The sequence below is a fragment of the Plectrocnemia conspersa genome, unplaced genomic scaffold, assembly GCF_051122295.1.
Source record: "Plectrocnemia conspersa isolate PC_06_02 unplaced genomic scaffold, ASM5112229v1 ptg000014l, whole genome shotgun sequence".
NCBI lineage: Eukaryota > Metazoa > Arthropoda > Insecta > Trichoptera > Polycentropodidae > Plectrocnemia > Plectrocnemia conspersa.
Genome location: NW_028277178.1, coordinates 4,255,894 through 4,400,072, shown reverse-complemented (window position 1 = coordinate 4,400,072; position 144,179 = coordinate 4,255,894). Strand labels below are relative to the sequence as shown.

The 144,179-nt window shown below is 30.1% G+C and overlaps 13 protein-coding genes across 18 annotated transcripts in view; 6 read left to right on the top strand and 7 right to left on the bottom strand.

The window, feature by feature from the left end:
- The window catches only part of LOC148226019 (WD repeat-containing protein 55 homolog), a 6,069-nt gene extending 3,900 nt beyond the window's left edge, over positions 1 to 2,169 (bottom strand). The window contains exons 1-5 of one of the 2 annotated variants that reach the window (XM_088203199.1): positions 1,884 to 2,169; positions 1,650 to 1,790; positions 1,242 to 1,576; positions 1,057 to 1,174; positions 810 to 984 (exon numbers count right to left, since the gene is read on the bottom strand). In XM_088203199.1, the coding sequence (XP_088059325.1) occupies positions 810 to 984; positions 1,057 to 1,174; positions 1,242 to 1,576; positions 1,650 to 1,788 (767 nt within the window). In that variant the 5' untranslated portion in view covers positions 1,789 to 1,790; positions 1,884 to 2,169. The remainder of the gene's footprint in view (positions 1 to 809; positions 985 to 1,056; positions 1,175 to 1,241; positions 1,577 to 1,649; positions 1,791 to 1,883) is intronic. The other variant, XM_088203198.1, reaches the window with a different exon arrangement.
- A 1,286-nt stretch (positions 2,170 to 3,455) lies between these two features.
- Ccm3 (programmed cell death protein 10 Ccm3) lies at positions 3,456 to 9,443 on the top strand. 2 transcript variants are annotated; one of them, XM_088203982.1, is made up of 5 exons: positions 3,456 to 3,580; positions 6,923 to 7,100; positions 7,203 to 7,335; positions 7,624 to 7,785; positions 7,961 to 9,443. In XM_088203982.1, the coding sequence occupies exons 1-5, from the start codon at positions 3,509 to 3,511 to the stop codon at positions 8,043 to 8,045; spliced, it is 630 nt and encodes a 209-aa protein (XP_088060108.1). In that variant the 5' UTR covers positions 3,456 to 3,508; the 3' UTR covers positions 8,046 to 9,443. The 2 variants fall into 2 exon arrangements, with proteins under 2 accessions (XP_088060108.1, XP_088060107.1); XM_088203981.1 differs by having other exon boundaries at positions 7,943 to 9,443.
- A 4,922-nt stretch (positions 9,444 to 14,365) lies between these two features.
- Positions 14,366 to 34,040, top strand: tim (timeless). 2 transcript variants are annotated; one of them, XR_015812288.1, is made up of 18 exons: positions 14,366 to 14,669; positions 25,145 to 25,251; positions 25,321 to 25,862; positions 27,069 to 27,222; positions 27,295 to 27,494; positions 28,607 to 28,693; positions 29,153 to 29,421; positions 29,486 to 29,846; positions 29,915 to 30,106; positions 30,172 to 30,269; positions 30,851 to 31,049; positions 31,121 to 31,251; positions 31,329 to 31,765; positions 31,838 to 32,038; positions 32,106 to 32,274; positions 32,350 to 32,457; positions 33,326 to 33,399; positions 33,471 to 34,040. XR_015812288.1 is itself a non-coding variant. In XM_088204067.1 (18 exons), exons 2-18 carry the CDS (start codon positions 25,155 to 25,157, stop codon positions 33,544 to 33,546), a joined length of 3,411 nt encoding a protein of 1,136 aa, XP_088060193.1. In that variant the 5' UTR covers positions 14,366 to 14,669; positions 25,145 to 25,154; the 3' UTR covers positions 33,547 to 33,680. The 2 variants fall into 2 exon arrangements, 1 of the variants encoding a protein (XP_088060193.1); XM_088204067.1 differs by having other exon boundaries at positions 33,310 to 33,399; positions 33,471 to 33,680.
- Positions 34,041 to 77,488: 43,448 nt separating this feature from the next.
- LOC148226016 (uncharacterized) lies at positions 77,489 to 80,348 on the bottom strand. Its single transcript, XM_088204066.1, has 2 exons — positions 80,302 to 80,348; positions 77,489 to 78,369 (listed from the first exon to the last, which is right to left on the bottom strand). The coding sequence occupies exons 1-2, from the start codon at positions 80,308 to 80,310 to the stop codon at positions 77,572 to 77,574; spliced, it is 807 nt and encodes a 268-aa protein (XP_088060192.1). The 5' UTR covers positions 80,311 to 80,348; the 3' UTR covers positions 77,489 to 77,571.
- A 5,463-nt stretch (positions 80,349 to 85,811) lies between these two features.
- Arpc5 (Actin-related protein 2/3 complex, subunit 5) lies at positions 85,812 to 87,624 on the top strand. The gene is made up of 3 exons (XM_088204799.1): positions 85,812 to 86,025; positions 86,774 to 86,845; positions 86,918 to 87,624. The coding sequence occupies exons 1-3, from the start codon at positions 85,885 to 85,887 to the stop codon at positions 87,155 to 87,157; spliced, it is 453 nt and encodes a 150-aa protein (XP_088060925.1). The 5' UTR covers positions 85,812 to 85,884; the 3' UTR covers positions 87,158 to 87,624.
- CRAT (Carnitine O-Acetyl-Transferase) lies at positions 87,612 to 93,363 on the bottom strand. The gene is made up of 12 exons (XM_088204798.1): positions 93,216 to 93,363; positions 92,326 to 92,553; positions 91,954 to 92,165; positions 91,659 to 91,809; positions 91,413 to 91,587; positions 91,169 to 91,353; positions 90,927 to 91,027; positions 90,688 to 90,810; positions 90,494 to 90,616; positions 90,174 to 90,372; positions 88,040 to 88,177; positions 87,612 to 87,976 (listed from the first exon to the last, which is right to left on the bottom strand). The coding sequence occupies exons 1-12, from the start codon at positions 93,297 to 93,299 to the stop codon at positions 87,761 to 87,763; spliced, it is 1,935 nt and encodes a 644-aa protein (XP_088060924.1). The 5' UTR covers positions 93,300 to 93,363; the 3' UTR covers positions 87,612 to 87,760.
- Positions 93,364 to 97,337: 3,974 nt separating this feature from the next.
- Positions 97,338 to 98,740, top strand: Ntmt (N-terminal methyltransferase). Its single transcript, XM_088204796.1, has 2 exons — positions 97,338 to 97,878; positions 98,366 to 98,740. Exons 1-2 carry the CDS (start codon positions 97,436 to 97,438, stop codon positions 98,706 to 98,708), a joined length of 786 nt encoding a protein of 261 aa, XP_088060922.1. The 5' UTR covers positions 97,338 to 97,435; the 3' UTR covers positions 98,709 to 98,740.
- On the bottom strand, positions 98,726 to 103,760 carry Prx6a (Peroxiredoxin 6a). Its single transcript, XM_088204797.1, has 6 exons — positions 103,658 to 103,760; positions 100,611 to 100,727; positions 100,333 to 100,508; positions 100,067 to 100,265; positions 99,306 to 99,378; positions 98,726 to 99,167 (listed from the first exon to the last, which is right to left on the bottom strand). The coding sequence occupies exons 1-6, from the start codon at positions 103,672 to 103,674 to the stop codon at positions 99,045 to 99,047; spliced, it is 705 nt and encodes a 234-aa protein (XP_088060923.1). The 5' UTR covers positions 103,675 to 103,760; the 3' UTR covers positions 98,726 to 99,044.
- Positions 103,761 to 104,584: 824 nt separating this feature from the next.
- Rnmt (RNA guanine-7 methyltransferase) lies at positions 104,585 to 107,902 on the top strand. The gene is made up of 3 exons (XM_088204795.1): positions 104,585 to 104,717; positions 104,931 to 105,927; positions 107,354 to 107,902. Exons 2-3 carry the CDS (start codon positions 105,000 to 105,002, stop codon positions 107,416 to 107,418), a joined length of 993 nt encoding a protein of 330 aa, XP_088060921.1. The 5' UTR covers positions 104,585 to 104,717; positions 104,931 to 104,999; the 3' UTR covers positions 107,419 to 107,902.
- A 5,029-nt stretch (positions 107,903 to 112,931) lies between these two features.
- On the bottom strand, positions 112,932 to 113,943 carry Ssu72 (Ssu72 CTD phosphatase). The gene has a single exon (XM_088203689.1). It carries the CDS (start codon positions 113,774 to 113,776, stop codon positions 113,192 to 113,194), a length of 585 nt encoding a protein of 194 aa, XP_088059815.1. The 5' UTR covers positions 113,777 to 113,943; the 3' UTR covers positions 112,932 to 113,191.
- A 1,471-nt stretch (positions 113,944 to 115,414) lies between these two features.
- On the bottom strand, positions 115,415 to 118,212 carry LOC148226009 (uncharacterized). 2 transcript variants are annotated; one of them, XM_088203105.1, is made up of 3 exons: positions 117,996 to 118,212; positions 116,555 to 117,211; positions 115,415 to 115,778 (listed from the first exon to the last, which is right to left on the bottom strand). In XM_088203105.1, the coding sequence occupies exons 1-3, from the start codon at positions 118,107 to 118,109 to the stop codon at positions 115,449 to 115,451; spliced, it is 1,101 nt and encodes a 366-aa protein (XP_088059231.1). In that variant the 5' UTR covers positions 118,110 to 118,212; the 3' UTR covers positions 115,415 to 115,448. The 2 variants fall into 2 exon arrangements, with proteins under 2 accessions (XP_088059231.1, XP_088059232.1); XM_088203106.1 differs by lacking the exon at positions 117,996 to 118,212 and having other exon boundaries at positions 116,555 to 117,789.
- A 3,869-nt stretch (positions 118,213 to 122,081) lies between these two features.
- LOC148226008 (uncharacterized) lies at positions 122,082 to 126,950 on the top strand. Its single transcript, XM_088203107.1, has 7 exons — positions 122,082 to 122,134; positions 122,235 to 122,464; positions 122,527 to 122,731; positions 122,805 to 122,950; positions 126,016 to 126,139; positions 126,206 to 126,384; positions 126,607 to 126,950. Exons 2-7 carry the CDS (start codon positions 122,412 to 122,414, stop codon positions 126,671 to 126,673), a joined length of 774 nt encoding a protein of 257 aa, XP_088059233.1. The 5' UTR covers positions 122,082 to 122,134; positions 122,235 to 122,411; the 3' UTR covers positions 126,674 to 126,950.
- Positions 126,951 to 130,583: 3,633 nt separating this feature from the next.
- LOC148226007 (uncharacterized) lies at positions 130,584 to 140,631 on the bottom strand. 2 transcript variants are annotated; one of them, XM_088203102.1, is made up of 9 exons: positions 140,278 to 140,620; positions 140,029 to 140,218; positions 139,822 to 139,962; positions 139,679 to 139,753; positions 139,433 to 139,619; positions 137,120 to 137,322; positions 136,884 to 137,051; positions 136,566 to 136,823; positions 130,584 to 130,933 (listed from the first exon to the last, which is right to left on the bottom strand). In XM_088203102.1, the coding sequence occupies exons 1-9, from the start codon at positions 140,458 to 140,460 to the stop codon at positions 130,833 to 130,835; spliced, it is 1,506 nt and encodes a 501-aa protein (XP_088059228.1). In that variant the 5' UTR covers positions 140,461 to 140,620; the 3' UTR covers positions 130,584 to 130,832. The 2 variants fall into 2 exon arrangements, with proteins under 2 accessions (XP_088059228.1, XP_088059230.1); XM_088203104.1 differs by lacking the exon at positions 130,584 to 130,933 and having other exon boundaries at positions 136,248 to 136,823; positions 140,278 to 140,631.
- Positions 140,632 to 144,179: the final 3,548 nt, after the last annotated feature.

The window sequence follows — 144,179 nt, the reverse complement described above, 5'->3', positions numbered from 1 at the left end:
CAATGAATTGTATTTTTCCAACAGATGGACTAAATTCTAATAAAATCTGTTTCCAGTTGATTTGGGAGTGATCACATAGAGCCAAATTCTGTTTAGCTAGGGATCTTTCTTAATTATTAGTTCTTAAAACTTATGATATTTAACTTAAAATAATAAAAGATTAATTTCATAAAAAATAAATATCATAAAACTATGTAGTAATGGAAATAGGCTATTTAGGCATGACAATAGAAAAAATTGTTTGAAGTTACGAACGGATTTAGACAAAAATGCTGCTTTCAATAATGGAAAAAGGTAATTAAGACACGTTCAGGTTGTCATTCGCATATTCAATACATTGTAATACATATAATGTATTGAATATGACTCAATCTGCCTCATATGTATGAGTTTGAATAAAAGATACATCTATTTGTTATATACATCATAGACAAAGATGTCCGATAATAGACAAAGTATTAAAATAAAATCTTATGTAAGAAAGCATCTGGATTCTAAATCAACAAAGATAAAATAAATTTTCTAATGAGTACTACAGATGACTGCTTCTTATTCTCTGAATATTCGAGAAACTGAACAACTTTAGATAGTTTACATTAATTCAAATGGAAATAAAACCCAAACTCGTCGCCGAAAATAGATAACTTCAGAACAAAAATCTTATAAGAGTGATTGTAATCCGATTAGAACTAGTAATTACTAGAAACATTAAATTTTTCTCACAAGTATTATCCAAATACATATGAACAATTTTTAAGAATTTTGGAAGGCTTGAAATTTATTTTTTCATATGACTCAACAATACTGACCTGGCATTCATGTTTATTGTGCTCAAAGCACCGTCTCCACTTGAGCATACCAAGTATTTTTTCGCAGCATTGGTAATCATGTCCGATATATAATCTGAGCCTAACGATAGTGAAAAAATGGGTTGGTCACGTCCATCACGTAAATCCCACATTTTCACAGTACCATCATCATCACCTAGAAGTTAATATCATGAAAAATATAATAATTAGCTTAGAAAATATAAATTAATTGAAATAATAAACATACCTGTCACTAATGTACTCTCGGATATAGATTTAACAGAATATATAGGTACACTATGAGACTTGTTATAAGTACGTATCGTTTTCGTTTGTTGCATATCGAAAATCAAAATGCTTTTATCCTAAAAATCAATAATATAAGTAGAAGAATAATGATAAAAATAAATAAATTATAAATTAAGACATTACCTTAGATACACTGTACAGATATTCTCCGTTCGGATTAAATTCAACACCTCGGCAAGCCTTATTATGAAATTCTTTATTAAAGATCAATTCATTCTCGCCTTCTTCCTTGTATCTATACAGCAAGACTTTTCCGTCCATCAATCCGGTTGCCAGTAAGTCGTTTTCAGGATGAAAAGAAATATCTACGATAGACTCTTGAACGTCAATATCAGCAGGATGATCGCGAACTTTTTGTTTCGCTGTCTTAATCGCTTTCACCAGTTCATCTTCATCGTCTTCCATTTTCTCGGTGACTGCTTCGGGTCTTGTGTCACTATCGGCGTCATCTGAATCATCTATTAAAGTAAAGACAACAATTAAACACATTTGAGATTTTATATAAAAATGTTGTATAGTAAAAATGCACACCATCTTCATTATCGAGAAATTCATCTATAGAATCGTCAGAATCGGAGTCAAACGAACCGTTCGACTCACTGTCGTCGCCTTCCTGCACAATATCAAGCACGTCTTCTCCGTCGCCCATGCTTTTGTTGTTAAGAACCATATCTGTAAGAAAAATATTTCACAATCTGTGTTATATTACTATAAATAATTTCATCTAAAATTCATACAACAATAAAATAACAATAATTCTTCAACTTTTTAATGCAGTAAAAATACGATACTCGATGTAAATAAACAATAAAAAATCTTGCGGTGTTTTGTCGTTGGAATTTTCCACTGCTATAAATTTACATTGCGAACAATCCGATCTAATCCTACATTTTACACGTTGGATATTGTATTATTTGCATGATGAAATATGTGTTACTATATTAATTAACTATTTAAAGCCGAACATACTGAAGTGTGCGTAGTACGACGACTTAACCTCAATATGACGGGCGACGCACGTCAACACTGGGTGACGTTGGTCTAAATAACTGTTTTAGTGACACTTGTCTTAAGCTCCTTAATGTTGTCCAAGTATTACTTTTATTGTATATAACAAGATAAAATATAAAACCTAAAAATAAAACACATTATTTTACCAATATGGCAGGAGTGCTTTTCTGCATTTTCTGTTTCTCTAACGGGAACGTTGTTGAGTAAATCAGTCAATAAAGCTGAAATTTTTGCTAACCGATATCTGATGTTCAGAAGTGACCGGGGTACGCAACAACCGCATGCGCTCAGCATGAAGATTAAAATGGTAACACACCACCGAAGAGTACATTTTATTCGCGATTGCCTAATTAAACAGAGAACAGCTGTATGTGTGTTTGGTATATTTTCCGTCAACGCAGGCACGTGAAGTGAGTGATGTCTATTTTCACACTTTAATATCTGACAGTATGACAAAAATATAATCCGCTCACCCCAGATTGACTTCGCCCGTTCATTGTTTAATGTTTATAAAAATAAGCCTAATGTAATTTTAACGAACATGTATGCTAATTGCGATGACGTCGCAAAAAGCAATTATATTTTTGTTAAAGACTAATATAATTTATCCAATATGGTTCTTGAAAGAGGTAATTACAATGCTTAGAAGGAAACATGTCATATATAAAATTTAAAAATGAACAGGAAACTGTCTCATCTACGAAAAATTTCGTTCTCTGTGATCGCGCACAAAGTTTATTATTTGCAATTGCCATCGAAACTTAATTTCGGATTGGGATTGTAAAAAATTGTAGATCCAAGAAAATTCTGAAAATTAGTTAGCTCAAAACGCCCACTCCTTCCATTCATCGATGAGTTATAACAACATAAATTTTGAAGGTTCTGAAGAAATTGCCGACAAGATTGGTAAATATTTTTACATTTGGATTTTATTGCTAATTACGATGAGACACATCGTTCATGGTAAACTTTTTTAGTTTGGTTGATATGGAATACGGATTTACCAAGCCGAAGTCCTTTTTTTTCTCTTGCGAAAATCTCTGACAAAGCGATATAGTATAAGCGCGTGAAAGTTAAAGAAGGAAATATCAGTATGTATTGATATTTTTTTTAAATCTCACCTTATTTATATGTGTTACATTCATTATAAATAGTAAAAATATCATATATGGATAAAGAATATTTAAAATCGAATTTATAAAAACATTGTAGTGAAAATGTTTATACCATATATTTTAAGTTTATTTTTAATTTTGTGAAATGATTTTATTTGCATAATGTAGCAAAGACGCCGCGAATTGACGTATGAAGATATATTTAGCCGCTGGCAACACCGATCGCGTGTCAAGAGAGGAGTGTTGTCGTCGCGGCCCGCAACCATGACCATGGGAGATGAGAGTCCTGTGGCTTCCCTCGTCCTACCGGTCCTTATCAGACCAGTTCTCACTCAGGTATTATCATCTCACCTATACTTACGTACGCATACCTCGCGTTACTATTGCTTTGCACGCAAGTCATATTAATTATCTCCAAATCTCGTTTTACCTAATCGTCTTTAATTATCATCAAACTTTATAAGATGTGCGTCATTACACCTTAGTATATTCTTACTGTCACTTGTTTGCCGCTTAGTTTATAGCAGTGTCCTTCACAGTTATTATTTAACACACTACTGATTTAGTAATCAAAGTGCAAGGTGAAACTAGTTCTGTTTCGGTTTTCACTTTGTATGATGATTGACTAGTTGGACAATAGTAGTATTGCCTTCGTTGCTATAGATTCGATAGAATAACAGATCATTTCAAAATTGTTCAAACACTCGACAGCTCATTATCATGACTACCTTATAGAACCCAACGGTCTGAACATTAACGAAAATCAACGGTTAAATTAGCACATTTACAAATATAATCAAACGTTACGCAGCTTAAAATAAAATAAAACCTAAACTAGTCTGCCGAGTTATATGGTAGCGATTGGTAAATGTCCTTTAGTCATTTGAAGAAACTACAGAATTCTAAATTTTAAATCAAAATCATCCCTTAATGAAAACGTAACTTCCAAGGTGACAATTTGTGGAGGACTGTCCTATAATTACAACGATACGTACAACAATGCTTATTTTATACAATGCAAAAAGTATATAAAAGGTTCTAGAGATTTTATACTTCGGTAATTGATGGCTCTCCAAAGACTGTATTGCTATTACAAATCCCACAAATTAAAATCACCAGTGCAAATAATCCTCTTATCCTAAAATATCAAGAATCTATCGAAAAAATTCTATTAACCCTTTGCGCATTTTTCTGTTTTACATTTGTAAATTTGATTAATCTATTACTTACCCCAATGGTACGTTTCATTAGTAATAATATTTTATGAAAATCATAAATTTATTATTTATTTTAGTGGGAAAATAAATATAAAAGAAAAAAAATCGTGAAAATTACGAATATATTACGTATGCACTGTTTTATTTATTTTTGTTTATTTTTACTATTAAATTTTTGTAATTTCAATATAATTATTTATTATCTCGATGGTACATATATTTATCAATGATATTTTAATATCATTCATTTTTGGTGAGAAAAATACGTATAATACACAATCTAAATCTCTTTTAAGTGTTTCTTGGAATCGATACCATCAGAATCACAGATATTCTTGAAGATTTTAGACCCAAAATGGAAGTAAATGTTGAAAATAATTACGAAAATCATATTTCATATCATATTTTTAATTACTGTATCGAATAAATTTATTCGATTTTGTATTTTTCAAGTAAAACTTTTTCTTTCGACAAAAGTCCGGCTTCATAAAATAATCATAAGTTGATAAATTGAGACGTAAATAAAAAAAATTAAAATGTTGAGAAAAACTGTATTTGCTTTATTTATAAATATAATATAGTGATTAAATATAATACAATAAATAATAAATAATCATAAGTTGATAAAAGTGAGACGTAAATAAAAAAACTCATAATAAAATGTTAAAACCACTGAATTTGCTTCATCAACAAAAATAATATTGTAAATAAAAATGATAATAAATGTGAGATGTAAATAAAATAATCATAAACTGATAAAAGTTGGAAATTAATAAAAAAAAGCTTATAAAAAAATGTTATGAACCACTGAGTTTGCTTCATAAATAACTATAATACAATAAAATAAAATAATAATAAAAAAAAATTGTACAAAACAAATAAAAAATAAATTCACCCCCATGATGTATATGCTGAAAAAAGTAACTCACTAAAATGCGAAATTTCCTTTCCTAAATTATTACATAAAAACAAATTTGAAAAGCTCTAATATATTTAAAAAAACAGCTTCAAAAAAATGTAAAGTCCATCTCAAGTTCAAAGGGTTGATAGAAGACTGACTAGTACTTACATTCACAGATTTTATTTTTAACAAAAAAGTAACCAAAAACATTAGGTTCTTTTTTTGTTTTATTTTACTAAGTTTTATATAACTTAACAATAAAAATAGTAGAAAATAAAACACATAAACAAGATAAAGCAATAGAAGTGATAAGTATAAATCTCTACCAAGCGTCATGTGGCAACTGGCGAGCGTGCTTCGTTTGTTTATCATATGTAATGTAGACAAGTCGAAACACGCAAGCTTTCACTCAGGTTGGTGCAAATAGGCACATGTGCTGCATGCGAGTTTTTTTCATTCAAAAGCATGAAATGGTTAAATTAAAAATAGTAAAGTAGTAGTTAATCTTAACCCTTAATTACTCGCACAAAGAAAATTACATAACTGCTCGCATGGGGTCACAGGTGACCCCAAATTGTAGGAATAATTTTTATTATTTATTAAATATATAAGTAAATAAAACTTGTTTATTATTAAAGTGCTTTATTAATTCTATTATAATTAAAAGGAATAACATTAACTAAATATCTAATTAAACAAAAACAAGCTAAATTAAAATAATTATCAAAAATTAACAATTTATACTTATACTGAGATAAAGTTAAAATTTTAGAATATTTTTATGAACTCTCCGAATCACTTTTATTACACTGTTGACAGTATATTTGAGAGTGATCATTGCACACAAACTTTGCGTTTAGTTTTACTAGTTTTGTTTGGCAAAAAATCCTGAGGTATATCGGGTTTGTTTTTCTTGAGTGTTCCAACTAAAGTGAGCTTGTAGGGTGGATCCAATAATTCATTTGCGAGTTTCACGCTCGTATACCAATTGTCTACGGTAACATTACGGTTACTTTTTTTTATCGGCTCTACAAGACGTTTTACTATGTCATTTGGGCTGTTTGAGACTTGGTAAGGACCCGCAGGTTGTTTGCCAGAATAAACCTCAAAGGCCAGCAAATAAAATGTTTTGGAGTCTACCAATGCTTGGTTTTTTATACCGTATTTATTTGGTTTGCTTGGCATGTAAACTTTGCCTTTGAAACGGCTACGGAACCCAATCAATCTCTTTCAAAAAAGTAACGTAATTACTCGCATGGGGTCACCGCTTAAGAGCGCAGCGACACATCCTTCCACTCCCGTTCCTTGGTCGCTACAGGAATACAAACTTCGACGCGGGTTATGAAGCTAGCGGGAGCGTGGGGAATTTCGAGAAACAGCAAATGCTTCATTTTTTAATGCGAAATTGCTTTGACCCCATGCGAGTAATTAAGGGTTAATAACGCCTTTTTGCCATCAAATTCACAAATTTATGGGTGTTGCTAAAAGTGCAAAAAAAGATTATGATGATAGCTATATATATTTTTTATAAATATTTTAATGCTTATTTTCTCGTTTCAGCTTGAAAGAAACGATGTGACAGCATCTCAAACGTTAAGAACGGCACTCTCTAGGGCAGAGGCTACTCTACCCGGACTTAGCTATGATCTTGTTGCTGGAATATTACGGCGCGCTGACGTGTCCGTTAACATGAATGAAAGCATTCTCAGATTACAAGGAAGCACCACGGAAGCGGATGGTATTATTTTATTGTTTATAATAGATTATTCTAATAATATAGACATTCTGCCATATTTATGGCAATTGAAATATTTGCTCTATACCCTATGCTCTTTTACAGCTATGGAGCTCCGTTTAAATAGATCCGAAGATGCGTTCCAAGAATTGAATAAAAAGTCGGCTGCTTTGAAAAAGATCTTGAGCCGTATTCCCGATGAAATAACGGATAGAAAAACATTCCTAGAGACTATTAAGTAATTATATTTTCTTATTTTTAACGACGGTGCATTTCTTTACCTCTTTAATAGATATTTCTATATTTTTTACTGCAATTGCTTAAGATTTATTTTTTAGTATATCAAGTTCATATACTTTTTTGTATCTAGTACAAATGTGATTGTAACTTACTAATATGCTACATTTATTCCATATTTTATATACAATATAAATATATGTATGTATGTCGATCTATAGTTTTTAAGTCCAGGAACATGTTTTTATTTTGCTTTATATATTTATATTAATGTTGTTATTTTTTACAGAGAAATTGCATCGGCCATAAAGAAATTATTGGACGCTGTCAATGAAGTAGCTGGTTTTACTCCCGGAACTGGCAAACAAATGCTGGAGCAACGTAAAAGAGAATTTGTTAAATATTCCAAACGTTTCTCTAATACTTTGAAAGAATACTTCAAGGAGGGACAGTTAGTATTTGATCATTAATATTAAGACCCTACAGCAAGTATTTTCTATTGCCCGAAAATAACTTTTGTATGTGTCGATATTATATATCTTGCTGTGGGGTCTTCGTTGTTTATAATTATGAATAGAGAACTATTGAAAAATATTTTCTCTAAATAGTTTATCATTACTTTTCAGAGCGAACGCTGTTTTTGTGAGTGCGCTGTATCTCATTCATCAAACCAACCAAATAATGTTAACCGTCAAAAGCAAGTGCGAATGAGACGAAGTTGATGAATATGAAAGTTTTATTTTAACGACTTACATACCTGCATATATCAATTATAACCCAAATCTAGTGCACTTTTTATAAACTATTATTAGTGGTATTTTTAAAATTCGCAAAGTTTTATTTTTACAGATTAACAACGATTCCTAGATTTAAAATTTAAGTTTTACTTTTCTGTTGAAAATTTATTAGTAGTTAAAATCTTGTTTTAACTGTAAAGTTGTTTAGAAAAATATTTCACAGTCCAACTTGGAGGAGAAAAAAATTATAAACGACTGATTCTATGAACTTGTTGATTAATGTTTTTCATATGTATAACAGTACATTGTGTATCATATATACTTTAGGTTTGTAAGTGCCCAAAAATACATAATCCTATTTAGATGTTTATAAAGAATTTATTATAAAAAAATATTTTCCCAAAAAATAATTTCTTGTTATTCTTTTCAATTTGAAAATATAAAAAAAGTGTATAAATATACGTATATGTATGTATATCATGTAAGACTATCCTTCGTCAACGTTTTTATAGACTCGTTGAATTGCCCAAAATAACATAATGAATATACGGTGCCTTCAACATTGACTAGTGAAAAACGTTCGGTATTTCTTCAGTCGACTGATTGTTGAAATGTAATATTATTTTTAGATTATTACAAAAAACGTGCCATGACACAGTCAATATTTTTTATTTCTTTATATTCGCATTATTTCTGTTTATATATTCAAGGACTTCCGAACTTATCGAACGCTGTTGAGAATATTTAGCAAATTTTATATTTAATATAAGAAAACAGTGTTGAAAAATATTTTTGGCGAATTTCAAACGCAAAAAATGATTGGTAACTCACCAACTCCCAAATAATATCTCTATGTGTATAAATAATATGAATAATAACAATCATTTAAATTGTGCCAATTATATTATATTATTTACAATGAATATAATTGGATCTAAATATTTATTTTGGCATAAAGCATTTTATTTTAATTTTAACAATCTAAACATGTTAACTGTCTAACAGTATTAAATATAAATTGTATATAATAAAAAAAAGAACCCCAATTTTGTAAAATATAACTCACTTTGAAAGAGTTGATCGTGTATACTTTTAATTAACGATTGACTGAAGCATTTTTTTAAGAAGCTAACATTATTTACTAATACATCCTGATTTTCACGTATTACTACTATCATTTATATTGTAATTGTTAATAATGATTAGGTCAGGTTGTAAACCTAATAGTAGTTAGCACAATAGTTAAAAAAAGACTCTTGTTTAATGGTGGTGGTTCTAGTTTAGGCTGTACATAGTCAGTTAGTATATTATTATCGATATGACTGTAAAAGTATTCCACTTATATTTATAATAATAAAATGTTTACGTTGACCATTATTGTTTTGAATACACACGTCACACCGTCGCGGCATAGCGAACACTATTATTGCGATAATCGGCTATTTCAGATTCAAATGAATACAAATTAATTTACGTGTGCAATGTGCATGTTTATACATCGTATAAATTAAATTAGTTAGTAAAATTGTTACAAATTGCAGAGTATGTAAATTTTTGCAATAGAATGTATGTAGTAAAATGTTACATCAGTTAAACACATTACCTTTTAACGGTACAAGAAGTTTATTTTTAAAACTATAATTAAATTCTTAAAGTTCATTTCCGAATCACCAAGGCTCACGTGATTGTTACTGTCCAAGTCAGCTAGAATTGTATTTTTGTAAAGATAATTTTGATGCAGACTAAGGATGTTAATTTATAAACACTAGCTTTAGCTAACCAACTATGCACTTAAAGAGATGAATTTCAAAGAAATGAAGCAGTTACAAAGAAAATCAAATAAGTAAAATTGTACTGAGTGAAGGAGAAGCACAAGGTGTATAGGGCGGATTCCCAATCTCACCTAAGGAAGTATTGTTCCCCTACTCAAACTGATGCGAAGAACCTATCATGATAGTGAGCTTTTCAGATCTGATGAAAGAGTAACCTCGTTCTCCCTTCAATGTTCAGACTCCTACAAATCTGATTTATTTGAGTCATGCCTATTTGTATACGTGTTTGGCCCAAACCAAGTAGGAAACTTCGCTCAGTTTGCTAACCATAAAACCTCTGAATCAAATCATTACCTGCGACGAAAGGTGGATTTTATATAACAACCGGAAAATCTGAACAATGGCTGAAAACAGATGAAGCACTCGTATAGACTTAATTACAAATGTTGATTAAAAAAGTTAAAATATTAAAATATGGTTGAACAATTTTCTCAATTTATATGGTATAGATACGTGATGCGTCGCTTATCTTTTAAGTCTTCCTGAAGATCAAGTTCAATTCTTTGATATTAAATTTTGCTGTATTTCTGGTGTTCTAAGTTTATATCTGTATTTTCATCGGTGTTAGCTCCACTTGATTTGATTTTGAGCTGAATTATTATCTTTTCAAAGGCAAAAATGATGTATAGCAGCGTTCTGGCTAATATATGATTGAGGAAACGGGAAGAGATCAACGTCTAATTTGGGGCGGAACTGTAATCTTAGAATAAATCTGATATCTTATTATACTATTCTAACTTTGTTAAATAATGCATTTGATTTGGATTGTTAAAGTTCAGCAACAGCATAATTTGTACTTGCTCGCTCGCTCGGCTTGTAAGGGATGCACATTGTTTCGTTATCTTCACCGGCACGATAGATCCTGTTTTAGCGTTAATTGATTTCAAGTGCTCTTATTTCTTTACGCTCAAAATCAAAGCTTAGTCACATAGATTAGACACATTGCTACGTTTTTATAAGGTTAAACTATCGTTTAATTAAAGTTCTTCATAGTTTATCAATTTATTGAAGTTTTCAACATGAGATTCGTGTCAAATCGTTCATATAGTTGTTGGGACCACGTACATTGGTGATACCGACGTGATGATCTCGCGTAAAACCTTCAAACACACTTTGTGCAAAATATTATTATGGAGTCAGATATATCAGCAAATGAAGACGCAGCCACAACAGCTTCGAGCTATTCTCCGAAGTTGCAAAGCTTCAGCGTACAGAGTTTCGAACATGTCCAACTGCTTCGAACATGTGCAACTGCACTGCTTCAACGGAACGTTTCTTCCATGCGCCAATACACACTACGCACCAGGATCATCATGCACACTCCATTTAATAAACACATAATTTTACGTTTACGCCGATATGCTGCGCATTAAGACCAGACTATAAATTCTGCAGGAGTTCCACGCCTCACTCCCTAGCTTACCTTCGCAATTCTAAACTGCTAGGGTGGTACAGTGGGGACCACGTACATAGGTAAGAAAAACTCTCGTTGGACATGTATAGGTTGATCCAATTCAAGTTTCCAATGTTGGCAGCACTGTAAATCAGACAACTGTCAATAATCACGCGTTTTCCAAGTGTTAGTTTGCCACAACACATTTACGAAATGGATCGCTTAACCACTGCTTAACGCGCTAAAATTGTTCAATTGCTTTACAGAAAGAACAATTCTGTACCAACTGTGTATCAAATTTTATGGGAAAATTATGGTAAATTTCATTGTTCTACGGAGCGAAAAATTCGCAACGTAGTGAAATATAGTACGTATTGACTTGTCGACTGACCATCGTCAATCAGCAAGTCAATGCGTACATTAAATGTTTTAAACGTTCAAAGATATCATTAAATTTGTTTATTCATTTAATAAGTTGCATCATCTTTATAATATATACATGCTATTACTCGTTTGTTAGTACAGCTCAAATTGATTTGGGTCATGCCTGTTGTGAATTTTATTAAGACCAAGAGATGCTTGGCCCAAACCAAGTGCGGTAAGCTCCCGCCCGGTCTTTCTTATACTGCTGACTTCCTTACTGCGCGGACGCGGTATTGAGCCTAAGTATAATGTTACGCAGACGTAAAATGCCCACAAAAGCCACTGGTTTTTATGTTGTGGCCAAGTTTTTATTTTTTATAAAATAAAAATAAAATAGTTTTGAAATTCGATATATCTGTGTTGTTTCAGTCGATGATAAGCTCTCGGGTATTGGAAGTCGAAAGCGAAGTACTTAGTAGTTAAGTCAAACTCTGATGTCTGAATGTTTCAGAAGGAAGTGTCGTAAGTTCGCTATGTTCGCGCTAATAAATTCTTTTGGAGATAGGGAAGATGCTTGACCTTTTTATATTCTCGCCTTCGGTCCAATGCGATGATTTGGGGTGGAAACAGAATGTTGTTGTATATTAATTTTTCTATATTAATGACTATTATATTAACCCCTTGCAATCCAATATTTTTTCTTATTGAATCCACTGTGGTCTAATTTATTTCATCACAACAATTAAGCTTCCATCACTTATTTAGGGTATTGCCATGTACCCGTTCCAAATGTTGAAAGTACTACCTGAAAAAAAACACCCAAGAATGCAATGACATAAGAAAGAATGTTTCGCTCTATCTTTGTAAATGGTATTTAGTTAATTGTTCACTATTATATAATAATTCACACTACACCAATGATTCTCAACATATTTTTAATCGCAAGGAATTTATTGTTTTTATTATTACTTTGGTATATGAAACACAAATATATTTATGTATGTACATACTCGATGTTTGGTTATATTTGTCCATTGTATGATATTTCAAAGCAATATTCCATTCATATATGCTCACATATGTATGACTTTCGATCACGTTTTAAATAAAAAAAAAAATGTTTTTTTTAAATATAATATTTTTTATATAATATTGAAATAGTACCAATTCAAGCCGCGCCTCGTGCGCGTCGCGACAATTTTTTTGCCCTTCATGTAAATTGTTCGTTCATCTATACCTATAGATTACAACTTCTCTTTTGTTTAATTGTTTATTGCTTGTGGAAGCCTTCTTGAAGAAATGTAAATTATCCGCAAGTAAGTAGTTTTTGTTATATTTCTACATTCATTTTTAACCGGTGAAAAACAATTGAAAGAAATCGATAGGCGATATAGAATTTGAAAACCTTCTAGAATTTTTGGTCTGACTTATTGCCTAAGAAAAATGATCGTTGTCTCAGAATGTAATCGCTTCTATTTACACTTACGAAATTGCATTACAATAATCCACGAGCGTTTCTTTCATGTTCATCGTCGTCATCGTCAGTAAATAAATGTTTACGATTTAAATACATAGGCAAAATCTCACTAGGTATTATCACTTTCATTACCGAAATTGATTGTATTCACTAACAGAAATATTATTTTCATAATAACTATGATAACTTATTTTGTCAAATAAGAATGTATTATTTATTTATTTTGCTGCATTAAATCCAGTTGTAATTTATCGATAAAAATCTATAAAAACATTAAATTTATTTAATTCAGCTAATGCTGTTGTTGTTTTTTCGTTATTTCTTTGCTTCTGCTGTAGGTATTTAATCTGAAAATTCAGATCGAATACCTAAATTTACTGCTACTAATTTACATTCGTTGAATTTATCCTCTCATAGTCAACAATAATTTGCTAACAAATTTTAACACAGACGGAGCCGCGTCAAAAAACTACAATCTGTCCTTTTGAATAACCATGTTTATTGTGAAAGCACTACCTAGAAAGTGGGTGCTTTTGAAAGCAATGTTCCGCTCCTTTTATTTCCTGTATGTATAAAAAGGGCTGAAGGAACTTATACCTGAAATACATAATATATTTTTATATTTATTTATAGCATAGAATGGGTTAACTCGTACCTATTATTATTAATTCAGGAAATTATATTACGATATTAAAAAATATAAAAAATACCATTTTTGTCATGACGCCCGGAATCATAATTTTTCCATGGCTCGGGTTCGCTCTCGGCGGTCCTGCCCGTTAGATACCGACTGTCTTTAGTTTAGGTCCATTTTCAAGTGGGCCGAATCCGAATGATGTCGGCGTAACAAATAAACTTGTTCTGCAAGTCACAAATACTGTAAGTAAAATTTATTATGTATCGATAACTTCCGATAGTACAATCTTGTAGCTAAAGATTATAGTTTAGGCTTTATTGACTAAAAAGCAGAAAATTTACGTGACAATGTCATTTAATTAAAGTTTTTGCAATGGTGAGTCAGGAGAGACGTACGAGTTGCATCGGTTAACGTTAAGTGTGTCATCGACCCTTCCTTGAGCTCATTTATTAACATATTAAACCCGCAGGGACGCGCACCGCCGGTTTGCCTCTACCTATACGTTTTCCCCGTAATAGAGAAAGAGAGAGAGAAAAGACACACAGCTAGCGTTAGAGCGAGAGAGCGATAGGTTATCTCACGGATAGCGAGCGAAGTCACGTTGCATTTTCACGTGCCGGCTGTTAAAGCCGTTCTGGTGGGAAGTTGTCCTGGTTGCGACACATTTCGCTCTGAACGTTGAAACGAACCGGTACTCTTTTTGACTACAACGATTCGTATCGCGATTATTATAAACAATCTAAACAACACACCAATAAGTGGCTTGTGCCAATTTTATTGGTGATTATTAAGTGCGCAAATATTGTTCATCAATTCAATCAAGGGTCTCGAATCCACACAATTATATTTTTGCATATAATGCACCATAGCCTGCTTTTCAAACGATACCCATACAGGTAAGTCATTTTTTAATTGTTATAAAAGTAATTTGTGTTAAGATTAAATCAGCTAACAATATTGTTTTATGACATTTTTCGTGTATTAGTTTTAATAGTAGATTACCAATCAAAGATTAGCTATCAAGATATTTTAATAAATATAAATAATAAATAATTATTCATACTACATTATTTAATTAATCACATAATCAAAAGTCATTGTGTTATTCTTATAGATATTTTTAATATTTTTATTAAATCAGTAAAACTCTTTTAACGATACTTATTATATATTAAAATAATTGAAAGCTGTGACTTTAGCTTCAGATCAAAACTTTGTATACATTTTTTTAAAGAAAAAAAATATTTTATTTATATAAATCGTTACGTTATTATCGTTGTTGTTATCTCAGTTAAGTAAATAATCGAGTCTTTTAAAAGTAAGAGTAATTATCTATTATTTTACTGAAATTGTAATATTAAAAAATATGTCTATTAATTTGTGAAAAAATAATTAACTGTAATTAATTTAGATTAAATACAAAATAGTACTAAAAGTTTAGTGTGATTTATAAAAAAATTCGGTTACGTTCAATAAAAAATTGTATACAACTTATTATCAATTGTTGACTTTTTCTTAGTCATTTTCATTATTTTTTACTTTTACTTGTGACGCATTACTGTAAGAATAACAGTTAACAAAAAATGCCATAAGGATTTGACTATCGACTTTTTTATATAGTAAAATCAATAGTAAAGCATATCAGCCGTATAGTCGACTATAACAAAACAACCACTTACTTAATGTAAAAGTAGTCATACTATCGCGCTATGTGTTCATAATCTCACGCTGCGCACTCGTAATATTGCGTTTCGTTGACATGATCTCACGCTTTTAAATTTTACCTTTCCATAATAAATTACTTTAAGCATTAATTTTTTAACTTGATTATAAAATAAAATATTACTTTGATTATCATTATCATTTATTTAAAAATACTGTGTTTCTGTAATGATATACCACTTAGAAATGAGTATATTTTTAATACATACAAGTCGTAGGCATACATTTTTTTTTTTTGTAAATGTATACATATACCAAAATTACTCATCATAGCATATTACATTTAAAGACATGCCATATATACACAAAATCAATTAATTGTGTTATAAATTTTTAATTTTCTTTCTCCGAAGAAAAATTTCTTCATTTATTAAATTTTATTTTGAGTGTAACACATATGTTTTAACTTTTCCTCTATTCTATTATATGTGCGTGACTTTGATCCTTATCGAACTTGAAGGACAAGTCAAGCACTTCAATCTTTCAATATGTTTTATTCCGCGTCCTTACGTCACGGGCGCTAACGGTATTAACGGTAGACCGAGTGTCTGCGTGCGTGACCCAAATATATCAGAAGAAGGTTTATAATATTTTTTTATAAAAATATTCACTCCGTCTATAAAGTAATACTGATTTAATGGCTGAATTTTTTTGTTTTCAAAAATATTAAATTGTATTCGTGAAATACAAATTCTAAGTAAAAGCGAATTATTTATATATGTCGCGTAAACTGCCAATGTAATCTTATACATCGGATTTTAATATCAATTCCCAATAAACTGCTTAATAAGTAATTTTGTCATTATGTAAGAAAAAAAATGTTTTCATGGCCTTTTAATGTTTAATTAATAAAAAAAGTTTTTCACTGAAAAACTAGTTTGTTTTTATGTTTTTACTCTAACAAAAAAATCAGGAGAGCTAATAACATATAACGCGACTTTATCATATAGTATTTAAGTTGACTGTTCAATTCCGTATATACGAAGTTAATTAAATATATAGTTTCACAAAGTGCAAAATCGATTTTGAAACACGTAATTAATACATTACATACGGTCGTGTGTCACGTGTTATTGCCACGAGCTATCGTCGTTCTCGTTGATTAATATCATTTTATACTATGATGAACAACAACTATGTTTGTAGCGAAATAAAATCTAAATCTATATTATAATATACAGACAATAATATTTCTAAAAAACTGCTTCAGTGAATCATCACATTATTACTGTTTATTTCATCTTTCGTCATTCAACGATTTGTTACGATTAAATCTCTAGACGCCCGACTTTTTGGCCATATTTAAAATTAAAATCGGTTAAGCGATTCAAACACTTTAGTACGACTTTCGCCTAGTTCACACAAGACTCGGCCGAGCCACTCGACTTGCAATCAAGTGGCCGTTTACATGAATATAAAGAAACCCATTTAATACTTTAAACAAGAAATCAGATATAAAAGTACATAGTTTAAAGTCAATACGTCATCAGAAACTGAGTTAAAACAGTGGTATGGTATACTTGGCCCAGTGAATAATACGCTTCTATTCACTCGGCCGAGTAGTATAGTATGCGTTTATACTAGTTATAAATGTACACATCTTACAATGCTTTTATAATTCATAACAAACTCAGTTTTTTTTCTAATAATAATAATACAATGTTGGGTCCATGTTTATTTATTATCCATTCTTTAACTAAAAGTTCTTCCTATATACAATTAATACAAAAAATACTTACGCATGATTAATCAATTTTAGTGAAAGTCATTTTTTAAGTATATAAATATTAAACATGTCAATACGCCACGAACTAAGTAGTTATTCACATAAATTGGTAATGTTTACATTTAACGTCTTGACCGGTTTTTTCGTGTGATATGCGTCACAGTTAAACCTTATAAAAAAAAAACGCAACGAACTATTGAATAAAAGATTTGCGACCACTGATTAGCATTACGGAAATATTCCATCTTGTTATTTGATTGCGATGGCGTGAGATCTATATAAATGGTCTGAGATTTAAAAAATGACACATGAACCCTAGACAAGTTGTAAATTTTTTTAAATTACTTTTGATTTATATTTCTTTTTCCAAATTAATGTATCACCTGTATCAAGATAGTAAGCGACTCACTGTATAACAAAAATAGTAATAGTACAACGAACTCATTTAGTGGTTTGCTATTTTTTAACGATTAAAAAAGTGGATATTACGAGAAATTTATTAATTAAAAATTATTATTTATTTCGCAACAATTTTTTAATTACATACAATTAGTATAATTAATATAAATATGTGATGTTCTCGTGGCCTTGTTTGCAAAGATTGGATTATCCTTAGGATCTCACACATCGTAGCTAGACTAGAATTGATGTGAAGTGGAAAGTGTGAGTCGATGATTGGCGTAGCTTCGCTTGGTGCAAGTTTTGGGTAGGTGTGTCTTGAGTTCTAGAATATGAAAGTTCCAAATGAAAGTATTTAGTGAAATTTTATTGTAGAAATATATACGTCAGTCGAGATTGAGGAATAGCTTTTGTTCTTCCTACTCTAAAAACTTAAGCCAATACGACAATTTGCGGACGGAAACAGACTTTTATTGTCTACCTTTATTATAAGTACGCTTTTTAGTAACGTTCCAAATATAAACAGCTGTAAATTGGCAACGCCGTTTACATTCCGTATACAATGACTGGGCTTTTTTATGGTCTATTTGAAAAATACCTTAACCTAATGCGTCCTAATCTCCGATCATCACGTACGTTAGCTTAACAAATACAATTGCTTAGCGAGTCGAAAACAATGATAAAAATATTGCTTTTAACAAGTCTTGCTTTATGTTTTATGCAATACGATAAATCTTTATTATGCACATATTTTTTATATTTATTTAACAATGAGCCTGTTTATATTTTGGCATAAGTCTCATTATCTATTCAACAATATAGGCTCAAAGTACTTTAATAATTTAAATTAATACAGAAACTAGATTTTTTATTTCAACATCATAGATTTATTACGCCTACTCTCTTTTTAGGCACCCAACGCACGCAGAGCTTTCGATAATTATTTCACAAAAAACAGTTCTAAACTCTTATTAATGTTATTAAAATAAGTATTGACTATTCATACAAATACTATAAGCATACACACGTTAAAGATTAATTTCTGTAGCAGTTTCCCTCTGAACAAATTTCATACTTTGCATCATTATCTTTTAACGCGGCTATTTTAAACAACGTTGCTGCTACCGGGACTTGATAAACAGACCTAAGCTAAAACGGTAGTTTTGATAACTTTTTAAAAATAATCTATTTTACTTTACGTATTCTAATTTCAATTTCTCAGACGCAATTTTATTATAATTTTAAAACTCGAACTCACGACTTTTAAATTGATAAGCTTGACCTTTGTTATATCATACTTGTTATTTTGATTTAGCGAAAGTTTTAATACCATTAAATTTTTAAGTGACCTATATTATATTTGAGACTAAATAATTAACACGTTAAGGGTTTAAATCATCATGCCCTAAAACATTGAGGTTTTTATCCTGATAATAATATAACTCTGGATTATGTTTCTAATCACATAGATAAATATCGATATTGCTTAATCAAAGTCATACCATGACGTTTTGTATCAATACTTTCGCATTGGCGTAAATCATTAACAATAAAAAAATGCAGATTGCAAAAAGTTTTTGTATATATATACAGTAAACAAAGTACTTGTTTATTTTCATTTGGAAAATCCAGTTATACTTAGATTCCGGTGGATTTTGTGCTGGAAAGCCACTGCTTTCTTGGTATTCTACTTGTCATCTCGGTCGATATTCCGCGTAGCTCCGCTTGATGTGAGTTTATATAAACTATCGTTTGTTCCGCAAAAGTTTCAGTTGAAAGTGAGTTTAGTACGCCTAATTCGCGCTTTTATATTATGGGATATCTTTAGCGACTCTAGGGACGTCATTTCAGATTTTTCCAGGGGAGGGCAAAAGTTGGCCAGTAAGTGTTTGTTTTTATAATATTTCCATTTCATTAGGATTCATAGTATTTCATTAAATCACATATATTTATTGGGGGTTTCTATTTAGAAATTAAAATCGTGCCTTTACCGTTGCAGTGGAAACGCTCATATTAAGACTTTTTATAACAATATTACTACTTACAATAAGTGAACGCTCGTTACCGAGCGTTCCCACTGCGACGGCACCGACACGATTTTATTGCTTTTGTCGTGAATTTTTGCCTTCTGAGAAGTGTCAATTGTTTTTTGCGCCCTCCTATTGACCAAAATTTGATTTGAACACTTAGATCAGTACTCTCATATCAGAAGTCTGTAGTAATATTGGTAAGGATAGCTATCATATTTTTTTATTTTAAAACATAGTGTAATATCGAAATGCAGACAAACTATGGAGCAATATGCGAGAGGCGATGTCTGTCTGTACTTCTTCTTCAGCTTATTTCCTCTTAAGAATTTAGTTGGCTTAGTTTATATTTTGGACTTGATCCAATGAAAGTTCAAAAACAAATTAGTTTAAACCTTTCATTAGGTTAGGTTTGGGTTTGAATAGGAAATGGATGTTTTGTCATTTTAGGGATACTGTTACATATATTATAGGGATACCATTTTAACAATTTGATTGTCGGAATCATACTAGTCGACTTTTTCTAATTTGATAAAATGCCTGATTCTACGTCATTATTGAAAATAATTTATATATTAAAAATCACAATTACTATTTTTAGAAGGCCTCGATGGTAAATCACCATGTTTAATTTTAAATCAACGCGAAACCATAATTCGTTTACATTGTCCGTCAAATAATTTTAGAGTTACGTACGTTCACGTAACAAATCGGCTTTAATGTCCGAATTTCGAATCGCCTCTCACCTATTTATAACCTATGTACAGCCACGTGAACAGAGCTACTATATTTACTGCCCTGTCAATCTATATAACAGCATACTCGGTCACGTTTATGTCAATAACGTCTCGTTTATTTTTTATTTTATTCGGAGATTATGTTTTTTTATATTAACACATATTTCTATAAGTTGATGTTAAAATCGCCAATTGTTTAGAAATATTTCCCGGACGAAACTTATATTTGAAAGTTCAAGCTAATGAAACAATTTGATAGCTATTTGTTATTTAATGCTTCGGGATAGGAATATTTTATATTAAAAAGTGTAATTTTTAGATACCTTGCTATTTAAAAATATACCTTTATTTTTGTAAACCTTAACTGTGTTTTCTTAATATTTTATATTTTTATTGTACTAATTAAATAAACATTACTTCACCTCCAAATCATATATAGTTCAAAAAATATCGATAAAATGTCATTAGTGATTTTGTCTAGACGAGTTTCGAAGCTGATAAAGTTTATTAATTAGAAAGTTTGTGGGGTTATTGTGCAATCCGGAGTGTTATACTGATTCATTCAAGGCAAACAATTTTTGTTATTTCGAATTCCATTGTTAAAATTTTAAGCCCACAATTTTTTTTATTCATTTGTTTAATTAAAATTGTAATATAAAATAAAATCAATACTGATATTTTGCTATTGAATTAAATAAAAAAACGATCACTGGTACTGAAAACCCTAGTTTAACACTGTGGCGTCAATCACATATGTAATAATGCTGGATCGTTGTACGAAGCAGCGCCATTGTTTATTTGCGTCATGAAGTAACACGGTATTTAAATACCTATATGTTTATATTTAGAACTAGCTTATTTTTATAGGTAGAACCTCGTGAGGTGAGCTTATGATAAATATACTTACATATTTTATTTCCGATTCACATTATATAAGCTAATACAAAAGTATCTGCTTATTTATTATACAAAAATGATATACACATATCATAGAAAGTAACGTGACAGGAAAGCCCAAAAAATATTATAAAAGCATTTTATTTTTGGTTTAACTTATAAAACCTTTAAAACATCATGAACTTTAGTGGACTTGTCCAGCTTTAGATTTAGTCTATTTATAAGCAGAAAAAGTTGCTATAAATTTCAGCATAAGTTTTTCTTTTTACACGTAATAAACGGTTCATTGTATGAACTCTCCATTTTGTGCGGCTAAGAATTGAAAATACATTTTTAAACACACATTGAAATCATTACATTGTTAGAAGTGATATTCTACCACATCACTTCAATTCCAATCGGTTCAGATCATTGGTCTTATATATTATTTTCTAAAACTACTTTATCGAGATCTTGAGTTAGTTAATTAATACGCAATTCCAACCATTACTAAATTTAAGCACAAAACACTTTCTTTAAACTAAAATGTATATTAAACATTTTTATAGAACACGCCACTGAAAACACAAGATTCAGAGCACGTTATCTGGACTTTTTTCGAGAAAAAAGATAAAATCGAGCTATGTCGTTTATATTAGTTATTGAAAATTCTGTAATAATGAGTTACTTCAGCTTATTGAAAATATCTTATGAGAAAAATAATCAAAGATCCTTTGCACTTGGCTGAAATAATGATTTTTAAGGAACTACATAGAAACCTATGATAAAATAGCGATTAATATATTTCTTAAAAATGTGTATCTATCATCAAAGTGGTTCCGAAAAACATCATCATCATTTTTGAGTGGCAGAGTTTTACTTTAACATCAATTAAATCGCAACAATTTTAATCCAATTTCTTTCAAAACCAATTTATTTTATTTAAAATATGTGTTACATAGCACAAATCTATTTTTATGAAACAGTTTATTTTTCTTTCTAATTATTGATTATTTATTACATTTCTTAAAATTTTAGTTTATTTTTTAAGGGCATATTTAATATTGTACCTCTCTAGGTTTAACATAGTTTTTATTGCAAAGCATATTTATGTTTTTAGTCTGGTTCTGAGAAACGTCGTAATGTAATTGGGCACAGCGACGGTCGCCATAGCACAATAGAACATTTTTGTAAATAATCACGACCGATGAAAACTAGGTATCTTACTTTTACATTGAAGCAAAAAAATAGCCAAAGAAATAGGGGCGATAATGGACCAGTTTTATGATAATGGGATTCGCAAGGGATACTTATTGTGGATCACCTTCCAAATTAGTTAATAAATGCTAAACACTATTTCGATATGTTTTGTGAACAACTCTCGATTTTTATGCATAATAATAAAACACCGATTACTATTCGGTTTATAAGTGAAGTTTAGAGGAAAAATTATGAAAATAATTATCACTCAAAAATTGCTGGAAATAATACTCTAGGAAAATGAAAACATAGATAAACAGTAAATACACAATAAAAAGTCATGTGTAGATTCTTAAAACTCTGTAAACATCCCTTGTATCAAGACGGTTTGTGTCTTTACTCCAAAATAATCTGGTTTATACGACTGTGTTATTTATTTAATCAAGCTGCTTTATAGAAATCGATTTAGTTATGGAGACTATTATTTTGCGCATAATTAAAAGTAAAAGGCCTACATAACCGACTAAACGTAAACAATATTTTTAATTAAAACCCAACATCTAAAAAACGTGATCGACCATTCAATCAATCCACCCTTTCAGAAAAATGAAATAAATACCCTTTATCTAACGATTAAAACGTGACACTATTTCCTTTTCTAACGAATTCGATTTCCCAATTAAATTTTCTCACTAGCAAAATAACATTGAAATCCCAATGTATAAGACACGTGAGTCTGTGATATAAATATAAATTATAATAAGATTTTAATCCGATGTCAATCGCACACATACAACTGATTGGTGCGAGATGAGAAAAATGTACAAAGATGTAGAAATATTAAATAATATTAAACTTATGTAAAATATGGTTGAAATTCAATACAACATCGACGCTTTAGTTGTGTAATTGTTTGGTGAAGAAGCCATATTTATACGGGAGGAAATTGAAACATCGAACAACTTTTAATCCAAGTCACGTTGCTGTTTTTATTATAATTATAATACATAGTCACAGTTACGTTATAGTATTGTATCCAATAAACATTTTTTGTACTAGTACGTCAGAAATATTAAGGATACGTATTTAAGATATTCATTTTACTATATTCGATAACATATTTAGTTCATAATACTATATTTATGAACTTTGCTTTTATAGATATAATTAATCTAATATTTTAATATCCAATTCCAAGTAGTCATTATCTACCATTTTCAAGTTATTCAATATTGTTCGCAGTTATTCTCGTATTTTATATCTCTTTATATATTTTCCAGTACACCGTCGTGCAACGTGAGCGCCTAAATAATATGCACATCGCTTTCAAAAACACAATAAAAATTTTCCCATCGATAAAATTCCCTGGTATTGACAGTATTTATTGCGGATCACTTTCAACGCCTCATCTCCTTCAACTCAATCGCTACGACGATTCTGGGTTGATCAACTTGATCTACAATAGTCTCTCGCACACAACACGTGCTGATTCGTAACTTAACGGCACGTTTTCCACAAAGCATTTTATATAAAATTAGATCGACTGTTTGATTTAAAAATATATACGAAAACAATGCGTTTCTTGAATAACACACCTAATTTTATTTGCATTGACGTGATTTAATTTAACTGCACCATAAATAATATTCTGAAAAATAGCTCATGGATCTATATAGAATTATTTATAAAACACTTAAACTATAATAAAGAAGCGAGAAAAAATATTACGTGAAAACTCATTGCTTCAGTGGTGCATTTATTATTAAAGCTTAACGGCGAAGCATTTAAAACAATCAATCTGAACGAGATATTTTGCTATCGGTTATGAAACTTAAATTTGTTATGGTGATTTTGTTAAAAGGCTTTCACTGAAAACCTTATTAAGAGTCACAATGAAAAGCCATAGAATTTAAGACTTTTAAATTATTGTTTTACTAAAAATTCAATCAAAAATAAATATGGCATAAAAATTATTACAAACAAAGAATATTTACGTAATTCCTTTGAAGTTATGGATTTATTCGTTGTATGTTTTAACAAATATTAAGGAAATATAGATGGCGTTTAAATAAAAAAAATGTCAAAGGTAGTTTGATTACGGTTATAAAACCAATTAAAAAATAATTAAAATTGCTTGAATGCTATTGTAAATTATATAATGGTAAAAAGAATAAAGAAAATTTATGAGAAAACTTTTCCGATTCAATTTTCTATTGTATTTCATTTTCTTTTATAAGTTGAATTTACAATAATATTTTTACTGCGCACCCAATTAAATCTAAAATTTTTAATTAAAATGTTATTTATGAGTAATAAAATATTTTCACACTTATAATAATAAATTAAATATATTTTCATATTAATAAATAAAATATGTTCATATTAATGCAAAATATTAAAAAATTCGTAGAAAATAAAAGACTGTTTAGAAATGAGCCGATTTAAACAAAAAATATTTGGAACCATATTCATCGTTAATCCGCCTTCGAGAATGAACAATTTGTGACAGCTTTTTTTGTATTTTGTTGTACTTGTCTCACTTTAGTGGTAATATTCAATTACAATATTCTAAATAATTTATGTTATATATTTATATAAAAATATATATTTAAGACCAATAAAGAATAAATTTTATTAACTATTTTATTTTTTTCTTTATTTATAAATTAATTTTTGGTTTTCAGGTAAATTAAAATGGAGTGGGTTTTAGTAAACCCGCAAGTACAGAGCACCTTAGGGTCGCTGGGGTGTTTTGAAGGAGAAGTTTATCGAATAAAAGATGATTGCTTATGTATGTATTTTACTAATATTACTTTTATTTTTATTAAAACTGTATTTTAATCATATTTTAAATCTTCAGCTTCCTTGGAAAAAATTTACACGAAGCTCATCGATGAAGACCGAATACTCAGATCGTTCCGCAGAACTATCGGTTTCGGCCAGAACATTAAAAAGGACCTCGTACCTATTCTGGTTCATGTCAAGGACAATCCAGAAGTCATCGAGCTCACGATCAAGATACTGGTGAATCTGACTACGCCAGTAGAATGCCTTCTGTCCGTCGAGGAAATGTCCAGAAACAATGTCGGTCGTCACACCGTCTTCGAAATGAACAACCTATTGCTCTCTAGCAAAGAGGCGTTCGTCGATAGCAGAGCTACAAAATCCATCTTGGACTATGCAAACCACATCATCGAAAACAACGTGAAACTTTCGCTGATCAATGTGGACAATATTAACAATTCATTGCTGCTGCTGCGCAATATTCTGCACATTCCAGAAGTGAGGGTTATCACTGGACAGCAACCTTCTCCGCAATCGCAACAGAATCAGATCCTTTGGAATCTATTCACGCAGAGCATCGATAAAACGCTGCTTTATTTGATCACCTCTACATATGGGGTAATTATATTTGATAAAATTAATCCGCTGCTCACAAATAATCTTCATTGGTTCTTCTTGATTATCATTTTTCACTAAGGAATGATGCTTTGAACAACCAGGTATACAAGTTTTCTTAAAAAACAATTTGTGAATATCAATGATTATTATTCTTTTTTTAGATTTTAGTCAATTAATTAGCAAGCATATTCAATCGGCTTTAGTCTTTGTTTTATGTCTTGTTTAATATGCTTGAAACAAACTATGTAGTAGCTCAATTGAAACCCATAGTTGTATCCTATACGTATGGATAGGTTAATTTATAATAAATAATGCTTTCTCAAGCTACATCATAATTTTAGTGTCTAGTCTATATATGCTTTCTCTGTGTCAATCTTTTTAAAAATAATAAGCAATATTCTGAGGAATTGCTTGTGTTGCTTAATAATAATAAAACACATTTCTGTTCGATATATTTTCAGCCATTTTTAGTTATTATTTATCAGAAAGAGTCGCACGAATATTTTTATACGTCTCATGTATATAATTACTCTGACTACATTATCTTGGGGCACTACTGATTTAAAAGCTAGTTTTTTTACTTTATGTAAAATGATATTTAAATATACAGTTATTGAGAAAGAGCTTTTTAAAATTTTAATTTTAATCCATGCGCCATACTTTTTTAAAAGTTTGACTGAGGACTAAAAATTTTTTTTAAAAACGCTTTTTTTCTCATTTAAGCTTTAATTTTTTTATCTGAAATTTCACATATTGTAGATTCTTTACTAGTTTTTGAATAAATATAATAGTTGCTATTTTCCACTGTACTGTAAAGTATTAAAATGCCTTTGTTGCATTGTAAATAAATTCAGAAATTTCATTCGGTACTTCTCTTCTATTGTAATTAGATTATTCCCAGGAGCTTGTCTAAAGTTAGGGTTATTTTTAATTATGAATTTAACTTCATCCTTTGCTATTTTTTTCATAGAGACTTTGACTTAATATGGTGTTTCAAAGTGGTAAGATACGGACAATTACTGTTTCTGTAATATTTATTGATCTTGTTGTGTTTCTTATTGTTATTATTATGAAAGATTGACTTAAGGATATATTTTAATTTATCTTCATATCAATCTCTTATATTAATTAAGATTAATCAAATATATATTATATTGAAGAAAGGTACATTTTCATGTAATAATATGTGCTTCATATTTTTTTCAGACACACTGCAGTATAACAATAGTACAATTATTAGCTTTAATATACAAGGATCAACACATTGAAACATTACAAAAAATACTCAACTTGTGGTTTGAAGCATCGCTCTCTGAAAGTTCTGAAGATAATGAAAGTAACACTTACCCACCCGATCAAGGTATAAAATCAAATATATTTTGCCATATAATAAATAATGGATAGTCATAATATATTGTTGTTATGTTATTAGGAAGCGACGATTCTTCACCCACACTGACTTCTGATCCAACTTCGGATTCCTCGGATAATGGTGACAAAGGCAAAAACAGTATATTCAATGTAGAAAATATCAACAAGAATACTACACTAACCGGGCAACAAACAAACGTATCGACGTGTCAGAAACTGCAAGAAAATGAAAAACACAACATAACGTCGGCAGATTCGAAGGCAAGTTACAATAAATAACACAGAAAAATATAGTTTAGTTTGATTGGCTTGAATGACTGAAAATTTGTCTCTTGTTTAACATATGTATTTGAATTGCATGTTTTATATAAGGTTTCAAAGTTGGGAGGATCATGTGATAATATTAAGTGGACATCTATAGCTTTAAATATTTTTTAATGTTGGTTATGTATGCTGGTGCTGATATTAATAAATATTAATTTAGATTTGGAGTTATATTATAATATACAAGAAGGAGCAGAATAAAACCTTAAATATATTTATGCACAGAGCTTAACACAATCTATAAAAATATTTTGCCTTAGTGTGCACCATTTGCTTCACCTCTTTATTGGACCTGAACCTTTCTGAACGCGCAACATTTATTAAAATGACTAGTGGCGATATTTGGTAAGTACGATGGATGCTCAAACATAACACACAGTTGCAGCAAAGTACCCGTCCACGTCGTTATGATTTGATTGTAACTGAAGATACTTCTTAAGGAAATCTGCGTTTGTCATAATAGCAACAGTGTTATTTCAGAGACTTTTATGCAGATTATTGTGTATAAATTGATGCGATGCCTTTAACTACTTGCTGTGCCTGACCTCGTCAAGAAGAATCTGCTGCAGAACTCATATCGTTTCTCTAAAGTCCATTCGTACACTATGAATTTTAATGAGTTCAATGAGTCAAAACAACATAAGTTTTGATTTATACTGCTACTCTTCAAACTGTATTTAACACCGCTACCAATTTACAAAACAATAGAGCAGTATCTTCACATCAGAGTTTCATTTAACTCCTCATTTGTCTCACCCACTCACCTACCAAGGTTTTCATATGCAGCCTTTGAGACCGCGCTATTTCTGATCATTTGTCACAGCTCGCAAATCGCAATATGCTTCCAACAACTCATATGAAATGTTAAACAAGAGTTAAAATAAATATGACAATTGATAATATATTTTTTTGATATGTTTTTTAATTTTAATTTTTATATGATATGATATTTTTTTATTCTTGCACTACTCTCAACTATGATCTTCTCACGTCCCATTCGATGTATTTGATGCGTCTTATCACCTGTTCTTACGTGCTGGCTTAAGCAGAATTCAGAGATAATCATCAGCAATTCAGCAATCATCACTAACAGACTTAACGGCAAGAGAGGTCCTACTACACCTCTATCATACCTGGTAATAAAAATATATTATACTTCACAAGTCATAGGGATTGTTTGAAAAAGAGAACTTTGACATAAAAACTGTCAGTGCATTTGGCATAGTCATGTATGTTTGTGTTTAGGTATTGTTTTAACTCACAAGCCTTTGCGTTTTAAAAAATATATTAATAAATGTTCCATTGTATATAATGTAGCTGGCCCTACAATGCGGAACGCGTGTGATGCACGCACTTACCTTTCACTCACTCTCGTCACTTAACACGCGAGCGAGCGAAAGAGAATGTATCTCACCGTACGCACTTGCCGGTCTCACACCACCACAGAGAGTAATAGTGCAATACTATCACATTAAGATTTAAAGCAGAGCTCGCGAAGACGCAACGGTTTCTGAGATAAACTCACATAATATATACATATTATATTTTTAAATCATATGTAATAGTTTGGCTAAATTCGCACGTTTATCTTTCAGACATGCAGTGGACCTAATACAGGTCCGAAAAGAGAGTGCATTTCGGCACATTCCGAATTTTCAGATTGTGGATATGTCACCCAAATTGAGAACAGAGAATCAGTTTCGACGTCGAGTAACGAAGAAGATGAAGTGAAACCGAAACATTTCCATCCAAAGGCACATACACAAAAGCAACGACATAACGCGAAAAAGAGACACATTATGACGATTCAAGAACGTAAAGAGAGACAAAGAAAAAAGCTGATAGAGAGAGGCAAAACGAACAAGTTAGTATGAGATATTTTGATTGATTTGATAAGATTTCTTGTAATTTACACATATTAATTTTAGAATCAATATGAAAGGACTTTTACATTACTTACCAACTGATGATGATATCACTAACATGCTGAAAGAGTTCACTGTCGACTTTTTACTGAAGGGATATGGCAGCTTAGTTCATTCGTTGCACTCTCAACTTACGTGCAATGTGAACCTTCAAATAGACACGTCTCACTTCTTCTGGCTTTTGACTTATTTTTTAAAGTTCGCCGCTCAATTGGAATTAGATCTTGAATTCGTACATCAAGTCTTGTCATTTGACATCATTTCATATTTGATATACGAAGGAGTTCATTTGTGTGAACAGATCCAATTATTGTCAAAGTTCCAGAGCAACGATCTCAAATCATGCCTAAGAAGAATGCATTTGGTTAATATTTATTTTATATCTGAATAATATATTATTATACATCAATAATAATTTATCTGCTTCCGCAGGTTATAACCGCCATAAGGGAATTTATACAAACGATAGATATATACAAAAAGATATCACACTTAAGCGACAAAGATAGAGTGCAGTTGGTAAAACTTCAAATGCGTCTGAGTTCCACTGAAGATCTGAGATGTCTTTTTGTTTTATTACTGAGACACTATCAACCGGATGTCCACAGCAAACAATTTTTACATGTATGTTTAATTTATTATTAACTGCCTAATGAAAATCAAACTAATGCTTCTCTGTACACTTTTAGGATTTGATAGTCACAAATCATGTTTTTTTGATTTTTTTGGATAATTCAATCAAGCGACACGAATGTAAAGAAACAGTATTTATAGAGCATATACAGCAGTAAGTATAAAAAAATAATTTATTTATAGGACGTAACGTCTCAGACTAGTAACTCTGAGGTTGCGGGTTCGAGCCCCGGCAGCGGCACTAGAATTTTAATTTATAAATACTGCGCTATTCTAAAAAAAACCGGCGCCAGCTGCAGTGACATCTATTGGTTCTAAATTATATTACACATAATAATTTATAATTATTAATATAGATGTCACTGATTCCCAGACTTTCAGTCTGGTGGTTAACACTTACTTGCAGGTATTTATGATATCTGATTGCCTTACTTAGTTGGTACAGATTTACCTAGTTGAAGCGCATTTAATTTTTATTTGTTTAATAAAAAATATATAAAAAAATAAATAATGCATAAAAAATTATATAATAAAAAAAACAAACAGCTTCGAATCGAGGCAATAATTTTTATTTTATTTTATAAGAAAAAAACAAATTAACTTTATAATACAACCAAAAATCAAACTGTTTCAAATCCACTTAATTAATAATGTTAGAATAATATTGTTGGATTTGATAAAATTAGACAGTGTGTTATTCTACATACATGTATAAATTATTGTATTTTATTCTAGGTTTGCAACAGTTGAAGTAATGCATCAATATGGAATACTTTTACAAGACTACAAGACAAACGGAGAATATATCAACGATTGCATCTTTACAATGATGCATCATGTAGGTGGTGATTTGGGCAATATCAGTGCATTGTTCCAACCGAACATTCTCAAAACATTTTTATCAATTTTGGAGAGTAGACATGAACTATTTGAAGTAAGTTTATTTTTTATATAAAATAAAATAAATTTATAAATTGTAATGAAATACTTTATATAATTTCATAGGATTGGATGGACCTGATTGACTATGTTATAAACATATTCATGAAAAATCCCAAAGCACCAAAAATTCCTATCGTCGTATCAAAAATAAGTGATAAAATTGATCTAGCGATTGATATTTGTGACGTAGATAGGTAATTTTTTGATTTAATAATATATTAGGTAATTTATTGTTCACTTCATATATATGTATATATTCGCATTATTACAGTTGGACTGAAGAAGAATTGGATAATTTGCAATGGAACTACATGCAAAGTGCTACGAATCCAAAAATAATTGAAAATATATGTTCGTTGTACAAAGACGAAGGAATTATTAAGACTCATAACTCGGTGTTGAAGCAACTATTAAAAAAACGGCTTATATCAAAAGAGGAGTACAAAACTCTGTTGATATGTAGCGGATCAAAGAAAGACGTACAAGAGTATTTCAATTTTACACTACCGTCAAAGTTACCGGTGACAAATGATGAAGTTGATGTTTTGAAATCAGAACTCGAAAAGCAAAATATGAGCAAAGCTCTATCGTGGCTGCAGAAGATTTTACTTGAAGTCTGTTTTGCAAAGCTAAGTCACAATAATGAGAAGACGAACGAGAAGCAGACTATGATAGAAACTTTGGAACCTATACCTTATCACAACGTTTGTGAGTAAATAATCTTATTATTTTCACTGATACTTTTACTTCTATATATATATAATATAATTTTCTTTATAGTGATGAATCAATCGACTCCTGTTGTACCATGGAACAATGAACAATCAACGGCTATTCACAATCAAACATTTTTGATTTTACTTCATCGTCTAGGATTCCATTTACCGGTGGACTCAGGAAAACTGTTTGTTCGTATACCAAATTTTTGGACACCAGACGTTTTATTTTACGTCGCCTGCAGACTCGGTCCTATTGATGAATGTAAATATTGTGCTTATCTAAATATTTTCATAGGGAATTAAGTACTTATTCAATATTTATATTACAGCTTCTTTAAAGTTTGATGTGAAGCAGTTCTTCCCGGATGTGTCATTATCAGAACTAACAAGCGATTCAAACAAAAAAACGAATTGCCAAAATGAAAATAAAAATGAACTTGTCCTGCAAGTTCAACACACTAAAAAAGTTAGTTCGGTCGAAACTAAAGTCACTGAATTGTAATTAACTTTGTTTTACTAATTAATATTGCCGTTCTTAACACATAAATAAAATATTATTTTTTTAATCAAAAGATCGCCAACTTTGCTTATACAAGAAACTAAAATATCGACTATTGAAGAAAAATGCAGCAATTGGATTAACGTTGTTAATACTAAACCAACTACGATGCAGACTGAGGAGTATGTACTAAATAGATTTACTTTTTTATGGTGTGCTATAGGGAGAGGTATCATGAATTACAGCAATATTAAAAATGTATACATTGAATGGCAGAGGTGGCAAGTTCCTAGAAATTCCTAGAAAACATCCTTCGTACGTCTTTATATGATACATATATTCCCGTTATTCTTATAACATATTCAAAATAATTGATTATGTATATATTTTGGATAAGTTAACCAGCTCAGTTTTATTTCAAAATGACGGCTGTTTGAGAGTAAATAAATTAGAAAAGGTCCTAGAGTTTTTTTTATAAAATATTTTTGTGTCAATTAGATATTTTTTGAATTACATTTACACTTAAAATAATAATATATGTTCAATACACTATACCTCTCGCCTATTACACTGTACAACAATTTTAAAAGTTGGCCACAAAGATAAGATTCATATTGATTTATTGTAAAATTATACATCATTGATATAAGTTTTTCAAAAAAAAAAATATAAAAATATTCTTATTTACTACTTTATATATATTGAATTAATTTATAGGTTTTGGGATTTAAATTAGATTTTTGGGTACAAGAATTCAGAGAATAAATTAAAAAAAGTTTAATTTTCTGATAATATGACCATGCATATTTTTGTGCAAAAATATGACCCCATATTTAAAAAAAAAATTAGGATAGTACAAAAATGAATCAAGTGATCTTATTTTAATGACGAATATTTTGCTGTACAGTGTTATTATCATTAATATTCGCATCTGGCGTGAAATCCGGTGTATCCAACACATTATCTTACACCGTTATAATCTGTCGGAGACACTAGATTTCACGTCAGATTTTTCAAGGCATATTTTCTTACAGGCCATTATCTACTCAGATAACAATGCTTCCTGATGAGAAGATGAATGAAGAATTTTCTTCGCATATAGCTGGGCTAACTGCTGAAGACAGGTACATTATATTAAAATATTAACACATTCGCCAATTAATGTGAGTATTATATGAAGTACTTTTATTTCCAGTTTATGCGAAACGGCTTCAATCACGTCAGATTTAACAAGAATGTACGTGAGCGACGAAGAAGAAAAAATCGATTAAATAATCGATAAAATATTATGTGAACTTATTTCAAAAGTGCCTCTCAGTATAAATGAATACATATTGCATTAAAAAAAACTCAATGAGAGGCGTATAAACATAAATCTATACTTAAGGATGACTTATTGAATTAATCCATATGACTTAAAAGTAATAAGATGTTGAAACAAATATAAACAAAAAATAGATCATTTTTTGAAATAGTTAATTAAGAATATTGCGAAAGCAAAAGCCGTCTGTTAATTTACACGAACTATTATTACATATAATTTAAATTGCGTCCTGAATATGATTATATTTTAAATGCATATTATTTAAAAATTACTGTTCATTTGTCTAATAATAATATATACAATTTTGGTGTTTTAAATATAATAGTATAAGCTTTATGTGTGTATCTTAATATATTGCGTAATTGTGATTAACATTAATTAGAATAGGATGAGAGTCGTACATGATCTAATTTATATAACCATAAAAACCATAACCATAAATAACTCCTTGTGTCTATTATTATAATGCTGTTCTAACGCCTTTACTGCTAATAATTTATATGAAAATATTAAATATAAAATTACATTTATAATGTAAAATACGCATTCTAGTCATAATTTTAATGTGATAAATAACTAGCATAATGTGCTTTCAATATAATATATGTAAAAAACTCAATTATACATAAACATTCTTTATACAGTTATAAAACCAAAAAAAAAAACTAAACAGCCTCAATATCTACTGTGTTGATTATTTAGTATTTTAGTCATTATTATTATACTATAATATTACTATTGTAAGATTAAATGAAACTTTACATTAAATGTTTGTGGTAGAAAATAAATACATATACACATACTATATAATATATCGATTGACAGTTTTCTATTATATATTTTATGTTATAGTAAATATTAATAATGTATTATTATCTCATTTTACGACTGGTTTTGGCAATATTGATAATAAATGGAATGCAGTTTTATCAAGTTAATATAAATCATATGATTAAAATGTACTGATTTGCTTAATACCACAGTTAATAGTATACTATATAAAATATGATGAATTTATTTGTTTAAATAATCACTGAATGTACAAACATAATATATCATGAATTATTTGGAATATTTGTTTTTTATTAGGAATTAAAATATTTATAATTGTGATAAAATATTTTTAAAGCAATGACCATTTTAATAGTGATACTATTTTGCCGGCTGACATGTGTCACACTGACGGGTATAATTAACGGAATTTCAATGGCTCTGGTGATGAGATAAGAGATGACTCATAAAATTCCGATGATCCATTTAAATGGTTGAATTCTGTTCTATTATTATTTCTAAACCCAAGCTTCAGTCGCAGTTGAGACGCCCTTTCTCTACCTTTAGCTAGTCGGTCTCCCACTGAAAAAGAGTTATCCATCGGCGCCGATACTAGGCTCCTAGAGGGCCTACCTCCAACAGGGATGGATTGTGCTCCAGCCTCCAGATGCCACGTCACCAGAGAACCAGCAGCCCTTGAATACTGTGCCCACTAATGAAAACAAAAAAATTATATTTTTATTCATTATTATTTGCACATTATGATGACCTACATTTTAGTGAATTTAAAGAAAATAAATAAATAAAAAATATAACTAAATAATTTACTTAATATGTGAGCCATGCACACCTGGAGATATGTTCATCGTCGCACATAACATACACCAATTCGTAATGATTGTTGTTTAACATACATTTTTGTTTAGTGGACGTGTTAAGAAGCTAGATGGTACGAGCCAACCTGTACAGCATCAATAAACGAACGCGATCGTGATTTACGTAGAAAAGATCTCTTGGATGACATGGTTTGACATTAAAGTGGAAAGCGGTTACTAAGGGTCGTCTTAGTCGATATTTGATGTCCGATACTTGGTCGATACTTGAATTGGGAAAAGTCAAACATCCGTTCCAGTCTTTGTCCTTTTGACTAATGCGATGATTCTGGGTGGAACCAGACTAAGTGATTTAAGTAATGCGATTATTTGGAGTATAAATAGACATTTTTATTGTCTAAATAAATATGTATATAATGATTCAATTTCAATAATATGATTTTTATGAAATTTAGGTCCAAGAGTGCATGTACTCGCTGGCGTTGTTATGCAACGCAATTCTTTGTATTTGCCACCGATTAATCGTCTTGCAAATAATATGTTTTATGGCAAGTGCCTTCATATATATAATGGATTTTCGCTCAGCACGCACGTTTATATAACGCCATAACGCCAACAAAACAGTTTTTAGCAAGTCCTTCGATGAATTTCAACACAACAATCGTGGGTGATCTTAACAATAACTTTTAAATTAAATTATACGTTATGTATTTAATATGTTATAGTGAAATTTCATAGACGTTACATTTAGGAATTGCAGTATTGGCAATACCGGTATTGATTTGGGCAAAGATCGACTTTTAATAATACCGGTACTACAAAATAAAAAACCGGTAGTACTGAATTTTTTTATTCAAATCAATAAATTTTATTTGTAGAAATTACTTCATGGATTACAATTACAAAAACGACACTGCTTATATTGCTTGTAAGCAGAAACGGAAAATGTAATAATGCTCATTATAAGGGATTAACCTAAGTAGTGCTATCGGAATAGTATATTAAAATCAGTGGCGTAGCTATCGGGGGGCGGAGAGGGGGCGCCCCGGGCGGCACTTGCTTGGGGGCGGCATATTCGCGATGGAATCGTCTAGTGAGGTTCTTAACCTTGAATAAACTAAAATTTATGTACATCTACAAGTAGCAAGAGGTTGACAATAATCAATTTATTATTTTAAGAAATGCTAACTTTATGACCCTGCAAAAAATGTATGGGGGGCTGCAATTTTAAGGATTGCCTCGGGCGGCACATAACCTAGCTAAGCCACTGATTAAAATGAAATAATATTTTGCAGTATTTACGTTTTTTTTATTCTGTAAAATTTACAAAAAACATTTATAACTTAAATTTAATTCATGTTACTTTTAACGTGAGTATAAATAAATAAGTATATGTAAGATAAACTTATGAAAATCAATATTATTGCTATAAAAAAAATATTAAATTTTCAATAATTAAAATAATATTATATAAATATATCACATAAACTGTTTTTAGAATTAAATATGTCGCGTTTTATACAAACAGATTAATGATTTTTATTGCATTTTTATTGCACATTTTATTGCATAAAATGCTTTTGGATAATTGTAAATGACCAAAAATAATGAGTAATATAGGAATATATTTTAATAAATTAAGTTGGCAGTGATCTGACTCTTGGTTTAAAATTTAGGAGGCAATCAGAAATGTTTTCTTATACTTTTGTTGCAAAAAAAGGAATTTCCGTTAGTATTATTAAAAATAAAATCCTACAATATAATAAATTAATGAAAATACAGATCCAGCTGTCCTAATGATTTTTATTAGTGCTAGTGTTTTTTTATTATCGCACTAAAAAATAAGCGTATAAAGTATTTTTAGAAGCACCTGAATGTAAGGAAGATTGTTTAAAACACGAAATATGCATAAGTAAATAAACGAATAATTGGTCATAAACATCGACAACTCAAGTCAAAATTTAATCTACTTGTTAATTATATTTCCTAAAAAAAATATAATCTTTGGATTTGAGGTGCGACCTCCATATCCAATAGTAACATTCTTGAGAGATTCCAAAACAAAGTTCTCAAACTAGTCAGTGCTTCTTAATTTGTGCCTAATAAATAAATACTAAGTGACACTCAGTGTTATAGTGTAAAACAAACAATTAAAAAAAAGTGAAAGATACTTAAACAGACTAAAAGATCATCCTAATGAGCGAGTGGATTTATTAGAGACAATAACATAAGTGAAAGTAGACCTGAGCGTGAAAATGTTTAAAAACTAACCAGCAGATTTAACTAACATAATTATTAGATATACTTTTTTAACTAAAAAGAGCACTAACGACTAACTTATTATAAAAATATAATTTTAAGGCACAGTGGTGCCTTGACTCATGTATTTGAATATTTAATGGAAACCTCCAGTAGGATGTTTCCTACATGTTATTTTTCTTTTCCCGAAGGGCAAAAAATGAAATTAGCTTTAAATTTAATTATATATATGTTTATGTTTGTGATTGTTGAATTAAATGGCATTATATGAGGGCAATGACATTGTAATAGTCGGTTTTTGAACTAAAACCACTGAAATGAACCTGTTGCCGACAATCGTGATCTCGTGCTAAATGCACTCAAAACACACGATCTTAATCTACTTAATGAAGCTTGACCTCTCACGTTCGTTTCTAATATTAATCAGAACAGAAACAAATATTTTAAATAGCTTTTTTCGAATGTGCTTCAAAAATTTGATCTATAATATAAAAACGTTCAAGTAAAAGTAAACTCGAATAAATGATAGAACAGTCAAGGGTCAAGCAAGGCAATCTACTTCTATCGATCAAACTCACATATACTATATATTATTGTGTTTATATAACATATTACATTAAATAGATATATGTGACGTCTAAAACTAATACAGTATAAAAAAGACTATAATTTATTATTCAATAAATTCGATTAAGCAAAATAATAAAAATTTATTGGCAAATATTTATATATACTTTTAGTTTATAAGTATGTATTTAAAAAAAATATCTAAATATTGGCACATTTATAATAAATTTTTCACTCATAACTATTGCTAGACTATCAGTTAAAGTTTTAAGTACAATAGTATTAACTAATTCGGCTAAACTTAAAGCAATACTTCATTTAAAAAAGATTAACGATGTTGTAAGTTATTATGATACCCGTCAATATACCTGAAGCACATTTCTTCAGTTAACCTCATTTTGCACATAAAATCTTTTATGTCAATTTATTTCATTTCAATTACGTAATCGTCTTTTTTGTCCTTGTAGCAAAGTTTACATATTTTCACGGGTAAAGAACATAAACTTAAAAAGTGCTCTTCTGTGCTTTCTATAATAAAATAAAAATTAACGTTTTACAATTCTCTATCTGCCAAAATCACCTTCTAATCACCCGTAATTTTGCAATTTTCAGATCGAATCAATCAACTTTCAAAACTAGCAATTATAAGTTTAAGAAAATAATTTCAAAAAATAAAACATTTTATGTGTTAGGCAAAACATTTTAAAACATATAATCACATTTTTGTGCAATGAAGGGTATGAATCTATTTTCTGTATGCAGTTTTATATAATATATGATTTTATAAAATACAACAATAATATTCTCAAGATTACAGTTTTAAATTTAATTAATACGTTGCAAATTAAAAACCATGCATATTCCCGTGTTTTTTTAACATACATGTATCACCATACACTGCAGACGACTTTGATCAAAGAACGAAAGTTTTTTTAAGATTAGAGAAAGAAGCAAACATGCTCGATTTGAATGTTTCAGAAGACTATAAAAAATAAGTTCATCAAGATAATAACTTTAGATGTATATGAGTATCAAATTTTGGGGTCGAATAGTGTGACTTTGTCAGCCAGTAAGATGCTTTATGGAGCTCTCTGATGCATATAAACCTTCGATTCGATTTTAATCAAATAAATCCCTTACATAAAAATTCTGGATATATGTATAATATCTGGATAATGTTTTAATAGTGACATTTTGGTTTGATAAAATATCTTATTTATTGTCCAGTGTTGACCTACAGATCGGAATGCTGGACCATACTAAACGAGACGAGGACATATTGTTGCGATTCAAAAGAAAGATGATGTGAGGCATATTTTGCGCAATGAAAGAATGCAGGGCTTGGAGAATTCGATTCAACCACAAATTTGAGAACTTAAATATTATCCAGAAAATAAAAATAAAAGATAAAATTTTTTAATAATTGTTATTATATCACTATAAAACTATTGCTGTTAATTTTATAAAATTATATTTAAGAAAAATTTAATTTTAGTCATAATATATCAATTTTAAAGTCCACAAACAAGATTCAATTTTGTGATGAAACCAAAGTAAGATGGATAAAAATAGCAAATAAATATTTCAGAACCATTCTCGTTTTGATTTTATCTGTAAGCGTGGGATAATTTTAGTATATAAATTTACTTATCGTAAAAACACATGAAAGGGCTCACCCGTCCCTATATATGGTTGACAGCAAAAATGTATTTCTGCTATGAGTTAAAGAATTTACAGAAACTTTATGAAGTACCGAGCATTGTCAACTCTTACGGATCTTAGACTTGAATGCATCATAAAATTTTTAATGAAAATTTTATAATTCTTTATTTAAGAATTACTTAATTTTACATGCAGAATTTCCTCTTTTAATATTTGCAAAAGTGAAGAATAAATATTTTTGTGACTTGTAAAACGATAATAAATAATAATTACTTGGTTACATAGTTTATAATTTATAATCATATCCTAGTTTGTTAAGCCCTTGACCCATTGTTAAATTAATCCAGCAAGCAAATAATTGATTTTTTTATTTTTTTGCTAACCGTAAAATGCTTGAGAATGCCAAAATGAAATGTGACCGTTTCGTAGCAAAGAAATATTCATTCAATGCACTGGAAAATTCTTACATTGAAAATTCCTCTAACGAGGGACTTTGTGTAATTCCATCCTTTACACTATTGTCTAGTTTACCCTTATTGATGAATCAATTTTGGTCACAGTCATTAACGCGAGTTTTATGAAAGAGATCCTCACAATATGAAAAGTCAAAAAGCCATCGTATATGGTTAAAGTTTGATACACTTTATGAATAACACTGAAAGTTCAGACTATTTGAAACTTAATCCAAATGTATTATAGTCCATGTTTACTGCATTTAAAACTTAATTAAGCTATAATATGTTAATTGCGTAATAAATGCTTTGGAAATATTTTATGTACTTTTCACCTTTACGTATATTATATTGTTTATAGGCATCATACCATTTTATAATATTTATGATATAATATAATTATTATGTAAACCATACTTTATAATCTTCAAATCGAACATCATTTTTTATATAGATTATCAATATTACTATTTTTTCTGTGAAACTTTTATTTGGTTCACTTGCTCCGAATCTTACACATCGATGAACCGCTTACAAAAAAAACACAAGTAATCATCTCAGTCAGCCGTCAACTCAAAACCGACAGTTTTGTAATCATTATGAGAGATGAACTGCAATAAACGCTATGTTCCTCCGACACACTATTTAATCAAAGTATCAGGCCGCAAATTTCAATCAATTTTCACCGAGTAGGTGTGCCGGGCCAATTTATATTTGCACCTCCGCTCAACCAACCAATTTTAATATTCCCACTTACTTTTCAACGAATGTATGTATGCAGTTTATTACTATGTAGCGGTTATATCTGTTGTGGCTCGTATAACGTTCACTTTCGATTGTTTTGCCCGTAGACGCAGCTTAACCTCGATATTTTAGATATGACTAGTAAATATTAACTTTTACCAGAAGGGATTCGAATATTATTGGGTCGCGATGAACTTTTACTTTAAGGGCAATGATGTCGTGACGTCTGTGTATAAGAAAATGCACTGTAACAAGCGTCTCATCTGTTATGCAAGTTTCGAAGTGCAATAATGCAACTGGGCGTGTGCTTTAAAAGGCGAAATTTTATTCGGAGACATATCTTGCTTTAAAATTACAATTGTCTTTTATTCTGCAATAACATAAAGGTCAAAAATAAGGTGTAAATTCATGGTTAATATTGGATGAATACATATATTTACAAACCAACTACGATGTACAAAATGTAGATTGTCTTAGATCCGTATTCATGGGAATGTCCTTTAAGATGTCCTTGCTTGGTTTTGCATATATAAACCTATACATATAGTAAGTACAATATTATATTAAATAATAAAAATATGATTTTTTTTTTAAAAATAATTGTTATATATATTAATAATATATGACAAAAAAACCCTTTGATAAATCATTACAAATGTAAGCTAACAATCAATTCCCGAAGAAATATTTATGTACTGAAATAACAATACTGAGGATTTGCTTTTATCCCTGGAACACGTTCGTGCGTTAGGATTGAACTCTAAATTTGTTAAAATTTATTGATTTAAATTTATATTTATTTTTATTTTATATTCGCATTTAATTTTAAAGGTACAAAATTTTTCTATAAATTATTATTAAATCACAAGAGTTTTCAAATAAGCCTTAGTAGTGTGACATTCAAGTAGACTCTAAATCGTCTTGAAGGTTAAATAACTCTTGTAATTTTCTTTAGCTAGGTCTAGTTGATGGTTAAAGTGTAAATCGGTTTATTTCTCAAGCTTCTGAGGATTGTCTTGTACGATTCGTCGTAATTCTGCTTGTTGCGAATTCAATTGAACTATTTTTTATTCAAAGTGGTAGTTCTGAATAAAGTTCAAACTAGAGTGTCTGAAAGAAGTGATTAAGTGCGGCAATGTTATGGCTCATATAATTGCCAAAGTTTGCATTGAGGCGTAGAGGATGCTCGTGTCACTTGAATCGCGTTCTGTACGACACTCTAATTCGTAGCGTCCTCGAATATGATTTCATGGTCTGAAATTCAAGTGAAGCGAATTACTCCTTGTATAATAAAAAAATGTATATAAAAAATCTGAGAACCTCTACAAGAGCGTCGTATCCATGTTTGTATTCTAGTGCCTTTTGCAGTGAGATTGAATTATCAGCATAGCGTCTACTCAAAGAAGCACATTTTAAAATTGCTAATGGGCGATGTCGATAATCCGGCAATGCAAGGCGACCTTTGAGTGTAAGCTTTGGAGTGCCATAGAGAGTCACGATCGCATCCCTTATCCCTTGTCCATCGCAGTCAAGATGTCAGCGCTTGGACACTCCTTTTGCACTACAATATTTCGGCGATAGATATGAGAAGCTCAAAAAAAATGTGAGATAGTTCTAGTATGCACCTTATTTTTAATTATATATTTATTATTTGTATAATGGTCTGTGGGAAAATCTGTAAAGTCATGAAAGTCAGGTTTGTAATAATTAAGTATAATAAAATTTAAATAATATTACTATAAAATTAGAGGATCTATAACGTATATTTTAGTTCTCTATCGTTTGCCAATGCGTTGATTCGTAGCGGAACCATAATATTTGTTAATGTCTAATTAAGAACATATTTACATTGATTCAGGCAAACTAGCAATTAAATGGGCAAACATCATCATTGTATGAAATGCAAAATTTTGATTTTGGTACCTGTTTTAGCGCCAACCCTCACTTTATACACCAACTAGAGATTCTAATCCGAATATATTCGCTCGTTTTATAACCATTTGTAGTGGAATATATTGGCTAACCATATGAACATAGAGGTATGTTATTTTTTAAGTCTTTGTGTATTACAGCAACATGGGTAGTCATTTTTATTTTTCAGGTTAATCGTTCCGTTTTTATTTTGCCTCTTTAGCGGTATCGCAGTACGTCGGTTGATCTTTCACTATTTTGTAGTACCGTATATATTATATTTATATATATATACATATATAACTGAAGAAATAATCTATAAAAAAATAATACAAATAAATTAAAGCGTATGAAATAAATGAATATAACAAAAAATATTTTATATTAATTTTATATAAAATTTTGAGAGCTTCTGAATTGATATAAAAAAATCCACAAAACCCGAATAATAAACTATAAAAAAATACATTAAATAAATTAACAAAATTTAATAATAGAAAAGTGTTAAAAAAATAATAACACATACTAACACAAATAGTAGTAAATTAACTTAAAACAAGAATTCACTATAAATTCAATATAAATAAAAACAACAGAAAAAATAATGGAAAATACGTAAAATTAACAAATGTGTATAAATTAACTCACAACTCAAAAAGTACACAGTCATGGCCATGACAACTAATAAACAAACAATATAATAACGAAATTTCAAAAAAATAAATATTTTTTAATTAAAATTGTGCAGTTGCGGAGTTGCTCAACGGTTGGTATTTCCTGATTCCTCTTAAATTACTAAGAATAATATGTAAATCTAATTCTGTTCGAAGTAGTTTATTATAGTAATGTACTTTTGAGCATACTGTTTTTTTTCAGCAGTATGCTTTACTTTAATGTTTGAGACATGTTATGCTCTATTATTTTTAAAATAAAAATTGTAGGTCTGAAAACATTTTAGTACTTTTTTATAACATAAAAATATATGTGTATGGAGGAAACTGTTTTCATTATTATTGTATTGAATAGTTGCTAATAACGAATATTTTTAAATTATAACACCAACCCTCGGCATTGTTCATATTTTTTGCAATTGCTTTGAAATTGTTAATGGATACCGTTCGGTGGTAGAAAAAAATGTTTTCAGAAACTATACAAATAAAAATAATAATAATAATTAATAGATACGTTTCATAAGAAATTTTAATCTTATTTCGTCGCAATAAATACGGGTGATTTCTATATATATACAGACTTAATACAATTAAATAAAACTAATGTATTATTTAGTGCTTAGTAAAGCTCGAATAAAAAATAATATTTCAATCTAAGCGTTATTTTGTAATTTTTGCAAAAATTATTTTATCTAATTTATTAGAAATATATAATATTGTTGCGCAATAATTGAAGTCGAACAATATAATATATTGTAGGTTATTTTTTATATGTATACTTAACATCTCATCCTAGATAATACACTTATTTTTCTACTATTTTTTTTAATTACAATGTTCCTTAATTGCTAAAAATCTTCAGCGCCGCACGAATAACGATAACAGTGCATGATCGCATGCCGCACAAGGAGCGATTTGATATGAACACTTAAACTATTTTCAGATATCATAGGGTCTTGCAAAAATCCATTATTATTATGATTCTCTCCAACTTCTGCGCCACGCAACGATCTATTTTTTTAAATTATTTTCAAGGATCATTTTTTTAAATTAAATACAATAAATTAAAAAAATATATTTGCATTGATTTTAGCTTTTTCATGTCTGCCGTAACTGTTCAATATTGAATTTATTGTTTTTATTTAAATATTGAATTTTGAGTGAAATTAAAAGAGTGTAAAGTATGCAAAAAAATGTGCGACCTAATAAAATAAATTTTTATTCGTAAAATATCAATTTTATTTAAATTTATCATTACTATCGAGTTATATTTTACGCATCTAAATTTTTATTGGGCAAAATCAATTAATTTAAGCTATTTAATAATTATATATATAGTTGTAAATGTTAACTAAATTTATTATCATTTAAAAAAATCTTTAATTGAAGTTAATTTTACAAATTTAATAAATCGTACCGGTCATCGTCGTTCGTGCAACGTATTTTTATTATAATTTAACAATATAAACAGCAAGTTAATTGTTGAAACATCGCTAAATTGTTAAAACAAATAAAAAATAAATTAATTCACAGCAATCTAATAAATTAGATACCAACCACCAATTAAGTGATTGTCCGTAATTGTAGCATTTCGACCGCCCATACTGCAAAGTAATAAATAAAGCGGTCATGTACAACTAATAAACAAATAATAAATATTATAAATTTATTCGTGTATGCGATTTGTCGCGGTGATGCATGGTTATTAGGTTATTATTACACGCCCGACTAACCATGATCGCTGACCGCACCGAGCAAATTATCCGATTTCTTTTCCTTTACACCGCACTGGAGTTGAATCAGTCGCAAGATGGCCTATGATCGACTCTTTCGTCATTCATCCGGATTTGAACTTTCTTTAATTTAAATAAAATAATAAAGCACCTTTGACAACAAACTGTGATTACAAACACTGCAGTTGTTCTCTCAAAGTTTGAGATACCTTTATAGATTTGAGATACTATTTCAAATCTAAATTTTTAATTACTGATTTGAATGATAAATAAGATAAATAACCGCAAAACATTTTAATAATATGCAGTAGTATGAAATCACTGCCGACAATAATACAACTCGACATGCCAGCGAAGATTCTGACTTCCAGGACCTGCCACTTTACCACCACTGCCTGATAGCGGTTCTACATTTCTCTATATATGTAATAACTTAATACGTTTATAAAATAATCCGTTACCAGCTTTTTAGGCATCTATTATGGCTTTCACATCACATCTCATCCCTTTGGCTTTAAACTCCGAAAATGTGATTCTATTAAATGTTGAGAATTTAATATTTATGGTAACGATCATCTGTTCTATATATTATATGATACAACTGTATAATGCCGACCAGAAAAAACATTATTTTTAATAATTAAGTAATTTAATATTACATAAAATTAAAATATTCGGATTTTTTTAAATTCAAAAGTTAGTTAATCTCTGCTAGAATAATCGGAAATTACAATTAATTGGAATTTACAGAGATTACATTTAGTATGATTTTTTTTCTCTATAGATAATCGTCTTCTGTGTCATCGAGGCCAATAGTTCTTGGTCACCTCCTCTGTTCTTGTCTACAAAGGCTAGGACTGCTCAATGCGGTGCATCTAGAGCTTGATTTCTTTGTGCACATACGAGAGGTTCATTCAGTTTGTATCTGACAATTTTTTTGACAATTTATTTTTAGTTTTTCATGTTTTTAATTATTTATATGTTTTTAAATTGTTATTTATTTTATGCTTTTGTTCCATTGGTCTTATTTTAATTTATAAATATATCTCATATATAATAAAAAACCTCAGATATTCTATATAATTGTATACATCCGTATTCATACATAATATATTCGATTTGATCATGTACCCGCATTATTGATGCGAAAACTCTCAAAGCTTTCAAAGATTGCATTAGTAAGTGAAAATAAATCAAAAAGCTCTTTTCCAATATATAATAAAAAATGAATTTCCCACGCATGCACATCTGTTCATTTATACAAATATAATTGAATTGTTCCAAATTGAACCTGAGTCGCGATTATTTTAATTCGATATTAATTTCCGTTTGTTAAATGAATATTCTCCCAATTATTTCAGCATTGAAAGTATGCGTGCGACTTTAGGAAAATTTCTCTGACTTAATAAAAAAATGTAATTTGATAAGTGCTTTAAATTAATTTTAATGACTTTGCATGTATTTTTTGCCGATAGATTTAAACGACCTTAAAAATTATTGATTTTTTTGTAATATCAAGTATCAGTAAATTTTGTGTACTAGTTTAATAGTGTTATGCAGAATCGACCAAATCAGGAAGTATGTAACATATTAATATTATGTTATAATGTTTACGCAGTTAACTTTGTTGTAATATGTGCGCTTGCTAATCTCGTTTTATAGATATTAAAATTTAATGTTTATTTTATGTAAGTGATTCTAATTTAAACATTATGTAAACTTTGTGAAGATTGATTTAATTAATTAAATGGTTTATTGTTTGTGTGTTGGTTTCCGCTATCATTTCTTCAAACTCATTTATCAATAAATTAAAAACACATTTTAAAACACATCTATTAGCTGCAAATCATAACATATTAAAAATTAGTATATTATCTTAATAAGTATATTTCCCACACATAATTTATAATGTAATAAAATTCATATTAGATCTCTCTCGTAACATAAATAACATTCGACTAATAAATTCGCACTATAAATTACTTTTTTTTCATTCAGAGTAACCGACTGTTTAACATCAATCCATCCTTTCTCTCCTTTCAAAGAACAACTCGTTATAATTGCATAGTATATAAACACTAATAATATATGATATTAAGATCAGGTCACCGTAGGTGTAAAATTGCGTTGCATACGCAAATATTACATAAATTTTCATATCGTATATACACATTTAGACAGTTACCTATGGGAATTAAGCTAGTTAGATTTGTAGTTTTCGAATCGTGACAACGACACTATAATATCGTTACAACATATGCATGATCTGAAAGGATATGCAATAAACAAATATGCACTGTGATAATGCAATAGTATTGTTTATACAAAGTAATAAGAACAAATCACTATTTTATTCATTTATATATAGGAGTGTAAAAAACAATTTTATTTGTATCATAAAATATTAATTTATTATTTAAATCCGCAAAATATTTGTGAAATGCACTATTTGGTAGTCTTCGGCTCATTCAGCGAATTTGCATTTTCTATGAACTCAAAACTTTGTCATTTCAATGTATTTTTTATCTGAGTGAGCAAGAAGCATACATGGCAGACATCACAATGGTATCGTTTTTGGCTGAAAATTCATGAACAGTAGTGAAGTATGATCTATTGCGCTATCGTGGTGCAAAGTTTATTATTTTTTTTACAGAATTCTAGTCAAATTCTTCGAATTATCTCAAGCATGCAGCGTAAAACTGCAAATTTAATAATAAAAAAGCAAGAAGAAAAACCTAGACATTCGATTAAACTTGACGTGCTTTTTTTATTTTGGTTGCATCGTCAGGGATTTTATTCAACAATTTATTTAAAATGTTTTTGATGAAAATTCAACATTTTTTGCAACAAATTTAATTGCTCCTTGTCAGTTAAAATTGTTTTTTCAATGTTCACTGATATTCAATGTATTGAATCTTCTTGTCTTTGCGGCTCTATTGAAAACATTTGTTTGAAAAAACATTTTCGCCAAAAGCAATCTGAAACGTAATAATCTGTTTTGTTATTTTTTTTGCATAAATTGATAAAATATTAATAAATTTTAGTGATATGATTTTTTAAGCAGACTTTATAATATAAAAAGTATATAATGAGCTAGATATTTTTCCACATAATATGGTTTTAGATAAATTAAAATTATATATACCTAAATACATAAACAATAAGTGTTTGTTTATTTAACGATTTTTATTTATCTATTAATGGTTCTTAAAAACATTAAGCATCATCGACTCTCAACAGCTGCAGACTTTTACGCGAAGGATCCTATAGAAGATTTTTGTGCATAATTGAGAGGGCAACGAACAACGAATTATACGAATTGTATCAGAAGCCTGATGTCGGCAAGTACATTCAAATATAATGTGGTCCGAAATACTGTCCCGCGTGGACGACTTGAAACCTGCAAAGCGGCTAACTTTTATAAGCTGTGTTTTTATAATCAGACTGGATGGAATAGGTGCGTGGCACAGGATAAAGTAAGGTTGAAGATAATATTGTAAGAGGCGCTATACCGATAATAATTATTTGTTTAAGACCTTTCGCGCATTATCGTGCAAAAGGATTGGCAACCTTTTCGATTGACCAACATGGGGACCAGACATCGCACTTCATTGTGCATTTTGTCATTTTTTTTCAATAAGAATAACTCAGTTGCTATAATTTTAAAAGGCCAATTGGAACAATTTTGGTTTCGCGAAATGATTTGGGATTTTAAAATACATTATTCACACATAGGCAGTTAGCTTTTTGCTCCCGTAAAGGATTTACTTTTTGTTTCATGTTACAATATCATATATTGAGTAAAAGTGGTGTAAAATCCACTTCTTTTTATTTCGTTTTGATTCGGTTTATATGGCATTTTTCAAGTGTTTTGGTAATTTATCCAGAACTATTACGCTATTGAATTTATAAAGACTATTGAATTTTTTTGGCATGGCTGGTATATCAAACACCTTCAGTTGATCGTTGTCAACAAAAGAGGAACGCATATGAATCGGCACGAATCTTTTTGGATCATCATTGCACCGTAGGCTACTTTGCAGTATCTACCAGGCGCGTACTGTAAGATACTTTTTCTTTCGTTCACTTGCGTGTTAAGTGACGAGAGTGAGTGAGAGATAAGTGACGAGCGGAACGCACGCCCTTATCTCCGACTCACTATATATGATACATAAATGTGATTTAAATGAATACGATGAATAACATTTTTAATAAAAAGAATTAATAGTAAAATCAAAAAACTTGAACAGTAAAAAATTTCCTTCTAACCTAATATTACAATACCATAAAAAAGTAGTTTTTATCATATTAAATACATTTTTTTGTACTATGAATATATGTAGTATTTTTATTTTGACCTACATACATTGATTTATTATTATTTAAAAAAAATAGGTACTTTTTAATAAATAATTAGTAAACTTATAATGAATTACACAAACTTTATTTTATTTTTTAAAAGTCTTTGAAACAATTATGTTATTAAATGAATTGCTTTTATTTAAAGCTTTATAACCCTTCGTTGATATCGGTGCCCCTTCCTCCGAATTTGAACCCAACACCTTCGATATAAATGACAACGAACGTTGAAACGAGTCCAGTTTGCCACTCGTTCGCCTGTAGCGTCGGTTCAAAATGAAAACGGTAGGACCGAAAGAAAGTTTTTCATGTGATATATGAAATGCATATGTGATAAAAATGTGATGTTACTTGAAATAGTAAAGTGATGATGAAGTGTGAAGTGTATTAGAAGTGATCATGTGATGTTATACTATATACATAATAATTGTGTGTATGTGTATAAACAATATTAGTAACTTTAATTATAATGTTTTTTTATTAAGCGCATATAATAAGCTAAGATACAAAACTTCTAGATTATTTTACGTATCTGTATTTAACATATAAACATATTAAATATTATAATACACAGTAAAAATATTTAGGTTACTTTTTAACTATCATAGAATCAAATTAAATTAAAAATATTAAGTAAATATAAAAAGCAATACTTTTTACTTTTTTATTATATTATAAAATTCAATCATCATTACTAACATAGTTTTATTTTTTTATGAAATGGCAATAAATTAATTAGCAAACTAAGATTTAATTAAAAAAACGCACTTGACTCTTAAATTGTGAAATTTCATCTCATCGATAAGCAAACATTATTTTTAATTTCGATAATTATTTACATATATGTATCATCATTATTTTCGCCACGGAAGAGAAAATCTTTATAACTGTAATTGACTTAAAACTGTAATTTTTAAACTTATTTTATTATTAAATACTGCATTAGTATTTTTTTTAATAAAAAAAATTAGCTCTTTATATTGTTTGCACATCATTTAATTAGTATTCCTTCCTCGACCCAAACAAGAACATCAAAAATAAGTTTAAATTGCTGCATATCTCACATTTCTTTTTTTGTTTTCATTCAGGTCACGTTCGCGATCTTACTCTTACTCAACTATGCTAATACAGCTCGAGTAACTAAAAGAGGATTGTATCCAGACGGTCCTTTCTATGGATCACACCAAATATTTTACAACGAGCATCCAGTACACACACAGTATCAACCCAAACCCAAAATCATAACACCTACGTACAACTATAACTACGAAAACCCTCTGAGCTACGGACTCAACAACTTCGGTTCCTTCTTGCCCAGTTTCCATGAAAGCATCTATCACTATCATATGCCAACGTTTGATTCAGGATACAACTATGAAGTACCCACAGGACCTAAATTCGAAGAAGAACCGATGATGGACTCCTTCAACTTGCTCATTCAACCAGCTCTAACGCCCATGGCCATAGCAAATGCGAAACTAGGACCAGGACTGAGAGCTCCTATGAGAAGAATATTAACTTCAGTCAATCAAAATCTGTTCTATCAATATCCAGGTGTCATTCCAGAGCCTGGATTATCTATTCGTGTGCCTATAGAAATGGCCAGACCTACAAGAGTAGTAGTACCACATCACGGCAGAGTTGCCATAGGATCTGGAGGTCTAGGATACAGAACGCTACCCGGAGGAAGGATCGCTTTAGGCTCAGGCTCTGTCGGTGTGACTAACTTAGCTGTAGCCAGAGCAGCATTAATCAATCCGAAAGCTCAAGTACAACAACCGACTCAAAACTTCCAGCAAGTCGTGCCAAGAAACTTTTTACCAGCATCGTCCAATAGTTTAACAGTCTTCCCGCTGACGGACGATCAAAAAAATAATATATTCGGATAAGTGCTAAGTTGAAATAAACGCTTCACTGATCATCAGTATTAATTGTAAATATATAAGTAAAGTACTGCGATTTTATTTAAAATATCAGTGAAGAAGTTTATTCGAAGCTAGTCTATTTATTAACGACTCTCTCGCACGCCTGTGTCTATTGTATATTTATTTCTGTTAGTCAATAAAACGGTTACCATTTTAATCTAAAGTTTTTATTTCGCCAGTGAAAGTAATTACTATCATTCAAATCCAATTATCCATAGTTTTGGAACAAGTATCTGAAGCAGGAATGTTGTATTATTTTATTTTACGTAATCAGATTACAGTTTCATTTCGTATATAATATAATTTAATAACATTGTTAACGTTGAACAAAAAAGAGACGCAATACCGTAATTAATATTTGTTGAAGCACATTAGAGAAATTTTACGCACACCGGATAACGATTTTGTGATAGGAGTATTCAAAGTAAAAAAATTGCCTCAGTCGACAGCGATTCGATATAATTATTTTTTTACGGTTCGATAATTACGTAGACGTTGCAATCCATAAGAAGTTACAGAAAAAAACATTTTGTACTACTTACTTTAATATATTTTTTATAATGAAAATAAGAATAATATTAATTCACTTAAATAATTTATAGTGAAATAAAATTTATAAAAGTAAGGTTTAATCATTGCATTTTCGACACAAAGATTATAAGTAATCAATATTATTAAAAAAAAGTATTGAATGAATTTGAATTAGATGAAAAATGACAATATTATTACATAAATACACAAAGGAATTAAGAATTAAAGTTAAAAAACACTAGATAAAAATTTCTAGTAATTATGGTTCAAGTTTTGAAAAAAAAATATATTATAACGGCATAAAAAAAATAACTTTCAGTTAAATAAAAATCAATTAAATGAAAAATGACCATATTAATAAATAAAAACACAATAAAGTTAAACAATATAAAGGCACAAAAAAATATAATGGTTTAGGATAAAATAAATTTTAACTAACATTAACTCTAAAAAGTAAAAGAAAAATTGTGAATAATCTTAGTTTACAGTATGACTGTTTAATTTATTATATTATAACACTAAAAAAAGATATTGAACTATTTATTTTAATTGTATGAATATAAATTATATGAAATATAAAAATTAAAACACAAAAAAGCTTTAACCACTGCATAAACTTAATACGAATTAGTAATCCTTTATATTATTTACATTTTACATATTATAATATAACATAATTAAATTGTATTGTTGGTCATGCAAAAGTAAGTTTTCATCCCTATATAATCTGATTATTAAGATTAATTTAAGTTGTATTAGCAACATAAGTTGTCAATTACTTTAATTATATATGATATAATTATATGTATTATATATAATCGTCAATAAAACTAGCTATCCTTCAATGTCCTAATTTATCATAAAAAATAGACATTAAAAAAATAAAAAACAGCAACAAAACCTGACACTAAACAGTTTAAAAAAATATGAATAACTAGTTTTTTCTAAGCGCATTTATGACCTTCAGTGAAAATTGCTATTGCATTTCGATGACCTAATTTTTTGTATAATACATTTCATAAACCTCTGAAAAGATAACATAATTAAATTTACAACATAAAAAATTCAGAGAGATCCTGAATAAAAATATGTTATCGAGAAAATAAGGAAATAATCAAAAAAGATTCATTTAAAAAAACAGATTTTTTCTAAATAAAAAATTATACCATCGCTTAAAATATGGCAATAAAACAAGAAAAACATCATTTGTAATAATTGATATTATATATCAAAGAAAAAACTTAACTCACGTTTGAGTTTGCCATTATTTTGCATTGTGAATTTTGCTATACATTCGACACAGTGCAACTAAAATACATATTTTTTTTACTATGTAAGTGCAATATGTCAGTCTTTAAATGTTAAGTAATAGTATTATAAAATAAAAATAGCATAATATTGAATTGATCTTAATATTGTAAACGTTTTGTTTTTCACACATCGAATAACATTTTTTTTGAAAATATATTTTAATAATCATAGTATATTTTGCATATAAAATGTTAAATAAATGGGAGTTAGTAAATTCTTAAACCGACACAAATAAGTTTAATAGTTCATGGTTTTTATTTTTTTGAGTATGTAAAGTCATTTTAATCAAATGATATTACTTCAACACACATAATTTTTTATTTGTTATTCATTATGTATACGATTTTAATTTTTTTGATAATATTATTTATTACGTATTTTAAATTCATATATCAAGTTTTTTTGCTTTTAACAATTTTTATTAAACAGCAATTAATAATACAACTGCAAGTTTATTACTACATAATAATCTATCACAAACTGTACTTTTTTTATAAAATTGAACTTTCCAAAATTCACTCCCAATAATTTTAAAATAAAATAAACATTTAAATAAATTCAATTACTATCTAATCTTTCTACATTCCATCGAGTCAAGGAGATTGAAATTGTGGATAACACTGATCACTATAATTCAGTTTAACCATTTTATTTTAGATTTCCTTATAAGGCGTACCAAAACGATCTATGGTAAATATATAATTGATACTTTGAATAATGAAAAATATTATTTTTTTCCTCCGATTTTTTTTTTAATTTTTGTAAAATTGCTAGCCGCCCACTCTATAATAAATAATTTTCAAGATTTGCAGTTTCATGTAGTTTAAAATAATATTCACACTATTTATAATCAATCTAATTAATGGATAAAATATAATATTCATAGATTTCTATGGGTTTTAAAATTTAATTTTAAGACTTTAGCTTATTTGGATCTAATATTAATTACGATTCGTATTATTTTTTTACTCAATTGAACACACCTTTTCCTTAAACTAGCAGCTGCGTTAAATGATAGGCATTGGTGAATGTGATACAACTTTTAAAATATATTTTGCCAGTGAAAGTTTTTTATTCACTTTTTTTCAAAAAATGTAGATTAGAATGACTTACATTGAATCAAAAAAATTTATGGAATATTTTTTCGAGCCTGCATTTTTCAGTGTTTACTTTTCTATAAATAAATTACCCTTACAAATAAACTTCAAATATAAAAAAATAAGGAACGACATTATTAAATTTTCAGGAAACTATTCTATATTTTATTTAGTATGATAAATAATTTTCATTATTTATTCGCTAATTTTATATTTCAGCTAACATAAAATAGAGTTACATTATAGTTTGTAACAATATGAGAAGAATTGTAACACATGTTTACTACAGATATTTCTGTGGAAATAAATATTTCTGATAAAATATTTAGATGTTTAATCACTAGTGAATAAATATGATAATAGTTTGCTTTGCATTTAAGGTATACTATTATAAATATCTCATGCATATTAAAAAGCTCGTCTTATTCTAGTTATTCTAGTAGCAAGTCATAGATTTATAAGCTTAACACACTTATCAAAGCTAAGTTCAAAGTCAAGTCCATGATTTACATAACTACATTTCATAAATATTTATTTATACATAGAACAATTTAAAATGTATTTTAATAACTCTTAATTTATATAAAAACAATACGGCGAATATTTTGAGAAAGTTGAACTATATGATTCAATTTTACTGCATATAGCAAATTATATACTGGATGTTTTATTAATAGCTTAAATTTAAATTTAAGTAAATATATTTTTGCTCTATATTTATTATGTATGTAATAGTTTTAATAAATGATGAGTTGTTTACGAGTCAGATATTATATTAAATAATCAGTAATGAGTCTGTTTTTCGTATTAAAATTGATGTTTTTTATTAAAAAATAGTTTTATTAGGACTAAATGCTGCTATATAAATAAAGAACATTTTTTATGCATTACTAGATGATAATAAATTTATACAAGAATCATTAAAATAAAATAAGTTTTTGCTATTGTCACTAATCGCTGCAATTGGATCTTTACTGGCCGTTTATGATATGTATGTAGCTGCTGACAATATATAATTAATTACTGGCATATAATAATAATAATATTCTTGACTGTTTTATCACTTCAGCAAAAGAAGACTTATTTTTTAATATTTTTTGCTATAGATAAATATGTTAAAAATAACTTTGGTTTATGTTATTTATAATATAACAAATCAAAGAAAAATACCATTAAGTAAATCTGAAATTATTGCAAAAATATATTTTGCTTAGTAAACGTCAATAAAAAAATTGTTTTCAAAACAGAGCTGTGTTTAAAAGACACTGATCTAATTAACACATGAAGACCATTTTAGGTTAAGATATTCGCTGCAAAGCTTCTGAAGACCTTTAAGATAAGTAAGGGATATATGAATGTGCATAGGAAGGCCGACATATGATGATTGATTGTAGTAATAAAAAATGGACTTTAAATGTTTTTATTACCTGGAAATACAAGAAAACAAAGGAGAATATATAGATATATAAAACTATTTTTAATATACATAGTATTTAATGTCTTAAACGAAACATATTAAAACAAAATTTCTCGGCAGTCAACAATTCACGTCAAAATCGCTACTATTTTTAAAGACAGCAGTTTATAAATAATATAACATAAATTCTTAAACTATAATAAATAAATAAAAATACCTAAAATTGTACTACGCAGTAACAACTACAACCAAATAAAATAAAAGTGCTGATCCCTTAAGTTTAAATTGATTTGTGTAGATCGCAGTCCTGAACATTTTAAAAATCGCTAATAACAAAATATCTAATTATATAAAATACAACAATAATGTTTTCATGCGTACCGATCATTTAAGTTATAACACTTTTATTTACTATCCGCTGGTTTTTCAACAATTACGATACTAGTTATATCATATATAAATTTATAACCTGATTTTTACTAAAATAGTCTCGTTTTTGAACGCAAAAGTGTACTGACACTCTCAATACAGTTTTAAAAAGACGATCACCTGTAATGTTTCGGCACCGACATATTTATTAATCGCATCACCGTGGGAAATCCAATTTCTCATTGCCTCTTTTTTACCTGATTTCGAAGATGTTTTCCTCGAGTGCATGCAACAAAACGTCATAAGTGCCATAAACCTACAAGGACAAGGTAATTTTTGTCTTTACCGAGACTTTCTCGCGAAAAAATCCGGGCATTTCTCTTCGAACGTAATCGAGTACCGGTTCCTCAAAAGAGCGAATCTTAACCTCGTTTCGGAGATTACATACTTTCGATACCCATGTATGTATGTATATGATTCGCACTGGTCCATTAGTCACGAGAGAGCCCACATGACAATGCACCCGGCTGACTTTACCACTCATTTTAACGATACAAGTCTGGCCTGATATTATATAACATATTAAACAAAATAAAGTTATACATTATAGTATACAAGTGTATACTTTCACCTTCTAGATTCATATTCACCAAATCTGTCATCGTTAAATAATGTATAATGGTGTTCTCTGTGTGTGACTAACTATCTATGATTTAAGATCTAGGCGTTATATAAATGCGTGGTGATCAAATAAAAACTAAATTTGGTTTATTTTATACTACAATGCCGCAAAAATATGTTTTGTTAAAGAGAGATAAGTAATATCTAGTTAAATTAAAAGCAAAAACTTTTGTTTTATTTGAAAGAAATGGCCCACGCAGCGAGATATTTTAGTTTTTTAATTTAAGAATATTATTTAGACATGCAGTAAAAAATTCCTTATTTTAATAAAATAAATCAGATCCAGATTTTTCTCCGTAAAATTAACAATGCGCTGCTAAATCTGTAACGTCACATACACCAGCAACATTGATCAGTGGCAATACCTGAAAGACCTATGTTCGAATCTCATATGATCCTTAATTTTTTCATTTTATATCGTGTCTAATAGATTGTTTTAGTGATTATTTATAACCAAAATTTTGACCGAGGATTTTCCTATTTTCCGAATTTTCCTATATTTTTATTATCTCATAGTTGAATATTTTAATAAAAAATTTAAATAAAATCGAGTATCGTGCATAGTGATATTAATCTGTATGTTTATCACTAGTACTCCTCCCAAACGGCGAGTAATAGCGACGTGGCATTTGCATATGCCAACTGTGATATTTTCGACTTTAAAGTTATAAATTGGAAGTTGCGCTGAACAGTATTGAAATAAATTTGTAATAAGAGGAGGAATAAAAATAATATAATAAATAAAGAATGGCATTGCTCTATCTTGGGCGAAGCCGGGTAATAGAGCTTAAATAGAGATTTTATCACTAGTTTACGACCTTATTCCAGATGTCTCACGACTTATTTGTAGGTGTGGATTGTGCTTATTTCATTATAACGCATGTCATATTACAATGAAAAATTTGCAATAAATAAATATAGTCATTCTATATTCTGTAAAATAGATTAAATCATTAGCGCTTCATACATACATACATTAGCCAGTAAGCGTCACAGCTTCCACTTTTTATCCAAAACACACGCACACTGGACTAGCACAATAATAATTTAGGTGTTGACAACCAGTTACTGTGATATTATGTAAAATATTGTGCGAAATGGGTCAAAATATTTAATTTTATAGCCAGACGACATAGATATTGATAGCATTGAAAAAAGTTGAATTTTGTTATATAATTTAAAAAGAGAGAACTTTATAATTGGATATATTAAAGCTACACTCAATAAGCTTAAAGTTTAGGAAATCATCATGCTGTCAGAGTTAAAATTAATAAAATTAATAGCATCTCATTTCCGAACACTTTTTTGTAAACGTTAAATGTGATGAATCATTACTAAGGAAACACATATATCAAATATAATCTCGTTAATGAATCATATAAATTAGGTTCATTTAAAACAGCACCTTAAACGTGTTTTTGATATATTACAATATTGAGTAATTAAAACTCAATTATAAATTACAAAACAACAATGAGTTATATAATACTAATTTACGTCATATAAGACGTTATTTAAAATATAATTGGACGCAAACCATCAAAAGTGTCGAATTAAATAGGCGGTTAAACGCGCCGGTTAACTTTTACTTTCGATCGAGCTCACAATGGAATTTTGTTGGTAGTAGATCGTGATTTTAAGCTCAATCTAAATATTTCAATAATAATAAATTACTATAAATTCGTTTTATACGCGTTATAGACAACGAAACGACCTATAAAAGTACGCGTAAAATTGGCAAAGAAAATTGTTTTGCTATTGTTATAAACTGTTGTTTTGCTTTCTGAATCTTTTCACTTTTTGTCGCTCGATCGTGGTCTCCAAATCAAACGGTAAAAGTTTACAGAGATAAATGAAATGTACACCGTAAAAATGCATGCCAATAATTCAGCATGTATAGAACGATCGGTGCAATAGAGGAAAGCTGTCATGATTTTTTTATCGCGGAAATAATGCATAATCAATCACTTGACATGGCTTAAAAGACGTAACGCCTTTTCTATTGTCTATTTTTTATTTATTTATAAATTATTCATATAAATAATGTAATATATACACTACAATCGACTATTAACCACAACTAGATTATTTTCCTACTCTTACTTGTGTATGTAGGAAAAATAATATTGAATTCGTCAAAAAAATGAGTCCACATTACTTTATTAACACCTGTCAGGTATTATAAACAAGCGTGCAATATTTCAATTACATATTATATTAATATTATTTTAAATGAATCTGGTTGATTAGATTTTGATCTCAATTTAATAAAAAATAAACCTTGAGCTCATATTTTAAATATTTGTGGTTTAGGATAAGAACAACCAATGTCAAAAACTGCAATTTTTGGTTAATTAAATTTTTAAAACCATTATCAAAATATATCTATCTTTTATAAAATTCAATTTAAGACATACGTTTTTCTTTTCTAAGCTGCAAATGCGTAAAGTAGTTGACATTGGTTATTCAACGGGTGAATGGAGTAGAACTCTTAAAATATATTTAGACAGTGAAAGTTTTTTTATTATTAGATCGAAAGGTAAGTGAAGTGGTTTTTATTGCTATTTTAAACTATTGCATTTGGAATTTAAAGATTGCTATTGAATTTAAAGTATATTTTTAATCTGTATTATGTATTTTTTATCAGATAACAAAATATCCAGTCGTAAAAAATACACGTTTTTATTCAATCGTAATCTTCACCTGATTACATTAAATGATTTTGTAGCTTAACATATTGTAGCTTACAATAGATACTTGCACCAGCATCATTTGGAATTTAGATATAATTCAAATAAATTTGACTTTGACATGTGAGTGGATAATTTAATGCTCTTTACCACAGTATGGAAATGACATTGCAAACTAAAAATTAACTGAGTAAATTTCATGACGCCAGATAGCTTAATCTATTTTTTTTAAAACAGATTTTATGAATTACATTTTTTATTTTTTATTTTTTCGATTAAATTAAGACCATCGTGGCCTAACAGGTTACCCCAATGCGCCACGATGGTCGAAAGAAAATTATAAATTTATAAAACATAAAAATTATATATATAAATAAATATAACAATACTTAAACATAACAAAAAAAATTATAAAATAATAAAATTAAAAGATATAAACCGGATCAGATCCTCGTAGCTAACATTAAATAAATCAATTTTCAATGCCAGCGTATTAAGGAGCCGTATGGCCACAGCTATAGGCGAGTCGGCAAGTGCGGATGTCCTAGCCCTAACTGCCATCAAAAGAGGTCTCGATCGTGATTCTCGAAAATGTTCCGGAACCCAAAACTGGAATTCCTCGAGAATAGCTGGATTGTCGACAGCACCTTTTAGTAGTTTGAAAAAATGCTTAGCGACATACAGCTTTCTGCGAGAATTCAGCGTATCATATCCCAACGCTCCTAAAAGAAAGGCGCTGGGATATAAGAACGGATAATAACCAAATGCCCTTTTGTAAAGGTATCTTAAATACCTTTTTTGAATTTTTTTCTACTAAAAGGGAATATTTGGCTATTCGGGGATTCCAAATTATAGATCCCGATTCAAGAATGCTACGAACTAAGGTGTCATAGAGGATGCGAATAACTGACGGATCGTCAAAGTGAAAGGCATTCCTCATAACAAAGCCGAGCATCTTGGAAGATATATCACAGACGTCGTGTATGTGTAGAGAGAACCTCCATTTGCTCTCGAAAGTGATTCCGAGATCTTTAATGGAAGTTTCTCTAGTCAAAATGTTACCACCGAGATGGTCGAAATAAGCTGATGGCGAACGGGATCGAGAAAATGACACAGTATGGCACTTTCCGACACTAAAGGGCAGACGGTTAACGGAAGCCCATCTCCACAGAGAGTCTAAATCACTTTGTAGAGAGAAGGAGTCCGCAACAGATCGAATGCATTTATATAATTTTAAATCATCTGCGTACAGAAGAAAACTTGAATTTTTAATTGCTGTATTTATGTCATTAATAAATAACACAAAAAGCAGAGGTCCCAGATTGGATCCTTGAGGAACCCCCGAAGGGGTAAAATATTCTTTTGACAATCGGCCACCATAGGTTACAAACTGTCTACGATTGCTTAAATAACTCGAAAATAACCGAGTTAAATTATCTGAGCAACCGAGGTTCGACAATTTTTTTAATAATAACGTATGACAAACTTTGTCAAAGGCTTTCTCAAAATCTGTATACACGACGTCTACTTGAATTCCGGCATCGAGAGAAGTTTTCACCGTTTTGGTGAACGACAGAAGATTAGTAACAGTGGAACGGGCAGGACGAAACCCGTGCTGTTGGTCTAATAAAACTTGCTGAAAGTCATTGTAGATTTATATACATATAATGGCTTGAATTGTAAATCTGCCAACTTTACTTTTGGGGGAAAATGACCTGTACCTTTAATCGAAATACACATGCTCAAAAAATCTCCAATTAAACATCACAAACAATAAACTACAAACTTGATATATTGCTTTATTTTTCTATTTTCAGTTGTCAAATATGGAGTTAACCCTTTGCACTCGTATTTTTTTTTTGGTTGGGGTAGCGCCAGCTCGTATTTAATTTCGAGACTTTTTTTATGTTCAATTTTTGGAAGTAAAAATGAAATAAAACATGTTTTGATTAATCTTTTTACAAATTAAAATTAATACAGCGAAAGATTGATAGTTTGTCAGTATTTTAGTTAAAAAAAAATTAATTAAATATTTAAAATATATTATAATTTTAATACTTTAATCGGAAAATAACTTTTTATATTGTACTTTTTTAAATAACTTGTAAAACGATAACTATGAAACTTAGAAAAGAATAATTTATTAAAATGTGTTCACGAAGAATTGAACTTACTATTCACAAAAAAAAAAAATTACATAGTATTAGGTATACATAGTATAGGAAGGTAAATGTAATGATGTTTTTAGATGATTTTTCGTCCATCGCAATCAAATGCGCGGTCAAACAAATAAATTAATTATTTAAAAAACAGCTGAGTGTTGTAGCGGCAGGGGTTTATAACCATTAAGAAATTTGTAAATAGCTAGATGTCATATGAATTCTGAATAATTAAAATATTGGACTGATTGTATTTTTTTTGCACCTATCGTTTATTATCTTGCGCAATGCGCTTATTATCTTGCGCATCGCGCTCGTTCTATAGCGTTTAGCGCTCATAACATCGATCAACAATTTGCGTTCATACAAAAAAATAATGGTTACAATAAAATTTAATCAAGATTAAAATTACAAAGAGCACAAGTTTTTTACTTGTAGTTTTTTTTTCTTAGTAAAACCTTAGTTTTTAGTTTTTTTAATTGTTGTTTTTTCTTGGTAAATAGTTAATATATTCCCATTAACAAGTTTTAGACTTTTTAGAAAATCAGATTACAATAAACGTATTATAAAAAATAAAAAAATATACTGTTAGTTAAATAAAACATATATCAACATATAATAACGTTTAAAAACACATTTAATACGAAAAATTGTTATGCACCTTACAATAAATAAAACACAAACAATATGCACATCAGCACATATGTTTTAAGCAAAAGGATACATTTTGACGATATAACCAATGATTTTTAAAAGCAAAATTTAACACTTTTGTTGCCGATAATGAGATTCCAAATAAAGTAAAGCGAAGGTCCATATATAAAGGAGAATCTAGATTAGAAAATATGGTTCTAGGACACTAACCGCCTGGAAATATACCCCTTGGACAATAACCCCCCGTCAAAACCCCCCTGGACATTGACCCCCCGTGCAAATAACCCCTGACAATTAACCCACCATGCAAATAATCCCCCTGACAATTAACCCCCGCCACGTATAAAGATAATACTGATATTACTTAACACGTCTCGTGACGCTCTATTATACTTAATAAAACATATACTGACGCCATTACCAAAGTTTAGCTGTATTATACATACATATGTATCTAGCCTAATAATATTTTTTATTTTTTTTTAATACTCTTTATAACAATTTTTCTCGCACCGGTCACCGGTACAAAATATACAATACGTATATTTTCTTCGTAAATGTGTTAGTTTTATTGATATTTTAAAAATTCTGTATTTTGCTGAATGAAATAAATTAGTATTGATATTGATTATTCGTATTAAACATTATTTTATTAAAATAATGACCATTTATTATAAATAATAACAACTTATATAAAATACTTATCTCTATACGTGGCGGGGGTTAATCGTCAGGGGGGTTATTTACACGGGGGGTTAATTTTCAGGGGGCTATTTGTCAGGGGGTTATTTGCACAGGGGATTATTTGTACAGGGGGTTAATGTCCAGGGGAGTTTTGAAGGGAGATATATCTATCCAGGGGGTATTTGTCCTGCGTTTACATGCACTTAGGATAGGAATATTTAAAATACGAAAAAGAAGGCCAAATTAAATTAGATATTTTTTAATATATTCACTGTCTATGGCAGAGGTCAGAAAATTACGGCCAAATCAAGCCCTCTGCTTATTTTAATCCGGCCTGCAAGTAATTGTTAGATTTGACATATAAAAAAATCAAAGTATGTGCTATAATAGAGCGGCCAACCGTCGAGTTAAGGAGCTAGCTGGGTATCACCTTATAAGGTGCTCCTATTGCTTTGTATTTCACCGTGACGTTATGCACTTTAAATTTGACAGCATCTTCAGTGCCCACGTAACGCCTTTTGCAATACATTTGAATATTTGAGAGAAATGATAAAGCTCATTTTAATTTTGCTTCCTGGCCCGCTGAGCTTAAAATATTTACAATCTGGTCCTTCACAAAAAAGGTTTGCCGACCCCTGGTCTATGGTGTTACACGAGCAAAATAACCTTGTCTATATTCTTCAGTCATATGTTTTACAGAGAGACATTCAAAACGCGTCATGGCGATTTTACAACTTTATATTTAGATTGTCTTGTATAACCGGAATGTCGTAGTCCTTAAGGCGTTGAACTGATATCCTAGAGACTATCGGTTCAGGTCCCGCAGCAAACTAAACATTTTAATATTAAGAATGCGCTATTATTAAAATGAAGCCCTAACTGCTAAGCGACATCTATTGATTGTAAGCTGTAATTATAGTTAACAATATACAATAGATATCACTAATTTACAAACTGTGTTTTAAATCTTATCCAATTAAACGTGTAAGTGTTTATTATATAACAATAGTTTTTTAATGACGCATATTTGAGTCATCCACCTTTAGAGTGTTAAATATGGATAAATTTATATAAGTGTAATACAATCCTAAAACTCACTGAAAAAAATATGTTTTACAAGACTTTTAACCCTTTCACCGCGGATGACTTCTATAGGTGTCATCAAGAAAATCGCCAGTACTCATTAGACATTTAAAGGTGCCGTAAGCATTTGAGCCTAATAAAATGGCTTTTTAGTATAATTTAAGGCTGTAAATCAATTATTTGAACCATAATATTTTTCAAAATATGGCATGAATAGGTGCCCCCACATATTAACAAATTTCGAAATGGCGCTCAAAAATATCAGCTGTGGTGATAATATAAATCAGGGCTGTGGAGTCGTTAAAAAAAAACACGACTCCGACTCCGACTCCAATTCCGATATTTACCAACAACACGACTCCACTCCGACTCCGACTCCGACTTCGACTCCGACTCAAAAAAGTTTAATTTTATCAGGTATTTTTGGTGTTTTTCTACAAGTTTAATATTCATACGCTATACACATTCATTATTACGCAATTAAAAATTGATAAATTTCATCATTTAAAAAATGCTCGGAGTCGCTCATTTTTCACGACTCCGACTCCAACTCCGGCCAAAACACCACGACTCCACGACTCCGACTCCGACTCCACAGCCCTGATATAAATGCAATTGGGGCCAGGCCCCACCCAATTTTTTCGTACATAAAAAAAAATAGGTGGGGCTGGTAAAGTTTTATTATATTTTGTGAAAATGATCAAATTTTATATTTAGACAAATATTCTACAAGTTTTTCGTATGTATTTGCCCATTTGAGGCAGAAATGATAAATATTACATTGTTTTTTTGTGGGGATCTGTTTTGGATTGGCAGGCGTTTTTACACCTAGAGCGAACCAGCGTAGCTTGGCCTCGTGGCTTTATTTTTGAATTTTTAAGTTTTGAATTTATTAAAACAGTTCTTAAAAATATAAATAAATTAATCATAAAAAATTATTACATTAAAAGATTATCCTAAAACTTGAAACTTTAAATACTTGTACCAGATTTAAAATTGGTAAAAATAGTCTTAGCATAAACGCATACTATTACTGTCACAGTAATAATATCACGGTTAATATCGAATTCATCGTCACGTCCTTAAAAATTCAATATTATATCGTCATTCGTAATTATATGGATAATTTTTAAAAGAAAATCAATATATGTATTTATAAATAATTAAAACACAGATTACTAATTCTGTTTTACATAATTTAGCTATTTACTAGCTCGAAAATATATTAAATGTGTCGAGACTAATATTATCGTTAGAGTTGAGTACCCAGGTCGATAGTTGTCAATCGCTCATTTTACTAGTGCGAGCGAGTAAGCGAGCTCTGCTAGCATAACGGCATCTCGCTCTTTTTTCCGTCTTAAAAATTTTATTTTTATTTCATAACAGACACACAATATAAAGTAATAATTATGCACAATTAGAGCATATGATCCCGTTTCATCCCATATCATAAAAATATAGATGCCCTTAGAAGGAAAAAATCAGTTTTAAAGCATTAATTGACAACCTAAATCTGTCAAGTCTAGCGCGATGCCGTCCTAACAGCGCGCGCTTTGACCATGTTCCGATGAAAAATTTTACAATAAACTTACACTTGTAAATTTAAGATTATTGAGTTATTTGCATAAGTTAAAAATTCAATATTACTGAAATGTGTTTAACAGAAGTCTTTTTACTATTAATAAATTTAAATTTTCAAAATTTGCTTGAACACAAAGCCAATAAATGCATTCAAAGTTTTGTCGACATATTGTCGACGTTCGAGTACAACGCTTGAAATACGATGTCGACACATAGTCGACTTACGAGCGCAAAGGGTTAATTTTTTTTACACTTTAATCCATTGATATGTGAGAACCATAGCGTTTATTTTTATAAGTAAAAAGTGTCAAATATAATTTGGTATTTTTTTGCCATCGATTTTCAATTTACTTTTAATGCATCAAAGTAAGCCATTATAAAATTTATTATGCATGTAAAAAAAGCTGATTTTCTGAATCACGTGACATCGGTTATATTGATATCAAATCACAAATTCAATCGTTATTTTTTCTATACTAATTTATGTATAATATATAAATTGCTTTTAATTATAGCAATATATTTTCTTTGAAAATATTTTTAATTTTTGTTTTTATGACTAAAAAAAAGTGCAATTATGTATTTCTTACTTGATGTACGGTAGATATATGACAAACTGAACAGCGACTTTTAAAATTGTGATCTTGAAGTTTTTCCTTGACAGCGGCCTTTGAATAAATAACTAACGGTCACAAGTTAAAGGTAATAATTTATAATGTCTAAAAGGTAATAATTTAACGATAAAATATTCCGAAATATTTGTAACGTTATAAAAAACAAAAATACAGTTTGAATAATTAACACATGAATTTATATTAAAAAATATGAATGAATAATATTTAATATTTAAAAAACATGGAGCTTTGAGTGTTTTAACTAATATTAATACCACGTTTTATTTTAATTACTTCTGCTGCTGAAAACCCTATCACATTCAGCAAAATTTGGAATTATTTACAAAAAGTTCACAGCTGCACAATGTCAACTCGGAAGTATGAGCTATTTCTAGAATTTCGATAATTACACAGAGTTTTTTATTTGTTTATCGGTTATTAGTTGCTATGACCATGACTGTTATAAATAACATACATTTAATAATGTAAATTTTGCAAAATAGGTACAAAAAATCAGAGGAAAAAATTACTACCTGCGTTGTGAAAATACATAAGAACCTAAAAAATAACACACGTTTGTTCTTTTACAGTTGATCGGTTTTTGGTATTTTAGAAATTAAAAAAAATACTTAATATTTAATATTTGGATGTATTCGATTAACTAATAGGTAAAAAAACAAACGATTATATTCGGTATTCGAATATTCAAGTAGGATCCTTTAAAATAGTTTGAAACAATAGGCAGTATAGTAAAAAATATTAAGCTAAATGTGGTACATAGTGGTAAGATAAGAAATATACCGATTCGTTACAAATATTGGTTTAAAAATGTAATGAAAATATTTCGAGATGTCCCCATATTGTTGTTAGCTAGTAAAATAAATTAAAAAATAACTAAAAATTAAAGTAACGAACTATTTTATTGTAATAATCATTAACCTAAGTATTCTAGTTGTGCTAACATATTGATTTGATAAATTTATAAAATTATTTCTCTAATTTTTATTACCTGTTTTTTTATTTCTTAGTGATATTATCAAAACAATCTTCTAGCGTTTTTTTGCAAAAAAATGAACTTGCCGATAATCGTCTGTTGCACTCGTGTTATTATTGCAATTAAAAGTCTTACTAGATTCCACATTGAGTCTCATTGGCCTCGAGATCAATTAACCTTAGGTGTTTTTAAACCAAATAAACCAATTTTTTTATTGTGCTATTTTCAACTTCTTTTATCTACCTGGAAAGTATTAATATATTTTAATTAGTATATTTATTCCATATCGTATCTTAAAACGTCAAATATACAAAAAGTAAACAGCTGCGTAAAATATTTTATGATTAGGATTTCATTCGTTATTGATAAAAATATTTGTAAACATAGTTCTGTATTGCTTGTTAAAAAGTTACGATAAAAATAATATGATCGAAATAATAAAAAATATATTCTTCTGGATTTGCGTCCATATTCAGATCGTCATACATTTTTACAAGATTATCATGAAAAAAAAATAATCAGTTTTGTATTGAATCATGCTACTACTACTACAGACATTAAAGCACTGCTATAAAAATAACATTGAGCATTGCATTAAAAATATATCATATCCCACGACATTATTTATTATTATTACATTATCCTTTAGAAATGTACTACCAGTCTCTTTGAAATACATGTTATATTAAAAATGAATTGCAATTATTATATTATTGTACTGTTACATTTTTGCAGTCATACTATACAATAAATTGCGTCATTCAAATTGTCTTTATATGACATGCAACATGTGATATAAAAATAAAACTACTCTCGACGATTTTAATGGCACTTACGACATTTTTTATGATATATATGATACATACAAGAGATTTTCATTAAAATATATGCTTACATCTAGTTATTTATTTAGTATTAGCTATTATTATATACGCATAATATAATTAATTTTGCTAGTAATTGAAGTCATTCAATTTAAATTTTCTATAGATGTCTAAAAAAATAATACAAAAATACTAGTCGACTTTGAAAGTCAATGTGTCCTTTATGTTGTTGATGTTAATATGTATCACGTTTTTTCTGATATTTTGTATGTTCTATCACGTCCCACATAGATCTAAATAACGATAATGCTAAATGAAGTACATACACGATTCGCAAAAAATAGTATAATATAAGGAAAAAGTACAAGGACACTAAATTTAATTTATAATACAAGAGATTGTTGGTAAAGTATGTACATGTAATTTACTTTATCACTACCACGAATCGCAAAAATCACTCAAATGAAAAATTAGAGCATAAGATCGATGGTTTCGGTTATAAATCGATTATTTGTATTTAATTTGTGATTTTTACACTTTCAGTTCAACACCGTAACATCAGTGTTTTTTGTAATATCGCTCTTTATATAAAATATAAAATTGACGAAATTTTCAGTAGATCTTTCAGTTTAATTGGCAATTAAAACGTGACTGAATTTTGCACTTTTACGATAATTTCGACACTACAAATATTTGGCAATCAGTGTGGCAATTTGATATGCATAAAAAACACACGAGTAATCGATATCGCTTCAAGAAAAGTATAAATTGTACATACAAATATATGTCAAAGACCATTGATTTTTTATATAATATATTTAATTCTCTTTTGACACAGTTAGATCAATGTCGCTCACTTATCAATAATTGAGGAAATGCAATAAAATATTGAATTTAAAAATAATTATACAGCGTCAATGACGAATCGATTTTCTTCCTCATTAGTTATAATTTGGGGTGTTTTTATGTTACACAACGTTTCTTCTAATGAAACAGTCAGAAAAACCATTACATCGAACACTCATTATAGTTATAAATCATTTTTGTCTAACAACGCCTCTGTATATGTATTACATGTTATGTGTTACATATATATAAAACATTTATAGTAATGTTGAAAAAGTTTAAACTCATGAGGAATCACACTTTCTTTCCACTTGCATAACAAATTACTATTGAACGTTCATTGAGCGCAAAAAATCCATACACAAAACTAATAACGAAATTAAATCAGAACGTTGAACCATAACATAGCACAGTTTCTCAAATAGTAAAATAAACAAAATAACACAACAATTCATTTAATATTACAAATATATAGACAGAATCAACAATGACATATTTGCATTCTTTTTTTATAAATAAAACATTAAAAATAACCTGACTAGAAACAACGACTTGATCCGTCCGTTTATTTTTTTTATTGTTCACTTTAATGTACATTAAAAAAACTGACGAAGAGACCAGTAGATGCCCATCGCCCGCGAAAACATACGATCATGGACGCACACATTCCATCGTAGAGAATATACTGTCGCTGCCACACCAATCAGAACTTTAAGGATCGTCCTCTGACATCATCCCTCCGCTAGTTTCTCCACCACCGCTCGGAGAAAACATCTCGCTATTTATTGTCTGTCGCAACATATGTAAATATAATGTAATAAAATCGTTTCACGACTACAAAATCACACCCTAGGGCTCTCAAACCTTAATGCCACAACTAAATACAATAAATATAAATAGCTATTTAAATTAATTATTTATATTAAATTAGAATGGTCATCTACACGCATGTTTTGAGAACCGTGGTTAATAAATTTGTCAAAGGAAATAATTATTTTTTCGCACAAGTGTTCGGACAGAGAAATTATAATTATGCAATAGTTTATAATTGACCGTTTCGAATTAGGTTTTCCTAACACTACCGAATGGAATGCGATAAAATTTACCATTCTATATATTTTAAACATACATACATATCGCAATAAACGCAATAACAATTTCATTTCATTTTAAATTAGATCACTACGTGATTCAATGCATCTTCCGTTGATTTTGCGAAATGCAGTAGTCATTTTTTTATTATACTAGTGCAAGGCTCAAAGGAAGGAACATGATAATAAAAGTAAAGAACTATAGAACAATTTTATACAGTTTTATTGTTAATTGAATGAAATTGGAGAAACTTTTTTATTGCCACAAGGGAAGTGATAAAAACCATGTAACACAAACAACGATCAAACGGACATAAAATGAAACAACGATTGATTGATTAATTTGATTTTACAACATATCTAACACAATTTTGTATCGTTAGTGTTATTATTTTTGCAACATTTTTATTTGCGTTATTTTTTTCGTATAATCAAATAGTATTGCGCCAAAGCCTAGCAATTGATTGGACGCGTCTATTAAATCGTGTTTATTACAAAACAACTATCGTCTTTGTTATCATCGTACTTTTTTTATAATATTATCATTAATAATATCGAATTGCAATTGACCTAGATAATAATGCAATGCTTAATTAGATATACATGTATATAAAAGTCCTTCAATTGAAGTTTTTTTATTAAATAATATAGTGGCATTTTAAATGATAAAAATATATGTAGTACATCTTATAATATCATATGATATATGTACATTTTCATATTTAATAAATTAAAGTTTTACCCATAATATTATAATATATACTTGCAAATAATTGTAAAATAATATTTTATAAATAATTTTGTTTTTTATATGTATATTCTGATATAATATATGTATTAGAATACCACGTATTTTTATATATAATTTATTTAATGGTTTGAAACTTTAATACACATTTATGGTTGCAAAAGATATATTATTTATTTATTTCTAAATTTTAATTTCATATATTAACGACATCTATGTAATTATGGCATATTTTATTTGATATACAATAATGTATAAAAATATACTGTCCCACTATGGATGGATTTGATAATATGCTTTTATAAACTTTTTATATTTTTTTTTTACTTGAATTTATAATATTTAAATAAAAGTATCCTAATCACCTTTACATTCTATAGTAATTAATACATATTAAACAAGTTATTTAAAAAATAATAATTAATAATATGTATTTATATTAACCTGCAACATTTAACTTTTACTTATTCAATACCTATACTATACTGTTATATTGACCAAAGTTTTAATGCCGATATTTCAGTTTATGTTACTGTTTATAAATAGTTAATATTTTTTTATATTATATGGTATTATTATTGTTTGTATAATGGCCATTATAACGCATTGGGGAAACCTGTCAAGTCACATTGTTCAGATTTGTAATAAAACATAAACATATTATATGTAGAATATGACATTTATACCCTGTTACGAAAATCGTAATGTGCGAGTATTTTCTATATATTGTTTACGCTATTATTGCATTCTCAACAATTGTCATCCTTTAGGGAGATCAGCCATAATGACCCAATGGACAAAAGTAATCACATATTTTGCCAGTAATAATAAGCAATTCCACGCAACTTTGTTGACAATGTCTACTTTATTGTTTTTTAATCCTGTTGTCTTATAATATATATTATTAGATATGGATTACTGTCCATTATTTCACAAAATATAACACTATATATTATTTACATTATGCACCGAGATTATCTTTACTGCTAATAGCAGCTGTATTTCTTTTTCGAAAATATACGCTGATGGGAGATTGATCTATTTTTGATAATAACGTAGCACCCCTTACATTTTCAACAATTGTGTAATTAAGTACATAGCAACATTTTCAATCTTAAACAACTATTTAAAAACGAGCGTTCCTAAACATATTTAATTAAATAGTATTTATTATTAGCAAAGAGAATTTTTAATTTTATTTTGCGCCACAAAAAAAAAATCTGATCCTCAGATTGACTTCCTCTGATGTATTTGAAATAGTTTGTGAATACACAAATTTAATTAAACACTTACTAACAATGTTCAGTGACATTAAGCGGCGATCTTTTGAGTAATCCAGAGAGTCGCGATCGCGTCCCTTATTCTTTACCATTGCGGCCAGGACATCAGCGGTTGAGTACGCTCCTTTTGCATAAGCCATCCAGTTTCGCAGTGAGCTATAATAGCTATGAGGAGCTGGAGCAAAATATTTGAGATGCTTATCTATTTTAAGTGTGCACCATACTTGTTTTTCTTTTTTTCTGATATATAATGGTATAATTATTGTTTTTATAATGGCCATTTCGAGATTTCTAACCCTAAGGGGTGTGAATTCGCAGGCAAGAAGACGCAGGTGGAATCTAGTTAGAGTTTTATAAGATTATATTTACAATATGTTGCAATAGATGATAAATGGCGGAGAAGCTGGCAGAGGGATGATGTCTATAAGTCACCGCTCATAAGTCACTAGTATGAAAATTATATCATAACACATTAGAAAAACTTTTCAAGTCATACATATCATAATTAAATATAATTTTACACAATTTAGTTATTTCAAAATTCAGTTGACCTAAGCATATGTATTATACTTACTAAATGCTTTCATCTTTTTATAATGAAACATTTGCAATATATTAAATTGCGTTAATATGAGAAAGCATTTTATTTTGTTAATATAATTACCATTTTCGCCTTACTTTTCCTTTCCTTAGCAAACAGTTTGTATAAGATTTAATTATGCATATTAATTTATATATTTATGATTAAACAGGAATTGTGTAAAAATAAGTCGATTTTTTACAATAATTTCTTGTTTAAAAACAAGGTGAAGCAGCACAGCTGTCGAAAGTTGCCTCATCGAAGATGCAAGGATAACTTCGTGTGGATCGTCTGAGTACTATATAAAACGAAAAGGGATTCGAATCGAAGTAGTTTAATTTAAGAAATTCGCAAAGACTGAACTGTATCAACATGAAATTGGTGAGTATATTGCATAACTCTGCGCGCAATAACTTGATTTTGTCTTTAACGCTAAATATTCTTCAGTACATCATATTAACTTTACTGGGATTCGTCTCTGGAGACGTTCAAAAGCGCAATTCAGAAGTTGAAGGATACGACTGGAATCAATATGGCCATGAAGAAACGTCCTATGATAATCAGTATCAATCATATCATGAAGCAAACCATGGAATAGATTACCCAGCCCAAGAATCCGATTCAAGTCCAGTTCACATATCGAATCAGTATTCATCTTATGATTCTTATGATCATGCACAGCAATTCTTTGTCAAGCCAGATGCAAGCCCAGTTCACGTACCTGTGGATAGGCCTTACCCAGTTCGAGTGCCAGTCGCAATTCCAAAACCATATCCAGTTGTGAAACCTTATATTGTAAAAGTTCCTGTCGTTCAAAAGATCAAAGTTCCAGTGGTGAAACCCATTCCCATATTTATACCTAGGCCAATACCCATATTCATTCCCAAACCTATTTTTATTAAGAGTGGAGGACTAGGCGATAAACTCGGACTTTTAAATTCTAATTGGAACAAAAATAACAATAAATGGCAATAATTGACAATAAATTATGTACATATGTCTTTATAGTAAAATATATTAAATTATTATATATTTTTATGTTGAGAAATGTTGTTAAAGCCAAACTTAAATTAAACAAATAAAAGTTTATACAATACTATAACAACTAGTTTTATTTTATTATTGATGGAACTATATTAATTTAATATTAAGATAGAAATATGCTAATTCTAAAACAATCAAAGTCAGTGAAATAAATAAAACGAAATAAATCTTAATTACTTAATAAAATAAAAAAGTGACAAGCCTAAACTATTTTAAACATTAAAATATAAAAGATATTTTATAATTAAAATAGATAACCTTTTTAAAAATCAATCTACCGGTTTAATTAATTTTTTGACATTGATTGATTTTGTATCAAACCAAAAATATGTTCCAGACGTACAAATGCTTTTTATCGTTAATTCTCTGTTGTAACATGACAGGCAATGCGATACAACAGTGTAAACACAATCAACAATTATTAAATAATTAGTGAGACACAAGATTGAAAAAAAGTCTCCAAATCAGTGATTTTTTAATATTTAATATTACTAATAATCCATAGATCTGTGCATGAATTATTTAAATTTTCGTCACAAGACTCATCCGTGAGATTATGAAAATCTAAGAAAACTGTAACGATCGATTGTAGACACGATAGACACGATAGAAATAAAAAAACTCAAGGGTTCATATGGGATTCGAACATAGGTCTTTCAGTTATTAGTCAGATTTATACATTTAATCTGTTGTGCTAGTACGTATATGTTTATACATATGTATATATATAATATTTTTAAAGGAAAGTATCCTTGACATAACCTAAGAAAGTGCATCGTAATAAAAAAAAAGCGAGATAAGATCCTCTGCAAAGAGTAGTACTCAATTCAAAATCTACCTCATAATTATATGGCGTAATATCCGTTAAAAAAAATACATAAAAAAATCTTTAATGCACATACAATGCTTTTTATTTTTTTGTAAATATCCATTAATATTTTAATACATTATATTTAAGTCTACATTGTATTTTTTATATTTTTAACATATAAGAATAAAACTATTTCAAATTATAAGAAAACATCGAAACAAGAGAATCATTTTTCTGGAGCTATTACTGTATTATTTTTTAAATTTACCTCTTTGACTCGTTTGATATTTCATTCAGTTGTTTTAAAAACAATAATATTTCTTCCTAATTTTCATACGTCATGGACCGTAAATTTCTCAATGCATAAAGTAATGATCTTATTTTATTAACCAGCTTCGTCTCGCTACAGTTTAGATTAAAACTAGAATCGGACATTTCTCTTCGCTACGCTTCGATGAAAATTCTCTACTCTGTCGGAAATTTTGTGAACGGCACTAGACAATAATGCGCTTTTTTAACAAACTCGTTCGGTCACAATACTCGAAATGTATAAGCTATTAAGTACTTATGAAACGAAGCTAAACCTGTTTTATACATCAACAACTTACCGTTTACAAAAAATAACACGACCGACTTATTATATAATTACAAATTGCTTTCTATAATGACAGTTGCTCATTTGTGTATTTAGATTTCTTGATAATGTAACGGATGACTAATGAAAAATAGATTAAACTAGAACATAACTCTTTAAATATATAAGCATAATATTTTTATTAATTTAGAAATATTGTCTTGCAACTTAATCATAATAAAGTATTTATATTGAAGATTGAACTATTTAAATTAAAAGTTCCCCTTATTGTCATTAAATTTTGATTATATATTATGTGTATTTGTTTCAAAAAATAATTTTACTATGCAGAAGTTTTTATAAACAATTGACAACACATTTATTTAACAGATCATATGCTTTCTTAAATTACGTGTGAATATATTAATAGTTCATTCGATCAAGGTTATACAGGTGAAGTAATGTAATAGACTCACTTATTTTATTTTAGCTGCAGTTTCTTTTGTCATCATTCACACTACTTAACTTATTTCCTCGAAAAGAAGTCGGCGGTTTTTTTTTATTATTTTTACTACTTCAATTCACGTGTGATGGTCGACCAGTAAACGCATCTGATTTTAATAATCATATTATACGTAGACTCGACAACGCACCCGCGCCTTACGGAAGCAAGCAGTATAAAAACTGGGCGGAGTTTTACCGATCGGCTTGCGGCAAACATTTTTGGTCACAATGAGATTTGCAACGGGTATGGTTCAAATATATCATAACATACACAATACTAAAATATAAGGATTTACATCAAGTAACCGATTTTAACTCAGTCGGAAATATGAAGAAAATAGTTTTTATTTATTTATTCCACGAGGGGTGTTATGTTATTTTTTTTTTATTTACAGTCAGACTTTTTTATTTGGGTTTCAATGAAATGATTTTTTTTATTCGAGCTCAAAAGTACAATACGGTGCAGGTCATGAAAAATACATATTTAGGATTTGGCGAGGGTACTGTTGATCAGAGAAAAGACGTTAGTTCTAGATATTTAATACAAATAAAATATGGTAATACTAACATTGAGCCCCGTGAAAGGCTCTAAATGCTATTGAAAAAATATTTAAAAAAAAAACACTGTTGAAGCTATAATTCACAAAAGATTTGAGAGTTTTTTCTGCAGCTGTCTCGCAACATCTGATGAAAATAATGAACAAATGCACCGTTTCGAAGTCTGTTATCTGTTAACTAACTACAGTGAAATATCAGTATAGCGAAGCTCACGGGACCAAAGAAAAAATTTCGTTATACTGTAAATTCGTTATATTGAATGTAAGGAAGGTGATACATTTTTATTTTATTTTATTTTTAATTACTATATTACTACAGCATCAAAATAACCTCTTACAAAATTGAAAAATCATGTTTTGTCCATTTTTAAGGATACTGTAATGAACACAATAAAATTTGTTAAAAAAATGTTTTATAAAAAAAAATTTTGAGGGTCGGCGAAGCACTTCGAATGTCGCTTATGGGCCCATACGCACTGTCGGCTAGCCGCCGGCGACTAGCGGCCGCCGGCTCAAAAACGTAGGTAACTAGACTAAGCAGCTAAGCCGAGCGACTCGAGGTCGGGTAGTACATTCGCGAAGAAATTGCAATATTAATTTTAGAGAGAAAAAAATATTATTTTAATTTCAATATAATATTCAAATTCCCCATATGTAACGCTTTTGGTTTCCCAAACGCAGTTATAAATGTATCTGTATTATGTTAATAAAATTAATTTAAATCGAGAAGCAAGAAATAATATAAAATAATTATACATATTATTTCACAATATTTTTTTTTCGTTATCAATATTCATATAAAATTATTGTAAACGATTCGGGATTCAATTTCTACGATGAGCGTTTCTGTGTCGAAGCCATTTTTTATGAATGATGTATAAGTCGCCTCGAAAGTCGCTCCTCGTGCGAATGCACTCATCTAAACCCATGCTTTTATAGGTTGCCGCGACAGGCAAGTCGCCTGTGCATCACCTCTGCGCAGGATCGCGCCTGACGCTCCGGCGACTGCGCCTGCGTGCGTATGCACCCATTTAAAACCATATAAAGTACAGTCGCCGGGCGGCTAGTCGCCGGCGGCTAGCCGACAGTGCGTATGGGCCCTAACGCTGCATCGCAGGCGTGCAATTGCGCACGCATCCGCATTCATCTTGTATTTTAGCATCAATTAGTATCCAGATTGTAGTTATAGTATATGCCTAAATGTAAATATATTATCTATTCAGCCTTGCACACTTTACGATATCTTATGAAATATATGATGTAACCAGAAGACGTTCATTTTTTTCAATAAAATTTAATATAAAGTTATAAAAACATTAACAAATTATAAACGAAATTAACAATCACATTTTTATACTAAACTATTGGGAATACGACATATGTTCGTATCCGTTTCCTTGAGTCAAATGGGAAGAACTCTCCTGCTGAGCATCTTGGCGCTGGTACACTGGCGCCACATGGACCTGTTGATATTGTGACTCTTCCGTTTTCGGCTGATGCTGATAACTTGAATCACCATGTCCTTGTTGATATTGGGATTCCTCTGCATGCGGCTGATGTTGATAACTTGACGCACCTTGGGCCTGATAATATTGAGACTCTCCAATTTGAGGCTGATGCTGATAACTTGGCGCAGCATGGACCTGTTGATATTGGGACTCCTCAGTGTGCGGCTGATGCTGGTAACCTTGATCTATTTGCTGGTACGATTGCGCCAATTGAGAGTATTGAACCGGTTGGTGTACGTGTTGCGACTCTTCATAATGCTGCCCGTAATCGCCGATGCCGTTCGACTGTCCTTGATAAGAAGAATACTGATGAGGTGACTCGTACCCTGTCTGGTGCACCAGATGCTCCGAAGGCACCGGAACAGGAACCGGATGAGGTACTTTGACGATCTGTGTCACCGGAACTGGATAAGGCTTATTAACTTGGACAGGATAAGGCACGCCATGAGGAACTTTGACGGGGTACGGTACTGGAACTTTGATGGCTACTGTTTTGGTTATCCTGATGACTTTTGTGGGTATTTCGGGCAAATCGACGTGCTGACCTAGAAGCTGGAGTTTTGGATGATAATTCGCGACAGGGATGTGTTGGAGATGCTCAGAAGGTGCAGCATGTGCCACAACGACCAAGATCAAAAGAGATGCGATAATCTGAAATCAATTGAAGAATAACTCATAAATAAAATAACTGACCTTTTATATCTGACTTTACTCGTTAGTAGATGTTTGATTAGTGACAATTCTGTATAAACTCTGGATATGGTATATTATATTATATTTTAGTGTAAGAATAAATAAATTAGGTGAGTGTGTTATCGTAAGTGGTTACCAATTTATATTGAATAAATAAATAAAATACATATTAAAATTAAAAAGTAAAAAAAAATGAAGACCAGAAGGATTCCACAAAAAAATGCCGAAAAAAGTCAGGATATCTAAGTCTCGTGTTATTTTATTAGCAAAGTAATAACAATTATTTATTAAACATTAAATTAGGGGAATTTTATATAATAATATATTATAAGCCTTTCATGTAAAAAAATAATTAGGTATCTACATCTGCCTTTTAAGAGTATGTTTAATGTGTTAATAATTAGATTTGTGTACATGTTATTAATCGTTGCATTTTAACCCTTTGCATTCCAAAGTAATTTTAATAAGTGTTGCCACAAGTTCTAGTCATTTTGAATGAACATATTTAATTTTCATTAAATACAATAATAATAATAAATATTTCTCCAATATTATATATTTCAATATAACGTATATTAAATAAATTTTATTTCAATATAATAAGCTTCAAAAGGTAAATTATATATTTATAATATAAATAATATTATATTAATTTAAAAATATTTATATTTTTTTTCTTTATAAAATTTAACTTTTATAATTGATTGGAATTTAATTGATATTAATTCAAGAAATTTGCTAATATTTACTTTACTAGATTATAAAAATTTATTATTTAATATTATTAGTTTTAAGATAAATTTTAAATAGCTTGAGAAAAAATGTGCAGACGGTGTGGACATAGAAGCTTCCAGTAAAAAACAGATGTCTAATACGTGTGGACTACGGACTCCAAAGGGTTAACATTGATACCATTTATTTTATAACTGGTACAATCTTTAAGAAAAACGAAAAAGCTTCAAAACTTGAAATAGTGAATAGAATATTATATATAATATTAAAATTAGTTACTTTATTGTTTTTTAATTAGTTATTAATTTTATTGAGCAAAGATTTTTTATTTAATTTTAACTTAAAAAAATATTTTTTCTATATAATATTATTAAAACTTGTGTTTTAATACTGATGCATACTTTTATGTAATTTTTAGCAATGATTATGCAGAAAAATGATTTAATAATTTATATTACACACTGCACAAAAATCGCAATTAAATTATTTATTAATTGCTTTATATAGTTTTCTTAGTAATAGTCAAACTTTAAATGAAAAAATATTAATCAAATTAAATCCACAAGTCACTCCATCGCAGAAAATGTTATGTTAAAAAGATTATAATTTTTATGGATTTTACAATATTTATGTAAACAAAAATATTCTTAAATCTAATTATAAATAAATAAATACCATACCATATATCACATAAATTTTAATAAGATTTTAAATAAAATACACTATAAAAATAAGTTTACTTAAGTCATAATTAGGCAATTAAGACTTAAAAAGTTTTTACATTAAAATAAATAATTTGCTTTTACAGTTAGTGAAATGGAAGCTATAGGTAAAAACCTTATAAAAACCTCATGAAAAATGTGTTATAACCAATAAGGCAATGCAAGATTGACTTTAAAAAAGGTTCTGATAATGCATCATTAAAGATGAAACAATTTTATGTTATTAAATAAAATTAATATAGAAATACAGATCGAATTTAAAATTAGTTCTATTAGAACCAAAATAAAGTTATTTTAATATTTAGATATTACTGAATCCCAGGGATTCATATATACTTATTATATGTAAAAAAAGGTAATTGTTTCACGAAAACCATAGAAGTTTCCTTCTTTCCTTTTGCACCAGATATATCACAAAAAGAAGACCACCACGTACCGAAGCCATATTTCCGCGTGTAAGTATCGAAGGATCGCGGTTACGAAACTGATGTCCACAAAAGTGAAGTATCACTATATATACTGGCACATTCTCTAGCGGACAAGGAGAGTGGTACTTTCGCGTTGTTGATATAATTTGCCTCTTAAAGCAAATCGCCAAACAAGAGATGATATGAACGCTGGACCGTCACCGACACCTTTTCTTCCGCTTCCATGACAGGAGATGTGAACCTACATACGTACAGTAAAACCCCTTTAATTAAAGTCGGACTTCCTAAAGCGAATATTGGCATATTTCTATTATCATATAATAATCTAACATTTATTCTTTGTGTTTCTAAATTAACTTTTTATATTATCTACAAATAGTATATTGTTTAAATTTTATGGCAATTGGCTTTCCAAAATGCGAAAGGCAGTCATTACTAATATAAAACGTAGTGACACTGAATTAAAAGTATACGCTCATCTGCAGTAAAAATAGTAAAAAAAAAACTCACTTGTAATAAATAAAAATATTATTTTTACAAGTAGTGTAAGTATATTGAAATTTTAAATAAGTAAGCCCTAAGTCGAATAATAAATTACCAACATCAAATATCCTCATTTTTACTTACCATATATTTTGTCACACATGCGAACTGATGACGCATTATTTTTCTAAATTACTCAGCATTCAAAAGTCATAACGTAACAGATTTTCACTTTGAAACTTTTAATATGAATTACTCTAAACGTTAAAAAAACAATTCACAGAAATACAATCAGATTTCCAATTGTATATTAGAACTGTAATATCATAACCGTTGATAAATCAACGGAAGGTACACAAAATAAGTATAAATTAACCAAAAGTTATCTATATTTAATTAACTTTACTCCATTAATGTACGAAACACAATTTCAAACCTGATAAGACATATGTATATTAGACTAAAAGATAAATTCTGATTCTCTCCAGAATTATCGACATTAGTCAAAATATCAAAGACTGATAGAGACGTTGGATTCCCCCTCATCCTTCAACCAAAAAAAATTCACTCCACTTCTAGCTTGGAATAACGATAGTTTGCCTGAACTTACACCAAGCAGAGCTACGCCAAATCGACCGAGACAGTTCTTAAAAGCCTAAGGAAAATATCTACTTTCCTTCGACCGCCCAATCAAGTCCAGGTAAAGAAATCAATCATTTTGGCTGCTCTTTTTCTTGGCACGTTTCTAGACATTGCTTATAAAATGCATCAAATATTAAACGCTCACCAAATCTATTTTTTTAATGAGTACATCAGTGACAAGAGATAGCCTTTCACTCATCAAATCAATTACTATATTCATACATATGTAGTATTGTCATAAGATATATTTTTCTCTCATTAAAAAGTACTTTTAACAAGTTTTTCACGAGTTGATTCTACCTGTTCAGTCTGTTTTCAAACGCTACTAACTTAATCCAGTTTTTTCATTCTATGGAGTCTTCATATTATAAATTAACCACATGCACGTACACCAAAACTTGACTCCAGGCCTAGGTAATTCAGTTAATAATACAATTATATTTAACGGTGCTCTACTGTGTATCAAAATATATGCATATAATAAATCAATCATTAGTTGATCTACCGGTTTCTGGCATTTAATATGAGACTTACAAAACAAAAATCAATGTATAGACTTAAAAAAATTACTTTGGTGTGAGTTATTGCCTGGAGCCAAAACATAAAACTAACGAATCGTGAATAAATTGGTTATCTAATGTATAACTGTTTTATACTTACGCCTTTGAAATTTTATTCCCATGAAGGTTTATCAATATTCAACATTAAAATACTCTTGAATGTACCTTTAATTAATAAAAGGGAATAATAATAAATATGGCTACTTCCTTAAGAGCGATTAAACTATGTTTAAAATATACATTTCATTACATTTTCAATTCATTTTAACGATCATAAGTTAACAGAGCTTCGTTTGTCCTATATGATACAAAAGTGTAACGTTTACATAAAGTTAAATTTCACTTTGGTATTGACCAATATTTTACATGTTAGATAATAAATTACATTGATCTACCCTGTAAATGTATGTCGTTCAAAGTTGATTGTATAAAAAATGAGTGTTATATAGAATTACGTAAAAGTAATCTCATCGTGCGGATACTGTTCCCTTTCACTAGAAAGATCTTTCCATTTATTTTTATTGTTTTACCGCAGCGCCATTTTTGCAGTGTATATCTTGAATCATTGCAGTGCAGTTACACTATTACTTAATCGACGTTTATTAGCAATATTTTTTTATAAAAACAATCTAATTTTTGCTCTGTTTACTGCCATATAAAAAACGCCAATTTATTGTAATTAAGCAAAATTCCATAGTTTTTTTAACTTTGACTCAGTGAATGCCATTTTTTCTTTTCGTTTCATCCATTTTAATATAAATATTTAACGCGATTTTCTACTATTTTCGTACTTAAAATTCAAACCGTTCCATTACCAGAACAAGAAACATAAATAAATACTTAGATATCAATTATATTGCTTTCCGGTAATCAATTTTTAGCATCAGTAATATTAACTGTTGATACATCTTTATTATTCTAATTGCAAATAAATTAATAATAATATGCTAACATTATATTTATTAAATTCAACTCACAATAAACATGTTAAAGGTAGTTTCTCTTTTTTTATATAATATCATATATACTTCGACAATAAATTATTTTTCTAACTTTTATATTATAATACGTTTATAATAAATTGTTCTCTAATATACTTCTTAATTTATCTTTTACCTTCTTATATATAATATATCTATACTTCTAAATAACTTCTCTAATTCATTGTGTGTAATTTTTTTTAAATATTTCTGCGTAAAAATAGTAGTTTAAAGTAAAATAGTTGCGTAATATATGAGGCAACAATATTATATTATAATATATACAATTTTCTACTATAAATATATACTCGTATTATTATATAATATGTTATACCATAAACCTTTCTTTCTTAGTAATAGTTACACGAAAATATTTCAATCAATTAACAACATTCAAAATACAACTTCCTTCTATGTTTTAAATAATACCAGCACGATTGACAAGTGATATAAGTCGGTAAAAATACTTGAAATACATGAGCTCGTATTCCATATGAATCCCAGTGTTTTACAATTTTTTTAATATCTGGGATTTTGTAATTAGTGATTATTACATAACTATTATTTCGAACGGATTAGGTTTTTCTAAATTTTCCCAATCTCACAGGTAAATATCGTGATAATAAATAAAATAAAATAGATCCAGGTATAAAATAATAATTATTAAATATGTTGTGATTTTAATTTCAGCATTGTGTCTTTATACTTAGTAGTTATTGATTCTGTTCACCCCGTTGTAACATCAGATTCACAATACATACATAAAACATTAACTAATTGCTTATATTATCTCTCTATCATTAACAAATAAACAATCTCACAATAAGTATTAATAAAACACTGTTATTATATCAATAATAAAATATATATTATCTAAATTATATTGATATAAAGCAAGAAAGGAAACAGTAGCAACAAACGCAGTTAATCTGTAAATATATTTTTTTCATCTTATATCTGCTTAAAATACATAATAAATGATAAACAATATCAATAATATTGGTACTAATTAAGAACACTGTAGCACTCCCTGATAAGTATGTTTATTTTCTGCACATTGCTAATAAGCAATGTGAACTTTTTTAAGTTTTATCTGTTTAAAATTATTTTTATTAGCCGTAGAAAGATTCGCGAATATTTAAACTGAAAAGATTCTCAGCTCAAGCAGAGTATTTGCTATTATTCCTGAAATCTCCTCTGCCTAATCCTACTATTCCCCCAAACAATTGGAGCTGATGTGGCGTAGATAGAATTTGCAAATAAATAAACTTTTTTTAGTCAAAAGCTTCCATCAAATTATTGATCGCCAACTCGCTAACTGTCCTTATAGAATGTATCTTGAACACACAAATATGATATAAATTAATATAAAGGAAAAATGAGTTCCACATTAAAATAACCATAACAAGTAAAGACAAACTAAAAGACAATATTCGATATATAATAAACAAACGCCTTTTACAAAATATAAGTAATATTTAAATTCACACAAACTAACGCCTTTCCGCTTTGCTCAAACTTAATGAATATTCTACAGTCGTAAAAAAAAGATAATGAACGGAAAGAAGAGTATTTTTTCGAGATCGTCTTATTGCATTACTTAACACAATAAATATAAATATTCTCATTAAATCCCGACAAATTTTCAACCGGTTGTTTTTTTGTTCCACATACAAGTTTTTTGGCACTAGCTTTGCATAATTTTTGCCATGTTCCAAATTGTTAAAATTATATGAATCGCATATTTATCTAAACCTGTTTTTTCTGCAAGCATCTTAACAGTCGATTGGTGGTCTTTCATCATTACAGAAGACATAACTGACATATTTTGATCGTAAGTTAATTATTTTGACCTTCCGGAACGTGATTCGTCTTCAACACTTTTTTAACCCTCTTGAAAGCTTAATACCACATAAAAATATATTTCTCGATAGTCTGGAATCTCTATAACTTTTAATATAAGGCAAGTTAACATATTTTAATTCAAAAATTCCCCCCACAGCCAGTTCGCCAGTGTTGCTACTTTGGCTCTAGATTTTACAACGGGGTCGGTCCCCATACAAGTTAGTGAGTGTTAACCCTTTATGTTTTTTACAGAAGCTTGAACAAATGTTAAAAAGCTTATTTATACCAATTAGACCGTATAAACTCTGCCTCTCTACTGCCCTCCCTCTAATTAAGGTGAAGTATGTTTCCCGTGTAACAAGTGAAAAACAAAATCATTTTGGTTCTTCCAAACGACAACAAAAACAAAGAATATAAGATATGACATTAAATGGCCACCAAGATCATGCGATTTAACGCCGTTGGATTTATTTTTGTGGGGTTACGCTTAGATTCGTGTATACGTCGACAAACCCGGAACGTTTGAGCACCTAAAAACTTATATCCGGCAAGTTATAGCCAAGATACTTATCTTAGAATTGTATGGAGTGCGCGAGTAAGCTTACTCGCATAATTGTATGGCAGAACATTTTTTACAATTTACCCCAAATGCCAAAAAAACACATATTCTAATTTTCATGAATTGAAAAAAAAATATATAAATTCATATGTTCATCATAGTTAATGAAAGTTAAGGTTAAGTTTACGTATAAAAAAACTCATTTCTTAATTTATTAAAAACAGCGCTGCGCACGGATGTCGTATGGAATTTTTTTGAACGCGGCGAAGACTTAATATCCGATAACTTAGTTTGTTACTCTATACATTTTATAAGTATAAAAATTAAAATCTTAATAGATCATAAAATTTTACACATCTATGTTTTATTATATTTTTAATTAAAAAAAATATGTTCTATATTACCCCGCCAGTAGTAAATTTTTCTTGGGTGCTACAATTTAGTAACAACAACAACGATGCACATCCCTTTATCGCAGCGTGAATAGCGTACGTCAAAGAGATAAGCGAGAAGCCGGCGAAGATGGCAAAGAATACATCCAGTTCGGCCTTTCGCAAAATCGATGTGGACCAATTCAACGAAGATAACTTCAAGGAAGACGACGCCGAACCTACAGGGCCGACGGGACCTGACGAAGGCGAAGTGTCAACACTGCTCAATCAATATCCTTTTTGATCACTCATGCGTTCTATTGCACTAATTAAATATAACAATGTTTACTAATAATACACAATAATACTCTTATTGTGTGTGTATCCGTATATTTTTGTTCTAGTTTTGTTATCGCCTTTTCTAGCTTTCGCTTCGACCACACCCAATAATGTGTCATTAACTCATGAGCAACTTACCTTTTTTGGATCTTGGAACTATATAGATTCAAAATTAATAGTGATGCAATATCCTACAGTAATTATAAATATCATCTGATCCAGACTTCATATCTGGTTTTGTTAAAAAATGCTAAAATAATCTTGGATATCCCTCAAACAAAATCATTACAATCTTTTTTTAATACATTTTCACTGGTAGATATATATTTTTACCAGTGAAAATATAATTTATATAGCAGGTGCTAGTAAAAAATACGATTTCAACTTCTCCATACGTAGTAATGTATAAATGTTACAGTGAATGTGTAGTTATATTTTCACTAGCGAAGTCCAAATACATTTTCACCAGTAGATATATATGTATAGCTTTTTCTTGCATATTCCGTTAACTAATTCTTAATCTCTAAGATGATGTGGGCTTTGGTAAATCGTTAATCGACTTATGTGGTTCATATTTAGTTATACTATCAATTAGTTCAAGGTATTATAATTATAAGTTATTGTTTTATATTCATGGCGCATTAGCTTTAAGTTTTTAAGTTCTAATAAAACATCAATGTATTCCTTAAGCATTATATACAGGAAAATTTATAGACGCCCTTAAAACAGTCTTGCAGTGTGCACCATTAGGTTCAAAAAATCAACAAGTCAGGGTAATTATCTATTTAATAATTATAATTACAATTTTATTATATTTTTATACATAATGATTTTTATATTTCAAGGATAATGCGTTGACTCTAACTCTCAAAGTATTATTAGCCATCAAATCAGGCCAAATAGAAGAAGCCGTCGCCACACTAGACCTGGACCTTATAGACGTTCTAATGAAGTACATTTACAAAGGCTTTGAATACCCCTCGGAAGGATCAAGCGGACACCTCTTGCTGTGGCACGAGAAAGCTTACCAAGTCGGCGGAGCTGGAGCCATAATAAGAGTCATGTCCGACACGCGACGTATATAAAAATGCTCAAATTACATAAAAAAATATTTAATAATAAGTTAAACATATTAAATATGCTTGATTATGATGTATTACTATTTTAATATTAAATAATAAGCTCCGTATCATAATGTATTATAAATCGGAATTGTTAAATTGTGATGTTTTGATTCAATTGAATATATGCAATTAATTCATTTCTTAAACATTATGTTCCTATTATATATTTTTTACTTAATCAAAAGCAAACAAGCTCTGTTAGCCTTTATCCTCTTAAAACGTGTCTTAATCTTTTGCATATGCACATTTTGTACCTGTATACTTATTTCCTGCATATATGTGATTTTGTAGAGAATGTTAATATAACTGATTTATCAATATTAAGACGAATTAAATCAACATCACAATTGTGATACTCTTAAAATATTGTAATCTATGATTCTCTAAAGGTCAAATTTTATTAATAAAACTATAATTTTTTACTTGTATCAAGTCTGCTTTATTATAAAAATATATATTAAATCATTATATTTAAACTGGAAAGAAGTGGCTTATTGCATAATTTGAAATTACTGTAATTAATTACACTGAAAAATAAATAAGCCTCTTTTTTCATTGTTGTCTTTATAACTTTGACTGTTTCGATTTCATCAAAACGTTGTGCATGTCCATCAGTGAATCTTCCAAAGCCTGTCTATATTTCTTTGAGCTCGTTTCGGGGCTAACGTTAAATGCTGATGTCGAAAATACAATATCGTGAGCTCTTGGATTATAGCATGTCGCATAGCCGTCATCCACTAATGGCGCAAAGCACATGAATCCGTCACATTTTGAAGCAACCTAATATGAAACATTATGTGTAACTAATAAATAAAGCTATTCACAATAATAGTTATAACTCACTTGACTTGTAGAAATGCGCATTCGCGAACTCTTCACAAAACCGGTATCTGAATAGAAATTCGGTATTTCAATTCCATTCTCCAGAGCCGTCAATTTCAAGCTCAGAAGATGTCTGTCAACTCCTTGGCCGTTCATGGCCTGTAACAAAATATATATTAGTAATATCGAGTTGTCCCAATTTTTGTTACATTTGCATAAATGTATAACTTTTAATAAATCAAAGATAATTTCATTTTTCTTTCAGTGTTTATTAACAGTAGTCGTATCAACTATGTTATTTAGTAGCGGGATATATTTTTTGTTTCAATATTATCAACCCTAAATCAAAAATGGCAGTAGAGATAAAATAATCTTAGTTAAGGGAATTTTAACATTGAGTATCTTTTTAGGGGTTGTTAGTGAGAATATTAGGGCTGCCATCAAGGCAGGTACAAGATTAACGATACAGAAGCTAGCACAAATCTCAACGTGTCGCCTACATTAGTGCACAGACACTTAAAAAATTAGGTAAGGTGTCAATTTCCAGAATATGGGTATTTCATAATCTAAACAAAATTTCGCACAGCGAATCTCAATATGCCAATAATGAATGATTCTAGAAAAGAAAGATTTTTCGGTCGAATAGTTACTGAAGATGAGAAGTGGAAGACAGTGGTTGGATGCCAATCAACCCCAAGAACAGGATTACACCCCAATAAGATAATGAAGGGCATAAATCATTATGAGTTGGATTATAGGCAGACAGTTACGACAGACACATAGTGTGCTCAGTTAATTCGTTTAAAAGCATAATATAAATTAAAGAAAGATAAGTTTACACCAAGACAGCGCTCGCCCTCATGTATCCGAAAAGACGACAGAAAAATTCAATAGATTTTCTTAGAAACTTCTTTCTCACCCACCATATTCTTCAGACATTACTCCAAACGTCTATTATATATTTAGATCCCTGAAACAGATTTTAGGTGGAAAAAAATATTTTACACAGTGTAGAGGCCCATATGTGTATAGGTTTAATTATGGCCAAAACATGGTGGCACTCTGGTAACACTGACGTGATGTAGGCACATTTTTTTGGCGACTTTGGCGGGCTCGCACGTCAGTGCGGCCTCGTGCACTGTTCATCCATTTTTATATATTAAACATGTAACATCATATACCTTTAATAAAATCGACTCAATATGTGTCTAATTGCCATACGTCGCCAAAACGGATATAAAAAACGACATTAAAGAATTTATTGCTTTCGATAGCCTAATCTTTTAATAACTATTTCATTAAGAACAGTTCTGAAATTTTAATAACGCTTCATAAAGTTCATCGGTTGTTAAACTCATATCGAAAGCATGTTTCTATATTTTTTGCCTATCATTGATAATATTAGAACACTTAGAAAACAAAACATAGCTTTAAGATGTCATAGAGATGATGGAATTTTAATAAATACACATAATGAGAGTACAGTTGACCCCCCCAATAACACGGGAAATTGGGAACGTGGTATTTGGGGAGACTAGAAAATACTCGTACAATTTTTTGCAATACGTTCATGCGAATCAGGCGCATGTGGTGAGATATCTTCTCTTTGGCTCGCTCACACATAAAGTAACAGGCACCCAAATAGCACGTGCCCAATTTACCGTGTTATTGGAGGGTCTACTATATGACCAACGGGGAAAATTTTCTAGAGATTTTAAAATTAAGGATTCGAGGAGGAGGTAAACTTCTTGAAAAAAACATGTCAAATCTGCATCTGCTAATGCAACATATACATATATCTAAACCTAAAGCAACCTAAAATAGTATTATTGATTGCTGCAGTAAGGAAATAATCAGAAAAATTATAAAATTTACACTCGAATCTAAATATTTTTCTGTAATATTTTATGAAACAACTGATATATCATAAATGGGTTTGGTAATTCAGTATGTTTACAAAAATTAAATCGGAGGGGTTTTATTGGATCTTTCAACTAACTTTGGAATTTAATTCATTATAGGAATATTTGTAAAAAGGTATTGTTGCCGACAGATTAATTAATCACTTTAATTTTTACCAGCCTTGTATCTTTACCTTACAAATATTCCTCATTATCCTATACTATTAAACTATACAATTATATCATGCTAATACCTCGACAGCGTAATCTTTATGTGCCTTTATGGCATTTTGCAATGCCTGAACTTTTTCTTGAGCACTTGTCTGTTTACTCAGCATGGATTCTGCAAAATGAATTGACTCTTCGGAACACGATCTAATAGTTTCAGTCCTGCCACCTAGGTATTTTCGAGTAGAAGCTGTTTCATAGTGAGTGCCTGGTACACGATGTAATCTAAAAAAATATTATATGAGATATAATGCATTTATCTGATAGCACTCCGTTTCTACATCTTGCAAACTAACTAATTGTCCATAGAAACAATAATTTATAATATAAGAACATATTTTCAAACCTATAAAACGCATATTGGATGGCCATTTGTATGAAACTATCCGGACTTAACTTTTGTGACTTAATAAACTCTTTACCGTACATAGTAAAAGAAAAGCAGCTTAAATCTAAGTCATTGACCAATCTAAAAATAGACACGAGTAAACATATAATAGCTCAAATGACATATTCAATCAGTTATTATATAATGCATACTTATCAATATTTTCTTTTGCGGTGTCAATAGCTTTATTTACTTCAAGCGATAAGTTGAAGTCCAATCGTGTAGCATTTACAGGTGCTTTTGAAGACATCTTATTTGCATATTTTCCTTGATGTCTTTAAATAAATATAATTATTTATGTATAACTATGTAAATGTTTACCAAATACTTTGATTTATTACTAATTGATTCCTCTTTCGTATTTTAAATTATATTACAATAAAACACTCACATGTAATCTATGATATGATCAACCAAAACGGCAACGGGTTGTCCTTCAGCTGGCGAATGTTCATAAGTCAAGCCGTTAATTCCATCTTCTCCTATTACAAACTGAAAAAGTAGCAAACATAAACTTAAAGTTGAGTCTTAAGATAATACATTTTAACATTAGAATTACAATATACATATATTTCAATGGATATAAATAGTATTTATAGAACATAAGGAACCAAATAGATATTTTTTTCTTACTTGTACAGTTTTGTCGAACCATCTATTACCGGAATTCAGTTTACTTCCACCGCCATGTATCGTCTGTTCAGCAGCAACTGTCTGTTTTTTAGATTGCTCCAAATTTCCAATTCCGCACCCCTTATCTAAACTAACCACGAATATACTTTCTTCTATCGCTTTCAAATGCTCCCTGTTCAATTTATCTATAAAAAAACATAATTTAAAATAATATTCATGAATGAAAAATTAAAGATACACTCACCTTCAATTAAAATGTTATAGATTTTTCCCCAAGTGTCCCTATGTTCTGTTGTCATAATACCAATAGGGTTTTCTATACGCTTTTCAGACTGAGAAACGATACTCTGCAACTGTTTAATCAACTGTTCTTCATTCATAAGAACACCGTCTTCTCCAAATACTTTCAATATAAAAATCTATTTAATTAATAAGCAAAAAAATTAGATAGTGAAGAAAATATTCCAAAAATCAATCAGTCATCACTCACTTGATTATTGTGGAATACTGTTATATGTTTAGAATTGTTATACGAAAGTGAATCCCTTTTTAAACCAGGTATACGACATGTTCCCAAAACTTTTTTATATTGTGTCATATCCAATAAGTCTTTTCCCATTTTGTCTTGCGGTATCTTATCCCTATAATGGATAATTTACTATATTAAAATCATACCTAAAGATATATTTGTTGAGAGATGAAAATATTAAAAATAAAATAATAATACTCTATGTATTAACGGGTTTAAAAAGCTTGTAATCTAAGAAATTAACAAATAAATTTACCCATCGACAAGATCCTTGTAATCCATAGCTCCAAGTATGACTCTCGCTGCTTGTGCAATTTGATCATTTTTATTATTAAAAGTTTTGAATGGCCAAACATGTCCAGGGTTAGAATATACAACCACAGGCATCCGATAATCGAGATAAGCGGAATGTAGCCACCATTCTCCAAACCAGTTTTCTTTTGTCTTAGCCCTTTTTTCTAATAGTTCCTGATTAATAAAATTTACTTTGCATTATATGATATAGGATAACCAGACAATAGAACACACGACTATTGAACGCACAATGTGTTTTGTTCTCATGTGTTCAGTTGTCATAGCACCATGATATAGTATAGATTGAATTGATTTATTTAAGAGTGATTAATACCTGTAATTTAGTTCCGACTCCATTCACAGATCCAAATTCTTTGATAATGTTTGAAGTGACGGTCAACTCCTGACGATTTAGATGCGGTTTGATGGATTTATAATATTTCTTCAACGTGTCTTGTAATGCAGGCACAGGCAGACTTGGTAATACTGATTTTGATGAGAGATTACATGTAGCAATCTTATAGGATCCACAGTATGGGAATGCGATGTTGCGAAAACCGTACTAAAATCAAATATTTAAATTGTTAATACTGTAGCATTATGGAATATTATTGGTTTTAATAGTAAGTAAATTAATTGATTTTGAAGTTAACATTTAGAAGGATTGTCTATAACTCTGTATACCTAGATTAATTTATAAGTGCATAGCCCGAAACAGCTGTGAAAAACTTATGATACAATTGAATTTAGCGTTGTTATATCTTTATGGCAAGACAAAAAGCAAAATTATTAAATAAAATTATATGCACCAATTTCTCAACGTTCTATTTACTTTATTATTAAATTAGCATGTATTATCAAATTAATAATAATTATATTATTTAATAGAAATAAAAGTTTACGGAAAATATGTTTTATATTTTTGGGGAGTGAGAGTGTGGTTGTTGAGAAAAGCGATTGTGACTTAAAAAAAGGTTGGGATACACAAAGAAAATTAAACGGAAAGGAGAATAAAATAATACAGTATATTTTTATCATTGGCAACATCGAATTATTATCTTTTTATTTGTCACGTATTAATTTGAATGTTTATCGATTATAATAAAACAAAGGCATGCAATAAAAATGGAGTAAATTTAGAAATGCATATTTATGATAAACAAAAGATAAAAGAAAAAAAAAGTGGTCGAAGAAAAGTGAAAGTAGGAACTAGCGTTCGTTTACCATAGAACGGTGATCGGCACGCATGCGCCCCCCGGGGCCGTGCGCAAGCGCCACAAGTCGAGTCATGGCCCTGACTGAAGACATGTCTGTATCGAACAATATTGAATGCGGAGACACGTCAGGTCTCGCCAACCCCGGGCCCCGACTCAATTCGGCGCACGTAACAGCCGATGACATGCGCCGCAGATGCCACAACTTCAATTGAAATAATTACTATCAGGTATTTATTTTGCGCTACTGGCTCGTATTATCGTATTTGGCGCTCGTAATATCGCACTTCGCGCTTATATAAGATAAATACTCTTTCTCTACCTAGTAATTCTGCACACATATTTTTACAAGTGTATCAATAACTGACGATTACTGAAATTTAATGTTTTTTTAATAATCTTCTGTCATCCCACAATAGTTGAAACAATAAAATAAAATATAATTAAATCCTCATTTTGCCATTGAGTTTTCAATTTCATTCATGTACAAAAAGAAATTATTATTTTAAAAATAGCTTTTGCAACATTGTAAAAGCCGTCCAAAATATATGCCGGAACGGCGTTACGTTGCGTTACGCAAATAAAACACTGGATACAAATATAATAACAGTTTACCTTCGCTAAAATTCGGGAACTTGTTTTTAAAATTTAAATAAAATTTAAATTATTAATGTTGAATATCCCTGCATTCTGGTAAAAAAAAACAATGATAAATGGGTTGTGCTATTGACGAAAACGTGAAACATGAGTTGTGTCACCGTACAGTAAATGTCGCGGAAACATAATTCACATATTTTATAATTTACCTGTAGAAATAGTATGTACATATAGAAATATTTTAGCAAAGCAAATAGAATTTATAGCTATTATCGACAATAAACAATGTACATATAAATAATATAAATTAACCTACAATATGGGAACTAATTAAATAATATTATTTAATAAACACAGTTAAGAAACACTGGCGAATGCAGTCAGCAATAGGTCAGTTTTATATTCTAATTATATTCATTCGAAAAGAAAATGATTCAGCTATATATATATATATTTATATGATAGTGTGCGAATTATTCCCACACATATACATAATCGTCTAGGCTTCTATACATATTATTTATTTATATTTGCAAAAATAATAAAAAAAACAGCGATAACTGTTATCAGTAACAGTGATAATAAATTATTGTGCATGTTGAAAACCTGTGGAACATTCAATTGAACCAAATGTAATAGGCGATGGGTGCCAAAAACTCCTAATAGAAATAATAGAAGCATTTTGATCACTCCTTCCTTATTTAACAAAACCTAACAAATTAAAGGTGAAAGTAACAACAGGTTTTCAATGTTGGTAATTGGTATTTAGCAAGAACAAAACTTGCATAACTTGTGTTATATGCGGATATATAATCGTTATGGTTTAAAAATAATATAATCTGTCCTTGATATTGCTTTTTAATCCTAATATTTATTATGTGGATGACTGTTATATAACTGATTTTAGCATTTTAATAATATAGGCTCAAAACTACTAATTACGAAACAAAAAATACAAAACCTTTCAGAATTGTGTTTAAATTTAAATTAATTCAACTTGAATTAAATTAATCGAAAATACATATAAAAGTAATTATATTTATATAACTAAACTACAACTTTAGAGAAATTAACTCAAAAACGGTTCCATCGCAAAGTTAAAAATTTACATAATTTAAATTTCAAATCAAGCCCAATATTCAAATTAGTAGACAGTCATTTGTGTATGCTAGGCGAAAACTGTATCATTATTTTAAAGTTTAATATGGTAATTCGTTCTTTATCGATTCCATAGAAATAGTCTGCCTGTTTTCATCATTGCAAATAAAAAAAAACTCGTTTAGGTTAGGTTTGGGTTTAAACAGCTTGGGAAAAGCAGTGGTGATTCATTCCCATTCCATATAATAAATTTAGTAACCAGATTATGGCGCAAACAAAAATTGCGCTCACGAAAATTACACACAGTGAAAATTCTAAACATTTTTGTTTAATTGTCAAATATATTTTTCTTTTAATTTCAATTACTTTATATTATTTTATATTTTTAAGTAAAAATTTGTATTAAATTGCGACATGTAAGTGCATTATTCCAATGTGAATTACTAATATAATTGTAAAATATTTTTAAAACATGATATTTTAAAATTAAAATCATAATAACGTCTATGATATAAACTGACATTATTTATATATATATTATATATTGAAGAGGTTTACCATAATTATGAAACTCTAAACCAGGATAGCTAAAAAATGTAATTTCGGAATGCTTTGTTAATTTTGGGATGCTGAAATGTGCTAGGCTAGAATGCGGGATGCTGGTGACAGCTAAAAAACTCATCTTGAAATTTTGTGAAACCAGAACGTATGGTAAGCCTAATATTGTCGTATTCTTAAATATATAGATATACATACATATGTGTATATTGATTATCTATGATCAGAATTTTCGTGTTTGAAATTTTTGCTGTGCGCTACTTTCGTTTGCGCAATTATCACCGAAATTCACAAACGCACGAAAGCTGTAGTCTCACTGCAAACGCGCGTGCGCACAGCAGTGAGACCAAGGCATGAGTGTCACTGGTTACACACCGGGGAATAAAACTGGTGGTTTTTTAACGTTGCGCCATGTTAATTAATAATTTTGTTAGACTTGTAATTAAATGGTCAGAATTTAAATCAACTTTTGGTCAGAATAAAAATCAATTTTGGGTCAGAATTTTATTAGCAAAATGGTCAGAATAAATATTAAAAACAATAAACGGTCAGAATAAAAATAATAAACGGTCAGAATAAAAATAGCATACAGTCAGAATAAAAATAATAAGCAGTCTAAATAAAAACAATAAACGGTCAGAATAAAAATAGTATACAGTCAGAATAAAAATAACAGATAGTCATAATAAAGTAACTTGCTGCCATAATCATATATTTTACGCAGGAAACTTGAAGTTAACCTATTATATTATCTCATTCCAATTGTGGTACTCCCATATGCGTCTTTGCTTTTTGAACAGTTAGTCATAGATAGGGGGACGCAAATTTAGTTTTTGCCTGGGGCGCCAAATAACCTAGGGATGGGGAACCTGCGGCCTTGTGGATCATTTGGTGCGGCCTTTTGATTGACGCCAGAATTTATTTATTTGTTTTATTGGGGGCGTATTTATATTTGAATATAGATTTTGTTATGACCAAAACTTGGCGGCACTTGGGTAGCACTGGCGTAACATACTCTCTTGAATTTTCGACGCCGACGGGCTCGCACGCCACGAGTGCAAGCCCCGCGCTTTGATTACTTGTAAACAACATGTAATAACTTCGTATCACAAATAAAACATTACCGCAGCGGCTCAATCTGTGACTTATTGCCACCCGTCACCACCCCGTCGCTGAAGTTTTTTTATAAATAAAATAAATACACAATTTCATAATTCAATGTTCAAATAAATATACGCAAGTTTTTGGAAAAAGAGCATAATCAACCCACGTAATCGACAATCGAAATATACTCACGTATGCTTTTTTGCTTCTTAACAACTAACAGCTGTGAATCTTCATTTTCGTACTTAACGCAAATAAAGACACAACTACGATCACAGATAACTGACACAGAAGAACAACTGAAACTGCTAGCGTCTATGCTTGAACAAAATTTTCAAATGCTTTCCAACAGAAAACAAACACAAATCAGCCATTAAAGTTGGTAAATTGTAACATTAAAAAATATTTTTAATTAAGCGTGTACTTTATTATGTATGTTTCTTGTAAATTCATGGCTGGATGACTGAGAGGAAGTTTAAAAAATTGAGAAAAAATAAGAATATATTGGATTGGATTAAAAATATTCCGTACATAAAATTATTATATAATATATTGTAGTAAGATTCGTTTAAATATGTATAACATTCCTGTATTTTCAGTAATTAATAGATTTTTAAATAAAATATTCATTTGATGGGGTGGGGGGGGGGTCAACGTTTTCGTGTTGCCTTATGTTGAATCAGATAAATGAATGTGGCCTTCAGAAATATAAAGGTTCCCAACACCTGGCTTAGGTCGTTTTACCCTATTGTGCCGGAAGAAATTGTGTTGATTCGGTGGAGTGTAATAATTTTGTATCATGGCAGCATTATTCTCATGTGGTATTTTGACAGCTATCGCGTGTGTTTTGACAGGTGAACCGATAACGCCAAGATGGAGCGACGGTTTTACACCGACGCCGCAGAGTACTGGGAACAAGTGCCAGCCACAATGAACGGCGTACTCGGAGGCTTCGATTTTATATCCGACGTCGACGTGAAGGGTTCGCGTCGGTTCATGGATGAACTTTTACTGAAACCGCCGAAGGGCGTTCGACCGCCTGGTGCTGATCTAGCGCTGGACTGCGGCGCCGGCATCGGCAGGGTGACCAAATACTTACTGATGCACTATTTCAAAAAGGTCGATCTAATCGAGCAGAACGCGAAGTTTCTCGAGGAAGCAGAGAAGTTCGTGGGCGACGGGGACAGATTGGGAGATTTATACCCAGTCGGTTTGCAAGATTTCGTATCAATGAAAAAGTACGATGTTATCTGGTGTCAGTGGGTACTCGGTCATCTCACGGACCAAGATCTCATTAATTTCTTCATTTCTTGCAGGTTAATAAATTATTTAATACTCTAGTTAATCTAAGAATGTATCGCTTGGGACCTATTACGTCAGTACAGTAAATTAAGCAAATCTTATATCAATTATTTAAATGAATTCATCTTCCGCTCCCCATCCCAACAGAGGTGATACAACTCTAGTCACGCCAATGTCAAAAAGTGATCATTGCTTTAGTGGACCATTTTCAAAACAGTGACAAAATTCCTCAATACTAAAATTTGGTTATTACAAAACTTACAAAAATCATTTGACAAGGATCATGAACCTCTCATTCGGGATAAATGTTAGCTATGGTACTCATCTCCTGCTCTTCCTTCTTTTTATTAATGACATATATTACATACGTTCATTAAGAAATTAAAGATGAATTTAATGTAATTTTAATGGTGGGGAGTATGTGAAGCGTTACATTTTTAGAACAAGAGTGTAGATATAAATACTGCAATGCATTTATATACTATTTATTTTTATATACAGGGACTCACTCGCTGAAAATGGACTGATAATCGTCAAAGAGAACTTTACGTCTTCGAATAAGGTAGAGAAAGACGACACAGATTCATCCGTCACCCGGCCGTTAAGCTTGATGTTATCGATCTTTAAACGAGCGAAATTAAAAATAATCAAAGAATACAAGCAAAACAACTTTCCTAAAGGAATCTATCCGGTATACATGTTCGCCTTGAGAAGCAAGAGAAGTGGCTCCGATAAAGGAGAATCTAAGATTCCACACGAAAATCTAAAAATAACTGAGACTAAGGACGAAAAAGACATAGCTGATAAATTACAAAATATAAAAATTGAAAACTTAGGTAGTTGATGATGTAAAATAAATTATTTGTACAGTTCAAACATGTATTTATTTTGGTAATTTCATAACACAAAGTTTTGTAATACACATTATACAATAAACTAATTAATCAATTATTTTAATAATTGATGTTATACATATCGTTATTTCACACTTTAAAAATTAACGATGCTAAATTTGCATCTATTTATTAGATGACACTTAAGATTTTATTTTTGGATTTCCAAAATTTAAATAGCACTACATATTTTGAGATGATCGAAAATATAATATTACAAACTGCTTTGAGCAGAAGAAATTTATTTTGAATAAAAAAATATAGCTTTCTGTATATTTTTGCTTAAATTAGGGATTTGGGGTTTTGCGCATGTAATTCAAACCCGACGGCAACTTTATTTCGGTGACGCCTTTTGGGAACTTTCTCTCAGGATTGGCGACCAACGGTAGAATCATACAATCGTCTCCAACCTAAAATCAGAAACAAAGATTTCAATAAACAGAAAAATTTATCTACAACATTAACGAAAGCTTTTGATGAGATTACAAATTATTAATATCTTCTATTTTCAAAATTCATAATGTAAATAAGTAAATGAATGATTTTACCTGCCAATCAGCTGGAGTTCCAATCGGATGTTTTTCAGTCAGTTGCATTGCGTCAATAGTACGAAGAATCTCACTAAAATGATATTAAATAACTCTATATCATAATTTTACACTTTCTTCGCCTCCAATATAAGATAATGTATATCTAGTTATCCCATTAGCCTTAGCGCTTTTTAAGGTACAAGTTAAGTGAGTTAAAAATTTACTAAAACATATATTCTCTATCTTTTTCTACAATTATTTTCGATATGTTACTCAATTTCTTTGTATCTGATTCGAAAATAATGTATTTTTAGAAGCAATAAATTCTTTAATTTCGTTTTGTATAAAATATTTTTTTCCACCTAAAAACTGTTGCAGGGATCTAAATAAATAATAGTCATTTGGAGCAATCTCTGAAGAATACGTTGAGTGAGAAAGAAGTTCCCAAGAATATCCATTGATTTTTACCATTGTCTTCTTCGAAACATAAGGGCGAGCACTGTCTTGGTCTAAAATAACCCTTCTTTGATTTATAAAGGAAGGTCTTATTATATATTATTCAAATTAACTGATGTAAGTGACAATTTGGGCTTTTGTGCTGGCTTCTGTATCGTTAATCTCAGACCTATTTTGTTGGCAGCCCTAATATCCTCACCAATAACCTCTAATGTGTCAAATCTTGTAGCGGTAACATAAATATTAAATTAGTTCTTGTAATAGCATATTGGTAAATTCTGGAACGACTATAAATATAAGCAAGTAAATGAATTTATATGTACTTGAAATTCCTTCCTATGGTTGCCGGATACAAGATGGACAAACGGAATTTCTTCTTCGGATCTATGATGAAGACAGCACGAGCGGTGAGTGGCATTCCTTGACAGTCGCACTCATCTCTATCCAACATGCCGAGGAGAACAGCGATCCGTCTCTCTTGGTCGTCGATTATCGGAAAAGGAAATTCTGGCGAAGCATCATCTGCAAAAACGTTATTTTGTTATAAATATTAATATGACTATATAAAAAGAGATAAAAAATACGGTACCAATGAAGCTCTTAATGTCTTTTGTCCACATTTTGTGATTTGATATGGTATCGCATGACAAGGCGATCGTTTTGACATTTCGCTTACGAAATTCAGGCATCAGCTGAACGACACGGGCCAACTCCGTGGTGCAAACGGGTGTAAAGTCAGCGGGATGAGAGAATAATATACCCCAACTGCAAGAAATACATAATTGTTCTAAAAAGGCATCACTAGATGAACACTTCTCAGTGAAGCAATACATTCTTAGAAAAAGTTGAACATAAATTTATACGTACGAGTCACCCAGCCATTTGTGAAGTTCAATCCTTCCTATAGTTGTATTGACTGTAAAATTAGGAAAGTCGTCTCCGAGCGAAAGCAGTTTACGCCCGTCCGTGAATCCGTCACTCTCGCTGAAAAACATTCACACAGAAGATTATCACCAGGGATGCTTTCCTGGGGGTTCGCGTGAACCCTTTGATGTGAATGCTATGGTTCGTGCGAAGCCCCCGTTAATTAGAAAAAATCTTTCTTTCAATATTATTATATTTCTTCATTTATGGCGCCAATATTCAAATTTCGTTGGTAAATTTTCTGTCGATAAAAACGATTTCTACGAAGACGGCGGCATTAGTTTTTGGTAACCATGCGCTGACCGTGTGCACATTTTTCGCCTAACCTCCAAACTTACGCAAAACGATTACAAAACAAATATTTCCTAGCGGATTTAGCTCTAATGATTGACATTCTTCAGGAGTGCTCTTTACTATCCAACGCTCTTCAAGCTAGAAATATAAATATTTGCAGAGGAAAACAACTGATCAGAAGAACAATTAATGCTTTTCAAATTCCCAAAGATCGTTGCAGTAATTACGAAAAAAAAGTGGATGAAGTTATAAACTCGGAAGTACCTATTAAAAAATATTACCTTTGTTGAAAACAGAATTTATGGAAACCTTCCCAGAGATTCTCTTATTGACAGCATCATAAAAAATTTGAAATTAAGATTGATTGGTTTTCCTCAAGTAGGGTCAAAAAAACAAGAAAAATATTGATAACAGCAAAATTTATGAGCTAGCCCTTGGAAAATTGAAGATATTGTATTTCCGTGGTTAGAGGTCGAAGAGAATCTTGATATTGATAAGAATGATTTCCGTAATTATTTAGAAAATATAATAAGCAATGGTCATCAGGAAATAAGTAAAATTCCAAAAAACATTCAAAAGGCGAAAAATATCATTAATACGATTGCTATTAGTAATGCTGTAGCAGAACGAGGATTTTCATCGATGAATATCATAATCACAGATAAAAGAGCCAGATTAACAGTGCAGAACGTATCAAATTTGATGACTTTAAACTTAATTGGTCGCCCGTTGAAAACTTGGAACGCAGTTCCCTATGTAACAAGTTGGTTGAGGAACCATAACTCAGCAGATGATACCAGGGTGAAACAATCCAAATCGAAAGAATATAGTGAAATTCAAGTAGCTATTTGGAAATATTTTAAATAATTTAATTACTTTATAATAATGTGTAAGTATTAATATATGAAATTTCAGAATTCTAGTTTATGTAAATAATTTTGTGTCTTTTCCAATTAGTAAACAAAATAAAGGTAAATATGAACGATAAATTGTTTTTTTTTCTGATAGTTTAATATTCATCAGCTAGTGTGCTACTCTGCCAAATAATATTTCAATGGGAATATTAATATTAAAAAAAAATGTTGGAAAATATTCACTGCGAATGCGAATCCCCATGTAAAATTTTGAGAAAGCATCCCTGATTATTACGTGTAGCTAGTTACATCGATGTCATCAGTATCGCGCCATATTGTATGTGCAAAGGATTAAATACTGATATTACATAGACAATTTGATTGTAGCGTATCTCTTGTCTATATTTACATAGGAAATTGCGTTTTATCAGTTTAATTGGAACTAGCATAGTAAACCGATGGGAATATGTTTTATTATAAAATTGATTAGTATTTGGAAAAAATGAGCGATATGTACATAAACGCGATTTATTATTAGAATGAGGATAAAAGTTAAGATTATATATTAGTTATGTACTCACGTTTACATTCCATACCATTTTTAGATTACAAGGCAAAATTGTTAATTGAATAATACCATATTTATTTTTTGCTTTCGAGTACTTGTTTTCAAGCATAAAAGGTAAGAAACAAGAGTTGAAAACATATTTAAATTATAGTAAATATATTAAGATATATATTTACATTAATTATCATAACTGACGAATGACCTAAGCTGCACATATAAATAAGTCAAATTGACCTACATAGAACAATTGAGTAAACATAGGTATTGAAAATAGTCGATAGTTCAATGGTAATTTTTAAAATTAAGTTTAATCTACAATAGAATATAGCAACATAAGAAAATTGGTGTAAAAAAATCTGCATATTAAATATATCCACGTGTGATTTTACTAAGATTTATGTGATATGAAACTTTTATATGAAGTCAAACTTTTAGAATTTCAAGACCAACCGGGCGAAACGTCAGATGTTATTATCAATTATCCAACGAAAACATTGACAGAAGATAATTTGACATGATATTAACTGCAATTTTGGCGGATTAGAAGACAAGGGGTCAACAATGTATATGCAAAACAAAATTTATCTCTCGGTTGAACATTGATAATTAATAATATAATTCACAAAGCGATTAAAATTGGCGCAGATTGTCAACTTGTAGACTTTATATGTAGTGTTGGCATAAAAGCTCTGAAAGAATTTGCTATAGTAAAACTATTGAAAGAGTTTTGAAACTGTAAAAGTCATTAAAAAAGTACTTTTTGAGTATCGCTAAATTTCTGCAATTAAATAATTTAATGGCAAAATTGCAAGAAATTGGCTACAGCTACAGCTACAGCTACAGCTGCTGAATGTTATAAAATAATTTTGTGAAGAATTAAAAATTTATAAAATTGTCGAATTAAACCAAAAACCTACATGGGAGGCAATTCATTGCAAGGGTGATAAATGTATTGAACGAAATGAGATGTATTAATTGATTTGTAGCACTGGGAATGTTTAACACTCTCACACATTATTGAAAAAACAAAGTTGCAAATTTAAAGCAATGTTAATCATCAAAAATATAAATTATTTATTTTCACAAGTTCATTCTTGTTCTTATCATTAATAAATAAAAAGTATGAATACATATGTGGGAGCCTAAAAAATAAATGTTCAAGTTATCTGTAGGTGAAAAGAGAATAAACATAATATTTTTTAAATGGCGCAAAATGTCTGCCGACGAATGGAAACCGACGTCCGGACTGATAATTATCAAATAGAAAAACTCACCGTCGCATTTCGCTCATTCCTAATTCGCTGATATCTGCGGAACGCCAAAGCGACACTGAACCGGCAAACTGTTGCTGGCGAACTTCTTGCGCGCATGAGCGATGCTTAAAGTTGCCATACTTTAAAATCCAATACAATAAGATTTTTAATTTAATATCTTATATTATTAAATTGTGGGTTTAATTTCTAGGAAATGACATTTTTCAGAGTTTACTTTTAAGTTTATCGTTTAGATCATAATTTCTTAACCTTTTTACATCCGCGGACCACCAAAAAAATCAAAAAATGTTGTGCGGACTATCAACATTGGAATAAAATAATTATTATTTAAATATTTGATTTTTTATTCTAAGCAATTAATTTTGCAACACAGTATGCTAATATACCCATATTAAATCAATCAGTAACAAGAAATATAATTTAAAAATCCATAAAATACAGCATAAAATTTAATTGTTTATCGAAATAATAAAAATCAGTTATTATATGACTTTTCAGTATTATTTATAGATCTTCCAGAATTCCTATATGGCTATTTAGAACGCTTTATAAATAGCCCATGTGAAGTGACCCATTTCAGTGAATAATTAAAATATAATTTTTTTAACGTGTTACGATGTCAAGACTAGACCACATATATGGTTGTTAGGACCAAAAATATTCACTGACCCGAATAGTCTTTTTAATAGTCACATTTGAATTATTTTGACCCGCAGCCAAAAAAGGTTGCCGAGACATGGTTTAAATCATTTAAATATTTTTAATCGAGCATAGAACGGGATGAGTGTTTATTTCATTTTCTAATTTAGCAATAGTGAAGCATTGCCGGGTCCACTATGACTAGTATATATATATATATAATTAAAATAATACTTTTGGGACGGTGATGGTGACGGATGGCAATTAGACACAGATTGAGCCGCTGCAGTAATATGTTTATTGAAGGTTAACGCATCTAAATTCGGCTCCCATAATACATAGAAAAAAGCAAAGAAAAAAACATATAATATTCATTGTTGTAGTTGTTACAAAAGTGGAATTCCTCGAGAATTGCTGGATTGTTCAATGCGCGGCACGTTCAGCGGTTTGAAGAAATGACAACTCCTAAAATAAAGGTGCTGGAATATAATAAAAATGGAGTATTTGGTTATTCGGGGATTCCAAATTATTTGTGCTTAGACAAAACTGTGACTGATATATATTTGTCAAAATGAGTCGATATGAAGTTTTATAACATAAATAGTAATTGTAACATTTCAATCTGAAAGAATAGCGGTAAATAAATAGGTATTTGTTTTTTAATAAAGGCAACACCGCGACAGCGTTGACAGCGCTGAGCGAAATGAGCAGCGAAACCGTCGCCACCGTCGCGGCTCATTACAACGAGCGACGAGGATGCGGCTTCAGCGCGCGACGCCGCTCGCCCATCTTCCACTTGCGCAACTTCAACAACTGGGTGAAGGCGACGCTGATCCAAGGGGCGACTCTGCGCGCCGGCGTGGTGTCGGGCGCCTCGGTGCTCGACCTCTGCTGCGGTAAGGGCGGCGACCTGTTCAAGTGGCGGGCGGCGCGCGTCAAGCGTCTCGTGTGCGCCGACCTGGCCGAGGAGTCTGTGGCCGAGTGCAAGCGCAAGTTCTACCAGATGCGACTGCCTTCCGTGGGCGTCTTCCTCGCGGCCGATTGCGCCGAGCGTCGTCTGGCCGACATGCACCCGGAGGCGGCGCGCAGCTTCGACGTCTGCAGCTGCCAGTTCGCTCTGCACTACGGCTTCGAGAGTCCCGCGCGCGCCGAGCGCATGCTGGCCAACGCGGCCGAGGGGCTGAGGCCGGGCGGAGTCTTCGTCGGCACGCTGCCCGACGCCTACGAGATCGTCAGGCGGATGCGCGCCTCCGCCTCCGACGACGGCTCCTTCGGCAACGAGCTGTATCGCGTGACGCCGCGCTTCGACATCGCCTCTCAGCCCCATCTCTTCGGCGCCCGCTACGACTTCCGTCTCGAAGGCGTCGTCGACTGTCCCGAGTTCCTCGTGTACTTCCCGCTTTTGATCACGATGGCAAAGAGGTTCGACCTCGAGCTCGTCGAGCGGCTTAACTTCGCCGACTTCTACACCGCCAAGCAGTCGCAGAACCGAGACCTGTTGCGCAAGATGGAGAGCTTCGAGACGGTGCATCGCCGCGAGCCCGTCTACGATCGCGTCAAAAAATTCTTCGAGGAGAACGACAGCGCCCAACAGGCGGGCACCATGTCCGAACAAGAATGGGAAGTCGCATGTGAGCTCTCGTTCTTTTTTCATTTTTTACACAAACTATAAACCTAACTAACAATTTCTTTTATATTATATATTACACATATCCGTGTACACCTTTTTTACATTTGACATAGATTTTTTAATAGGGAACTGCATAAATATAAAAAATATACTAATGATTTTAATTTTAAAGTAACAACTAATTTTACAAAAATAATTACTACTTTAGCTGATACGCTCACGTTATATTATATTTGTCCGAGAGGAATAATCACTTTTCATTCCCAAGTCTCATAATATTTCTACAGTTCTCGTTGCTTTTTAAAAATAACTAATAACTTTAAAAGTGGCAACTGATGTTACCTTAAAGTACGTGTAGATCGGCAACAAGTAATGGTTAACTTATAGCAATACGTCATATTTTTATTGTTTGGCATACATAAAAGGTTCAAAAGTGGAATGAAAAAGCGATATGGCGTGGCGTGGCGTCGCGGTAGGTTTTGCAGCAAACGGGCTGCTTTATAGGCACGCTTTCAGCCCTGACAATGTTTATGTCGGCCATAACCCAATATACAATATACTAACTTAGTCCTAAATAAATGTAATCATATCTCTCATTGTTATATGAAAATTAACAGTAAACCATAAGGACCGATTGTAAATACAATAATCAAAAAATGTAACCTTACCAAAAAGTGATATTAATATTTATGGAGGATAACGAAGGTTATTTGTTAGTATTGACTTTTTATATTTCTAATAAATATTAATTAACGTCAGAGTAATCATATGTACATGTGTATTCATTTTAGTAATAGCTTTTAATTGATTTGTATACCTATCACATATAATATGTGATGACTATTTTGCCATATTGAGATTAAGACACATTGCCAAGTTGAAATGAATTACATATTGCAATTTCTTCCAACATTTGATTCTGGAATATCAATAATACTTTTGTTATAACAATCGTGCTATTTTTTTCTATTAAAATAAATATATTTACAAAGCCACTCTTATATTAAAAGTTTATATTGTTTACGCTCCCGTGTGCTCCAACGTTTTGCATAAACTCTATTAACAAATATCTACTGTGCTAAGATATCTGTTTATTTATTTGAATTTAATGACAAATGTCTGATTTCGTCGAATCCCCGCATATTACCACCTGGCAAAAACTTAATTTTATTAATTAAAACTATCAAATACAAATATGATAAATAATATTTCATTTAATAAAAATGTTATATATTATAATAAAATTTAAATCTAACATAATATGATCAGAACAGAAAAAAGTCAAAATGATAATATTTTATTAGCGCTCCGGGCAAAAACTAAGTCGCTATCCTTGTAAAATCTTTCAAAACTCATAAAAATGATGGTCTCCTTTCTGATAAACTTTGACATTTAATAAATTAACACTTTTTCATTTTTTATTTCAGCGATGTACTGCACCTTCATGTTCGTGAAGAAACAACCGCGTAAGGAATCTGAATCCGATGCTTAATAGAACCGAATATGTTCATATCCGACTATTTGACGATATAGTAAATATTGAATTAAAGTCTGCGGGGATGCATTTCTTCAAAACTATCAGTTGCGGAAGAGATTGAGTAAAAAAATCTGACAAAACTTTATATTATAATTGTGATATAAGTTGCCGATAAATCAGAAATCGACAAATCATGAATCTGACGGTGTAAAAATGCTGACGTATGCTGTTTAAAATGATTATTTTTATATATACATATATATATCGAATAATCGTATATGAAATATTTGTAATATATTTTTGGTGAATGAACAATAAAATTGTCTTAATTTATTGAGCTATGTTATGCGATTTTTATATTAAGATTTCAAGATTATTTTAGTTTATCCGAGAAGAATCCTGAGTGAAGTGATGTGCGTATTTGAAATATTTCATAGAAAAAAGACTGCGAACATTCACACAAATTTGTGTATGACTTTTATTAAAATTTAAGCAATAAGTTTGAATTATTATTTATTTTATTAAAATATACAAAATAAAAATATTTATAACATCTTGTCCCTGAATTTTTTTTATATACAATGAGTTTTTCTGAGTGAATACAACGATTGTAATAGTTCTTCAATCATATTTTTGTCAACTAAAGTACATTTTAGTTAATCAAACTCAAACTCAAAAACATTATTATATTGCATTCTAATAATAATGATTAAATAAAGTAAATTATTTTCATTGCGTAGAAATACGTCAAAGGGGAAAAGGTTCAAGTTTAAATATTAGTAAATTGACTTGAATACAGATATATCTATACTTTTATGTAGAACAAGTATCTAAATCATACGTCTATAATTATATGATTTTAGTGTTATGAATTATTTATATAATAACAAACTTCTACAACTTCTAAGGATGCATCGCTATAATTATAACATGATAACAAATAATATAAAATCTTATTGAGATTGCACAAAACAAATCCCTATAATACTTATCAAATCCATTAATAAAAAAGTGAATACTGAAGACAATTCAACGTCTAATAAAATTCTAGTTTTGTCCTGAATCATCAGCATCGGTCAAGGGAACGTTGGCTATATTTCAAGCTGTCATGTTTTAAAATAATTTATTATACACTTAGTAATTTAAAGAGAAAGGCAACAAGTAGGTTGGCTATCATTTCACATTTAATATTTAAGCACTATACATAAGTGGTGTGCCTAAAATTAATATTACTTATGTATATATATTAATTACTACCATATATGTGGGAATCTTAATGATTAATTAAGAGATCCCAAGGGATATAAGAATCGTGCAAGACACCCAATATTGCACTAAAACCACAAACTTTCAGAAGCCATTAATAATCACTTATAAAGGCAAACGAAATTAAGATACACAGCTTAGACAATACTTTCGACCTCGCATTGATACACCTGTGCTGCTCTACGATGCACGTCAACGAATAAGTGTGTTTCCGAAGATATTGCGATTGGTTCTGAATAATCCTCGTCAGCAAATCGTCGAGGCTTTCTCAAACGATCAATATAAAATAGTCGACACTTAGTCACATCGGCAGAACGTCACGGAGAGAATATTAGGACTCACGATCGAAAGAAGAAAACATCACGAGCAGAGCACTTAAGAGATTAATGACTTCCAAGACCTACATTTCAAGCTCCATTGCCTGTTTCGACGTCTATTTTTTCTATATATGTTATATACTCTGATTTTGATTCTTATGTATTCCTATAATTATATAATTCAATAAGATTGCGACACAATTGCAATGCTGCACCGTTATTAGTTCATCGCCCTAAAATCGTGATATATGAACGTTTGTTTATACTAAAGCAATTAGAGCAAACAAGGGATCGATTCAGTATCATTCGTTTGAACGAAACGATAAATCGATGGGACACTTGAAACTGGAAACAGTACTACACTTGTTCTCTTTGTCACAAAGAGATGTTGCGTCACATGTTATATCACAGGTCGATCGAAGGGACAAATCGATGGTGTACATGTTACCTTATGGAATGTGTCATAAGGAAATGCGTCACGTGTGCAATGTATGTGCAAATTCTTATATCCCAGCGCCTTTCTTTTAGGAGCGTTGGGATATGATTCGCTGAATTCTCGCAGAAAGCTGTATGTCGCTAAGCATTTTTTCAAACTACTAAAAGGTGCTGTCGACAATCCAGCTATTCTCGAGGAATTCCAGTTTTGGGTTCCGGAACATTTTCGAGAATCACGATCGAGACCTCTTTTGATGTAAGTTAGGGCTAGGACATCCGCACTTGCCGACTCGCCTATAGCTGTGGCCATACGGCTCCTTAATACGCTGGCATTGAAAATTGATTTATTTAATGTTAGCTACGAGGATCTGATCCGGTTTATATCTTTTAATTTTATTATTTTATATTTTTTTTTGTTATGTTTAAGTATTGTTATATTTATTTATATATATACGTTTTTTTATGTTTTATAAATTTATAATTTGCTTTCGACCATCGTGGCGCATTGGGGTAACCTGCTAGGCCACGATGGTCTTAATTTAATAAAAAAAAAATAAAAAATATAAATATGGGAATCAAATAAAGAGAAGACACTTGATCTTGATCTCGGAGAGAGAGAGAGAGAGTGACGGTCAGAGCCAACACAAAAGCGTACTCATTTAAAACAAATCGTTCGTCCAGCCGATTCCTCCTCCCGGGTCCTTAACATATATTTAATTTTTATGTATATCTATAAATAAACTGTTACTAGCTTTTCGGCGTCTGTTTGTAAAGTTACACCCTTCGGCCTTAAATTATATTTATGAACTATATGTTTTCATTGTTTAGTAGTGCATTTAACTAAGGTTACCAGATTTTCTCTTTTGAGAAGGATTGTCTTTGAACAAAAATTTCCAAAATGACTGAGCTCCCGTAGCAATTTCTCTTACTCAAAAAATTTTATGATATGACCTTGGATTAAAATTTTCGAAACGACCTGTTTTAGCTCCCGTAGCAATTTTTCCTCACAAAAATTCCGAGATGGCCTTTAAACAAAAATATCCCCCTTATTTATCTACGACGATATTTTTATCCATTCCTATTTAATTCGTTCTAATGTCTAGATTCGTAAAAAGCCATTCAGTAAAAAAATGAATAAATAAACCCGTTGGTTGTTTAGCGGACGAGTGACAGACACAAATTGGGCCGCTGCAGCATTATTTATTTAAGGTATATAGTTTACATGTTGTATGAAAGTAGACGAGGCAGCACCGGCCGTTGTCTCTGTGTCCAGGTACACCAAAAGAAGATACTGCCCTCCCATCCCATCAGTGTTACTAAAGTGCCGCCTAGTTTTATTCATAATAAATAAATATATGAATAGACCCAGACAGTTGCATTGGCATTTAGTCGCATATAAATCCATTCGAAGAACAGGGCTACTAAAATAAATACACTTTACAGACCTGGAAAAACACGATTGCGCATTTTTAATAAGTATAGTAGATACTTCAAAGAACAGTGCCGCAAAATTTAGGCGTTTTACAGCGGACAAAATAAATTCACTACAAATTAACGTTATAAACTTTCAAATTATATTTAAAATGAAAAATACAGCGACGTCATTTCAGATTTTTTCAAGGGTGGGTGGGTTGGCCAGTCAGTGGTTGTTTTTTTAATATTTCAAAGGCAATAAAATTTTGCCATCGCAGTGGGTACGCTCAGTAATCAACGTTCACACTACGACTCTTATAATAATATTACAAAAGCAATAAAATCGTGCGACGATGCCGACACGATTTTATTGCTTTTGACATAAATTTTTCACTTCTGAGAAGGGATAATTGTTTATGCACCCTCCTATTGACCAAAATTCGGTTTGAATATACTTTGACCGATACTCTTATATAATAAGTCTATAATAATATTAGTAAGTATGGCAATCACACTCTTAAAACATCGAAGTCTGACTGTACTTCTTCTTCCGCGTATTTCCCCCGGAGAGGTAAGATGGCTTAATTTTGGACTTGACCTAATAAAAGTTCTAAAACTATAAATAGTTCTAGAACTTTCATTATGTCAGATTTGGGTTTGAACAGAAATTTCACAACTGGCAAATTGAGCTTCATAGTCATTTTAGTGAAGCATATAATTTTACTAGCGCCTATCAGCTAAATACTATTTTCGCTAATAGAAATATATAATATAACTTCATAGAAAAATACACATTCACTGTAACATTTATACATCGCACGTAAATAAATAATGATAAGTGTATAAATGTATATATTACTACGTATAAAAAAGTTTAAATCATATAATTTTACTAGTATCTGCCAGATAAATAATATTTTCACTGGTAAATGTATATATCTATCGTTGAAAATATATTCCGATATGATTTCACTGAAATGGCATATTTAAAAATATATTTTCAGGATAGATTCGACCGTTTTTTTAGGGATAACCTGAGAATTTCTGGTTTAAAAGCAGGGACGTCATTTTAGATTCTTACAGGTTGACCTGTAAAAATCTAAAAGTTGTCCAATTAGTATTTTTAATATTTTGATTTCATTAAAATTCATAGTATTTTTCTGGTCAAATTTTAGGGGGTGCAAATCTCCGGACTTGACCCCCTGAAATGACGTCCCTGGAAAAATAATGCCACATTCAGATACTTTACAATATTTATAACTTTACTCTATTCAGAAATAATGCAGTGGATTTTTTTCGGCTATATTTAAGTTAAGCCCTTTTAATTTACCTGGAAAGTCAAGACACACGTATTCAATTGACATGATCGTAATCATTCCAATTTAAATTTTAAACAATAATAGTAAAATTAAAACAATATTAATATTCAATTAAAGTAATAATTTACATGGTAATATGGGGAAAGTCATCATAATTTGTATACTTGTCAATCAATTCTAAGAAAAATATTTTGAAAAACTACTATTTTTTCAGTATACATAATATTTCTAACTTTCAAACTACAATAATGGTGAAATAAATGACGATTTTTGCATTTCCACCTTTTTTTAAAAATAGTAAAATAGGCCTATTTATATATAAATCTAGGTTTTATTATGGCTAAAACTTGGCGGCACTCAGGTAGCACTGACGTCACGGCAGATTTGCAACGGCCGGTGCTGCCTCGTGCACCATACGTTCCATATTAATAACATGTAAATCAAACTATATTTTAATAAAATACTACTGCAGGGACACAATCTGTGTCTAATTATCACCAAAGTAGGAAATAGCAATAAAAATATAGGGAAACAATGCATTATTTAGTCAAAATGATCGGTATTTTTAACTATGCACTTTTTTAGTAGGACATTGGTACTTTGTGAGTATTAGTAAAACAATGAAATTATGGCGTATGACGGATTTATTTTACGAAGTGAACTAATGAAATGCTGCCTACTAACTGTGATTACTGAACACGGTATAGCACAGATTAAAAGTAATACATTTAATACATAAAAATATGAAAAGCTTAAAACTTACAATAAAAAAAAAATGCATGATTTTTTAACTTTATTTAAAATAAATTTAATAATATAAAATAATACGATATTAATATATAAGTGAATAGTTATAGTGAGTGTATTTACATAAGAGATGAAACACAAATATAACGAGCAGTTTTCAACAGAACAAAATATACAAACAGACTCAATTCATAATCACTGACGCTCGTTACAAATTGGACCGTACTTTACATAAAGTAGTTAATTTTATAGCATTTTAAAATGAATTTACAAATAAATAAGATACATAAATCAATAAAACAAGACGGAGCTCAAAATTGGTCTTTGATTTTTCGCCTCGAACTTATTGAGCAACTGATCTATGTCATTGTCCAGATCTGAACTCTGCGCCATTCGCGTCACTAAATCCGTGATCAAAAAAGCACCGAGCGTCGCTTCCTCGTGATTGTCTTGTATGTCAATGTTAATTATGTGCACAGGTTGGCTATATATAGACGTCTTAGAAGCTATGAATTCGACGACTTGGTCGTACACTCGTTCTTCGCAAGTCAATATCACATCAAACCGTTCGTTGGAGGCCTGGAACCTCTCTGGATTGCGCTTAATTCGCCTATTTCTATCTAGCATATGTAAGAGGCCGTTTTGCGTGTAAAACGACTTGTCTTTTTCCATTAAATCGTTATATATGTAGTCGTATGCTACGCCAAACTCGTAACAGTTGGGCTTGTCGGCCGCCACTCCTGGAAGCTTGACTTTCTCTCCGGTGCCGAAGGATTTGACCCTGAATCCTTTCTTAGCCAAGTAGGCATGCGCTTCCATACTTCTGTTCATATTCGACGAACATATCACAGCCACGTAAAGATCCGAATCCGCCATTGTTTTCGATTTTATATTTACTAAGCCTTACATAAGCATTTCAATGTTTTTTGCTAAAAGCCAAGTAATTAAATAGAAAAACGCCAATCGTCGTAATGACGTTCATCACAATCGTGTTATGAAGCAATGACAGCGTCTCTCGTCGAGGTTATATTTTGGCCATAACAAGGATAATTTTGACCAGAGTGAAACGTCAAATAAAATTAAATTAAAATTTATAACAAAACTATCTGTTGTTCGTAACAAAAACATTAATTATTATTTAAACATATTTTTCTGTAATTCTTCATTAATTTAAATTGGAAATAATTATAAGAATAAATGTGGAACATATGGCTTTACAAATTAAATTAATTGTTTGGACGTGATGGTGGCGGGTGGCAATTAGACACAGATTGAGCAGTAATGTTTTATTGAAGATTTATGAAGTTTACATGGTTATTTGTAAATATACGGGACCCGAACGCGAGACGTCCTCGAACGGAACGTGGGCTGCCAGGTGAGAGAAGTTACCGTCACACCAGTGCTACTTAAGTGCCGCAAAGTTTTGGCCATAACAAATCTAGGCTTCCACAATCGCTTTTTTTAATATAGAAGTAACTAAAGGGAAGCCCAGGAGATCGCCCGTATAAAGATTCGGATAACCGACCGCTTAACTTGATGTTAGTGACCGACTAAGCGAGAGCCAATTATTGCTGCTAGTTTGCCTTTTGCCAGTGTTCGCGAATATGCCTGACATACGATTCTTCCTTTGTGGAGGTCTGTTCTTCTCAAAAAATTTCAATATAGAGAAGAAAAAGCAATTCCTGACCATCAATTTGAGTTTCAAAATTCACATTCTACAGTCGATCAGGTGCATCGCATTAACAATAATAGTAGAACCAATTATAAAAATACTTGAAAAAAATATAGAAAGCTATATTGGCTTATGGGAAGAAACCCCAAACTATCAATATACAACAAAATCAAGATATTCAATCAAATCCTGCAGCTAGTTTGGGTCTACGGCATACAACTCTGGAGATGTGCCGAATAGTGCCACATTAAAATGATTAAAAAATTTCAAAATAAAGTATTACGAAACATTGTAAATGCTGATAGAGATATACAAACATCGTGACCTAGGTGTCGAAGACGTCGCCAGTGCTATAAAACATTTTGCTGCTAAACATGAAACGAGGTTCCAATAGCACGTTAACTTCGAGGCACAAACAACTTGAAAAGATGGCTGAAGAGGACTAAACCCTTCAAACTGGTCTAATTATCATTACTGGAACCCATTTACTATTAGTAATTGTGTAGTGCAAAACAGAAAAATTTTAGACGCTATTGGGTGACAATGATGTTTTACACATAAATTATTAAATATAGAGTAAAATTAATTGTCGGTTTTAACACCAGTTTTAATGTTTTTAAAATAAATAAAAAAATCGATACTCAATTTTGTAATAAAATATAGATAATAACACAACAAAAAACCCTTTTGCTGTCTTCAAACAGTGATATGATACAATATTTAGAACAAAAGATCTGTACATAAATTACTACTTACTAAGACATAATCAAAACTAGATACGAAACTAATCAGGAAGTCTGGTCAATATTATTAATTTAAATTTCACGTAAATAAAAATACAATTTGGTTTAACAAATATTTTATTTTTAAAAGTAATTAAATTTTGCACATTTTTCCAGTTTTCGTTGATACATAATCAAACTCAACACCCTTGTGGTTGTGTCTAAAGTGACTTTTCATATTACTCAATTGATAAAAGGCTTTGCCGCAAACAGGACAACAGAAAGGCTTTTCGCCCGTGTGTATTCGCTCGTGTTCTCTTTTATAGCCACTGCTAATGAAGCATGAGTCGCAAAATTTACATTTATACGGCCTTTCGCCAGTGTGTCTTCGTATGTGCTCTTTCAATTGTGACTTATATAGAAACTCACGTTGGCAATAATCACACTGAAATGTCTGACTCTTTGTGTGTATATTCATATGCATCTGAAATTAAAATTGGTAAAGTTAGTTATATGTAAATTTTACAAAATTAGTTTAACAAATGTTTGCTAGGTATGCGTAAATACGTATTTATTGTAAAATAAAACCAATAAGAAACAGCGTTATTCTCACACCAGAATATAATATAAAAGAATTTTGCATGACCACATTACCCTACTAATTTCAAGTATCGGAAACTAAGATAAAAATTCAAATTCAAATATAAGCACAAATTGCAGAAGCGCATATTGTTTTAGGTGCAGAAACACACATATCATTGGTTTCAAATACTTAGTTCAATATATATTATTTAGTTTGAATATTTTTTTTTATTAGTAGGAAATAGTAAAATTGATAGATAGAATTTGTGACAGTCTGTGATTGCAATCATTTAAACCCGTTAATTAATAATCTACTGCAATTAGGTGTTAGGACATTTTTTCTAATCAGACTAGATAGATGGGAAAACATGATTGCGATAGGTTTAAGATTATCTAACACATACAAGAAAATACTAATGTTCTCTAAAGCCCTATATTAAGCAGAATCTTAAGCCATGAAAGCCAGAGAAAGAAACACGAAAGACTTCTTTAAGATTTGGTTCTAAAGAGTCATTAGAGAACGAACTTTTATTGCTATATGCAAAATAAATAAAAAACTTAAACTTCAAAATAATTCAAAGATTTCCATTAAAACATTGACATGCACATTTTATATTCGAAATTAATATAATATGCATTTTGTTAGAGAAGAAGAGAACATTAAAAAAATATACTCACCAGAAGACTACGATTACTAGCTACAATTTTATTGCATATATTGCACTTGGTCGTAATCTTTCCGTGCACAAACCTCACGTGCCTCTGAACGTCTCTCGTCGTTTTAAATAAAGAACTGCATATTTCACACACAAACTTTCTCTCGTTGTGTATGGACTTGTGAACGCTTAACTTGGACCGCGAATTGAACTCCTTCGAACAAACGTTGCAAATGAAAGCTTTTCCACTGTGTGTGCGTAAATGTAGCTTAAACGCTTGAGCCGTCTTCAATATTCTACTGCAAAACGTACACTGTTTTGGATATTCTACAGACTCAATTCTCTTATTTATAGAGCAACGTAACTTTTTCGCATGTATAATTTTTTTGCATTTCTTGATTTTATTTTTACTCATTGTCACTTTAACGATGTCGGAAAAGTTAGTGGAGTATTCTCTCTCGCTGCTCGATCTATCGGTTGTTTCGTATTCTTCTTTTAGGCTTTCTTTCGATGGCACTGTATCAATTTCTTCTTTTTTGATCATATCCAAGTTTATTCTTAAGCTTTCCCTTAATAATTTATCACTTTCTCTACATTTACTTTTAAAATCAAAAGCGTTTTCTAAACTAGAAGCACATGTCACGCATATATACTCCGGTAATCCATCATTTTGGTAAATCTAAAATGAAAAAAATTGTATTTAACAATATAGTTTAAAAAAAATCATAAGCTTTGAGACGCGTATAGAAACAATACTCATGGTATTGCACTCCGAATATTAGCATCATCGGATGGTCGTTCACAAATACTACCTGGAAATTACGCTTTTACCAAGGGATTGCTATTGGTCCTGATTTGGTATTCACTCTTATTATTACATTGAATAAATTTGGCAATGATTATTTTTTGTATTTACTTATGCACACTCTTGCTCTGAACTCCCCTTCAGAGCAGAATTGCCCATCCAGATTCTGAATTGGTCGCATTTATTCAATCTCTAGTATTATTTTTAGTATCTTAAAATTTTCAGAAATTAATTTTCAGACTAATTTACATATGTATGTAGATCCTGTTTTTTGTATAATGTCTTTATTTACTTAAACATATTCCTAGAAACGAAAAAGTTTGGTATTTTACTATAAATGCATTGGAAACGACAAAATTAAGATTTCACTGATTACGGAGAAAACTTATCAACTAAAATGTTAATAAAACGGCAAGCATAAAATTTATTAAAATATATTTTTTCAGTCCATTACTTACAAAGGCACTAGAATTGTCGAACTTAAGACAACTTATCAACAAAACTTTATCATTTGCTGATTTATGAATGAAACAAGCAAAACTGTAGTTATCAAAAAAAAAAATGAGTTTATTTATATAAGATAAGCACGCAGTAATTAACTGTTGGCGACAATATAATATATACAGAACTTATCGCATTAATTAAACAGGATAATCACCTGTAGATTGCACAGTATCTCAATTTTATTGTTGAGCTTATTATGGTAGATATTCAATGACGGCTGGCCACACATACATAATCGACATACGTTATTCACTTGCAATGGATCCATTTTATTATATTATTTCATTGTTATACTTCATTCGTACTAATGGATTATACAATACTCAATAATGAAACGAAATGTCACAAGCATAACCTAAAAAAAAAATAATGTTGCCAGTACGAATTTGTTTACCTCGAAAAACAATTGACGTTTACTAAAAAATATTTTTAATAAAAAATAATAATATATTTTTTAATTATAATATTAAACTTTGCAAGAAAGTAAATTGAGCATAAATCAATATTATTTTAAAATTATATTTCGGATGAGAATTTTTTAAAATACTTCCTGTTATCGAGGATCATATTTTTCTATAAAGCTTAGGTTTGCTAGTTTTTTGAAAATCAATGTCCTAAAAATCTCTCGTATGAATCCTTTTTCGGTACGAGAATAGACAAGTAATCTAAATCAAAAATAAATTTATAAAAATGACCTCTGTTTAGAAAGTAGTACATTCTTGTAATATACTATGGGAAGGAGGAGGGGGGGGGGGTGTCCATACACTTGCGCAGTTAACGCCAAGGTTAACTAAATGATACTTACCAGAGAAAATAATTGAATATAACTTGACAATTGCGTAATTTAAGCAAAGGGTAAACCTACAATAAAAATAACGATAAATTAATACAATAAAACTGAACAGACCACTATATGTCCTGGTTTCACACCATCGGTACCGGTTTCACATATCGATCCTGGTTTTTTCGGGATTGTTCCGGTTTTACACATTTTTCCTAGCTTACTTCTATTTAGTTCTCATCAGTATCTTGCATTGCAGTCTAGCACATCTCAGCACCCCAAAATGTAAAAATTTCCGAAATGATCTTATATTTTTAGCTCTCCCGGTAGAGCTTTATAATAGGATAGTAATTTTAGCTTTTTCTATAAGGGGGGGGGGGGAATTGGCCGGTCAGTGATCATTTATTTTTTAATTTATATTTAATTAAGATTTATGGTATCGTAATGACTAGAGAATCCATACGCTTTTATGCATTATGGATTGCACAAACAATACGTCATTGAGCGACAAAATTCAGCAATTGTCATTACCACTTTGCATTATTCGACATCGGAATATGTTTATATAGCAAATTTCGCTCTTTCAAGTCGTGGACATATTTCTTTGGTCAAATATACAAGTGCAATAAATGGTTGACTAATCTCTGCATTGTTGTGATTCGCGGAGACGTCTTGAATCACCGGTACAAAAGATCTGACTCTAGGAGAGACATGGTAGACGGCAGAGAGACGTTAGAGTTACGAGACGTCGGGGAGACGAAGCAGTGGACAGGGGTGGCAGAGAGACGATCGAGTAACTGGGGCTCACAAACTGTTAGGTTCATGCCTTCTTTAATTCTCATGGTGCGAGCTTTGGATTTACAGTCTTACTCAGTGGTGAAGTTCTAAAAAAATAATTATTGGAACGCTACTCTCCTTTGGAGTGATCAGTGAGATTTTAGTTTATGTAAATCCAGAGACGACTACCCTAGTTATTTTGTTTGTTGCATTGTAGTAGGGGTTTGCAGTGTGCTGTTTAAAATTGTATTATCAGTGACTATATTGTGAAAAAATGTAGCGGAACGATGTTTTGGCTCCACTATTCTACTGTTCTTGATAAGATCTACAACGAGTCGGTTGACAAGAGCTGATCTATGTAGTACAACTTGTACAACTCATTTGGACAGCTGACATATGCTGCTCCAGTGGAAATGTTAAAATTTAGCTGCAGAAAAAATACGTTAAACATAGCAAATAAAAAGAGATTCTCGAATTAAAAATATGCATAATTACCAAGTAGTAAATAAATTAGCTGCACAGTACCAACATTATGTTATATTGGGCACGAAGGACAAGGAAAAAGACACCAAGTGAAAACTTATTATTTTGTAAAAACAAAGTACTATGCATCACTCTTTGTTTTCTTGCTTAATCTGAATTTACTACAATGCTCATGTAATGCAAGTTGTGGTAAGGTTTATTTATTGTTTGTATGTAACATTTTAGAGACAATGACGAGCGTTACAGTAAACTCGCGATCATAATCAATAGACAAAGAAAGCCGGAAGAAATGTGATGTCTGATTATCTTGTATAAGTTTATACTGTGAAAAAATAATAAATAAAGAACGCGTGTCATAATCATATATAATATAGATTGTGTTATGGCGAAAATGAATTAGGTTGCACAAACATATCAATTGCTTTTTAACAATTGTACAATTCGCACAGCTTCGTAATGATAACACAATAATATATTACATGGCAATAAAATCGAGGAAAGTGCAAAGACATTTAATTGATATGAAATAATGAGCCCCACTACGACAGCGAATACAAACAAGTAACATTTCTTAAACTAGCCTTATTTTATTTAATATTTAGTTTATTTCAGTAAATTATATTATTGTTATTTACAATTATATAAGATATACCTATATGTTTCATTGAAAATATTATCTTATAATTTACTGACCACGAAATTGCGCAATGTAGTTATAATAAAAAATGGTTAGTTTCTTGATATCTTTTGAATAACATTTTGATATTGTTAAGAGCGTATAATTGTAAGATATGTGTACCATAGAACTGTGCTTCTAAAATATACAGTATAAGATTATGAACTAACCCGAGTGAGAGTTTTTTGCTCGTTCTCATACCGTTGGCGTCTGAGAAGCTCGGATGCGGGATAAGCCGATATATTGTAGAGTGTGTAAAACAGGAACGTCATTTATGGCGGGGAGGGGGAAGGGATTTGTTCCTACTTGAATTTTAAATATTAAAAAAATACCCCTGACTGAACAAAGCTGAAATGACGTCCCTGGTCTAGAAAGACAAAAATAAAGTATTTTCGCTGGCCCTTCAAGCCCGTTAACTCTTTTATGCCGCGGTATTTTTATTTGGTTAGTAATACATGTCGCATATTTTTAAGAGCAAAACATATGATAAATATTGAATTAATGCATGTAATTATATTTTACTCACATAATAATAAATAAGTTTCCATTTCAGAATAATAGAGCGTTTAATAATAGAGAATAAATTATGTATTTAGTGTGATTTTAAACGACAATATTTTTTCTTAACGCTCCGAGATATCTCTATACTGAAAACAAATATTTAATCGAATATATTATTGGTTTGCGACAAAACTAGGAATGGACACCAGCGTCTTTGTATGCGTACACAGGCGTTCTTACGGCATTCAAAAGGTTAAGATGGTCTTCTTGCGATGGTGAAAGTCACACGCAAAAAATATAAAACCCCGTCTTATTTTTGAGAGGAGGTTAAAACATTCCTTTTTTGCAAATAAAATGCTAAGACGCCAACATAAACAGTGATGTTTTGTTAATAACTTATATTTTCTTAAAATAAAGTTCTGAAACTTAATTTATTGTGCAGATGATTCAAATCAGATGTATAAACTGTTATTTAAAAAAATCAAGAGTGAATTGGTTACAAAGATTTTACACATATTTTTCATAAACTGCTGTATTTTTTTGGGTAAATAAAAGTGGTATTTATTTTTATTGTAGTTAGCTTATTTATCTATTTATTAATTTATTCAATATGGCAAAAAATTGACGGCACTTAGCACTGACATGACGGCGGCGAAGGGCATAACATTATTTTGGTGGACCTTGACGGGAAGACAACGGCCGGTGGTGCCTCGTCCCCTGTTCTCTCGCATATATTATAAACATTTTATTTAAAATACAATTGCAGCGGAGCAATCTGTGTGTAGTTGCCATGTGTCACCATCCGTCCGCCAGAGTAGTATTAAAATGAATGGCATCATTTCTTTTCGTGAATTGATTTCATCGAATTTCAAATTTATTTGGTAATTACGTGATTGTTATACATCAATTAAATTATTATTAAATTACTTACCTACATATTATTATTTAAAAAAAGACAAAGACAGATGTTGAGAAGTATAGTATAGATATTATAAAGATAAGCTCACTACAAACAAAAGTAAGAGAAGAGCGATACTTCATATTATAAATTACGAACGACTGGTCACAAAGCGGTGTAAGTTAAACTTTGGTCAATGGTTTCATTATGATTAATATATATTTTTTTATATTAAGGCTTAAGTATTATTCTTTAATGATAATTTGTTTCTCCCAAGTGTGACATACATACAAATGTACAAAACATAGTAAGGAAATTATTACACGAAAAATAGTTTGAGAAGCGTTTTTATCTATACGCATAAGTGAAACTTATGTACGTAAATAACTTTATATGAGAATGATTTCATTCTCAGTAACTAGTTATCGACAGGACATTGTAAAACACAATTGCTATGTTTTCGCTAGTACGAAACTCTTTTATTCAATTGAAACACGGAAGAAGATTGTGGGTGGTAATATTATATTTTTATTTTATTTTCTCAAGATGTAACTTGAAAACACTTTAAGGTTACACGGAATAACGTTTCAACCGATGAAAGAAGATCGATACGATGAAGTCCTCGATCATCTTCGATCAGCAGCTTACAAAGACACGCCGATTTACAAAGCAGCTGGGTTAGTTGGAACTGGAAAAGCACCGGTGGAATTAGACGATGTCTACTTGAATAGCTTGAAAGAAGGAGTGTCGATGATAGCATTGGATAATAATAAAGTAACATTTAATGTATTATTTGTATTAATGCAATGTCTTTTTATAAATATCTAAGTTTATTGAAAAAAATTAGCTCGCTGGAGTTATAATCAATGGTATACTGACCCCGGACGCTGTACCCGAAGCCATAAAAGCGATGAAGAAATCGCAAAATGAACGATATAAAAAGTTAGATTATATGTTTCTGCAACTTTTGATTGAAATGGATATTTTTGCTAGGTGAGTACGTATTTAATTATTTGATACACTAAGATTCGTGGCGATAAAAATTGTAATGTTCAGACATTTGCATTAAAAGTTTATACTAATAAAAGTAGTAAAAAATATGTTAATGCTATCTTATGCATTTTCATTTTTAGTGTATTAATTTCGGTTTTATAAAACAAAATGTTTTTAATTTTAAAACCATCGCTCGTTTCTGTTATGTTATCTGTTTAAATTTCTTTAATTAAAATTATGAAGGCATGCAAAACATAACCTCAAATATCATTAAAATATTCTTTGGAATTTTAATGATTCTAAATAAAATTCTCAATTGCACTGAAGTGTTAAAATCGCTATTTTTATTTGCGTTTTAAACTTACAAATATATTCTAATAACGTTTTTTTTAAAATATATTAATGAATAATATTTTTTTTCATAATAATGTTAGGAATAAAAAATATTTTTTTAGCTACCATTATATTACAGCGACTCGAAGAAGTTTATGATAATCATATATTTCACTCTCTTCATCTCATCATTACTTTATGCACACTTTGGTTAGCTATTATTACATTCTTTGTTCTGTGGTTACCATACAGTTGCTCTTGACGCAGTTTTCCAGCGTTAATCCCTTATTTTTTAGGTCCTTAATGCGTAAATTTATTGAATTTTTATACTTAAATAAACAATTACTTTGTAGTTATTTTGATTTACTATACATTTAAAAATGCCTTAAGTTAATTAGAATTACTATAAATTATAAAATAGTTTGCAAAAAATAATTGATGGTAAAGAAGTATCGGTGTATGATATTTTTTTATTTATTTAAAATAAATTAAGACCATCGTGCCCTAATAGATTACCCCAATGCGTCTCGATGGTCGAAAATTTACATAGTATTATTTTAATACACAAAAGTATATAATTAAGATAATAATTTTAACTCAAAAAATAATTCATAGAAAGAAACAATAATAAAATATAAAAAAATGAAAATATATCAGCTCATGTTTTAAATGTAATGTCTTAATAATATGTGGGGGGGAGGGAGTAACTAATTTTTTGCCTGGGGCGCTTAAGCTTTTGGTCTTGAGAACAATGGTTTGGCTTAACAATATATTATAGAAAGACTTTCGAAAGCAAATCAATTACCACAAAAACTTTTTCTTTATAAGCGTCTAAGCCAGCCATGGCCAAACCGTGGCTCACTCGAAGGTTTTGATTAGCCCTTTTGAAGCTTTGAAATTTCTATATGTTTTACATTTTCATACCGATCGACACCAAAAAATTATCATGTAATAAAAAATAAATGTTTAAACGGTTTTAAAAAATAATAAAATATTATATAAAATATCTTAATTGTAATTATATATAAAATATCTTAATTGTAAGCTATATATTTATTTTAAATATAAAAACTATCATATTATTATTAAGTTGTAAAATATTTATGTGTGGGCCCTTCAAAGACATGCATTATTTCATTTGGCCCACCAAGTGATTTCAGTTGGCCACCACTAGTCTAAACTCACTATTGACCACACTATCAGATAAACATTATCCGTTGTAATTATCGAATGGCCACCTAACGCGAGGCATTGAAACCAATGTTTACAAAGGGGATGATTTCGGAGGTTGAGTTATAACCTCATGAGCCTCACATCAGTTTCATTTAGGATAAGTTTTCTCGAAAGATCGTCACAAAAGACATTGATTTTCAAAATAGCCAACTCGATTTCATTGCTCATCTTCATTTTCAGTAAACATTTTCAATAAATTACATGTTTTGTACAATACACTCTTCTGGGGTCTAATCATCATCAATCAGTTTTTCATCGAGTCTATTATTTTACATCTTGTATAAAACGTACACATAATAAATATTTATTTATAATGATGTATATTTTGTATGACAGTTTTGTAAGCATTTTTTTTTAAAAACTGTATTTTTGATATTTTTTGTTATCTTTGGAAAGTCAATGAGAATTCGTATAACATGTCCATTTTCAAATTTGATCAAGGGAATTTTGTATCACATCTTCAGTATCAAATATATAGTAACAACTTTTCTAGCGGATGTTCAAAAGCATTGTCGTGTAAACTCAGATACCAGCGTTTTAATTCAATATGATTTTTGAGGAGATTTGTCTACATCGTATTATCATCAAATGCCACATTATCTAGTGACTATGCAGTAGTGATAGTAACCGGTATTACATCGCAGGTAGAATAAAAAATAGTATACAATCGTGTTTTTGCTTATTTATATTGTTCAATCAGCTTCGATTTTAATGTACAGCTCTCGCACGCACACGAACAGCGATGGATAAAATTTGGACACTGTGGCGTTCGCTAGTGTTAAACCTCTCGTTCTTTCTAAAAGGGAATCAATGTGCAAAGTTTCCTCGAGCCTTACAAAGTATGATAGAATACAAATTTTAGACAACATGTGTTTCTTTAGTGCACATATACTTCGAAAGCATCCGTTTATTTAGAATAACTAAAAAACGTATATACAAGTCTGGTAAGACCAGTCCTGGTATATGGGTGCGAAACGTTGACACTGAGCACCAACGATTCTCAGCGCCTGCAGATTTTCAGGCCTACTTGCGAGGATAGTACAACGAGTTGCATCAAAAGCCTGACGTCGTCAAGTATTTCGCTTTCGCTTCAGCTTACTGCGCGTGCTGAGACTATACCCGATCTCCTACCTGGGCTGTCGCGAATTACAGACGCGGTCGGGTAAGTCAGCGCGAAAATTTTGCTGATCTCCCAGCATCACTAAGCAATTTAAGGAAACGGATTTGATGATACTTTCAATTTTAAGCCCACTCGTACATTTGTCGGAATGCCAGACATGCGTTATCGTACTGAATTTTCATTCGTCAATAAATTTAAATGGGTTTCACCCCTTCATTTCTCCAAAAGCGCTGCTTCACATTGGCGTATGTTGCTAGTGGGATAGTCATTTTATTACAAATTATTTTTGTAATTTTAAAATTATCATTTTACTCGTGTTTGTTGCCGCATTTTTTGTATTAATATATTATTGACTAATATTATTTGCTTTTAACTTTAGGTTTGGTATTCAAAAAGCTTTGGAATGCAGGTTGATCTCTACGGCAAGGGATTACAGAGGAACAGGTCTCGGTAAAGCTATGGTTGAAAAGTTAACTGAGATTGGACGCAACTTAGAAATGCCAGTAAGATTATATTAATAAGATTGTTTATTTGACAACATATCATACTTAACAATCTGACTGTAACAGTTAATAGTTGGAGAGGCTGTTAATAACTATTTGTGGAAGTTACTAGTCAGCGAGGGATGGATAATGGTTAGAGAAATGCCTTACTCCGACTACATCGATGAGGTTACTCAAAAACCGATTTTTAACGTGGAACCACCGCATCACATTCTTGGAGTATGCGTAAGAATTTTAGACGAGAAGTATGTATAAATATATTATATTAAAACCATTAAATAATATTTACAATTAAAATTTAGTTATTATTAAAATTATTATACTATGGTTCAAGACCATAATAACATTATCACTTAACCTATTGTAAAATAATAAGCGTCACACAATCGTGTATTTAGGACAAGTGTATAATAACAATAATAAAATATTAATGTTATACCAGATAATAATAATTATTTAATTTTTAGTTGCAAATCAAAGGACCCGTTCCCTCTACCAGCACCGAAAATAATTTATCCTGCAAAAATGGATTGAAGTATTCATATGACTAATTAATTTCATTATTTGTATTTAAATATTATTATTCAACTATACAGTTAAGAAATAAAGCAAATTATTATCAATACATTTGTTTATTATATATGTTATAAACATTGTCACTAATTTGTCATGCTCCAAATTAATTTATTTCGTACGTATCTGTAATCACTCTACTGCCATTTTTATTTCTAATAAATATTTTATTCAATGACACTAGTATAATTAAATACATATTTAAGTGTTAAAGAATATGAAACATGTAAAGAAGTAATTTGTTGTTTTAATTTACCAATGTAAATCATAATTAAAATTGAAGACTTTATTTGAAGAGCAACCATTGTCACAAGTAAAAACCAATTTTCTTCTTTGATCACAAGGAAATACTTTATTTAATACGTTTTAAATATTAAAATACAACAAATTTATATTAGAAATAAAATAATACACAAAAAAAGATAAAAAATAACAAACACTAGTCATTTTTCATGGTTGTTTTGCTTTTCTCGTCCTCACTGATCAGTAATTCGCAAAATTAAAAAAGTTTAATGATTATGAAAGTAATAAATAATTAATTAAAATAATTATTACTAACCGATAATTATTTTTTATATAAGTAATATTTAATATTTAAGTAACTTTTATTAAATGATGTCTAAAATACAATTACAAAAACAATTATTACTTCTCAGAGGTCAAAAATTCACATCAAAAACAATACAATTGTGTCGGCGTTGTCGCATTAGGAACACTCAGTACAAGCGTTCACAATGTCCAAATGTCCATCGATGTACACTGGTTACTGGTTACAATGTACACTGCTTACTGGTTACACAGTTTTACAGTACAGCCACTAGTCTAAATTGGCATTCTCTACCTATTGTCTAAGCCATAGTTTCTTAACCTTTTTAAATTCACGGACCACCAAAAAAATCAAAAAATGTTTTGCGGACCATCAACATTGGAATAAAATAATAAATATTTATATAATTGATTTTACACAATATGCTGATATAACCATATTTAAGTATATTAAAACAGTCAGTAACAAGAAATTTAATTTAAAAATCCATAAAACACAGCATAAAAGTCGATTGTTTATCGAAATAATAAAAATAAGACTACATGCGATAAGACGATTTCTAAATAGCCCCATGCAAATACAAGCGAATACAAAACAGATGTGAAATTAATTTTATTACAAAATCAATTGTAAAATCAGTGAAATTAATTTTATTCAAAAAGTCTTCGCGGACCACCGGTTAAGAAACTATGGTCCAAGCTGCATTCAAAGAAACATCAAGACTCATCTCGAAGAGCAGCACTTGAATCAGTTGACCACGAGGAACCAGAGACTAAAGCGACTCGCCGCTTTAATTGCGAAGACTATTACTTTATATTACTATATCGACTGATACTGACACCTGCATTTTATAAATATGATTTATATTTTTTCGGTTTTTTGTTTATATTTTCAAGATTTTTTAAGATATAGCACATTTATTTGGGTGCCCCATTATTATGGCCAAGGCTGTATGTTATAATAATCTATACTAATAGTTTATAATTCATAAAATATATCACTGATTTACAAACTCTGATTTCAGTCTAATGTTTCCATACCCACCTAGTAGTTGCTGGTTGTGTTTACCCCATTGTAACGCATTAAACAAACGTAACGTGAGATTTATAATACATAATATGTTATATATGCATGATATCTGGTGAGTATGGTGAATGAGACAATACTTCTTATACCAACTCATTAAACTTTTGGATGTTCAAACATGGATGTATGGTCGCACATTGTCGTGCAAGAGAATTGAACCTTTTAGGGAATGGGGCAACACATCTTAGTTCTTGGTACAATTTGTCGACATCTTGAGAATAACTTCTAGCGGTGATTGACACAATATATATCGGCTAATTGCTTCCACTAGTTAATAAATGTAAATAAATGTAATCTTTAAAAATGTTATAAACCAGTACTGTAAATTATTTCCATGTATGTTACTATATATTTTTTTTATAATTTCCAATAAGGCATTGCAATAGTAATGTATGGTATGTATCTATGTACATGCAAACTCGTCAACCTTGTGAAAAAAATAGAATGTTGGATCCGCGTGCAAAAAAAATACTTTCAAGGGCTAAAAAGATCATCCGAGACTCTTCAAAATTGCCATTTTGGCGCGGGATTAGCTTTAGCCACTGGAGGATTCAGGGGGCGGGAGGAATGGCCCCCATTCTTTGAGGAAATTTTTAATTGAATAGTTTTTTCAGCAATCCTATATTATGTTACGTATTTTAATATTTTTTGAATGTATATGGATATGTCAAAACAAGCGTAAAAAAAGGATTATTCCTCAAATCAACAGGGATGTCATTTGAGGAAGGCAGGTAGAGGTATTTGTCCTCCCTTGAATTTGGCTAGAAAATAGTATGTCTTTTAATGAAATCGAAATATTAAAAATAAACACGACTGACCGGGCAACTTTTGCCCTCTTCCTATAAAAAGCTGAAATGACGTCCCTGATTCTAAACCAAAAATTCACGGATTATCCCTCAAAGAAAATCTAAAGAAACAGTCTCGAATCTATCCTGAAAATATTTTTTTAAATATGCCATTTCAGTGAAATCATATCATAAAACATTTTCACCGGTGGATATATATTTTAACCAGTAAAAATATAATTTATCTGGCAAGTGCTATGATTTCAACTTTTCCATACGTAGTAATTTATACATTAATTTTCACAACTTAAGTCCAAATACTTTTTTTCAGTAGATATATATTTCTACTAGCGAAAATACAATTTAACTGATAGGCACTAATATGCTGCTCTAGAATGTCTATGAAACTGAATTTGGCAGTTGTGAAACGTTCATTTTCTGTTGAAACCCAAACCTAACATAATAAATGTTCTAAGACTAATTATAGTTTTAGAAATTTCATTAGATCAAGTCCATAATACAAACTAAATCGACCCGTCTCTCAGGGGAAAAAGAGGAAGAAGTACAGACAGACGTCGCATCTCGCATATTGCTCCATAGTTTGTCTGCACTTGTATATTACACAATGTTTTAAAAACATTATAGCTATCCTTACCGATATTACTATTGACTTCTGATATGAGAGTATTAGTTAAAGTGTATTCAAACCGAATTTTGGTCAATAGGAGGGCGTAAAAACAATTATCAATTCTCAGAAGTCGAAAATTCGCAGTAGAAACACTCGGTAACGAGCGTTCCTACTGCGACGGCGACGACAAAATGACTTCCTTCTTTAGAATTTATGTCAGAAGCAATAGCATTTTATATCAAGATTACGACTAATGAAATCAAATAAAGTACATCTAAACCGAATTTTGACCAATAGGAGAGCGCAAAAAACAATTATCCCGTTACCGAGCGTTTCCATTGCGACGGCGCCGACACGATTTTATTACTTTTGATGTGGATTTTTGACTTCTGATAAGGGATAATTGTTTTTTGCGCTCTCCTATTGGCCAAAGTTCGGTTTAGGTGTACCCCAGACGGCCAGAGAATCACTGGTTTGGGTTTTATCCTCAATAGTGGTCCCTTGCTCTCCCACACTATAAACGGCGAACTCCAGCATGTGGTCGACTGGCGCCGATTATAACCAACACTAGCAAAATTATTTAACCAAGAGTTCTACAAAAGCATTATTTTGAAGTCGGATTCTTTTCGTTATTATTATTTAGTTTATATGCCCAGTGAGACGGTAATAACTTGATAACTTGATGTGTCTTGTTAAATAGAAATTGTTTTTTTTAATAACTGCATAAGAAGAGTTGTTTTATTAATAGCTTCAAGAAAATTATTTTTATCAACTTAACGAGTCAATTTACTTGATTTTATTATTAAAATAAAATACACCAGTGAATTGGAGCAACAAATTTATTCATGTCAAGTTGTCAAGTTATTCACGCACAATATATAAAATTAAATTAATGAATAAATTTTTGTAATTTAGCAGGTTAGCAATGACACACAGGTTAGCCGCTGCAGAAGATTTATTGTACGTTACTAGCTACATGGTTAATCAAGTTTGTTACGGAGTCGGTCGGCGAGCGTTGCTAAGCCAAGCAGTTCCTCCTGTCGCCGCTTCATCAGTCTGCCAACTAAATCATCATTATATTTTACACCCTTGTCTGTTGGCGTCTACTAAGGTTTTTAGGACTATTGCATTAACGAGCGACTTTATAATTAAATCGTCAATAACCGCTCTATTCACTGAAAGTAAATAAAATTTGTTTTACTTAAAAATTTTACATAAAAAACATGGTAAGGGGTATAAGGATAAGATATAAAAACAACTTGGTACGTCTTTTCAAATACATGTATTTTAATAGTAGTGTTGTGTGTATATATTTTTATAAGTAATAAAATATTCAATAAACATTTATAAAACCTATAAAAATACAAGAAAATATAAACACAATGCATATCAAGATGACTATACGGTATCTTTGATTATATAACATACATTTTATTCATAAACTCGTAGAATATATATTATATACGAATATACAACAGTTCCTTTAAAAATTCTTACATGTACGTTAACTTTACATTCATAAGCATTGACATTTTTTTTTTTATTACTATTTAACTTAAATAATTGACAATTGTGATTTGGCTGTACAGCGAGAAATTTTAGATTTTTTTTCATAATTTACTATCTTTCTTGAAGAAAATGTTGCAGTTTTTTTGGCGGAGTAACAGAAAATTTAAAGATAGTTATTATTTTAATTAAATTGCTTTTATACATTTTTATTTTAGCACACTGTTTTTTATTAAATTTATCAAAATGGTCGTTGAAGACGTCCACTTTAAAAATCGCAATTTAAAATTAGGGTGTGAACGAATTAATTTCCAAATTTAATTTAATTTAATAACAAATTTGTCGCCATTGCAATGTCATTAGTGTTTATTAACATATTTACTAGAATTTAATATATATCACCAGACCGGGAAGCAAAATAAATTGTTTGTCTAATAATTTAGTTAAAAAGAAGTAATTTATATTTAATATTTAGTGTAGGATACGGTTTTCTCTAGTAGCTAAAACCTTTGAATGAATTTATTGACATATGACTTGCTGTAAAGTTTAAGGAGTCTTGAATATATTATTATTTTTAGAAGATTATTTAATAGTATAGTATATCTGTTCTACGACGATAAAAATATTACCACAATACGTTTGGTTGGATTTGTAATGTCTAACCAGGTTTTTGGGTATTGATACAAATAATTTTTAAATATAATAATAAATTGTTTACCGTTTCAATAATAGTTTTGGAGACCGATTACGGTGCATCTATAACTATTGTGATAAAATAATAAATCTGTCTTATTTATTGCTATTAAAACTACGCAGCACGTTTTAATTTTTAATGTTTAAAATAAACTATTTTATCTTAAGAAAGTCGTTATCTTTACACTCACTTTTATAAAATTCAGTTGGCAAAAACATTGCATGTAATATTTATACACAAGGAAAAGTGACAACTCTCTATTCATATTTGCGAGAACTCCAAATAATTATTAACCTGATTATTTTAAATTAAAATTTTAAAATGATGATGAGATGCGAAGTGTATTTTTTCGATTGAAATTCCTATAGATATCGAATTATCAACCGTATTTCTAAGTTAGCTCGTTAATATGATACGTAAACACTTAATCGTATTCTCTCGTTGTATTTCGCATAATTTGTAAGTAAAGAGAAAATTGTTTTATTTATTTATATAAAATATCTTAATCTTATCGTCAATCTGATATAAATTAATAATATTAGATTTACATTGAATAGCATTTACGACAGCACGTTTTGCAGTATTTCAAATATAATTGTAATTACTGCTTTTCAATTTTGATATTTTTTTTTAGTATTAAAAGAAGTCTGTAGTGATTACAGTAGTTGATATTATAATTAAACCATTAGCAATTAGCATATTTCTAAAATATTAAATGAGTATTTAAAAATGGGTCAAGATTCGCCAAAGGTAATGAATCTTCAATTGAGTAAAATATATATGAAATATATTCTACAAAATATGTGTATATGAAAAATGAGGCATTATTTATATACCAAACTATCTTTAACCATTTAAACGCCAGTGACTCACCATGCGGCATTTATTGATTACTTTTTTTTTACAAATTATATTTTTAAAACAAATTATTTACAAATTATTAAAGCTTCATTTATCAGTAAACCAAGTATTTTACATTTATTTTTAGAAAGAGATACTGACCTTAAAGAGAAATAACAGATGACTCACTAACAAGTCGCTGGCGTTTATAGGGTTAAGTATAAAAATTATTATAACTATTCATTTTTACATTATTAAACTTACTGTTCCTGAACGTGTTACAAAATAACCCCAAAAAATTAATTTCCGCAATCGTTGGTTAAGCGTTAATAAATTAATGTTAGCAATTTTAGTCATCCTTATGAGCATTGCAAATAATATTTTAAAATTAAACTTTGTGCGTTTTACGCAGCACTAGTGAAATTTTTTGTTGGCAATTTGATGTTTATTATGAGGTTAATGTTTATAAAGAAAGTTAGAAATAATATTTGGACTAATATATCATATTACATTAATACGAAAATTTGGATGGGGTTAATTTGTACTCCACTCAGTTGGAGCAGTGTGTTTATTTTTGACTTTATACGCTGTAAGTTAAACAAAATATATTTATTACACAATATGTTTGATATTGTAAAAACACTTTTATGAGTGAGCGATTATAGTAAAATTTCTCACTACAATAAGCACACATATGAAGACCCTAAGGAAAGAACATGTTTTGAATATTTTAAGCAAAATGAGACTTACGTGGTTTTAAAATCTAACAGTCGATGTGCTGATGTGCTGATGCGATGATAGGAAGCAACGTCTAACATACACTATGAATTTCAGATTTTTTTATGCATTCCGATACATTCTTATTTACTATTATTTAAATTAACAACTTTAACAACTGTTCAATTTAAAAATTTTACTTCAACATAAGAATTTCTATATTTTGATTATTTAAATCATTTTTAACACTGACGAAAATGTGCGAATTTTTAAAATATTCAATTGTTTTTTTAAATGTTTTACGCATAGAATATATTCAGAAAAAACTAAAAAACAGATAAAAAACGACGATCAAAGTTGAGAAGACAAAAATTTTTTTTATTGGTACCTCCTAATAGACGTTGATTCCTTGCAGCCTCTTTTAAAATACATATGTTACCATGTTCTTGCCAAGGGGTCTTCAAATAAAATTGGACATATGTGTATTTATATATGTCCATCACAATACCTTTCGCATTCGATTGCTATCGGGTAAATTGGAAATCTGGTGTATTTGATATAATTTCTGTTACAATACATTACCAATTGTTACATGTCATAATCATTAATTAACTGCTATTTTAGGGCGGTTTTACAATGTAATTTAATAATACATTTTCATTGAATGTATAGTTTTTACGATGATATATGTCTTATATGTTTGATAAAATGCATAATCAATTAATTTGCTTTATAAGCAATGCCTCACTTTTAATACGCCTATAGCTATTCATATTTGTACTTTACTTTAAATCTAGTTTGCTACATAAATGATGCCTTATTTTTGATATACAACTATTTTGTAGAATATACATATATAGTTTACTTAATTGAAGATTAATTTCCTTTGGATACTCCTGACCCATGTTAACGCACTCATATTCTATATTTTATATTTACACTAAATGCTAAGGCCTGATTATACTATCAAATATTGCAAGCATAACAGTTTCTTTTATGACTAAAATTAAAATAAGATCTAAATTTCTGATATTTACAATCTGGTTTTACAAATGGTGAGAGTGCTGCAATAAATGCAATTCAAAATAGATTCAATGATTAAAAAGTGAGGAAAAAGAAAGCTTTTATCTAATATTATAAATACAACGACAGTAAACGAATAAGTATCGAAGTCTAGAATTCACACGGGTAAGAGAAAATTATTATTTTAAGATGTTCCAAAATTTTTTGAAATGCTGAAACCTGAATTTAAAATATTAAACTTTTTTTAAAATAGTCAAAAAAATTAATAGGAATTCCACCCGAAAAAATTTTACATTGAATCTGATCATTATTTTTAAAATTTAAACTAAAATATTCAGATTGACATATATTTGGAGTTCTCGCAAATAGAAACGTATGGCACTTTTCCGTATGTATATATAGTACACATTTATTTTTTGGTGATATTATAGTGCTTGTAAGAATAATGGGTGTAAAGATACAAGTTTCTTATTTTAAACTAATTTAATGTAAACACAAGCAACGTATTGATTAGTTTTATTATCAAAAAACAAGATAAATTGATTAGTTTCACCACAATAGTTATAATTGCAAATAAATAAAGCACTGAAAACGGTATTATTGTATGGTTAATCACAACAAATCCAACTAAAAGTGTTGCAGTAATATTTTTATCGTGAGAATGTGATATAACACTATTGACATTTATCTAAAAATATTAAGATCTTCGAAATACACCTAAGACTTAAAACTTTCATCCAAATCAAATATCAATTAACTAATTCAAAGGGTTAAAGCTAATAGAGTAAAACCGTATCATCAACTAAATATTAAATTACTTATTTCTATATTTTTAATTAGACCCACAATTTGATATGCTTCCCTTCACCTGAAAATATATATTAAATTCTAAAGTGTGATATTATACTGTGCTCTTAAAGTAGACGCCGTCAACGAGCAGATTAATTAATTTAATAAAAAAACAATGTGCCAGAATAGAAATAGACAAAAACAATTTAATTTAAATAATAATTAGTTTTAATTTTTCTGCTACCTTGCCAAAAAAAACTATAAAACTTTCATCAAGTAAAATAGTAAATTATGAAAAAAATTCAAAATATCTAGCTGCAAAGCCAAATCACTTTTGCCAATTAGTTTAATTAAATAGTTATTAAAAACAAAAAGCCAGTGCCTATGAATGTTAACTTAGAACATATGAAAATGGTGTTATTTTTAATTATTGTACGCTAGTCTAGATATTCTACATGTTTACAAAGATTATGTATGCTGTATAATAAATGATATTATATAGTCACCGTGACATTCATCGTCTAAATATTTTGGTTGGTATGATACTTTCACTAATACATAAAATATGTATATTAAAAAATATACATAATTAGTTTTATAAAATATAAATATTCACCTATCACCAAGACGTAATATCATCGTAAAAACTATGGTGTAAATGTTTCAACTAATTCAATACCGTCCTATAATTTTTATGCGTATTTAATCACATTTCGAATAAAGTAAAAAATAACGATTATTTAGATGAACCGGATTAACGTGAAAGACATAGATTCTAATAAGAAATGCATGGTACATCAGTTTCTGAAATACAAGTAAATAGTAAAATTTGAGAATCTTTTCTCTAAATACATGTCGCAAGTAGCTGCTGCAAAAGTACCTGAAGTTAAGAGTATAAATCCAAATCATGTATTTATATATTTTTTATAAAAGCATGTTTTATTTTATTTAATTCATGACAATTACTCTTAACTCCATGCACTTTAGATAAATAAATAATGGGTAAATTACACTTAAACGCAGTCCGCAGAACATTATTTCAATAAATAGTCAGTTATTATGAAAAATATTTCGCTACACCGCCAAATAAAAAATGTAAAATAGCAGTTTTTAAGAGTTTGTTTTCATTTTAACACCAGATTTCCAAATCAGCCTTAATTTCAACTCAGTCGTTCATTAAAATCTATGTTTATCTGCTGAAAAATCTTACACATTGCTATAAAATATTTATTCAAAACCTGCGTGCGTTTTCATATGCTCCGTCAAATGTTTGTTTTGGGCAAAGGATTGTCCGCAATGAGAGCACTCGTAAGCTTTACTTCTGTCTTCCGTGTGAACCTTCGAGTGCTGCTTCAAATATCCTTGATTGGCAAACTTCCGGTCGCAGATGGGGCATGAAATCGGCTTTCCACTCGAGTGCGTCTTCATGTGAAGCGTCAGTTTACCGGCGTGAGCCACCCGGTGTCCGCATATATTACAAATGAACTTTTTCTCACCTGCAACAAAATCCCTACATTATCATCTAACAGTTAGGAGATTAAATTTTTATATATTACCTGTGTGCGAATACATGTGAGCTTGAAGCGAACTCTTTTTAATGAAAGCTTTGGAACACACCGAGCAAACGTATGGCTTTTCGCCAGTGTGGGTACGCATGTGTATGGTGAGTTCGCCGCTCCGTGCCATTCTTTTGCCGCATATTGTGCATACGTAATCCTTTACGCCTATAAATAAGCAATTCAATACATTTCTAAATAAGAATCGATATTTTAATGTGAAGTAGTACACATACCAGTATGTACAGGCATGTGTAATGTAAGGCTAGCTCTGTTGGTGAACGCCTTTCCACAATCTTGACAAACGTAAGGCTTTTCACCAGTGTGCGTCCTACTATGAATAATTAAATTATTCGGCTGTATATAACTCTTGCCGCATACGTCGCAAACATGTGGACGATCGCCTGTATGTGTTTTCTCATGATATTGTAGAGGCTTTCTGTAATGTATAAAAAAAATATATTGTAGTGAAAAGTGTCATAAGAACAATTATATAACACATAACAAAAACTTTATTTGCATTTACAAAATGATGTTAATTAATCATGGCCAAAGGGGGCATTTGCCTCCCCTTGAAATCGAAATATTAAAAAAAATAACCACTGTCTGGTTAACTTTTGGCCTCACTATAGAAAAAGCTGATATGACTCACAGAAACAGAAGCGCATCATGTTCTAAATAAGGATTGGACAATTGAAGATTTTTATAGCCATTTTATTTGAAGCAAAATCACTAAAAGCTTTTTATTTGTGGTCCAAAAAATGAGGGGCTCTTTTATATTCAAAAACAATGCCCTGAGATTCATACAATTGACAAAAAAACAACGATTGCGTACGGATAAATTCCTGGAATAGATTTATAAAAAAAGTCTAGTTATAAGCCATACGAAAATATTTTTATTGATGAACAATTATTCCCAACGAAATCTAGATGCTGATTCACACAATATATGTCGAATAAGCCACGTAAATTAGGTATAAAACTTTGGTTGGCAGTCTATTTGAATATATATAAATCTAAATATGTTTTAAATGGTTTTACTTATTTGGGAAAAAATAAAACTCGATCCTCGATAACTTTAGATAAATATAGTTTTAAAATTAGCTCAACCGTAAAGGAAGGAAAGGGAGGAAATAACAACTAATATTTTTTTAAAGCGTGTACAAAATGTAAAAAGATTTTATGTGTGGAAAATGTACTAAGAAAATTGAATATGTTTATAAAAAATATTCTGAATAGACGAGTACAATATTATTTTTATTGTCACTCCCTTTACTATTTTATTTATAAATAGTAAAATAGTAATATGTTAAATAATTTTTTAAAAATAGAAAAATAGTGTTTATTCGTCAATTTGATAGGTGCCTGTAAAAATAAGTATATACATATATATAAGTAATGCCAGTAAACCTAGTGTTAATGATTTCTCATTAATGAAGTATTTTCCATAATTAGCAGTATTTGCTGATAATTATAAGCGTTGCCATGGAAATACAGTTTGCATATCACAATGGGGCAAAAGTTATCATGCATATTTGCCCAGCCTCGAACTCATCGTATCAGCTCCGGGTCATACGTAAAAGTCATCTGCAGTGCCTTATCATATTATTCAGATTATAAACAATGCATAATTTCAAGCAGTGGCAAAAACAAAATTATTGTAAAAATTAAGCCACGTATTTCGTTCTAACACAAAGAGCGATAAAATAAAGCTTGCCTCAGTGACTATATTTTTTTATAGTAAATATAACAATTCAGTTTTCGATGCAAATTATTGCATAAGATTGCCCCGATTTCGCGTTTATAAATATTGATCACAATGATGAATATTTATGGTTACATCTTTCGGGGCGGTTTTTTTACGTTATTAAAAGTATGGCAATCTCTACTTCTGGGGGTTGTTCTCATATCGCATTTTGTCTGAAAGTTCTTTTGTTTAAACGAAATTGAAACAAAGACGTTTTAAGGGACGTTTAAATGCGAATTTAGACCTAGGGAACAAATTGATCTTCAAAAATATTCGAGCGTTATAATTAAAACAAACAGAAAGAAAATTTCAATAATTTAAGATATTGAGAAATTGTTTTTAAAAAGAGGCAATTTTACAAGAATAATTATAGTCGAAGAAACATAAAAAAAAAAATCTATTTTGATTATAAATAAATGAGAGGTATAAACATATTATTGTTTCATATAGAAACTCTATCTTTTAAATGAAAAAAACCAGCAATAATCTTTCACAAAAGAAGATTTATGCTTCAAATAATATGAAAATACTGATTTGACGTTTTTTTATTTAAGAGACTGATACTTTTTATAATTCAAATTAGATTTTTCTCTGATGCAAAATGTTTCTATTTAAAAAATCAAATAAATAAAAAATAACAAAACATGCAGCTGCAAAATTAATCTTTTAATTTCCAAAAGAAATTTGTTTTTACAATTTAGACTAGAATTTTATTTGGATGACTTTTTTTAGCTAGCAAGTGTCCAAATTTTTATTTTATAATCCAGTTAGCATATTATAATACAAATAAAATTTCACTTACTTTTGAGCAAATCTTCTATCACAGTGTGAACATTTAAAAGGCTTATCACTCGCATGTATTGTTCGATGACTTCGCAGCGATTGAAGGTCATTAAAAGACTGATCGCAGACAGGACACGTGAATGATGCTGTTTTCTTATGCCAGAGATTATGAATAAATAGTCCACGAGACGAAAAAAATTCATTATCTAAAAATATAATAATATAAGCAAATATTTATTGAACATATTTACAATAAAAAACTTACCACAAAGTGTGCAGGGAAATTTTGCTATATTTTCATCTCTAACGTCGCACTCTTTGCTCAATGGTAGTTTTGAATCTGTAAAATTAATATTATTGGTATATGTATTACGAATTATTTTAAATAGTATTTTATAATTTAACTACCTTTGCCATTTTTTACACAATCTGTTTCATCATTTTGAGTGAATTCTTCATCAACATTGCTTTTAAACGTTTCATTTGAGCTTTCGTTGGATTCTTCCTTAATGTCTAAATTAAATTCGTTAGTTTTGCTTTCGAATAATCCTTAAAATAAATAATAATTAATAAAAAATTAATCAAAAAATAAAATTTTATTAATTTAAAAAATACCTATATTATTATCAGTCTGAGAAAAATCCTTAATGTTATTCAAATAAAATTGATTTTGATTTTCAGCGGTGAAGTTATTCAAAATTTCATTAGCTTTTGCACATTGTTGTTTGAATTTAACAATAGATGTTAATTGGTCGATGCACGAACTACATACGTTGTTTTGTAGTCGATTATAATCGAAATTATTCTAAAAATATTAATTAATATAAAACGATATATTAAGACAAATATTGAATTCATACTTACAAGTTCTAGTAGATTTTTGCAAACGTTTATAAGTTTGCAAAGCTCCACATCATAAGAAACAAACGTTACATCAAACGGCTTGATCTCTGGTTTATCAGAAAGGCATAATATGCACAATTCGTCGACATTTGTAGACTTCAATTTTTTCAGTATTTCAACAACGGTTTTTTCGATTAATTTCATTTTAATTGAATGTATATGAAGAATTTTAAATTATGTTTTGAATATAAATGTGAAATATAGTATTATTAATACTTATTGATGCCATTTTTGTGGAAAAAAACCTATCCACAGGTCAGACTACATACTGACAAGCGTGCACCTACGACGAGCGTTTTTATACAATTATGCGGTGGTCTAAAGCTATATAAATCTGTTCATATATATTGACAAATATATTAGTTTAAATTTTAAATAATTGCATTTTTATGACATACTAATTAAAAAAGAAACAATAAAATATAATTAAAAATATTGTTTCATTAATATAAAAAAAGAATAAATTGTATTAATAAAATATATATTATTATAAAATATTGTCATTTTCGATATTACCCCTAGAAGCTGCCATTAAATAGAATTTCAATTAAAATCTCTTAATTCACAACATCTAATAATCTAAGGCTTTACAAGCTAGAACATAGATTCTCAAACGACTCATTGTCCCTTCAAAAGATATTAAAACGCATTTTTTTTTATGCAAAATATATTTACTTTATTATAAAAATAAAATGTCCTTAACATTTACGATCAACATTCATTTTTGAACAATGAACTTTATGCTCATTTTTACGTCGCCCTTCATGGCTCCTTCATCACCGATCAAATTCCCCCGGAGTCAGCATTGCCCACGGGTAGGCGATATAGCCCACTTTAAGAACTTATATGTATAAATTAAAACATAAATATAAAATAAATGTGCTATTGCCTCTTTCAAAAAGAATATTAAACTTAATAAGCAAAAATATATATGATTTTGCTTTGTATTGATATGGATTTCATATTTTTAAATTTATTTTTAAGAAAAATATTATATCACAAAAGATGCAAGTGAATATACAAAATGCATAATATGTTTTCAGCAGTGTTACTTATTTAGCTAGTAATATGCTGGAAGAGTTCTTTACTATACAGTTCAATGTACAAAAGTATAATTTATTCCAATATACAATAAAAATCGAGGTGTCAGTTTCGGGCAGCGGTGTCAAATGAAAAAGAGTCGCAGAGCCTCGCAGTTGTGAAAATCGAGTGTCTCTGATTTCTGATTCCTAATTGAAAGCTAAGTCAAATTGATGAGTCTTGAGAATCAATGAGTTGTCTGTCTGTCCATGATTCTTTGAGGAAACGTGGATGAATAGAAGAAAATATTAATTTTAGATCATTATCATTATTGTTCAGTTTGATACGCACAACACTACTTTTTGGCGTGCAAAGCCATAAGTAATGTTTCTACGTTTCTATGCGTCTGTTTTATAGCTTGTGAATATATTATATTTATAAACCGTGTTTTTCATAGTCTTGCACTGCAAGGTATATCCGGATCTGATTATATAATTAGTTTGTATTTATTTATTTATTGTTAATCTTCTATGTAACATTGCAGGCGTTAGCCCAATGTGTTGCAACGGGGTAAACGAAATCAATACTTACAAATAAGTATTTATACACCAGTCTTAGATCAGTATGTAAATTAGTGACATGTATTTAATTTATATGTAACATTCAATAAATGTCATTATGTACGACATAGCTGTATTTTTATTCTAATGATTTATCACGATATTCATTCGCGAGGTTAGAGAAAGTTAGGGTAACATAATCTGTGATAAACTATCAGAACTTTAATTTTATATTGATCGCTAATTATAATTTCCTAGACACGTTACAAATTAAAACCAAAACACTAAGGTTCGTAGGACATTCGAATTCATATCTTTCAGGTATTAATAGCCGATTATACTATTAGTCTATCATGCTGATCTATGTTAACCCTTTGAAGGCTAAACAACGATATATCGTTATTCGTAATAACATCAAATAATCCCTAATTACAACCGTTGTTGACACTATGACGCTAGAAAAAGTAAATTAATTTGGGAACTTGTTACTGCGTTGGTGTGTTAATGGCACAAACAATTGGTTGTATATGTTCAACTTTATTTTTGTGTAGTATGAACCGATTAATGTGTGACAGAGTAGGATTTTTTAAAATATCAAAGCAAGCAAGGGGTTAGAAAATAACCCAGAAGAGGTTAAAATAAATAATTTTCAAGTAATGATGAAACATAAAATATACGAATTCTTACTGTTTATAATTTACGAACTTATTATTTCATAAGTAGTTTCAAATCTATTAAATAAATCTTATTAAATTGATTCAACAGATTCAAAACTATTATTGAAATAGGCTTCCTGCCTATTTTGCTAAAAGTATTTTATTGTAAACATGATTTATCAAATAATTGCTTTAAATATTGTTTTCGAACAATGATTTTTTTCGTTTCATGGACTCTTTATCCATAACCTTTGGCATAAACAAATCAGCATCACTCACGTGTCCTATCTGTGATTAGTCTTTTGCTGACCTTGTATCGCTGCAAAGTCATACAAATAAATGACATGCAAATTAGGTTTAACTTTAATGTTTATTATTTTTATTACACGCTATGGATTAAATTTTCCTCTAAGTGAAAGATTTATACTTAGATTCTTTGTGAGTGTTAGAATAAAAAACGTGGACTAATTTTTGCAAGATATGTTGTTTTGCCTCTGCTTGAGATAATGCATTATGTTTATAATCTGAATAAATTGATAAGGCATTACAGATGACTTTGCGCATGACCCGGACCTGTTATTTTTTATAAGTCTGATATTCCTTGAAATTTGAAAAATATTATTTTATCATGTTTTTATTAATTAAAGTGTTTATCGTAAATTGAGTGCATGCGTGGACGTGTATGTACGTGGACTTTTATTGGCAAAAAAATATATTGATGCATTGACATACATACACCAATTACTAAAAGTAGTACCCTGCGTTGCTCTGACAATGAATTGCAAACTGGAATGTATAAATACTACAATGATTTTAATTAATACAATATTGTGTTGAAGAAAGCAAGTTTTTGGTCATCGGTCGGTGTGAACATACACACAATATATATATTTATAAAATTTTATGAATAACTAACATTTTAAACTAATTTCCTGATATGAAGTGTGTTTGTTTTTTTTTCTAATTAAACTTGATTTAATGGGTGTTTGAAATCTTTCGCCAAAACATATTTTTGCCTTTTCTAGGATTAACTCGCGCTAATTGCAATTCTCTAATCATATCAACAAGACTGTTTAACTTCTCGCCCGAAGAATAAGTCGGTGGTTTTTATTATATCCCGTTCGACCTTAATTTACGTTGGTAGGAAGATACTAAAAAATGGCACCTCTGACATTTTTGTTCGTTTACGAATGCTCGTGGAAATTAAGAAAAGGTCACCTCAGACATTTTTAGACAGAACAAAAGTGTTTAAGGTGACATTTATTAGCTCCCACCAGCATCTCTAGTTGGAAAACGTTTTTTTTAATTTTAATTTTAAAAATATTAATGAAGGACAAAGCAAGATAATTTTTATAATGTATAGGAGCTGCGTATCGGTCCATCGGGTAAAATCTGAACGCCTAATAGGTCGATCCGCCCCTGGATACTAAGTGTACCAATAATTATAGTATATAATAAATATGCACGTATTTGAACATACGTCTGGAATAATAAGCGAATTTTCTATCGCCAAAGCACAAAAGGTTTACTCCTAATACATATTTTTTTAATATTAAATATATTTTCTATATTCTTTCCCATAGTTTTTTATTTTGGAAATTCTTAAACATAGTATCTGATATGCTTG

Bases quoted from the DNA above. Each gene is read 5' to 3' on its own strand.
- Ccm3 (XM_088203981.1), top strand. From the start codon at position 3,509: ATGACCATGGGAGATGAGAGTCCTGTGGCTTCCCTCGTCCTACCGGTC. The intron at 7,101-7,202 runs GTATTATTTTAT...GCTCTTTTACAG, and splicing joins AAGCACCACGGAAGCGGATG to CTATGGAGCTCCGTTTAAAT. The intron at 7,786-7,942 runs GTTAGTATTTGA...TTCTCTAAATAG, and splicing joins GAATACTTCAAGGAGGGACA to TTTATCATTACTTTTCAGAG.
- Ntmt (XM_088204796.1), top strand. From the start codon at position 97,436: ATGGAGCGACGGTTTTACACCGACGCCGCAGAGTACTGGGAACAAGTG. The intron at 97,879-98,365 runs GTTAATAAATTA...TTTTATATACAG, and splicing joins AATTTCTTCATTTCTTGCAG to GGACTCACTCGCTGAAAATG.
- LOC148226008 (XM_088203107.1), top strand. From the start codon at position 122,412: ATGTTTTCGCTAGTACGAAACTCTTTTATTCAATTGAAACACGGAAGA. The intron at 126,140-126,205 runs GTAAGATTATAT...TGACTGTAACAG, and splicing joins GACGCAACTTAGAAATGCCA to TTAATAGTTGGAGAGGCTGT. The intron at 126,385-126,606 runs GTATGTATAAAT...TTTAATTTTTAG, and splicing joins GTAAGAATTTTAGACGAGAA to TTGCAAATCAAAGGACCCGT.
- LOC148226007 (XM_088203102.1), bottom strand. From the start codon at position 140,460: ATGAAATTAATCGAAAAAACCGTTGTTGAAATACTGAAAAAATTGAAG. The intron at 140,219-140,277 runs GTAAGTATGAAT...TAATATTTTTAG, and splicing joins GCAAAAATCTACTAGAACTT to AATAATTTCGATTATAATCG. The intron at 139,620-139,678 runs GTAAGTTTTTTA...TTATATTTTTAG, and splicing joins ATTTCCCTGCACACTTTGTG to ATAATGAATTTTTTTCGTCT.
- Ssu72 (XM_088203689.1), bottom strand. From the start codon at position 113,776: ATGGCGGATTCGGATCTTTACGTGGCTGTGATATGTTCGTCGAATATG.
- Prx6a (XM_088204797.1), bottom strand. The intron at 100,266-100,332 runs GTACCGTATTTT...ACGTTTTTGCAG, and splicing joins AGACATTAAGAGCTTCATTG to ATGATGCTTCGCCAGAATTT. The intron at 99,379-100,066 runs GTACATATAAAT...ATATCATTTTAG, and splicing joins ACCATAGGAAGGAATTTCAA to TGAGATTCTTCGTACTATTG.
- tim (XM_088204067.1), top strand. From the start codon at position 25,155: ATGGAGTGGGTTTTAGTAAACCCGCAAGTACAGAGCACCTTAGGGTCG. The intron at 27,495-28,606 runs GCAAGTTACAAT...TGGCTTAAGCAG, and splicing joins TAACGTCGGCAGATTCGAAG to AATTCAGAGATAATCATCAG. The intron at 30,107-30,171 runs GTATGTTTAATT...GTACACTTTTAG, and splicing joins ACAGCAAACAATTTTTACAT to GATTTGATAGTCACAAATCA.
- Rnmt (XM_088204795.1), top strand. From the start codon at position 105,000: ATGAGCAGCGAAACCGTCGCCACCGTCGCGGCTCATTACAACGAGCGA. The intron at 105,928-107,353 runs GTGAGCTCTCGT...TTTTTATTTCAG, and splicing joins ACAAGAATGGGAAGTCGCAT to CGATGTACTGCACCTTCATG.
- CRAT (XM_088204798.1), bottom strand. From the start codon at position 93,299: ATGTCTTCAGTCAGGGCCATGACTCGACTTGTGGCGCTTGCGCACGGC. The intron at 92,166-92,325 runs GTATTAATCACT...TTTATTAATCAG, and splicing joins GAGTCGGAACTAAATTACAG to GAACTATTAGAAAAAAGGGC. The intron at 91,354-91,412 runs GTGAGTGTATCT...GTTTTTTTATAG, and splicing joins CTATAACATTTTAATTGAAG to ATAAATTGAACAGGGAGCAT.
- LOC148226009 (XM_088203105.1), bottom strand. From the start codon at position 118,109: ATGGATCCATTGCAAGTGAATAACGTATGTCGATTATGTATGTGTGGC. The intron at 117,212-117,995 runs GTGATTATCCTG...TTTTCATTTTAG, and splicing joins AGATACTGTGCAATCTACAG to ATTTACCAAAATGATGGATT. The intron at 115,779-116,554 runs GTGAGTATATTT...TTTTAATTTCAG, and splicing joins CTAGTAATCGTAGTCTTCTG to ATGCATATGAATATACACAC.
- Arpc5 (XM_088204799.1), top strand. From the start codon at position 85,885: ATGGCAAAGAATACATCCAGTTCGGCCTTTCGCAAAATCGATGTGGAC. The intron at 86,026-86,773 runs TATCCTTTTTGA...GCATTATATACA, and splicing joins TGTCAACACTGCTCAATCAA to GGAAAATTTATAGACGCCCT. The intron at 86,846-86,917 runs GTAATTATCTAT...TTATATTTCAAG, and splicing joins CAAAAAATCAACAAGTCAGG to GATAATGCGTTGACTCTAAC.